Here is a 121,896-nt window from a genome sequence, read left to right as displayed (position 1 = left end):
CTTTAGGAAGAGGAACCCCACTGAACTGAACAATACTTGGTATCCCAGGGCTTAATTTCCATCCTGGGATCAGGAGGGAGAATAGGATAGCAGTGCCAGCTGGAAGCTGATGAGGTGAAGCTTAAACCTTTTAAGGGATGTGTTTCTTTCAGAAGAGAGAAACAAATATACACCTGTCTAAGGTAGGCAAGGCACTGGGGAGTGGGGGAGGGACCGTGTCTAACTCTGCAAAGGCTAGAGGTGGGGAAGTTGGTACCCTATTGTGGATAGTCCTGCAGATTATAATCACTGAGTGAATTAGGTTTGCAATCAGCTGGGACATATGGGGGGCATTACTGAGAGGAGTCAGCTGCTGGACCCCCAGCTGTGCTAGTGTCATCCTCACTGTGAATGCCAGGTTGGATCTGTAAGGGTGGGAAATTCTTAGCAAAAATTCATAATGTAATTAAGACTGTACTGTGTATGGAGCCAAGGGAAGAGATTTCAGTGAGCTATCCTGTATAGTTTCTGCTGTACTTGGTTAACTATAAAACGTGGAAAGATTGCAGCCAGTATCGAGTGCAATCTGGAAATAGTGTACACAGACTAGAACTGGCCCTTAGCATTCACACTATGCCTTCTGCACCATTATTAAGCTGGATTGCTTAGTTCAGCATGATTGGAGGCAGAGTTAAAGGATGGGTGGCTTTATGCTGCAGGCAGAGAATAACCTTGAAAAAAACCACACACACACACACAAGCTGGATCCTTCTGAGAGGTATTGTTGTCTAGTGGCTAGCAGAATGGGTTTGAACCTGAGAAATCTAGATTCAAGTCTGTTTCAGCAAGTCATTATTATTCTTTCAGTCCCCCAGTCCATCTATCTGCAATATTGGGGAAAATTAATATATACTCTCTTAGCTTGTAAGGATTACTGATATAACGGATGTGAAATGCTTTGAAGTGTGCTATGTAAATGCTTAGTGTTGTCAAATTTACCATATGTGTACAATAAAGACTGTAAGAAATTTTGCACACTTGAAGTGTTCTGTAAATTAGTATTATTAACTCTCAACTTTGCAACATGAATGCAATAAAGATTGTAAGAGATTTTGCTCATAGAAGAATATATTATCATCATCATTATTAAAAATGAATAGCCTTGCTGTGGCCTAAAGGATTTCATCATTGGGTCTTCCAACAAGATTGATTCTGTGCAAACAGAGCCTAATGATGCACTTTGTTCAGGGCAGAGCAACTGAGGAAGGTATCAGTACTCATACTATATGGAACAACACTGCTTCCACCCAAATTGACCCCCTCCATTTCATGTCTGTTGGTGTTTTCTATGGTATAATAGGCTTGTTATGCTCATGAAGGATGTTGCTTTTTACAATGAATTACTTCAGCACTTTGCTATAATTTCCAGCCAAATATGTTTCCATAAAATTGCTTCTCATTAACTAGTCTGGAAAGCAGCAGACAAAGCAACTCCAAAATCTGTGCAACAGTGGATTTCCTTTGAAAATTAAATACACAAAAAACACACAACCCCTGCCCCCTCCAAGAGCAAGGCATGTTACAACTTAGCTTGGTCAAGTGACAGGTTGGCTACGGCAGGATTAAACTGCTGAGTCTGTGTCTATTTTTCTGGTGTCTCAGCAGTTTGCTGTAAAATAATAAAATTTTCTGAAAATAATGCCCTTATAGCATAGATACTCTGGAGTAATGTCCAAAGCTGAAATGTGTTTTTTTTTCTAAAGGACTAAACAAGCCCATAGAACACAGAATTATCAGTAATTATTACGTAAAGATGCTCAGAGACCCTCTAACAGTGCATGGCATTGTTAGAAGAATGTAAATAAAAGAGAATGTTAACTATGCCCCCCTCTGCCCTATGCATTTAAAGCAGCATTATACCACTTTAAACAGTCAAGGCTTCTTTCCCCCCCACAAATCCTGGGAACTGTAGCAAGAGTTTTGAGTGCTGTTAGAAAATCCCTATTCCCTTCACAGAACTACCATTCACATAGTTCCCTGGGAAGAGAGATTGATTGTTAAAGCTCTCCGAAAATTGTAGCTCTCTCTGTGCGTGAATAAGGATCTCCTAACAACTGTCAGCACCCTTACTACAGTTTTTTTTGGGGGGGTGGGGGAGCCATTAGTGCTTTAAAGTAGATAATAGTGCTTTCAATGTATAGTGCAGATGGGACCTATAGTCTTGATTAAGCAAGAACTGAGGATTGCCTTGCTGGATCAGGCCAAAGATCCATCTGTTACAGCTTTCTTGTCTTTAACAGAGGCCAGCCAAGGAAAGCCACAGACAAGGGCATTGCTAGGTATGTAAAACATTCAGGGCATTAGTCCGTGACAAAAATTTGCATTAAGTTTGTATATGTTAATTTATATATATATAGATGTCTCCAGGAAATTAAGATGGTGGGTTGGGTCTCACCAACACTGTGTTTTGTAGTGTGCCTGGCTGACTTATAACATTTTTTAAGTTTAAGAAAGAAGGCCATAAGATCTGAGCCTCACCCCCAAAGACCCAGGCCCCCTGGCAGCACTGTAGCCAGCCTCCCTTGTTAAGATGGGGCAGTCACATTTCTAGGGGATAATTTGGGGGGAGAGGTGCATAGCCATTCCCCACCCCGGACTGGTGGAGAGGATGTGAGGGCCAGGTTAGAGGAAGGGAAAGGCAGTGACCTTTCCCTCACTCCTCCTCCATGCAGAGAGAGGGTTAACTGACATAATAGGCTATGTAAAGGTCAAGTTAACAGAAAATTTACTATGAACATCAGGAATTAAATGAGTGGCATATTTTTTTTGTTTCATAAGAAAAAAAAAGATGCTAAGGATATAGTAGACAAGGGGATACCAAAATGTGTTAACTCCTCCTTGAGGGTCTCTTCTTCCAGGATTGTTCCTGACCTTTAGACTTTCCTTCCTCTTGGGCAATCAAGGGGAAGCTTTTAACTGGTTGCTATAAAAAGGACTACCTAAGCAACTGGAAACGAATTGTGGCTGTTCCCCCCCCCGGATTATTTAAGGGATTATAGGGTAATTGTGATCATGAAAAATCCACCATCACTAGGGAAAGTCTTGAGGGAGCAGACTTTTTGGGAACTCTTCCAGATGAGACTTTTGTTGTGCGCTTGGCCTGCTTTATTCACTGAATTTTTCAGAAGGTCCTATTCTTAAATTGCTCCTGTTCTTAAAACATTCTTTAAATGGAAGCTGTCATTGTCTGTCAGGTCATAAATTAAAAAGACAATTAAAAAAAAAGTCCTGGGGGACAGGCAAAGCACAGCTCAGGGGGAGTAGTGCACCCATTTGCCCCACTCTGGCTGCAGGACTGCCCCCTGGTTTACCCTTTAACAGCACACCTGAAAACAGGCTATGACGGAGTGAGGCATCCCCTCTTTTTTATCAGAGGTATACTGTCTTGTGAACAAGGAACTTCCATTTTTAGTTATTAAAGCTAGTAATGATTAATAGACCTATCCTCTGCATCTGACCACTATTTCTGGCCACTGTGGACAACAGAATGCTGGCGTTAAATCATTTGTCTCATCCAATAAGGTAATGGTTATTCCCATCAACATATTTTCTATAGTCACTTTTGGTGTATCATAGTACAACTACTATATCAACTGTAGACACATACTAGCACACACAGTGGAAATTGGTATATACTGTATGAAAAGAAAGGCAGGGTAGAAATGTAATAAATAAAATAAATAAATATTTGTTCAAAATATTTGAGAAAACCTGCAAATATCTGCACAGGTCACATCCACACTATACATTTAAAGCACATGGCTTTGCCTAAAGAATGCTGGGAACTGTCATTTGTTAAGGTTAGTGGAAATCATAGCTCTTTGAGGGATCAACTAAAATTCCCAGGATTCTTTGGGGGAAGCCATGTGCTTTACATGTGTGTTAAACGTGTTTCAAATGTATGGTTACTTTTTAATAAATGTTTTGCTTTGTACTGTTCCCAACCATTTATTTTGCTTTTTGAGGAATATATTATGCTTGTTTCTTTAGCAAATGCCTTTAGTAATTCAATCATGCGTGTGTGATTTGTCACACATCTGCTCTTTTGTAACTTGTGTTTTGTTACTGCTGCAGGAAGGAAATGTTCTGCAACTTTCTTAATTGAGCTTTCATTATCTTCAATATTTTTATTTCATCTGTGAAATTATTTCCCACTAGTGAAAATAATCCACAAATTGCATTCACACTCAAACAGAACATCTTTATTTGGAAACAAAACAAAACAAGTATGATACACAGTCTCTAGGGCAATGGGAGCAGGATTGAGTATCATTTCTTTCCCAGGAAGAAGTCCTTGGAATCTGTCCAATGCTGCAATGTGAGCTGACAACACCCATGCATCCCTTAGTAGTCCTGTAGAAAAGGGAAGCATGATTAGTCCCTGTGAACTCCTGCTGTTGGCACTCCCTTTGAGATTTGATCCTCAACACAAGGCTGTCATAAAGTTCATACCAGGGCTTTCCCTTGTGTACAATGGAAATGCATAAGACCCAACATACGTTTTCTCATTATACAGCAAAAGTGTACTGTGCAACTCTAAAACAGGGATGTTCAAGGACTGCTTCATACGTGACATTTCCAACATGCTAACTGCATGCAGATCATCATACAAGGTGTACAAATGCTGGGAAGTTATGACTGAGCTTGCAAGTGTATCCACAGTTGGGAAAAAAGGAAATACATATGATTACCACGTGTGAGGATCAATGCCTGATTGGAATGCTGTTTCCTACACAGAAATCCTATTTGTGTCATCACATTTGAAGTGGCCTAAAGAACCATTCATACATAGTCCCCTATGTAAGCTTTCCAGCACACACCTTGCCTATGGAGACATCATTTAAGTAAGCAAAGCTTCTCGTCAACATTTCCTGACGTGTGATATTTAAGAAACTGGTGGATTTGAAAATATTCCCACTTAGACCATTTTCAGTTTTAGATTCACGAATGACATATTTCTAATATGGAAGCATATTTACTAACACAGTGTTGCTTCTTTTCTCTAGTGAAAAACTGAAAAACTTGCAGCCACACTCCTCTTTCAGGCTAGCATTAGGATTCTTATCCATTGGTGGGATCTCTACTGCTCCAGGGATGTCTGATGGTTGTGGTACAACTCTATCATTCTGAACGTCTGGCTCTCACATGCCACCCGTAGGTAGCAATGCCAGTTATTTCACGATACAGGAAGAATGGCCGTCTCTCCTTGCTTTTAGTGCAGCACATTAAACATCTTATTTCCATGACTATTTCCCCATGCCCAGGGCTGCTTCCTTCATTTGAATCTGAGGTACTAACATTCAATAGATGAGGTCAGTAAGGGTTTCCCAGCACTCAAAAAACTTTCTGCCAACGTTCTCTAAACGTTGCACTCCTTTCTTTTGGTCTCTGACAGCCCGGTGCCCTCCAGATGCTTTGGCTGCACTGATGGGAGTTAAAGTCCAAAACATCTGGAGGGCACCAGGTTGGCAAAGACTGCTCTATCCCTCCCTTTCAGCTTTTTAAAGCTCTTTCTCTCCTTTCCCACCCATCTCTGTTCTTTCTGTCACATGCTTCTCCTTTTTTTGACATTCCCCCACTCATGTTGTATCTTCTCACCCTTAACAATAGTGGTTTCACACAAAAGGGAATTATCTTATGTTTCTTTCAAATGCACTAGGCCCCTCATAACAGGGAAATATTCATTTAGATATCAGAAGATTCCCTCCCAGAAATATTAAATACATTTCCCATGGGGCTATTTCAAAACAAGACCATCCCATGAGGTCGAGGTGATGTGTCAGAATCATCCCTGATTCAGAATGGGGACCATCTCATTTTGTTAGGAAATTATTTTTCCTTTTAAGGGTGTGCCACACAGCAGATACTCCTTCACATAAAGCACCCTACTGTATGGTATCTTGAGGGCTAATTCCACTTCCTCAAGCAGGACTGAAGGGAAAGTTTAAACAACATTTTCATTCGAGCAGACCACATTATTTTACATTGTTGTCTCTCCTTATCCTTACCTTTGCCTTGAAAACAATGATGTCACTCTGAAGATGTTATATCTCAAGTTTAATCAGGAGCGGCCGATGTCGTGGTGACATGCCATTGCCCTCCTAACAACAGCCTCACTGCTGCTTACTGGGATGGTGCTGGGCAGGGTGGCAGCAAGGTCAGGGATGCGTGGACACATCCAGCACTCGTGCCAGTGTACCCCCTCAGCTCCACCCTTGCTCCTATCCTGTAAATGGCAGCAATGTTGCTGTCAGGAGGGTGGTGGTTCAGCACCACTCCACTGTGCCAGCTCCTCCTGGGTTTAATTAAGATATTGGGAAGCCTTTGGGAGGTTCTGGAAACTGCCCATGCTATCTGGGTATCTAAAATGACAAGCTTGGTTGTTTCTTAATACTGAATTCAGTACACAAAGCATCAAACAATCCCAGTTGCTTAAAGAGCAGTATCCTGGAGCTACACAAGTCTGCTTCCTGTCTTCCAGGCAAGTCCTACCGTAAACCAGCAAATGCTGGGGCTCCAGGTCACCTAGGCTTACTATGTTCTCCTTGTTGAAGCTATTTAGACAGACACTTTGCCTTCTGTGGCAGCAAGTGTGAGGTCCAATCCTGGTTTATAGGCCTCTTCATTGCCAAACCAGTTTCAGACAAAGCAGAAGAATTTCTTCCATCGACATTTGGAGAGGGTTTTGATTCCCTTGGCTGTCATTTTCTTTTCCTGTTGGGCTTTGTGCTCAACAGCACTGATAATGGCTGTGTCAAAAACTTCCTTCAGGTTTTTTTGAGTCAAAGCAGAACACTCTACATAAGTCTGAGCCCGGATTTTCTCAGCCAGGCCTTCAGCCTGAGTTCTCGGCACAGGCCTTACATGGTAGCTGTCCAGACTGATCAGCACGTTGACATCGTCTCGTAGGTCTGCTTGTGTTCCCACCAGCACAACTGGAGTTTGGGGATTGTGAGTTCGTATTTCTGGGATCCATTTCTCTGTAATGTTTTGGAAGGATGTGGGGTTTACTACACTGAAGCAGACCAGGAAGACATCTGTGTCAGGATAACAGAGTGAACGAAGACAATCAAAGTCTTCCTGTAGAGGAAAAATAAGAGATGTTGAAATCAGTTTGTGATGGACACCAACCACAACAATGATAGCTAGAGGGCTCTCATAAAATATAGAAATGTCTTTTCAACAAAGCTCTAAAGCAGGAATCTTTATCCTTTGTTCCAGCAAACCACTTTGAGCCTTCCAAGTGTAATGAAAGGGGAACAAATAACTTGGTAGCTCACTCTCATACCAGATGGAATCTCAGTTCAGCCAATGTAAGTGAGGACCTTTAAGTTCCACTATAAGAGGGATCCAACCAAAAGAGTTGCTAGAGAAAATTTTTGGGAGGCAAGGGCTCCTACTGGGAGAAAGGGGAGAATATAAATCTAATAAATAAATAATAAATAATACATCTCTAGATAGAGGTACCTCAGATTTTTCAGAACTGTGGCTATGGAGACTTCAGTATATTTCAGTTACCAAAGTCCCTAATTCAAATGTTATCTCAGACAAGAATTAATCAGGTGGCAATATTGCATTCCTCATTTGCAATACAGGGTTGATGGCTACTAGCTATGATGGCTATGTTTTACCTCCACTGTCAGAGGCAGTATGCCTCTGAACACCCCTTGTTGGGAATCGCAGGCTTGCAGGCTTCCCATGTGCACACAGTTGGCCATTGTGAGAATGGATACTGGACTAGATGGGCTTTTGGCCTGATCCAGGAGGGCTGTTCTGTTCTTAATTTGGCAAGATTAGCCTAATAAGCCTGTTGTAATGATTATGGAGGTGGCATATCTGAAACATTTTTAGAACTTGAAGTATGCTGGACAAGAACCATTATTTATTGTTATATAATGGCCAGTCATGATTTCACTTTGATGCCCAAATTTTCATCACCTTCTTCCTGACATTCTTGGCACCCCATCAGAACCAAAACTACCCACTTTCCTTTAATTCATTGGCCTCACCTGTCCTGCAGTGTCCCACAGTTGGATACGAAGTGGTGCCCCATCCACCAGGACCTGAACTGCAAACAGAGAGAGGGGAATGTAAATTTCATACACATTTACTAACATCTCATCTGCTTTATATCCCTGGGAACTCTTTGAATGTAGAGAACTACACAGCATCATCCAAAATGCCCTAATCCCTTTCCTAATTGGGTTTGAGAATGTTTAGAAACTAGTTAAGAGTTCAAAGGAGAATTAGATATACATCCAAAACGCATCAAACCCCACAGTCCACATGTGCCAATGGCTTTAACTGCCTTGGTGCATTGCCTCTGCCTGCCCATTCACTTCATAAAAAGGCAAGTGCAGGGCCAAAGCAGGCCAAGCAGCCTACATTTGATATATGAATCTCCCATAGAGAAGCTATGGGACTCAGTCTCAGACTCTGCTACATCCACTTGGTATCCCAGCTGTGTTAATGTGCTGAAGCAATAGCACAGGATGGTGCCAAGGACACTATGAGCGGCACTATGATTCTAGTTCATCTACTTGTTTATGTATATAAAGCTACAACATATGATGAAGGCCTCCACTGACTTTCACTCTGCTGTTATCCATGTGCAGAGACATAGCCATCTACTAAACTTAGAGCAAAAATGCACTGTATTCATTAACTGCCCAGGAAGGAGGTACTTACTCCTAATAACCCATGCAAAATGTGCCAAGCGCTTTTTGCTTTGTCTATGTGAATACGGTTTTATTAATAATGGTAGGGAGTTAGAGGAGTAGAATCTTTGGAAAGATTCCACTTCAGTTCCCCCCCCTTTCAACTGCTAATGCTTAGTCAAATGGTAACCTGGCAATTATATAATAGAGAACATTAATATGTCCAGTGATTGCTTTCTAGCTACCTGTGTTTACGCATGCATGCATGTGCGCATGCGCATACAAGCACACCTGTAGTTAACATTTATATGGTATATAAAGTTGGCACCATATAAAGGTAAAAAATGAAAGAACTGGGGCCTGCCTACATTGCAGGAAATGGCAGATAATCTGCACGCAGCTTGCCACATGTGCTAACTGCACATATGAACCGTGATGTACAATGCTGAGGAGGCCAGAAGTAGCTGTGATTATCCAGTGTGTATAACACTGCATGTATGTACTGCACAATAAATACACATATGTATGCAATCATCAAGCATGATTATCTGTATGTCCATTATTAACTATTTCCTGTGCAGAAATGCCTTGTCAAAAAGCCATTTGAAAGGCAAGTGTTCTTACATATGGAACCACTCCCTTCTCTTGCCGCCACACTAATGAAGTGATGGAACTTCTGTTCTAACTATCCAGAGTTGTTTACTCTCAACAGTGATCCTGCACTGGTGGTGAATTATTTGTGCAATAGTTGCAACAACACTGTTCCATAATTGCAAGGAACCCTGGCATGGTAAAAAACAAAAAACACCTAGCAGCCTCAAATTTCAGTACAAAAATCCCTCCCTTGTAGGCATCATGTTTTCTATACCTCAATTACAGCAGGTCAGTTTTATTTCACGAGTGCCACATAGTTGTGACTTAATACTTTTGAACGCATAAGATATCGGTATGTGAGTATTTCACACAGAGCTTGGAAATGTTACTTTTTCTGAACTACAATTCCCATCAGCCCCAGCCAGCAAGGCCACTGGATTGGGCTGATGGGAGCTGTAGTTCAAAAAAAGTAACTTTTCCAAGCTCTGATTTCCCATACAAAGACATCCCCCCAACCCCACCAATAGTTGCAGTGGTTGGTTTTGCAGCAGAACAAGAAGAATAGCCTTCCTAACTGTGATTAGCGTACCATCCAACCTGCATCTTTAGGGCTGCAGCTTAGCCCTGTTTGTCCTCTTTTTCTCTCCTGTCATTGGCTACTGTCGCTGCTTAAAGGGCAGGACATATCAAATGCCAGCTATTTGAGTCACTGCTATTGTGGGGCAAGGTTGTTGGATTTGGGGTGCCAAAATCCAGTTGCAGAATCTGAGTAAGTTTCCATGTGGAACTAAAAAAAAGAGAGCAGGTAGAGGGGCACTTGGCAATAATATATATTATACACATATTTGAAATTGGTTTGAAAATGTTTTAACATATAAGGAGGGCTATGGAGGAATGGGACAGAGCACTGGGTTTTCAACCTATGTGCCATTAAACCCTGAGCTGCCTTGGAATCTTCAGGGATTACTCAATGAGAATGTCAGTAAACGGCAGACATGTTTTCTTGAAAGACAGCTTATTTACTCATGACAAAATTCCCCCTAGGACGTGCAGTTGCAGAGGTGGACTGAAAGAACACTCTCAATATCTGGGACTGCAATGGTGAAGCCTGGGTAGTTCATACTTGAGGATGAACATGTCCCAGAACCATAGACTCACAAAGTTGGAGGAGGCCTTGCAGATCATGTAGACTGACTTCCTGGTTGAAGTAGGAAATCCAGAGCTAGGCCACATTCACACTATACATTTATTCCACTCTTATTCCATTTTAAACAGTCATGGCTTTCCCCAAGAATCCTGGGAAGTGTAGTTTGCTAAGGGTGCTGGGAGCTGTTAGGAGACTCGTATTCTCCTCACAGAGCTACAATTTTCTCTGGAGGAGGGACTGATTGTTAAACCACTCTCACAATTGTAGCTCCGTGAGAACAGGAGTCTCCTAACAACTCTGGTCCAGTGGGGCAAATGGGCCACTGCCCCACCAATCTCAGTGTGCTCTCATCCTGCCCCTACTTGCCTGCCTTCTTACTTAGAAGGATGGGTGCAAAATTATAATCAGTTGGCTCTGCCTGTCATTGGCCCTGCATGTACCTACTAGGGGCCTCACTGCCTTCTGCCCTACCAGTCCCAATGGGCAGTGGGCACCAGCCTTCACTGTAAGTATACAACAGTTTTGTAGCTTTTCTCCATAAGACAAGGAGCAATGCACATGAAACCAAAACAAAACAGTACAAAAGTGTATTGGAGTGTGTGGGTAACAATATGTACAGGAATGAACTGATGGAGGGACATATACCTTGGGGGAAGCATTTTTAAAGTATTGCCAGCTATCCTGAGCAGTGTATAACAGTAAAGAAAAGGTTTCTATCCATTCTCTTAACTACCAATAGTTCTGGGACAAGTATATGGGCATGCAGAGTGAAGATGTGAGCAATTAAAGTCTCCTGAACGCTCACAGAAATTGGGGGTGGCCAACAGAGAATGCAGGGAGGGGAGAGGCAGGGTAATAAAAATAAATCAAGACAAAATGCAGAATTAGCATGAGCGTGTAATGGAGGAAGGCAGACATCCTGTGCTAAAGGCAACAATAGCCCATACTTAACATCAAGAAGTGATATTGCCACTATGTCCTTTACTCAGCTGGGGTGTGTGTAGGTTCTTTATTTTGCAGAGAGACAGGGTTAAAGTTTTCTTAGGGTTTATGTCATTAGTAGATGACCAAAAACAACCTGCTTCAGAGTTTGCATTGATTTACAGGGTGAAATAACACTTGCTTCCTCGGGGCCTTTCAGTGAAAGCAGGCAAGGATGCCCTGATCTCATTTTAGCCTGCGTGTGACACACCCCAAAGCATCTTTTTAGTGACAATTAAGCAAGTAGATGGTGCAGTCTGGATTATGTTCAGCCCTTTTTTGAACAGATGTGCACTCCCACACAGGAAAGAGGAAATATTGAGGGGACTGTATAATGTATTGAAGAGAAGTGAGGTTGTACCCAGAGGACACCACCCTTCCCCACCAGCACACACACTGCTAAGGTCCCATTTGGCCTCCTGGATTTCTACCACTATCACCTCTTGAGGAATTCTACACCCTTATGCCAATACTTATTTGACTTACTAGTTGTTCCCTACAGAAGAGTCCCTAAGCAACTTACAAAGAAATTAGGAGCCAAAGGGGCAGAATAAAACAAAAAAGAATACATTACAATAAAGCATATGCCAGAGATGGGAAACCTATGGCCCTCCAGATGTTGTTGGTCTATACCTCTCATCGTACCTGTCCATAGGTAATGTTGGCTGAGGCTGATGGTGGGACGCAGATTCCCCAACCCTGCCATAAACAGACCCAGCAAAACAGCAACACGTGTGCAGCAGAAAACAGTTATCAATAAACAACAGAACATTTATCATAATCTATCAAATACCCGAGATGTTTTTCTGGCACTGAAAGGATGTTAATTATGGTTCCAGGCAGACCTCACTGGGGAGAAAATTCCTCAAGCAGGGAGCCACAAATGAAAAGGCCCACTCCCTTGTTGCGACTCTCTGAACTTGCTCAGAGGGAGTATCTGGAGAAGAGTTCAGATGAAAACCAATGGATCCAGTTAGGTTCATATTGGGAGAGGTGATCTAAAAGATACTGGGATCCAAAGCCATATGTACATGTAGGGCCCCTTCTCACAGATACCAAATGTGTGAATGGAGGGATTGGGTCTAGTCTGTGTCCCCTGCAACCCTCTCATATATTATTTGAACCCTTAAATAAGCAGGACATTGCTACTGGGAGAAGGAAAAGTCCTTCAAATATTTGATTCTTAAAAAAATACAGCTACACTGAAGTTGAACAATAAGGGAATGCACAGCCTGCTAAGAATAAAAATCAACGTTCAGCCACATACATATATACAGAGAGAGCGAGCAAGAGTTTTTCAGGTACAAAGGCAGGAGAATCTGGATCATTAAACACATCACAATATTCCACACAATAGCACAGAAACAGCCAGCGTGGTGCTCTGCAGATTTTTAGACTACAATTCCTATCAACCCCAGTCAGCATGCCCAATGAGCAGGGGTGATGGGAATTGTAGCCCACACCATCTGGATACTGCAAAAGCAGTACCAATAAATGGAGGGGTGCACTAATTTTTCCAGCGACAAAGTATTGTGCATTGAGTGCTTTAAAAATGTGTTATTTCCATCAGTGGAAGCACAAGCTTGAGGGGAAACTCAGTGAAAACTGCATGCATCAAATAAGAATTAAATGTATATATATGGTCATTTTGGTCTGATCCACACCACATATTTAAAGCAAATGACTTCCCCCAACGAATTCTGGGAATTGTTTTTTCCCCCTGACAGAGCTACACATTCTCAGCACTCTTAGACCATATTCACACTACATATTTATTCCACTATTATTCCACTTTAAACAATCATGGCTTCCCCCAAAGAATCCTGGGAAGTGTAGTTTGTGAAGGGTGTTGAGACCTGTTAGGAGACTCCTATTCTCCTCACAGAATTACAATTCTCAGTGTGGTTTAACAGTCATTTCCTCATCCCAGAGGACACTGGGAATTGTAGCTCTGTGAGGGGAATAGGGATCTCCTAACAATTCTCAGCACTCTTCACAAACTACATTTCTCAGGATTCTTTGGGGGAAACCATGGCCACATTCACACTGTACATTTATTCCACTATTATTCCACTTTAAACAGTCATGGTTTCCCCCAAAGAATCCTGGGAAGTATAGTTTGTGAAGGGTGCTGAGAGTCGCTAGGAGACCCTTATTCTCCTCACACAGCTGCAATTCCCCAAGTAGTTTAACAGTCAGTCCTTTTTCCCAGAGAACTCTGGGAATTGCTGACCTGTAAGGGGACTATGGCTTTCCCAACAACTCTCAGTATCCTTCACAAACTACATTTCCCAGAATTCTTTGGGGGAAACCATGACTGTTTAAAATGGAATAATAGTGGAAAAAATGTACAGTGTGAATGTGCTTCATGTCTGTTTAAAGTGGAATGATAGTGTGGTGTGAATGTGGACTTAAACTACAGTTCCAAGGATTCTGTGGGAGAAGTCATGTGCTTTAAATGTGCATTGGGGATGTGCTTGAAATGTATGGTCTGGCCCTGGTCTATGATAGAAAGCTCATCAAAGAGCATTTTGGGACTGCTTAAATACTTATATATAAAATAAAGACAGAGAACGAAACACCACATCCACAGTGCAGATTTAACGCAAGGCATGACTTGTGGAAATTCCTGTGCTACAGTAAGATAGTAGAAGATATTCCGTGGAAGATCCCACAGTAGTGTAAGTAGTTTAGGTAATTGTAATTAAGTAAAAACTGAGCTCACACACCTCTTAGGCATGGGGCAATTAAAAAGCCCCCATCAGCTTTCATTGCAATCATTTATGGTATGCTACTTCAGAGGCCAGGCAGGCTTCTAGGGACTGAAGGCCTCCAAACTGTGAACTGAGGTGGGATGGGGGAGGTTATTCCTTACAGTGTGCAGCCTTAGCATGAAGGGTAGCTAACAAGCAACAGGGAAGGCCAAGACACTGTACTGCTGGGGGGGGGGGCGGTGGCAAATAATTCCTCCACAGTGGTAAACATATAATAAACGAAATCACAAAAAAGAAAGAAAAGAAACCACCACCAAAAGGAAGACATGTTATGCTACCCCACCTCCAATTCCCACCTAATGAGAGGGTTGCCGCAATGTGGCAAACCAGATCCAAAGGTAGAGCTACGGAACCTGTGGCCCTTCAGGCCTCAGCCAGCATCACCAATGGCTAGGGATGCTGGGAGCTGCAAAAGGGTCTGATCTCACCATCAGGACTATGCTGGTAGAAACTGGGGGTTCGGAATAGCTGTCACTGGAAGATGGAACAAATCCATTTGGACTTTGCTTCAGGCAGTAAAATATCTTGGGCCAACCCTGAACATTCCTAAACAGTGTCTGTTGGAAGTTTCTTAAGCATACCTCTGATTGGTTAGGCTGATATTCTCAGGGCTATCATCACTTCCGATTCCACCTCCTCCTTCCCACAATTCTCTCTCTCCCTGCCTTTTGAATTCCCCTAGTACAGACGATTAGGCTTTCCTATCCACATGTACTTTCTTAATAAAATTAATTTATTTAGTTTCAAGATAAACACCACTCTCTTTCATATTCTTTTATATCTCCAATGAACTCTGCTTCATAAAACAACTCTTCAGCCTCTTTGTCACAGGATGGGAATGGGGGTGGGGACAGTCTTGATGAACACATAGGTTTTCTTATTTAATTTTACAGTGCTAGGATTACCAGATCTGCAGGGGCATCACTACCGGGGTGCGGAGGGTGCGGCCTGCACCCGGCTGTCACCATGAGCAGGGTGACACCGAGAGCCGCCCCGCCCTGTGCATGCACGCACACAAGCCCAGCCACCTCATCCATGCCCCTGGGAGGGCGCGCACCAGAGGTCCGCACCCCCCCCACTCCCACTAGTGACGCCGCTGCAGATCTGGATTTCCCATTCTGGTATCACAACATTTTGAACATCAGTAAACATTTTGCCTGCTAATATGTTGGGGGAGAAGCTGATTTAACAGTGGCTCCACGGTAAAAAAAAAGAGGCAGCAATAGGACATAAGAACATAAGAAGAGCCTGCTGGATCAGGCCAGTGGCCCATCTTGTCCAGCATCCTGTTCTCACAAGTGGCCAACCAGGTGCCTGGGGGAAGCCCGCAAGCAGGACCCGAGTGCAAGAACACTCTCCCCTCCTGAGGCTTCCGGCAGCTGGTTTTCAGAAGCATGCTGCCTCTGACTAGGGTGGCAGAGCACAGCCATCATGGCTAGTAGCCATTGATAGCCCTGTCCTCCATGAATTTGTCTAATCTTCTTTTAAAGCCATCCAAGCTGGTGGCCATTACTGCATCTTGTGGGAGCAAATTCCATAGTTTAACTATGCGCTGAGTAAAGAAGTACTTCCTTTTGTCTGTCCTGAATCTTCCAACATTCAGCTTCTTTGAATGTCCACGAGTTCTAGTATTATGAGAGAGGGAGAAGAACTTTTCTCTATCCACTTTCTCAATGCCATGCATAATTTTATACACTTCTATCATGTCTCCTCTGACCCGCCTTTTCTCTAAACTAAAAAGCCCCAAATGCTGCAACCTTTCCTCATAAGGGAGTCGCTCCATCCCCTTGATCATTCTGGTTGCCCTCTTCTGAACCTTTTCCAACTCTGTAATATCCTTTTTGAGATGAGGCGACCAGAACTGTACACAGTATTCCAAATGCGGCCGCACCATAGATTTATACAATGGCATTATGATATTGGCTGTTTTATTTTCAATACCTTTCCTAATTATCCCTAGCATGGAATTTCCCTTTTTCACAGCTGCCGCACACTGGGTCGACATTTTCATCGTGCTGTCTGCTACAACCCCGAGGTCTCTCTCCTGGTCGGTCACCACCAGTTCAGACCCCATAAGCGTATATGTGAAATTAAGATTTTTTGCTCCAATATCCATAATTTTACACTTGTTTATATTGAATTGCATTTGCCATTTTTCCGCCCATTCACTCAGTTTGGAGAGGTCTTTTTGGAGCTCTTCGCAATCCCTTTTTGTTTTAACAACCCTGAACAATTTAGTGTCGTCAGCAAACTTGGCCACTTCACTGCTCACTCCTAATTCTAGGTCATTAATGAACAAGTTGAAAAGTACAGGTCCCAATACTGATCCTTGAGGGACTCCACTTTCTACAGCCCTCCATTGGGAGAACTGTCCGTTTATTCCTGCTCTCTGCTTTCTGCTTCTTAACCAATCCCTTATCCACAAGAGGACCTCTCCTCTTATTCCATGACTGCTAAGCTTCCTCAGAAGTCTTTGGTGAGGTACATACAATGCCTCTTCACCCATCAGAATAGCAGATGTGAAAGACATCCTTTCCTTTTGGCTATGAGATAGTTGACACCGTTTACATATCTTAACCACAGAGAAAGAAGGTAAACCTCTTTCTGATTAAAAGAGTTGCTCAGATTCTTCTTTGATCTTCAAAATGTTGGGCATTTCCCTCTTAGTGTCTCATTTCTAAGTACCTGCCAATCCCATGGGGTAACTGGAAACTAACTGGCAGAGTTCTGCTAGTCAGTGCAACAAACAAAAACAAAATGTAATGCTCATGAAAAATATACAATTAATATGTGTAACGCAGCCAAACATAAAGCTCAGTGCTGCTCTGACCTTCATGAATTGCATGGTTCCCCATGCATCTTATATGGACATTGATACTTGTTCTGACAGGTGTGGTTTCTGACCAGTTTCTTCCAGGCCAGCATAGCCTGACACTCAGCTGGGCAGTGCAGGAAATCTGCAAGCCTCACACTTCCTGAGTTACCATTGGCCTGACTGGAGGAAGAAGGAGGTATAGGGAAGGAATATAAAAACCTCCCCTTCCTCAGTCTTGAAGATGATGAAGCAACGTCAAGGCTTAATTCAGATGTGAGGAACTTCTGGCTTGCAGGCCAATCTTGAATTGCCAGGGGTTCCAATCTGGCCCATGAGGCTGTTTTTCAGAAATCATGTCTACCTGTCAATTGGATGGCATCAGCTGATGGATGGGTGGGTTCAATCCTGCTTAGTTTAGCTGCATGAGCAAGGTCCTGATGCCTGCAGAAACAAGGATTGAACAATCTACAAATCAGCTGATGAGTGCAGAGCTGAAGCCTTCTTGGTATGGCTATCTCCCCCCATCCCCGTAGACCAATTTAGAAAGGTGGGCAGGACAACCTGCTTGTCAATCATCTGACACGATGATGATGTCATATGATTGACAGATGGGTGGTCCCTCCCACCTCTAAAAGTTGGCCTGTGGGAGTAGGGTGAAGACATAAGGATCTGGCCCATGGGGCCAAAAAGATTGCCCACCCTTGGCTTAATTGAATTACTGAGGCAGGATTACCTACCAGACCATGGAATTAAAGAGCTAGTCATGTCCATCAGTGACTACCATTTAGGGTGTGCAGGATGTATGGTACTTGCAAGCCCACAGCCTCTTATATATAATTATTTTGTTATATGCAGTGGATATACAATAATTTCAGTTTGTTTCTCTGACAGAAACATGCCATGTCAGTTGTCATATTGATGAACATTACATATAAAGACAGATCTATAATTTATATACATTTTGAAGACATCATATTCTGAAGACTTCATATTTAATTACCTTTCTTCTCATAATAATGTTTTGTCTCTGCTCAGAAGGCATGTAATTGGATACTGATGTATAATCACACTAAGTTGGAAGAGCCCTCTGCCCCAATATTTATATTTCACCTAAAGGCCCACAACAAAGTAGGGCCACCACTGCTATCCACAGGTGTTGTGGCTCAAGAGGTTTACCACCAGGATGGAGGTCATCTCACTGATGTGACATGACCACACACACACACACACACACTCTTGTTGCCTTCTGTGACAGCACATTTTACATATGCTTTCAACCCCACAGGTGGCTTGAACATTGACCAGGTAGCACATTTTTGTCCTGGAGGCAACCTAGTTGCAGAGAACACAGACTAGTCCAGGGATGTCTCAACAAGCCACTGATTTTCCTGAAAAAAACCTCTTTGGAGTTCACAAGCTTGCACATTATAAATGTTGGTTCTGTACAGTTCATTATCTTAACTGGTGTGGACCAGTCAAATTTAAAATATCTTATGAAAAGTTCATGCAAGAACTGTGAATCAATATCTTGTAAGTTCATTGGGGCTTTATATAAATAATAATAATAAAATTTTATTTTTGAGTCGCCTGTCTGGCCGAATTAACAGCCACTCTAGGCGATGTACATTTACATGATAAAATACAGTAAAAAACCAATGAAAAGCACAAACAATAATTAATATACCAATATTAAAAGCAACCCACCCCAGAGATCCCGTAGGCCTGCCTGAACAGCCAGGTCTTCAAGGCCCGGCGGAAGCCTATCAAGGAAGGGGCATGGCGAAGGTCAAAAGGAAGCAAGTTCCAGAGGGTGGGGGCCACAATCGAAAATGCCCTCTCTCTGGTCCGCACCAGCCTCGCTATCTTAACCGGTGGGACCGAGAGAAGGTCTTGTGTGGCTGATCTCGTCAGGCGGCATAATTGGTGATGCTTACTTTACTTACTTTACTATGAAGACTACCCTGTATCTCGGGAATAGGGAACCTGTGCCCCCCCCAGAAGTTGTTGGAATCCAGCCCCCACTAGCTGCACCCAGAATGGCACTGGATAGGGATGATAGGGATTGTAGTCCAAAAATGTACAGAGGGCAACAGGTTCCCCATTGCTGGATTAGAGGGTTTCAAGTTAGCCCACCAATTATTGTTGCTCTCCATTTTGCTGAAGGAAGACAATCACATGCATCTCCTTAGTTACTGCTTACCTGGGTGAAACCCAATTTAAAAAGAATCATGAACGACTAAAGGAAAAGAAGTTGGGACAGAGGTTAATAGCATGGGGTTGATTGATGAATTATGGCAACAGAGAGAAGGGTAAAAGGTGTGAAACGATGCAGAAAAGTGAGAAAGGCTGTAGAACTGTGCCCCCATTTCAGAGCATCCCAAAGTGTTTGGTCAGCCCTATAACGCGTAGCATGTTGGTATAAGGAAGTTTGCTTGTTTTGTCCCCTATTGCTAGTTTTGTGAGTCTCTTTTAAATCTTGCATTTACCTCTCCCATAGACAATGGAAGAGTTTCAGTATAACAGAGAAGCAGGCTAAACAGGATAGTTTCGTGGGTGAAGGTTAATATTTATGCATATTACTGACCCTGAGTAAGGAACTAACTTGAAAAATCAGGTTATCAGGAGCTCAGATCTCAGCATGTACACACCAGAAACACATTTCTCAGCAGCAAGCATGTTTGCCTGGGAACTGGGTGGAAGGGTCTGTACCTGGTGTTGGGTTGATGTATCACCTTCCCCACTACTCAACAGCCTTCCTGTCTGAGGTAGCAGAAACTATCTCAGAGGTGTTTTTGACATATCAGGGCCACTTTTCTGCTCTGGCTCAGGACTTCATGGCCACCATGACAACCACATGGCTATCTCAGTACACGGTATTGCATCCTCAGTAAACCACGCAGTAATACTTTTCCAAGTGAATGGGCTGTTGAGATCCAGCCCTGGAAAGAAAACAGATAAACACTCGGAAGCTCGCTGTGAAAGTTTTGCAAAGCATGTTGATGGCAAAGTCATTCATATCCACACTTAACCTGATGCCACAGCTGATGCAGGTCCTGTAGAGGTGTTTAGAGTACCATCTGATCAAGTTTGTGGGATTAGTTTCAGTTACTGCTGCCTGAGGATGGACCAGACCCTGGCAGAGATCAGATCCACCACATGCTTTCTTTATCATTGCCTCTCATGGTTTTTAAGGTCTGGAAGAGAGGGATTGACTAGGTGAGACAAGGAAGTGATTAATGCCTCACTTAGGGAGAGGATGATGCCCACTGCATTAAAGGATGTGGTGGTGCATCCTCTCTGGACCTTAAGGTTTCAGATAACTATTGCCTGGTTGCAAATATCCCTTTTTTGGACAAGATGACTGAGAATGGGTGGCTGGCCAATTGCAGGCATGCCTGGAATGAACGAAGCTGATTATCTACACCAATTTTAGATTGGCATCAGATCTGGATATGGCACTGACAATCTTGGTTGCCTGGGTTGATTACCTTTATTGGGACAGAGGCAGGTGGAGTGGTGCCCTGTGGATTCTGTTGGACCTCTTGGATGCGTTTCATACCACTGACCATGGTATCCTCCAGGACTCAGTAGAGTGGAGATTCAGGGCCCTGTGTTACCAGAGAACACCATTGTGGGATTTCTGCTTAGCCTCAAGGCATTTATGCTGTGAGGTGCCAGAGGGATCCAAACCTGCTTTGCTTCAGCAAGGTGGCTGCATCATGTGCTTTCACATCATGCCTTGGGATCATGCCTACTGGATTTCCTTTGTGCAATACTTACACAATGATGCAAAATCCCATCTAAACATATGGGGAGGAAGCGTTAGGGAAGCTTTGCTGTTGCAAGCCATATATGCGAACACATACACACAGAGCAGAGTCTGGGGAAAGCTCCAAAATATTCTAATTTCAGTGCTGGGAAAATGTGATGTCTCCATAAGAAAAGCATAATCATGATGGAAAGCCTGTGAACAGGACATAACAAAGGAAAGAACAAATGTTTTGAGCACTTTGTGGCGGGAAGCCCCAATGAGGTTGTTATAAAGTTTGGATTTTTAAAAAAAGAACTTATTTAGGTGTATAGGTGCTCAGATTTGGGCTCATGGCTTAGGTCTTTTCCTGCTCATAAATCAAGATAATCTGAGTTTCCCCATTTCTTCCAGCTGAAGGTGACAGGTAGAACAAATGACTGCATCCTTATAGACTCTGTTTTGATTTACACCCAAATCTGAGGGAGCCCCTTGGTGGTGCAGGGTGGTCACTTGTGCCTCGCCCCCCCAAGACACATCACACAAAAGGCAGAGATTTGCATAAAATGTGCATATATCACAAATGTAGAATTAATTCCTATAATTTAAACGCATCTTGCAATTGTGCAGAAGACAGTGACCAAGTGACCTGTGTGCCTGCTCAGACTTTTTACCAGGTACTGCTAAGTGTTGATGGGCGGCTTCAAGGCCCCTGCTCTCCCTTCTTAGAGTTCTTTTTCTTTAAGCCAGACTTGGACTGGACAGCCTTTCAAAGAGAAGGCACCTTTAAATAGAGGACAGTCCTCACGGGAACCCTTCAACTAGAGGACTGTCCTCTGTAAAGTAGGACACATGGCCACCCTAGAATAGTGTGGACATAGTGTGGACATGGGAACCAGGGATCAAATAAAGGCTTACCTATGAAAACTCATTGGTCAGCCTTAGATAAGTCACTATCTCTCAGGGTTGCTATTGTGAGAAGAAAATGAGATAAGGGTGCATTGTATCCTGGCTCGAGTCCTTGGAGCAGTGTTGAAAATAAACAAACCTTTAGAAAACAAGTCTGCAAAGACTGTTGTGGGAGCATGGAACAACCAAGGCACAGAGCAGAAAGGGCAATTAAGCTACTGTTGCCATATCTTGCAGACCAATTTGCAGATTAGGAAAATCCGCAATATACAATGGTCACTAATCAGGAGAAGGCTTTGCCTGGTCTCCTAAAAGTAAGTGACATGCTGCTGTGGAAGTGGGTGAAGAGCAGAGCCATCACAGATATTAAACACCCAGGCCAGTCACTGAAATAAGAAAAATGTTTCTTAAAAGACACTGTTGACAGAAAGCAAGTTTCAAACTGATTGATTTGAAAGCATTTCTATACCACCCTCCATCATATTAGATTTAAGGGCAGTGCAGAACATAAAAGATCAATACAACAAAACACAAAGATAAAAGCAGCTGATTAAACCTGAACACAAGGCTAATAACTCCACTAAATCTCCACCATTGAATGACCATTGCAATAAAAAAAATTGGAGCCACTGTTCTCCGAGTCATAGTCTACCTGCCAGCTAAACATCACACATGCTCCCAACTAAAAGAGCAGACATATCACTTTTAGACATCCTTGGCCTATTGGTATGAGGCTATTAATTTTCCTAGAGAGACAATGTGCAGTAGGAGGAAAAGGTATAACTAATTTATAGCCTAATCCTAAATTAAAAGTCAGTCCCAACTATATTTAGCACTTTAAAGTGTTCACAGCCTTTCATATACATTAACTTGTAATCCTTAAAACCACCCTGTAAGGTTGGCTCATCCCCATTATGCAGGAGGTAGGCAAGCCAGAGAGAGTGCCACCTAGGCCACATTCACACCATACATTTACTCCACTATTGTTCCACTTTGAACAGTCATGGCTTTCCCCAAAGAATCCTGGGAAGTGTAGTTTGTGAAGGGTGCTGAGAGTTGTTAGGAGCGGGGCTGGCCCAAGGCATGCCGGGGCCCTTGGGCATCAGCCTGCCCTGGGCCCCTCTGCTCCCCTTCTGCGATCTGCGGAAGCAGCTGCGGCTCGCCAGACAGGAGCTTCCGAACCGCCCGCCATCCCCCGCTTCACCTACCGTTCTCTCCGCTGTCTTTTGCAGCTGCGCACACTGCGCACGCAGGTTTGCCATCAATCAAGATGGCGGCCAAGGTTTCCCTAAGGGGCTGAAGCCTCTGCCGCCATCATGGCAGCAATGCGCGCGAGATAAAGGGGCCCTCGGGCCAGTGCCCCACCTGGCTATCCTTTAGAACCGGCCCTGGTTAGGAGACCCCTATTCCCCTCATAGAGCTACAGTTTTCAGAGTTCTCTGGGAAGAGGGACTGACTGTTAAACTACTCTTGGAACTATAACTTTGTGAAAAGAGGAATCTCCTAACAACTCAGTACCCTTCACAAACTACACTTCCCAAGATTCTTTGGGGAAAGCCATAACTGTTTAAAGCGGAATAATAGTAGAATAAATGTATGGTGTGAATGTGGCTCTAGTGAGCTCATGGCAGAGGTGGAATTCAAATTGGGGACTTCCTGATTTGCATTTTAGTTCCTTTGCCACTTTGCTGCACCAGCTCATTTCACCCTACCATAACTAGATCAGTAAAAATGCCTGAAATGTATACACTATGCCCCACCACTTCCCCTGCCCCCAAAATCTGTCAAGACTTGCTCAACATAGTATGGGATGATATACAGTAGGGCCCCGCTTTACAGCGCTTCTGTTTACAGCGTTCTGCTAATACAGCGGTTGTCAATTGCAGAAAGGCCCTGCTTCTACGGCGCTTGTTCTGCTTTTACAGCGTTTTTTGGCCATCGGGCGCCATTTTGGTCAATGTTAGTCAATGCATTCTGCTTTACAGCGGTTTTCGCTTTACAGCGGGGGTCCGGAACGTAACCCACTGTATGAGTGGGGCCCTACTGTACCAGGATTTCCAGAATATAAAGAGGCAAGTTTTTGGAAATTTTCAAAAGGCAGAACCTATCCAAATGGACACCAAGAAATTTGTTTAATGTTATTGTCTGGCTATTATTGATTAGAAGGAAGTCTTCAAAAAATTTTTGGATTTATTATAAGATTTTTAATGTAAATTATTTTAGTTGTGATATTTTTGTAACCCACCTTGGGACATTCAGTGAGGGGCAGACAATAGGTACAAATAAAACATTAAACAAATACTTGGGCTTTACTGTCAAGTATACATGGGATTGCAGCCATTCCTGTCTAAAACCCGTTTATTCAGAAGTAAATCCCACTGTGTTCAGTAGGATTTACTCTCAAATCATTGCGCATAGGATTGCAGCCTAAACAGGGTACTGGTATTAGTGGGCCACAGCAATGAAGACAAATAATACTACCGCACCTTAAAGACACTGAAGGCAGAAACCTATTTCATAAAAAGTAACTGCTGCTTTTTGCAAATTGTATTGTTTTTATTGAGGTATTTTTATATTTGTGTTTTATATTTGTTTGTTTTTTTGTAAGCCACCTTGAGGGCCTTTTGGCCAAAAGGCAGGGTAGAAATAAACAACAACAACAATAAACATTATTCTCTTCATTGCTTTGCATGAAATCTGGGACAATGTTTGAGACCCAAGAATGCTTGAAGACCTTTTTGACTTTGGAACAAAAGTCTCAGAACCAGAGACATAAAATTCTGAAAATAATTCCACACCACCGTCTCCCTCCTCACACACACAGATCCTGAGAATCTCCATCCTAATTAGAGATACAATGAATGTCCCTTTCTCTCTTTCCAGAGGTAATCTCTTTGCCTATAGCAATTCACAGGCAATACCCGGAGAGACTCTCACACCTGGCTCTCTCATGCTGTGCCTTTTCTTTTCCCTTACAAGGCATCCAGACTGACAGAAACTCTCTTGAGGCGGGAACCTTTTGACTAATAGGCTTTGAAGAGCACCGACTTGTAAGGCAGGGCAGATACCATCATATGACAGGCTGAGAAAAAGAGAATTTTGACATTCATCGTGGCAACAATTACTGTTCTAATGAAATCTTTTTGAAGCCTGAAATTAATTCTTACTATTAAAGAACTAGACTTGTTGTTGTTTTAATAAACAAATAAACAACAGCCCTGTATCATTCATAGTTTACTGTTTTAAGGCTGATGTGTTTGCCATCCTGGGCCTCTTTGGGAGGAAGGGTGGGATATAAATTTAATAATAAATAAATGTTAACTTCTAAATGACTGCTGGCACTTAAAATTAAAAAGGTAGCAGAGCAGCTTTTAAACTGACTGAGGGGGAAACCCGACAGGAGCTGAGGAAGGTCCGGTTCGGAATAAACCTCCCTCCTGGGATAAAGACCAAAGAAATGATTAAATTGTAAAAGGGGTAGGCCTAGAAGTAGGCATTGTGAGAGCAGGGGCACAGGATATAAATTCAGAAGAGCAAAATTACCACAGGCCAAACCACAAGTGCCAAAGACACCTGAAGAGAGACACTGCTTACAAGTGCCTGTACGCTAATGCTAGGAGCCGTCGAACCAAGATGGGAGAACTGGAGTGCTTGGTCTTAGAGAAGAGCATTGATATAGTGAGCATAACGGAGACCTGGTGGAATGGAGGAAACCAGTGGGATACGGTTATCCCTGGATATAAACTATATCGGAAGGACAGGGCAGGACATATTGGTGGCGGAGTCGCTCTATACGTGAAAGAAGGCATTGAATCCAGCAAGCTCGAAACCCCAAAAGAGGCGGACTCCTCCACAGAATCGTTGTGGGTGGTGATACCATGCCCCAGGAGGTATTTAATACTGGGAACGATCTATCGTCCCCCTGATCAAAATGCTCAGGGAGACCTTGAGATGAGATATGAAATTGAGGAAGCATCCAAACTAGGAAATGTGGTAGTAATGGGTGACTTCAACTACCCGGACATAGACTGGCCGCATATGTGTTCCAGTCATGACAAAGAAGCAAAGTTTCTAGATATTCTAAATGACTATTCCCTAGACCAGTTGGTCATGGAACCGACCAGAGGGATGGCAACCCTGGACTTAATCCTCAGTGGGGACCGGGACCTGGTGCGAGATGTAAGTGTTGTTGAACCGATTGGGAGCAGTGACCACAGTGCTATTAAATTAAACATGCATGTAAATGGCCAATTGCCAAGAAAATCCAACACGGTCACATTTGACTTCAAAAGAGGAAACTTCACAAAAATGAGGGGATTGGTAAAAAGAAAGCTGAAAAACAAAGTCCAGAGGGTCACATCACTCGAAAATGCTTGGAAGTTGTTTAAAAACACTATATCAGAAGCTCAACTGGAGTGCATACCGCAGATCAGAAAAGGTACCGCCAGGGCCAAGAAGATGCCAGCATGGTTAACGAGCAAAGTCAAGGAAGCTCTTAAGAGGCAAAAAGTCTTCCTTCAGAAAATGGAAGTCTTGTCTGAATGAAGAAAATAAAAAGGAACACAAACTCTGGCAAAAGAAATGCAAGAAGACAATAAGGGATGCTAAAAAAGAATTTGAGGAGCACATTGCTAAGAACATAAAAACCAACAACAAAAAATTCTATCAATACATTCAAAGCAGGAGACCATCTAGGGAGGCGATTGGACCCTTGGATGATAAGGGAGTCAAAGGTGTACTAAAGAACGATAAGGAGATTGCAGAGAAGCTAAATGAATTCTTTGCATCTGTCTTCACAGTGGAAGATATAGGGCAGATCCCTGAACCTGAACTAACATTTGCAGGAAGGGATTCTGAGGAACTGAGACAAATAGTGGTAACGAGAGAGGAAGTTCTAGGCTTAATGGACAATATAAAAACTGACAAATCACCGGGCCTGGATGGCATCCACCCGAGAGTTCTCAAAGAACTCAAATGTGAAATTGCTGATCTGCTAACTAAAATATGTAACTTGTCCCTCGGGTCCTCCTCCGTGCCTGAGGACTGGAAAGTGGCAAATGTAACGCCAATATTCAAAAAGGGATCCAGAGGGGATCCCGGAAATTACAGGCCAGTTAGCTTAACTTCTGTCCCTGGAAAACTGGTAGAAAGTATTATTAACGCTAGATTAACTAAGCACATAGAATAACAAGCCTTGCTGAAGCAGAGCCAGCATGGCTTCTGCAAGGGAAAGTCCTGTCTCAGTAACCTATTAGAATTCTTTGAGAGTGTCAACAAGCATATAGATAGAGGTGATCCAGTGGACATAGTGTACTTAGACTTTCAAAAAGCTTTTGACAAGGTACCTCACCAAAGACTTCTGAGGAAGCTTAGCAGTCATGGAATAAGAGGAGAGGTCCTCTTGTGGATAAGGAATTGGTTGAGAAGCAGAAAGCAGAGAGTAGGAATAAACGGACAGTTCTCCCAATGGAGGGCTGTAGAAAGTGGAGTCCCTCAAGGATCGGTATTGGGACCTGTACTTTTCAACTTGTTCATTAATGACCTAGAAATAGGAGTGAACAGTGAAGTGGCCAAGTTTGCTGACGACACTAAATTGTTCAGGGTTGTTAAAACAAAAAGGGATTGCGAAGAGCTCCAAAAAGACCTCTCCAAACTGAGTGAATGGGCGGAAAAATGGCAAATGCAATTCAATACAAACAAGTGTAAAATTACGGATATTGGAGCAAAAAATCTTAATTTCACATATACGCTCATGGGGTCTGAACTGGCGGTGACTGACCAGGAGAGAGACCTCGGGGTTGTAGTGGACAGCACGATGAAAATGTCGACCCAGTGTGCGGCAGCTGTGAAAAAGGGAAATTCCATGCTAGCGATAATTAGGAAAGGTATTGAAAATAAAACAGCCAATATCAGAAGAGGGCAACCAGAATGATCAAGGGGATGGAGCGACTCCCTTACGAGGAAAGGTTGCAGCATTTGGGGCTTTTTAGTTTAGAGAAAAGGCGGGTCAGAGGAGACATGATAGAAGTGTATAAAATTATGCATGGCATTGAGAAAGTGGATAGAGAAAAGTTCTTCTCCCTCTCTCATAATACTAGAACTCATGGACATTCAAAGAAGCTGAATGTTGGAAGATTCAGGACAGACAAAAGGAAGTACTTCTTTACTCAGTGCATAGTGAAACTATGGAATTTGCTCCCACAAGATGCAGTAATGGCCACCAGCTTGGATGGCTTTAAAAGAAGATTAGACAAATTCATGGAGGACAGGGCTATCAATGGCTACTAGCCATGATGGCTGTGCTGTGCCACCCTAGTCAGAGGCAGCATGCTTCTGAAAACCAGTTGCCGGAAGCCTCAGGAGGGGAGAGTGTTCTTGCACTCGGGTCCTGCTCGTGGGCTTCCCCCAGGCACCTGGTTGGCCACTGTGAGAACAGGATGCTGGACTAGATGGGCCACTGGCCTGATCCAGAAGGCTCTTCTTATGTTCTTATGTTCTTATGACTGAATATAACTCCGAAAATAGAAAAAAGACAAAAACAAATATAAACACGTACAACAGAGATCTATCACAACAAAGCATTTTATTTTTTAAAAGGTTTTGTTCTTATTTATTTATTTATTTATTTATGAAATGTCAATGCCGTTCTTTCTCCCTGAAAGGTGAATAAAAAAAGAGTGCATTCAGACAATCATTCACCAACTAGGAACTTGCCACTGACTGGTTATAACAATTACTTGGGAAGTTGCTTGTCTCTGTGCCAAATGGCGAAGAGATTCTTTCCACAACTTTTGCAACAGGAAAGTGGTAATATTCTCCCCAGCTGCTTGGGAGGACAATACAGATGACCAGCATACCAAGCCGTAGCAAAGGCATCACCTGGTCAATGGTCACCTGTATTCACCCAGAGTCTCTGACTGGTCAAGGCAGGCAAACAGCTCCAAATGGCATGGCCCTTGCATAGAGAAACACTGATACTAAAGTAAGGTGAAAATTGGGGGCATGATTCAGAAGTTTAGGGTGTCTAGGCCACAATCCTGAGAAAAATATCCGGTCTGTTTAACAGCCCCAAGAAACCATAAAGCAAATTGTGATCTGGTGACCCTAAACAACCACAATCTATATATATGTCCAAATAACACGGGGGGGGGGAGAATTAGAGATCTGAACAGATAGCAGGAAAAGGTCAAGGAGTACAAAAAGAAGACAAAGGCAAGGCCTCAAGGTAGTTCTAAAAAAAAAGGAACAATCTTTGCCAGCCTGGTGTCCAACTGATAGTGGTTGTAGTTAAAAACATTTGGAGGGCACCAGGATGGCCAAGGCTGGTTTATTATATGCTCCATGCATACATTTCCACAGGAACAGAAAATCATTCCTGATCTTTTTGCATAAGTTCATTTAGAGCATGTTCTCTCATTTGGCAAGCAAACCCTCCAAATGTGTACCTCTTTTTCTATCTTTCGTGTAATTCTTGCCAGTTTAGTGTCCTGTCACATGAGCTGCAGTGTGGAAAAACTGATGTTTGGACAGACCTCAAGGCAATCAAGCCCCACATGCTATTGGGAGTTTCATCCTAATAAATGAATTGCTAACACAACTTCAAATGTCACACAATTGCTCTTCTCCATCCTATACTAGAAACTGGAAACACAATTTTAAATGTAGCAAGCTCTTTATTCTCCCAATTTGAAACAACCAAAACCAGTTGAACAGTCTTGCACAGTTAGCTAAGCAAGAGTGTTACCACCCACATTTCAGGTAAAAGGCCAAACCTGTTTTCTTTGTAACCTTTTGATGGTTCAAGATGTGTCTACAGAAATATTTTTTCAAAACCTCTCATAGCTATTAATACTGATTCATTATTGATGAGACTATGTAAGATATATATGGCTACTGGTGCTTTAAATAATGGTCTAATTCTCACATCTCTTTAAATCATAAATAAGCTTAATTATAGTTTAAAAGTAAATGCTAAGCCATGCTTTGGGTTAACCTTACATCTGAACCTGGGCTTTGGCTCCCCCAGACAAACCATGAGTGGCAAACCAAGAGCAAACTTTAGTTACAGCCTATGGTTTGTCTGGAGAGAGACAAACGACAACCCTGGGTTCTGATATAATTCTAAACCAAACCATGGCTTTGCTGCCAGTAGCAGAGCAGGAGAGAGCGAGGAGCAAAGTGGCCATGATTCCCCCCACATACACCAGCACCTTTAAACCATAGCTAAGCTTAACTGTGACTTAAAGTGACACACGAAGTGGCCACTGTGTTAAGTGAGTATAGGATAGCAGCCTATCTGGGAAGAAGTCTCACTGAACTTCTGAAGAGACACACATCAGATTGTGGTGCTAATGAAGCTTTTAAGGGATAAGGTTACATTACTTCCCAATGTATTCATTTATTTTACAGAGAGTGACGCCATCAGAACATTGCAGCCCACTCGCTGATTATATGATATTGGGGTCCAGTGCTAGTTGTTTGCATTAACCACCATTACAGTTTGCAAGTTCAAATTGCCCAGAGAAGAGAAGATCCAAAACTATGCATGTTTGAAACAGAGATTACATGCAGGTTCCTCGCCGTTTTTTTCTGGCAAAACTCCCAGTGAAAGGGAATATTCAATGGACAAGGTTTTCCCTGTCACTGCATTGGCCTGCTGGAAAAAGCTTAACCTGATTAATTGCTGCCTGCTATGCTACTGTTAAAGGCATAGCAGCTCTGTGGGGGTGGGAAGCAATCCTCTGCGTGCTTACCTATTGCTTAGGATTTCTTTATTTTAAATATCCCTATGCTATCCTTTAGACTAACCCCCCCCCCGGCTGCTTACATACACCCCCCATTAAAACTACAATATTCCAATCCAATAAAATACAATCATTTAAACCAGGAGTTTAACAAGGTCTTATGACAATCAATAATGACAATCAAGTGCAACAGAGTGCCCCAAAATAGCAACAAACCACAAAGATGACATTTACCCGCCTCCCCTATCAGGAAGGAAAGCGCTGTTGAGGTTCTGTTTTGCTTACCTGAGAAGGTGTCCAGTGCAGTGGGCTGGTACTGGTCTGGATAACCATTTGTTGTGTAGCTCACAATCAGGCTGGTTTTGCCCACAGCCCCATCTCCTATGAGGACACACTTGATGCCCAGCTCAGAGCCACTGCCTTGGCTGGGGGTGCTGCATCTTCTCAAGGTGGGCAAGTAATCCAGTAGCTCCTGTGGGGGCATCACTTGAGGAGCAGGAAGGGGGACAGTTTGTGTCCCTCTTTTGAAAAAGTGGCAGGGCTTGAGACAAAAAATGTTGTAGTTGGATATTTATTACTTCTATGTTTTAAAGAAGCACCAGCCCACAGCACTACCCCTTCAGGATGCTCCCAAGTATGAAGAAGCAAGGAGAGCAAAATGTGGGTCAGCCACTATGTTCCCATGCCCAGTGGTAGTTTCTCTTTCTCTGGGACGGCATCCCTTCAGGTGACTTGGAGCTGGAGTGAGAGAGTTGCAACAGAGAAGTTTGTATCCGGGGCGGGAATTCCACCCTCTTCACTTTGCATTTAACTCCTCAGACCTGCAATGGTTTTTTAAAAAACACCAGCTGTGATTTGCATGGGCCCACCTCCTTTCTCTGTAACTTGATTCTGCTATGGGTGCTTGAACAAACTCAAAACTCCCAACCCGCTTATCCTTTTCCAAGCACTGCAGTGAAGATACTCTGCTTGTGAGGAGCTGCTGGACTGGCACATGGGGATAGGGTACAGTCAAGTAGTGTCTGGCGCAGCAGCAAAAAATGTAAAACGTCAATTCTTTCTACAGTGTCTTCTGCCTCCACTGTTGGAGGCATTGTGCCTCTGAATAACAGTTGCTGGGAACTGCAGGTGGGGCTTTGGACCTGCTTTCTAGTTTTCCTTTGAGGCAGTCTGGTTGGCCACCATGAGAAGAGTGCAGGACTATATGGGCCCTTGGTCTCCTCTTATGTTCTTATGTTCTTATCATTTATTACCCGCCCTTCATCCAAAGGTCGCAGGGCAGGTTACAACAATTTTCAAATACAATATTAAAAACAATTAAAAATAAGATAAAATCCTAAAATGGGGTAGATCCTAAAAACACATGACTCTGATGTCAAAGGCCAGGGTAAAGAGGTTTGTCTTCAGCATTCGTCTAAAACTGTACAGCAAAGTTGCCAGACGTACCTTGTTGGGGAGGGAGTTCCACAACTCAGAGGCTCCCACAGAGAATGCCCTTTCCTAGTCTACCCCCCCAAACATCTGAGAGTGACTAACTTGTTTCTGAAGTTGGCAACGTATGTCAACTTGCTTCTGAAGCAACCATTTTGAAGAGGAAGTTGTTCAATCACATTCAGGTGTTATTTTTAAGAGATTTCATATCATGAATGCCCCCAACAGTGGTCAAGAACCGATATATGAGAGAGAGAGAGAGAGAGAGAGGGGGGGGGGAGGGAGGGAGGGAGGGAGGGATGTGAGGGAGTTTGCTTACCCACTCTTCAGCTAAACAGCTCTAAGGGCATTTCGCCTAAAAATTGTTTCTCAGTGACACATTTTAATGGAGGGCTTTCCAGAACACAAGCAAGACTTATGGCTACTTTCAGGAAATAAATGAAAACTCATCCGGGAGCTTACAATTTATTTATTTAATTCATTAATTTATGAATCACCGTCAGCTTCCACATGAGTCTCAAGGCAATTAACATACTGTGAAAACAACTAAAATAGTTTTGAAAAGAATATAACCCCCACCCCCAACCAAAGATAGGTTTTTAAACAGAATAAACAGCTAAGTCAGAGACGCCTTCAGCCAACTGGAAAAGCTTGTCGAAATGAAAACGTCTTCAGTTGTTTACAGAAAGTGCAGATAGTCAACACCGGTCATATCTCAGCAGGAATGCTGTTCCACGGAAAGGGGCAACCACACTGAAAGTCCTGCTCTGAGTTAATGGGGAGCGGGGTTGTGGTATCATTGGAACTTGTAGGAGAAGCTCTTCTGCTGACTGCAGTGACCATTAGGTATGTAAGGGATAAGGTGATCTCCCAAGTAACCTGGTCCTGAGTAGTATAGAACCTTATATGTTAGTAACAACACCTTGAATTTGGCCCAGTAGCAGACCATCTCATGCCCAAGGCAGTCTGGTGCCGTACTCTGACTTTGTGTCTACTACTTCCAGTACCCTGACACCCCCCCAACTCCATTCAGTCTCAAATCACTAATGGTTTCCTCTTTGCAGGCACCAGTTCTACCTCACCCTGCTGCTGCTTTGCTTTATTGGGCAATGATTTGCCTCTACATTTCAATTTAGATGAGCTATCTCTCCGTGCACTTCCAGCAGTAAGAAGATCACACAGATGGTATTTTAAAACATTTATTCACGTGATGCACAAAGACATGAAACACCAATTGCTAACGCAGTGGCCACTGGGATTGGCTATAACTGAATAGGTCTAAAGGGGACGGGGGGGGGGAGAGGGGAGGAGGCTGGTGCTTGAGGCAAGACAGCAAACCATGCAGGTGAAGGCCCCAAGGGATGGAAAGGACCAGGGACTGCGACAAAGAAAGGTGCCAAGTGGGATGGGAAAGAATACATGGTCACATTTCCATACCCATTTGCACCATTTGGTTGGCATTCTACTACTTAATTATACTCACTGAAGATGTCAAATCCTTCAAAAGTCCCCCCCCCGCTTCAAAAAGTGAGACATTGTATTTCAGAACTCCACCCTGTTAGTCCAAGCAGAAAGACTTATTGATTTCTGGTGGGGATTTCTAAAGAGGATCAGGAGTGGTGACTTTGGTCAACAAACAGAGCACAGCAACCTAAAGTCAATGAAAGAGTAGTTGTGACTGTATCTCATTTCCTAGGTTCTGCAAATATGGTATGACAAGCGAACAGTTCTGGCTTGTTGAAAGAGGTGAAATCTTGGCCATCTTTCATGCATACGTGCAGGAGCAAAATGGCCTTCACTAAAGTGGTCTCTTCCTCTTGTTGTTATTGCGGGGGGGCCCTGTGAAAAATTGCGTTCAAAAAATCTGTCTGAGGGTACAGACACACTTACTGTTCTGCTGGTTCCCGTGCATCTCTACCTCTCTTTTCTGAGAACAGGGGCACATGACGCTAGTCAAATCCCACCTGTTTACTCTAAAATCTGGTTGGATCAGCTGGAGTGTTTTTTTTTTTTAAATTAAGCTTCAAATAAATTTTGCAACTGATCAGCAGATCAATCCGTTGCCCTGCCAGGTGTGACCAATGGAAACACTTTGCTCTAGGCAACTAGTGTGCCCACAGCCTCATTGTCAATGGAAGAAGCAGAGTGCTGTTGAAAGACAAATGGATAAAAAAAGCAGAAATGTAAGCCTGCAATGCTATACACACACACCTGAAAATAAGTCCCAATGCACTCTATTGCTTCTGAGTAGACATTGATTGATTGATTTATATCCCACCCTTCCTCCCAGCAGGAGCCCAGGGAGGCAAACAAAAGCACTAAAAACACTAAAAACACTATAAAACATCATAAAAACAGACCATAAAATACATTAAAACAAAACACCTTTAAAAAAATTTTTTTAAAGCTTTCAAGACATATATTTTTTAAAAAAGATTAAAAACATATTGTTTTAAAAAAGGTTTAAAAACATATTAAAAAGCAATTCCAATACAGATGCAGACTGGGATAAGGTCTCAACTTAAAAGGCTTGTTCAAAGCCTTGCAAAGGATAGGACAGTAAGTGACTTAATTCCAGTGTGTTGACATTAGCATTCCCAGTGACACAATCACTGGTGCAACTGATGCTGTAGCTGCAAGAAACTTGGCAGACAAGGATTAGGAGAGTGACATATGAACACACCCATCCCATACAGCTCCTGGGAAAGCTAATTCCCCATCCTGCCACTCCACTTCAGAACAATGGTTATTGTAACTTTCACTAAGGATATTGCAATCAAATTTTATCTTTGCATGCTACATTTTAGCACTTCCTCTTCCTCCAAGCGCAGTGCATGTAATCCATGCAAGGTTTATCTAATCCATGCATGCCAAATGGAACTGGCATTCAGTCCAACTCTGGGTCTCCCACCTGTTTATAGTGAAAATGTACTAAGTAACATTGCGAGTGAGGAGATGCCATCCACATGGCCAGGTACAGTGACTGATCCACATGCCCTGCAAGATGGATGCAGCCATCAGTTCTCTTATTCATGGCAATATTGTTGTTTGGTACTAAAGAAGCAGTAAGGCAACATTTATTCTAGAAGCAGAGCCGGTGCCAGATTTGACAGGGTCCTACCGCTTACCATTAAAACCCTAACCATAGGGTAGCCATAAGTCGGAATCGGCTTGAAGGCACTCCATTTCCATTTAGACAAAGTCTGCCATGCTGCCCTCACTCCTCTGTCAGTGGTAGGCTTACCTCCCTGTGGTAGCAGCACTCAGAGTGCTGCTATTCAGCATTCTACTGCTCATGTACTCCCCCTCCTCTTTCACTCCACTTACCATATATCTTCTATATAACCAGCACTTACCATATTTACAATATAAGCAGGAACATCACACTGGGCAGCTGGGTTTAGCTATCCTTTTCATTTAGATTAGATTGGTTAGATCCAGCCATCTGGTGCTGCTCAGAGTGCCAGGCCAGAAAGAAAATTAAGTGGGGCCCAAGCTAGGTATCATCAATGGCCCCTGCAAGAGTGCTGGGGTCCAGGTAGCTGCCCAAGGATGCCAGGTACTGATGCTAGCCCTGCTATACTTTTACCCCCAGGGGTAGCCAATGTAGCACCCTCCAGTTGTTGTTGGACCCCCAACTTCCATCAGTGCCAGCCAGCACATCAAATGGTCAAGGATGATGGGAGTCCAGCAACATCTGAGGGGCACCATGTTGGCTAACTGATTTACCCACTCGACTGCATTGAGTTTTTATTGCCACCATTGTCACAACCCAGCTGCCTGCAACACTCCATGAGTTCTGGCCAGCTACAGTAGGGCCCCGCTTTACGGTGTTCCGCTTTACGGCGCTTCGGTCATGCAGCGGTTTTCAATTAGGGAAAGGCCCTGCTCTTACAGTGCTTGTTCCGCTAATATGGCTGTTTTTTTTCCGTTGCGCACCATTTTGATGTCATTTTCACGCGACGCGGCCCATTATAGTCTATGGGGCCCCGCTTTACGGTGATTTCCGCTTTACGGCGGGGGCCTGGTCCCTAACCCGCCGTATTAACAGGGCCCTACTGTATCTGGGAATGGCTGCTTCATGCTTCACTCAAACACTTCTGGAAATATCTGTCTTGTTTTTACTGAGACACACAGATGTTCTACCTTGGTTATTTGTTTCTAACAACATTTGCCTGGAATGACTTCTTCACCTCTGTGGGAATTCTCCTGTGCCTAAACAATCTTTAATCTGAGCAATTAATTTATTAGAAACAAACAACCCTGCTCCCACAGGTTTCTTTCGCATGTGTTATCTGGCTGCCAGCATCGAAAACTTGCGGGTGCAGTTTCACTTACATGCAAAAAAGCTTGTAAACAAGAGAACTAACCCTGACTTCAGCTAAGAGTTTTGTTTTTATTAAAAGTGCACAACTGATAGCTATGGAAACAATATGGATTTCGATTCTCCTGTGCACATTTCTAAGTCCTGTTGAGTTCAGTGGGATTTGCTTCTGAATAAACATGCAGAGAATTGAGCTATAAAACAGTTACACTTTTATTCCCACTCTGTTTCACAGTTTTTGTACACACCCCCTGGAATCTTGTGATGAAGACTGGGAAATGCATTCCTAATGTAGTAAATAAAACAAACTGTGATCCTCTTCTAGTAAATTCCACAGCAACTGAACAACATTATCGTTTTGAGAATCTTGGTGTGAGAGTCCACAGCAATGGCTGCAGCTCTTACAGGGCAGCCCTTCTCACTTTGAGCAATATGGTATGCAGCCATAGTGGTCTTCTATGCCACTGTTCTTCAACGTTTGGTCTCCAGATGTTGTTGGACTACCTCTCCCATCATCATTGGCCATCTGGAAACCTGTGTCCTCACTGTGGGAGGCTGTGTGGATCCAGAATTGGTCTCCACAGTCACTTACAGACCCACTGTTAAAGACCTTATCTTGGAAGACAATCTTACTCGGCCACGAGTGATCGCCAATGAAATGATTGGCTATGCTGGCTGGAGTTGATGGGACTTGTAGTCCAACAAAATCTGGGGACCCAAGGTTGAAGAACACTGCACTATATTCACAGTAAAACAACAACACAAAAACCCTACTCCCAAAGTGGTTGCATTTGTATACTGCCTTGTATCCAAAAAGCTCTAGGTAGCATACATTTTATCCCATGTTACCCTCACAACAACTCTGTGAAGTGAGTTAGGCAGAGAGACAGTGGCTGGGCTAGCATTGCACACATTGGTCTTTATCGCTGAGTGTGGCCTCCCTGATCTGGTCCAATATTCTGTACACTACAGTAGCTCTCATTAATAATGGTATTTTGCTGGTGTTATTTTTCCTTGATGATCATCCAAATATTATGGAAATGGAAGGGGCACTATCCACAGACTTGTAATAGAGGTGTAACAACAGCATAAAGGGAAACATGACTTCTAAGCAAATTGGAATTCTGAAATCCTCACATCACCTCCAAAGCACAGAAATTTCAAACGCCAATGCACTTGAAACAAGTTACTTGGAATTTGAATTTTGCACCACAGGATAATGAGTAAATATCCTTACTGAAGCTTTGTTAAATTGTCTGGAGTAATCAGTGTGGTGCCCTTCAGATGTTATTGGACTCCAACTCCCATGAGCCCCAACCAGCATGGTCAATAGTCAGGAATGATGGGAATTTTTAAATTTTTATTTATTTGATTTATATCCTGCCCTTCCCACAGGGCGGCAAACAAAAACACTAAAAACACTCTAAAACATAATAAAAACACACTTTAAAATATATTAAAACAAAACATCTTCAACAAATGTTAACACAAAACATTTAAAAAAATCTTTTTTTAAAAAAGTTTTAAAAACATCTTAAAAAACAATTCCAACACAGACACAGACTGGGATAAGGTCTCTACTTAAAAGGCTTGTTGACAGAGGAAGGTTTTCAGTAGATGCCAAAGAGATAACAGAGATGGCCCCTGTCTAATATTTAAGGAGAGGAAATTCCAAAGGGTAGGTGCCGCTACATGAAAGGTCCATTTCCTATGGACCTTCTGATAAGATGGTATCTGCAGGAGGCCCTCACCTGCAGGGGGCCTGGGTATATAAGGCGTAAGACAATCTTTCAGGTATCTCGGTCCCAAGCTATATAGCAAAACCAGCAAAACCAGAACCTTGAACTTGGCCTGGTACTAATGGGCAGCCAGTGCAATTCTTTCAGCAGTGGAGTGACATGTTGGCGATAACCCTGCCCCATTGAGCAATCGTGCTGCCACATTTTGCACCAGCTGCAGCTTCCGGACCAACCTCAAGGGCAGCCCCACACAGAGCATATTACAGCAATCCAACCTGGAGGTTACCAGTGCATGAACAACAATGGTCAGGCTATCCCAGTCCAGAAATGGCTGTAGCTGTCTTACCAGCTGAAGCTGGTAAAGGCACTCCTAGCCACTGAGATCATCTGAGCCTCTAGTGACAAAGATGGATCCACGAGTACCCCCAGACTACGAACCTGCTCTTTCAGAAGGAGTACAACCCCATCCAAAGCAGGCAACTGATCAATTATCCGAACTGGGGAACCACCAACCCACAGCTCCTCCATCTTGCTAGGATTCAGACTCAGTTTATTGGCCCTCATCCAGCCCACCACTGAGTCCAGGTAGTGGTCCAGGGCTTGCATGGCCTCTCCCGATTCAGATGTTACAGAAAAATAGAACTGGGTATCATCAACATACTGCTGACACCTTGCCCCAAATCTCCTGATAACTGCTCCCAAAGGCTTCATATAGATGTTAAACAGCATGGGGGACAAGATGGTACCCTGTGGCACCCCACAGCACAACTACCAGGGGCTCAAAATACAATTATCCAACGCTATTCTCTAAAAATGACCTTGGAGATAGGATCGGAACCACTGTAAAACAGTGCCTCCAAAACCCATCTCACCAAGTCGGCCCAGAAGAATAGCATAAAAAGCTGCCAAGAGATCAAGTAAGACTAACAGTCACCCTCCCCCTATCCTTCTCCCAATAAAGGTCATCCATCAGGGTGACCAAGGCCGATTCTGTCCCATCACCAGGCCTGAACCCAGATTGAAATGAGTCAAGATAATCTGTTTCATGTAAGAGTACTTAATTGCTGCGCCACAACCCTCTCAATCACCTTCCCTAAAAAATTGTAGTCCAGCAACATCTGGAGGGCACTACATTGGCTATCATTACTATATAAGATGACTACCATATTTGTAGAACATACTATGTCCAGGCTTCACCAAGTGTGGCAACAACAAACTGCAAAAAGTCTTGTGGCACCTTTAACCAATTGATGGTAGCATACACTTTTGTGCATTTTCCCTAATGCATGATTTTATTTTACATATTTATTTTATTATTGATTTATTTTATTATAAATATTATACATATTTATTTATTTTATTACTGCATTGCTATCCCACCTTTCCTCCAAGGAGCTCAAGGTGGCATACATGACTCACAATAACCCTGGAAGATAGGTTAGGCTGAGAAACCATGACTGGCCCAAGGGCACCCAGTGAGCTTCATGGGGGAGTTGGGATTTGAATCCTGGTCTCCTGGATCCTAGTCCACCTCTCCAACCGCTACACCATACTGGCTCCACATACATATATGGGGGTGCAGAGAAAATGTTGTTTTGTAACTTCTACAGCCCAACAGCTATGAAACATGTGTGGAAATTGGGTCTGTGGCTCTAGTTCCTGGAAGCACACAGATCAAAGTGAGTAGGAGAAGGAGGATATTTGGTGCTCAGTTACTTACAAGGTCTACAAGGAAGATAAACCAAAGAAAGAATGGAAGCAAAAAAAGCTGGCCGTCATAAGCAACAGGGAGTTGCTCCATTGGCAAGCGTAAACATAAATTCTTGATAAGACATAAAGAATTATTGCTTGTTGAGCAGAATTATTACGTAGTTCTGCCCTGTAAATTGACTTCTTATAGTATATCAGTAAAGAATGGAGATGGATATAATGGAGTCAGCGATGAGGAAATCCAAGGCAATTCAGGCAGATGGAGCAGACGCTTCAGCTGAGCCCAAGGGCTGCTCTCATCCCCTGATGACTTGCGACATCACTCACAGGGCCATCTGGGGGCAAGGCCTCCAGGCTGCTTGTTACTCTGCTTGCAGGGAAATATGTGATTGCCACAATGTGTGTGACAGAAGAGAAGGGCAGACAGGCCCTGTTCAGACATATGTATGAAGCCTTGTGCCTCTGTGTGCAATGCCTATTCCTTCCTTCCTTCTCGACACATCACAGTTAACATTAACAGCGGCGTCACTAGCGGGAGTGCGGGGGTGTGTGGACCTCCAGTGCGTGCCCTCCCAGGGGCATGGATGAGGTGGCTGGGCTTGTGCGCGCGCGTGTGCGTGCGCATGCACACTCAAGGCCAGCCACCCTGTCCATGCTCCTGAGAGGGTGCACGCCTGAGGGGCACCCAGCCGGAGAAGGCCTGGGAATGCTGGCGCGCCTCCCTCACCACGCCGACGCTGCTCCCGGTCTCACCCGCCCGCCCCCCTGCCTGCCTCCGAGGAGGAGTTGGAGCAGCCTTGCCAGGCAACGGCATGGGGCGGGGCGGCTCTGGGTGTCACCCCCCTCATGGTGACACCTGGGTGCGGGCCGCACCCTCCGCACCCCGGTAGTGACACCCCTGAACATTAACAATTACAGAGAGAATCAATTAATTCTAGTTTTGTCCCCATCCTCCTCTCTGCTGAGTTCTACAAGGGTAACACTGGGACCCCCTGGACTGGTCTCAAGTAAGAAGGCCAGCAGATGCTGGCTAAGGACAGACTGAGGTTGATGGACCACTGCCCTATTCACCCTAATGGAGCAGCCTCCCAGCCCCTTTGTTATTCTGCACTGCACATTCTGCCATTTCTGACTTCCCTGCTCTTCTTCAGCCTTTTTCTGCAATCCCTGTGTCCCTTATCATACCCTTCCTTGCCCGTCCTTCCACACAGCTGTCCCTCTTGCTCCTAGGTTGGCCAGTTATGCAGCACCAAAAAAGAGGATACCAGTGTGCATAACCTTTGCACATGGTCGTGTATATGTATAGAGTATAGACACATATTTAGAAATAGTTACTGTAATAACTCTCTGCCTGTTGACATCAGGCAGGAGCCTTCGCTATATTCCTTTCGGCACTTGCTTAAAAATTTTCTGTTTAGGCAAGCCTATCCAGACACATAGATGTTGATCTCTTTTATTATTTTTTTAGTTAGTAGCTGTTTTAATGGTTTTAGATATGTTTTAATTACTTGTTTTTAACTGTTTTATTGATAATTTTAATGTTTTTTGTAAATCGCTCAGAGGTCTTTACGTTCAAGCTGTATATATACATGTTGTTAAGTAAATAAATAAATAAATAAATAAAATTTAAATAGAAATACAACACAGCTCACCATAGTATGGAAGACACAAGATAACTCATCCTACTCATCCTGCTGACTAGGTCAACGAATGGATGATGCAGGCAACTTCAAGGCTCCTCCTCTCCCTTCTGATGGTTCCTTATCTTTCGACCACAGCTGGACTGTACAGCCCTCAAACAGAGGATTTTTCTCTGACAGCCTTTCAAAGTAGAGGTCTGTCCTATGTAAAGTCAGGCACATGCCCTTCCTTCATTCCTGGTTCCCAGACCTGCCCATTGAAGTCTAGTTGCCCACAGCCACCTACACTCTCCTGGAGATGGAGCAGAGTATTTATTTGAGGGAAGGGTCCATGCACTGTCTTCCAAAACAAAAATTTCCCAAAGGCAATAAAATAAACTATGGCATAAAACTATTACTAATCCAGACCAATAAAAGAATGTTACAATGTTTAAATCACAGAACAATTGTTTAAAACCCAGTCCAGTATTTAAACCAAAGGCAGATTGAAATCAAAAGATTTGTAAGTCTGCCTTATAGGTACTCAGGGAAGAAACAGGATGTACCTCCCTTGGGAGGGAGTTCCATAAATATGGGTCCACCACTAAAAAGACCTTAACTGTCCTGTGGACAAGGCCTCTGTGGCCAACCTGAAGTACTGAATAATCAACCGTGTGTCTGTACATGCTTTACCTTGTGCTCCAGGCAGCTCTGCATAAAACAGCAATAAACCCAATAATAAAAAATACCATATCAAATATAAAATTCACTGCAGCAGCCAAAATATCTCATATGCCAACCTAAATTTGTTTTTCATTTATCACTCAAAGGAATATAAAGCTGGTCTTAAAACAGGCCTCTTTAGAGTGAAGTCCAGTCCTGAAGTGCCACTACTAAGAATGTCTTAGCTTTGGTCCCAGTTAGCCTAACAGACAGACAGAACCTGGAACAACTCAAGGAATGGTGGGACTCACTCAAATGATCTGGCTGAAGTCAACAGTTCATGTGCTTCAGAGTCGGCATGTGGCTCTTGATGAATCATAGCTCCTTAAATTGTACTGCCCACCCTATGCACGTTTACTGGGACTTGAAGTACGCTTACTTGGAATCAATGGGCTGGATCCAGCCTAAGTCAGGGCCACATTCACACCATACATTTATTCTATTATTCCACTTGAAACAGTCATGGCTTCCCTCAAAGAATCCTGGGAAGGATTGTTTGTGAAAGGTGCTGAGAGTTGTTAGAAGACTCCTACTCCCCTCAAGGAATTATAATTCCCAGAGCTCTCTGGCAAGAGGTACTGGCTGTTAAACCACTCTAGCAATTGTAGCTGTGAGAGGAATAGGGGCCACATAACAATTCTCAGCACCTTTAACAAACTACAGTTCCCAGGAGTCTTTGGGGGAAGCCCTGTTTAAAATGGAATAATAGTGGAATAAATGTATGGTGTGAATGTGATTTAGGTGCACATAGTTCCCATTGAAATCTAGTCTGGATCCAACTTGATGGGACTAACTTCCAAGTGAGTACGTAGATAGATTACATTATCTGTTCTATACATTGCCTTGTTCAGAAAACAAGGCAACATGAGGAAAGATTAGGATCCGTTCAGATGCAACTGGAGAAGTGGCATAGCAGAGTAAAGGAGATCTGGTGCAACTAAGATAGATCTTTCTGGAAATGAGGCATACACCTCCCTTGCCATCACCTGCTTAATTATTATCTAATTAGTGAGAGAGCCAGCTAATACCGATTCATCACACATCACCTTTGACAGCTCATCTCAGTCCACTGTGGGGGAAAAGCCAACTCCCTCATTCAACAGTAAAATAAAAATGTTTAAAAGATAATTAAAAAGAGAGAGATGATAATGAAGAACATGGTGAGAAACCCGAGATTAAAATGTAATGAATGGCCCATTGTAAATAATGTGAAACTTTGTAAAACTGTATGTCATAGAATTCTCACTGTGAACAAAGTGGATGTTGTTGCATTATGTTAAAAAGGAATGTTCACCAATCATCTGGCTGATCCCAAGATCATTTCCCTTTCCCAAATGTGCTTGTCACAGAGAAGCACAAAATTAAAGTTGCTCTCAGATCAACAGCTGGGATTGCATTCAGTGCAGCACTTGTTGAATGTTTCAACTGCACAAGGATATTTCCTTGTGCAATGGAAGGTTCTCCCCCTCTCCCCCCCCCACATCTATTCTGGGTTTCCCCCCAACCCTCTGGAGCAGATTTGGGGATGGTGCAAGTGTCACCCTCAGAGCAACAGTTGCCATGGGGAACAGAATGTTGGGGAGAAGGGAAAAGAGGGCAATGTCCGTTGGAAAATGTTGGTGGGAGAGCGAGAGTGGGAGCTGCTCTGTGAGAAGACTGGAGAAGAAAAATCTAGGGAGACAGAAAGAGAGAGTCAGCGTGGAACAGAATTGCTATGAGGAACAGGGAATCCGGCAGCCTGCAATGCTGTGTTAAAGAAGAGATGCATTCATCCCATTTACCTGGGCAATGGGCAGGGCCCTGAAGAAAAAGAGAGACCAAGCAGTGGGACTATGCAATGGGACTTTACTCAGGACTCTGCTCCTTTTATGAGGCTCCAATATTTGTGTGGGCTTTGTTTAATAATAATTCATTGGGGGGAGTGTCCGGGCACACCTTCTAGAATCCTTGAGCCTTGGTCACACAAGCCACGTGCAGGGGAAAAGAGAAGGGGGAAAGGACCATTGTGCTAGTGCTAACCCTTGCATGCACACTACAAAGTCCATTGAGCTTCAAACTGGTATAGACTGTTGAAGCCTTAAAGAACCAGCCCTCTGGCCTGAAGATAGGCACTCCTCCTCCGTTCCATAGCCTTCCTCCTGGTATGCTCCCAGTGCCATTGGACTGGTGATTTGCAGTGGGAGGCATGTGGTTCTTTAGGCTCAGGGGAAGATGCCTGTGAGGATCCAGCTTCTGGCTCTGTAGATCCTGGTAGCCAGGGAGGTTCCTCTGGGGGCTTCTGTCCAACAGCCTCCAGTGCCATGGTTGCCCTATGTTCGGCAGTCAACTCCAAGCCCTGAACAGCTCTCCATTGTGTGCCCTGATGCCTCCGATTCCATGTCTGGATCACTGCTAGATACAGGGGGCACGGCATGGGATGGTCATGGACATCTTTTGCATTACTGTAAAATGAGTGTGGAAAAGCTGCCAATCTGCTTGACAGGCACTGAATTCCAAAAGAAGTACCCCTCCTATTTACATACTCTTTATAACTAGCCTGTTTAGTCAATGGATACTTGTCATGATTGCTATATATGCTACCCAGGATTAGAGGCAGAATGCCTCCGAATATCATTGCTGGGGGACAATGACAGGACGGAGTCATTGTCCTCACATCCTCCTTGTGGGCTTCCAAGGGGCATCTGGTTGGCCAATGGGGGAAACAGGATGTTAGACTAGATAGGCCATTGGTCTGATCCAGCAAGACTCTTCTTATGTTGTTACTCAAAGCACAATTTGTTGTTGATGCTAATAAGTTTTGGAACTCCCTCCCCACAAAGGTGGGTCTGGCAACTTTGCTGAACAGTTTCAGCAAATGCTCCGGATGCACCTGATTGTTTTAAAACTGTTGACCTTTGGATGAAGGGTGGATAACAAATTTAAATAATACCAATAATACCAAGTATCAGAAATATTTGGCTCTCCTCAATTGGCAAGCCATTCAGCAACTGCACACATCCATATTGAGACACATTAATAGAAAAGGTCCTTATTCTGTAGCAGAAAAGGGAATGCAATGTATACAAATTCTGTTACTAAAAGATCCACACTTTTATATACTGTCAATATTTATATTGTATGCTATGCAAATAAAGTAACTGAACAGAATTAAGAGTTGAAATGTGTGGAAAGAAGAAAGGTGAACTACTATTCAAAAACATTTCATCAAAATGTTGGCTACTGAAGATTTTTACAGTGTATCATTTGGCTCTTAAATTGCTTCTGGAATTAAAGCAAGGTTTAACATGACTCATTTTCTTCAAATGTAGGCCAGCATTTTCTTCTCATATAAGTGGGAGTTTGTACTGTCTTCTTTGCTTGATACTTTGTAGATGTGGGTTTTTTAAAAATTAAATTTTTGTTGGCACATGTTGCCACCTAGTGGACAAAAACAGCAATGAAGAATCTGATGACATTACGATGCCCACCAACACAGGAACAATCCAAGTGGAACCTACTTATAAGCCAACACAAGCCTACTTCATAAGATGAATAAGGTATAAATTTAATATATTTAATGTCTAAAAACATAGGAAGAGCCTGCTGGATCAGGCCAGTGGCCCATCTAGTCCAGCATCCTGTTCTCACAGTGGCCAACCAGGTGTCTACTCAGAGGAGACTCATTCATTCATTGGCGATCACTCATGGCCGAGTAAGATTGTCTTCCAAGATAAGGTCTTTAACAGTGGGTCCATAAGTGACTGTGGAGGCCAATTCTGGATCCACACAGCCTCCCACAGTGAGGACATAGGTTTCCAGATGGAAGATGGTCACGATGAGGATTTGGTTGACCTGCCTTCTGCTTAGTTTGTTTGTCCCGTTCACCCTGTGTTCGTGCTTCTTCGAAGTCCATAGCACCTTTGATAATAGCTGACCTCCATTTGGGACGCTCATGGCCCAAGGCTTCCCAGTTCTCGATGCTCATGTTACATTTTTTTAGATTCACTTTAAGAATATCCTTAAACCTCTTTTGCTGTCCACTGATATTCCATTTTCCAACCTTAAGTTGGGAGTACAGTAGCTGCTTTGGAAGAGGGTGTTCAGGCATTCGAACAACATGGCCAGTCCAGCGAAGTTGATGTTGAAGGATCATTGTTTCAACACTGGTAGTCTTTGCTTCTTCCAAAACGCTAACATTAGTCCATCTGTCTTCCCAAGTAATTTGCAGAATTTTCCGGAGGCAGTGTTGGTGGAATCTTTCCAGAAGTTGGGAGTAGCGTTTATAAATGGTCCATATTTCACAGGCGTACAGTATGGTCGCTAGTAGAATGGCTTTGTAAATAAGCATTTTGGTCCCCCTGCGAATATCCCTATCCTTGAACACTCTATGCTTCGTTTGGGAGAATGTGACACTCGCAGAGCTCAGACGATGTTGAATTTCAGCATTGATGTCAGCTTTTACGGAGAGATGGCTGCCAAGATAGGGGAAGTGATCAACATTCTCCAGCATCACACCATTAAGCTGGATTGATGGTGCTACAGAGGGACTCTGTACTCGGGTCCTGCTTGCGGGCTTCCCCCAGGCACCTGGTTGGCCACTGTGAGAACAGGATGCTGGACTAGATGGGCCACTGGCCTGATCCAGCAGGCTCTTCTTATGTTCTTATGACTAGTTCGCACCTGTTGATGAAGCACTTTGGTTTTTTTAATATTAAGTGAGAGCCCAAGCTTTCCATATGCTTCTGCGAAGACATTTAGGATAGTTTGAAGGTCTTTCTCTGAATGTGCGGAGACTACATTATCATCGGCATATTGAAGTTCTACGACAGAGGTTGACATTACCTAACTTTTTGCTTTCAGCCTATTGAGATTAAAAAGCTTTCTGTCTGTTCAATATATGTTTTCCATACCAGATGGAAGTTTCCCCTCAATAAGGTGTAGAATCATAGCAATGAAGATAGCAAATAAGGTCAGAGCAATGACACATCCCTGTTTTACGCCTGATCCGACTCTGAATGGATCACTCTGAAAGCCATTGTTATCCAAAATTGTCACTGTCATGTTGTCATAAAGGAGTTGCAAAATATTCACAAATTTATCAGGGCATCCAGTTTTCAGAAGGATGGTCCAGAGAGTGGTTTGATTCACAGTATCAAAGGCAGAGCTTGGAAGTAACTAGTTACAAGTAACGAATTACTTGTAATACATTACATTTTTGAGTAACGAGTGGGTAATTCCTTTATATTTTGATTGTAACAGAACTAGGAGTAATTTTACTACTTTTGTGAAGTAATTGTAACGTTTCCAGAATTACTTTGGGGCATTACTTGGGGCGGGAGCAGGGGAAGTCTTCTGCTCCTCTGATTTGTGGATGAAAATCATGTGCCTCAAACTGGGCTTCTGTGCAGTGTCGCTCTTTCCTCATGCACTGTGGATGGGTAGGAGGCGATGAGGGAGGAGGCGCAGAGTGAGATGGGGTGGAGTGGAAAAAACAATGATTAAAAAAAATGGATAGTGGTGGTGAAGAAGGGAGGGGAGGGGAAAAGGATCCGGAGGTCAAGAACATGGATAAAGGAGAAGGAGGCAGCAGCAGAATAAAGAACTGTGGAGGTGAAAGATGACGTGTGTGTGCGTGTTGTGTGTGTGTGCGCACTTAGCACACAAAGTGGCCTCCACCACCCTCTCTGGCTACTAAGCTGCATTTGCAGTATTTTAACTTTTTTGCATCTCAGGGGAAAATGTGTGCTTGGTGAGTGTTCCTTAGTTGGTGGCAGGGCAGGGTCTGGGAGGTGGTTAAGTGACAGAGATTATGCTGGCTGAGTGGGGGGGGGGTTGCACTTGGTTTGACGTGCAAAGATCTGAGTAGTGGCCTCAGCCTCCCTCCCCCTCACCAGCGGAGAGATCACCATTGCTATCTTATGAATAAAAATAATTATTCTACTACCTCTGTATGTGTTTATTTATTTTTAATGTTGTTTTAGGCTACTTAGATGTGCAGCAGCCAAGGCCAGCACCTTGTAGGTGTTTTTTCTAAGTAACTGAAATGTAATTGTAGTGATTACTTTGGAGGAAAAGTAAAGCAATCAGTTACTGTCAGAGCAATTGTAATTGTAACGGTAATTACTACTTTTTTGGGCCATGTAACTGTAACTTATTACTTTTTAAAAGTAATCTTCCAAGCTCTGATCAAAGGCCTTAGTCAGATCAATAAACGCCATACATAAAGGTTGATTCTGCTCCCGGCATTTCTCTTCAACTGCAGACTTGGGCACACTTACTTAAGTCCCATTGAAATAAATTGTGCTTATCTGCTAGTAAACACACACAATGAGGATCTCGCTGTAAACAGCACAGCCCTATACACGTCTAACGCAGCACTCAGAAGTAAGCCCCTCTCTTCAATGAAGCTTACTCCCAGGTAACTGGATATAGGCCTGAAGCAAATCCAATTGAACTCAATGGGGCTTCCCCCCGAGTAGACATGCATGGATTTGCACACGATTGTAAAAAGACCCACGGGTAGTAGAAAGAAACACACACGCATTTTTCTATCACAGCAGTCTGACAGCATCCCACCGTTTCTTCTTCTCTACCAAAAGCAGGAACAAACTTAAGGCGTTCATCCACTTTCAAACTCAGGCCGTCGTGTATGTGGGGGGGTGTAAATTCCTATCTTGCTGGGTTTTTTTTAATTGTCTTATAGATTTTTCCCCGCCTGGGCTAAGAGAAGAGAAATACGTTAACAAAGAGCCTTCATGTTTCTTTCTACGGTAGATATTATTCTCTCAGGGATCAGGTAAGAATCCACCGGCTGACACCCCCCCCCCGTCTTGACTCTATGGTCGGGCTGTCGACCCGGAAACAGGAAGCGCTGCCTGCTCCCTCCCTGTTTGCGCTCCCGGAGCTCTGTCCTGGCGAGGGTTGGATGAGCGCTGCGGCCGGGGGGAGGGGCAAGAGAGACAAATTACGAGGGGGGCCGGGCCGCTTGGTGGTCTGCAAGGAGCGGAAGGTGAAGAGCCGAGGGGCGGCTCCGCTGGCTCTGAAAGGCTCGCCGGTAAGGCCGCGCAGCCCGTCAGGGACCGGGCGTGGCACTTGCCGGAGCAGCCATGGCTTCCATTCTGGACCAGTACACGGACTCGCTTTCTCACTCGGCTTCCTCGCAGCAGAACCGCACCAGCCTGGGTATCCCGCACACGGGTAGGAGAAGCGAGTGTTTCTGGGCTGGGCGAGTCCGCTGGCTTTTGCTCTCTCCCCCTTATGGAGGTCTGAAGGCGCAGCCCTGAACGGACTTGCGCGCTTTCTCCTCCGCCTCTTCCAGCCCCTGGACCAGGCACACGCAGTCTGTTGGCTTGTTGTTGTAGGATCCTCTCTCTCTCTCTGATCGCCAGTGGTTTGTAGGATTCGGAGATGAGCGGGCATGATACGGAGAACGGCCTTTGTTTTTAATATCTAGAACTTCCCCTTCTTCCCCTAACTCTAGGACAAATTTTTCATTAAAGGTTAATCAAACTTTATTCAGGCGTACTTTTGTTGTGCAATCCTAGTTCAGTATTTGACGTTTGAAAGGTCAAAGCCTATTCCACTGAGAATTTCTCTTGAGAAAATTTCTAAACTGCTGGCCTTAATCAAAACGTTCTCCAAATGCTGTGCAAATAAAAAATATAGCTAAAATCCCCAAACCAGTCAGAAACAAATATAAAGAAAAACCATCATAAATAAAAACAAAGATGAAATCAATAAAACTTATAAAACAAATATAAGTTACTAAATAATGTGTCTGGATAGGCTTGCTGAAGCACATATACTAAAATTTGAATGATACAGAGATTAGCATGGCCCTTGTGCAAGGATGACTCACAAATTCATGAAGCATTCCATATTTTTTACCTAGAGAGGTGGGCTTTCCAACAGTGGAGGCATTCAAGAGGCGGCTGGACAGCCACCTGGTGGGTATGCTTTAATTTGGAATCCTGCATCGAGCAGGGGGTTGGATTCAGTGGCCTTATGGGCCCCTTCCAACTCTATGATTCTATGAAGCAAATGTTTTCAGGAGGCTGCCAAGACAATATAATGTGCTGTCACACTAAAGGAATGAATCTGGAAATGCAGAACAGACATTATGTGGCACTTGTAAAACTGCCAAGTTCTACAGATAGAAGTGTTCAAATAAGCACATATGGGGCAAGGTGGTTCCTTAAGTACTGGCCTCATGCTGTCAATGACGTTATATACTAACAGTAATACCTTGAACTTGGCCTGGTAACAAATAAGCAACCAATGCATATCTTTGAGCACAGGTCTAATATGCTGACAGAATTTCACCCCCATTAGCAATCATGCTGCAGCATTCTGCACCAACTGCAGTTTCTGGATCACAAGGGAAGCTCCACTTGATATGAGCTGGTTCATATTTACAGTTTAGAAGATACTCTGTTTTCCCAGTCTTGATTTTCCTCTTCATATGACCTTGTGGAATGAAAAAACTGCATGTGTTTGATGTTCAGTCCGTTAGTGTGATTACTTAGAATAATCCAAAAGCACATTCATTTCTTCTAATATTAATGCATGCAGTCTTATATCTGTTTCTCTATTTTAAAAAAAGATGTAGACCCAAGGATATTTGATATAAAAGAAGTAGTGGCTTAATGATTTTTTAAAATTTTCTTTATGCTGGTAAGTCTTTAACTGTGACTTTGATTAGAAATCATATTTATCATTGCAGTTCTCTTACATAGCATTACTGAAAATCGAATATGTACCATAGATCTGCACAATGCACAGTGTGAAGGTTTCTTGGGTCAAAAATGCAGTGTCTGACCATCTGAGCTCATGGTGCTCTGAATCAAAAAGCTCTGAAATAAAATCCCAAAGTAATGCAGATTTGTGACTGTGGGGATGGGAGGGGTTTAATTATCTGTAAAATTGTAGGTAAAATTGCATGGCAATCTGTAATAGCAGCAAGGATTCTTTCTTGTCCATGAAAAGAAATGTAAACTTCTCAGCTATTGGACATACATTGCTCTGCCAAGTCCATTATAGCTTTCATAACTTTGAATTCAGTTATGGGGCTATCATTTGTACACAGCAAGTGCTGTTTGATGTGAAACCATAAGAGGAGGCCTGCTGGAGGAGGCCAAAATCCATCTAGTCCAGCATCCTTTTCTCCCAGATGCCCATGGAAAACCCACAAGCAGGGCCAAAGTGCAATAGTGCTCTCCTTACTGGTGATTCACAGCAATTGGGCCTCCAACCGTGGAGGCAGGACATAGATATAAGGGCTAGTAGCCATTGATAACCTTATCCTCCATGAATACGTCTAATCCTCTTTTAAAGTCATCCAAGTTGATGGCCGTTACTACATATTGTGGAAGCAAATTCCAAAGTTTGAACTATTTGCTGCATGAAGAACATTCTTTTACCTGTCCTGAATCTTCCAACATTCATCATTGGATGGCCTTGGGTGTTAGTGTTATATCAGAAGGGAAAAAATTCTCTATCCACTTTCTCCTCACCATGCATAATCACATCCCCCTTTATTCTTCTTTTTTCGAAACTAAGAAGCTCCAACTGTTGTGACCTTTCCCCTTGATCATTTTGGTTGCCCTTTTCTGAACCGTTTCCAGGTGTACAATATCCTTTTTGAGATAAGGTAATCAGAACGATACGCAGTATTCCAAGTGTGGTCTCACTATAGATTTGTATAACAGCATTATGATATTGTGGCCCTTGTCAAGTAATAAAAGTATAAAATTGGCACTACAGAGGTTTTGGATTGTAGATTCAAACATATGAGTATGCTAAATTGTTATTTATTGCTGGCTGCTATGCAGGCAGCCTCTTCTGGTGTATACAGTGGCATAATCTATTCACTGGTGCTCTTACATCCTTTCCTTCAAATAGAAGTGTCCTCTCTGCACTTCTTTCTTAGGGAGGGGGAGGGAAGGGAGTGGTTCTGCTGCTGATGATGAGCAAAAAACATGTTGTGTGTTAGGTTGTGCCTTCTATGAAGTCCCTGGATCAGCCTTCCCAAGCTGATGCCCCGCGCATGTTTTTGCCTACAAGTTCCATCATCCCTGACCATTGGCTGGGGCTGGTAGGACTTGTAGTGCAAAACATTTGGAGAGCACCAGCTTGAGGAAAATTGCCTTAGGTGTAGATGGTTTACTTTCCTCTTAGGGCAGGGGTGGGGAATTTCTGGCTGCTGGGCCAGTCAGGGCCCACCAGGAGATAAAATTTGGCCTGTGAGACCATTTTCCCCAAACCATTCCCATCTGCCCATCAGCTGACATCACTAGTATCATCAGTGGGCAGGAGGACAAGTTTTAATCTTGTGCTGGTTGTGCAATCCTGTTCCCAGCATCAGCTGTGGGGAAAAGAGCAAAAGTGCTCTTTGAAATAGCTCATGGGTGTGAAGGAGCTACTTCAAAGAGCTCCTGCACTTTTGTTTGCTCAAATGGGAGTGTGAGGGCTGTGTTGAAGCCTTTTGCATGTCCCCCCCACTCAGCCTTGTCCATCGTCAGTCATATGGCACCTGTCAAATTTGGCTCATGAGACAGATTCTGATAAGGAACTGGTTCATGGAGCCAGAGACGCTCCCCTCTTCCGTCTTAGGGCAAGGATGGGGAACCACTGGCTCTCCAGATGTTCTTGGGCTCCAACTTCCATAAGCTCCAGCAAGCATGACCAGTGGCCAGGGATGATGGGAGTTGTAATTCAACAACATCTGGAGAACCACAGGATCTGCATCTGCCCTAGGGAGAGGAGAAAACCTAATTTTGTCTAGGAATGAAAGCAAAAAAGACATTGGATTTGTTCCCACTTTGAGTCATCATCTTTTAGATATGTTAGATATAGACTGAATGAGAGAATATAATCTTACAGCACAATCCTGTGTAGATCTATACAAACAAGTCACATCTTTATCCTCTATACTTCTTATTTCCAAATTAATACCCTTTCACACTGAGATTCTTGGGAGAGTGATAGTATGTTGTTTTTAAGTTGCGCTGCAGGCTGCGTTTGTATGTATTTTATCTGAAATACTTGTGTTTTGCAAACTCGCTTGCATTATTATTTTTGCGTTAATTTTTCTTCGTGTTATTCATGGACCTATAGTGTTTCTTCATATCTCTGTTTTCTACTTAGAAGTCAAACTGGTGATTTGTAATAAGATGGAAGAATAAATTAATTCTTTTCATTTTCTTTGATCCAAAGAGCACTTACTGCTTTTAGTAATCCCATAAAACAGAATATTAATGAATCTCAGAATATAAGGATTGCCTTGTTTAGCCCCTGTCAATTGGAGAGGGGCCATACCTGAGTGGTAGAGCATGCAGAAGGTCCCAGGTGCAATCCCTGGCATCTCCAGTTGAAAAATGGATCAGGTAGCAGGTGATGGGAAAAGGCCCTCTCAGCCTGAGATCCTGGAGAGATGTGCTAGTTAGTGTGGAGCAGAAGTGGCTGGTGTGGTGTGGCTGTGTCTCACTTCCACCCTCCTGACAGCAGTGCCATAGGCAATGCTAGTCCAGCTTGATAGCAGGCAGATTCCTATGTTCCTTATAGAAAACAGAGAGGTGCCACTGATAGATTGCAAGCAGAGCATAAAGATGATGCCCTCCCTCATTCTTGTTTGTCCGCAGTAGTTTTCAGAGGTATGCTATGGCCACATTTGCATATAACAAGACTATTGGCTTAATAAACCATATTGTACATGAATGATGTGCTGGTGCGCACAGCCTCATTGCGCCCACTATATGTCAGTGGGTAAATGTATCAGGAAGGAGATAACTTTGCATTACTTCTGATCATGGTTTATTTCTCCCTAACAAGCCAGGATTTGTAAGCCAACAGCAAACCATGGTTTAACACTGGCTAAAGATCCTGATTTGTTAGGGAGAAACAAACTACAATCCTAGGTTAGGATGTAACACTAAGCTGTTACGTTCTTTTTCACCAGGAAAGGAAGGAGCACAGCAGGAGCAATCAGGCTGCATGCGCACCATGGTTTATTAAGCCCAGATTCATGGCTTAGAAGTCTGTATGTAAATGGATCCACTTTCCAGGTCTAGAGTGTGCATGGGTATGTTTACACATTGGATTGTGGTGCTGTTTGATTTCAATTTTTTTAACCTAATTCTTTTTTAAGGATATGTGAATGCTCGACTAGAAAAAGAGACTCCAATTTTTAACAAACAGAGGATTGATTTCACCCCGCCTGAGAAGATTAACAGTCTGGTTGTCTCTTCAAACCAGTTGTGTATGAGTCTTGGAAAAGACATAATTTTTAGGTATGTGCAATGTCTTTTATTACTGTTTTTGAGTTTTGAGTAAGTTCATGGGGTGTAGGGAAGATGAACAGGCATCTGACCCATTCCAGAAAATATTTTCTAGTTCACAATGCCTCATTAAACTCTTGAGATTATTAGCTGTTACCCTGTTTCTGAATTTGTGGTTGTGGTGATGATCTTCTAAGTAGAATTATGTGTAAAAAAGCGAAAAGTCAGTATGACAGGAAATGTTTATTGTAAATTTTATTTATTATTCAGTTTCTTAGATTCTTTCTACTAAAAATAGTCTCATGAAGACAGATATAACAGCAACCCCAAAATTTGTCAATGCAAGTCTAAAAGCCCCAAGAAAACACATATATTAACATTGGCACAAAGCAACCCCTTTTGAACGTCCAGCAGAACATAAGAATGTTAACAGTCCAACGCCTGGGAGAAAAGGGAAGTCTTTGCCTGGCGCCAACATGATGTTAATGTCAGTGCTAGCCAGGCTTTTGCTGGGGAGAGCATTCTGTAAATGAGGCCAGGGGAGGGACGACACCACCAAAAAGGTCCACTTTCTTGTCAACACCCTCTGAGGCACGTGGAGCACGACCTTGCATGATCACCTCAGGGTTTGGATAAGGTCATGTTGTAAGAGGCGTTCCGCAAAGTTATGGGGTCCTGAGCTGTATAAGGCTGTAGGTTAAAACCAGTACTTTGAATTGGGCTCAGAAACATATTGGTACAGTGTACCTGGGCCAGAATTGGTATGATATGGTTCAACTGCCTGATCCCCATTAACAGTCTGGCTATTGTGTTCTGCACCAGCTACAGTTTCTGGGAGGCCTTCAAAGACAGCTTGACATATAGTGCATTGCAATAAGGTATACAAATGCAATAAACCAACCAACCAACCTGGGGGTTACTAGAGTATATATCACTGTTGAAGCTTGCCTCTCCCTGCCCAGATAGGGGCATAGCTGGCCACCAGTTGAAATTGATTAATCCAGTTTATTCCAAGACTGTCTGAACTGGTCAGTGATCACCCATTCAAGAACCTTGACCATGAAGGGGACATTTGCCACCAGTTTATCATTTAGATCTTCTGGGTCCAAGGCAAGTTTTTTTTCAGGATTGGTTATATTGCAGCCTCTTTTATGCAGGCCAGGACCACCCCCCTCATTCATTGCCTTCTTAGCCCAGCCAGCTGTCCCTTTCCTCCAGTTTTAGTAAGCCACAAAGAGCAAGGATCCGACACTCAAGTGGCTGCATGATATGACCAAGCACTTTGTCCATATAGTTGAGCCATGCCAGTTGAAATTCACCCAACAGTACAGGACTAGACAGCACTTTGGATGACCCTTTCAAGGGTAGCCGCATGAAGTGCACATTGCAGTAATCTAATTGGGAGGTTACCAGAGCATGGACTACAATTACCAGGCTGTTGCCATCCAAGAATGGCTGTAACTAGTGCACCAACTGAAAGCTGGCAAAAGCAGTCTGATCCACCAAAGCCACTTGAGTGTTGAGTCACCAGGTTTGAATCTAGGAATGCTCCCAGGCTTTCTACCCCCTCCTCCAAGTGGAGTGCAACTCTGTCTAGGAAGGTCAGTCGCCAATTTCCTGAATCTATGAACCACCAACTAACTAACCAACTTGTTGGGATTAAGTTTTAATTAATTGGCCCTCATTCAGCCCATTTTAGTAGCTAGACAGTGGTTTAGTACCTGTACAGATTCACCTGGCTCAGATAATATGGAAAAACAGAGCTGAGTGTTGCTGGCATAGTGATAACACCAAACTCCAAAACCCCTGATGATCTCTCCCAGCAGCTTTATGTAGATATTAAATAGCATGGGGAACAGAATAGAACCCTGCAGTCCCCCACAGCTTAATTGCCATGTGGCAGAGCAGAAGTCACCCAGTCCCATCTTCTGGAAACAACCCTGTGGGTAGGAACAGAACCACAATAGCACATTGCCCCCAACTTCCACCTCACAGAGCCAATCTAGTAATATACCATGGTTGAAGGTATCAGAAACTTGAGAGATCCAGGATAATTAACATCTAGATGGGGTCATCTGGAGTTGATCATCAGTTAGACAACCAAGGGTGTTCTAGTCTCACATCCCAGCCTGAAACCAGACTGAAACGGATCAAGATAATTAGTTTCCTCCAAGACTGTCTGAAGCTGACCAGTCACCAGTCTCTTGAGCACCTTGCCCAAAAAGGGGATATTGGCAATTGAGCAGTAGTTCTCATATACATATGGGACCAGGGAGGGGCTCTTCAGGAGAACTAATTCACTTCATTAAACTTGATTATGACGTGGAACTTGATTTTTGAATGTTTGTAACTGCTTTGCTGAGACTTTTAAGAATAATAATAATAAAAGCAAGCCAATCCCTTTAGGAAAGACTGTCTGAAATGAATTCATGACCTTCTGTCAGACAGCAAAGTTTCTGTCAGCCCCACTCAGTTTCGTTTACTTTTCAACAACTTGCTTTCTTTCCCCATTTATGTAGACTTGATTTGGCCAAGGCAGATGAGCCTAACCAGGCAGAGCTTGGGCGAAAGGATGAAGCTGGAGTTTACAAGCTGTTTTTGGACCACACAGGTGAGGTGAGAAGAGGAGGTGCAAAGTGCTATTTGACATCTTCAGTAAATACTACAAAATTATGTTCTTTGCATGCAATATGTATGTTCCTGTCTAGAAAAGCCATCCCTAGTTTCCTTCATATATTAACAAAATACCTAGCATTTCTCTCCTTAAGGAATTTTTTGTAAAGTGTACATTTATATGGGAAAAGAACAAATGGTCTGCTGCCCTTTCTTCTCTTACTTATATTTTTGGTCAGACCATCCTGTGAGGGTATTCCTTCAGTAAACGTTTTGGTGATTAAATGGGGTCTTAACACAGTGGTGATACTCTGACCTGAATGATTTAACTAGGTACCTTTCCATAAGTCATTGTGTAACAATAGGACACTGCAACTTGTATCCAAAATTGACTGATTTATGAGTGAAGTTGGTAATGTTGAAGACTACACTTCTTAGACATAACTGAAGTAAAAACACATTTCTGTAAAGTAATTTATTAGCTGATATCTCAGTAGTGGTTTAAAACATTGGCTGTCTGCAAATTTGTAGCAGATTTTGACATCTATGGACACCAAAAAAAGCTGAATTCCAAATAACACCTGTGTATAATTGTGAGTGTACTGATATGGAAGAAAACTCTAAAAGGTTGAGAACAAGTAGGACATTCCTGAGAAACAATCAGACCTTTTCATGACACTCCTGTTGAAATGTGGATGACAAATATGTGACAGTATTATGCTAGTTATCTGTTGTTATGACAAATGTCATGATCTTGGGGTTTTAAATATTTTTGTGTTTGTCAAAGGTGTGTCCAGAACCTTCTGAAAACTTTCTCAGGCATCAAAAGCTGTGTCTAAGGAGGGGGATTTTGCTATGATCTTATGTTTGTTATTTTAATCTTGGTTGTGGTATCCCTTTTCATTACAGGTTCTCATCTTATCATTGCCCTGACCACCAGTGAATGCCTGTATTTAAGTCGAAGTGCTCAAAAGGTGCGGATCCTGTCCCGCTGGAAAGGTCACTTGATTGAAAGTGTGGGATGGAACAAGTTCCTTGGTTCAGAGATGAATACAGGCCCCATTTTGGTGGGAACATCCCAAGGCCACATATACGAGGCTGAGGTTTCAGCCAGTGAAGGCAGTCTCTTTGGCACTAACTCTGATCAGTATTTTCGCTTTATTTATAACCTAGAAGAGGAGGCAGGACCTACCCCAGTCTGCTGTCTCGAGATAGAACGAGGAATTGATGGGAAGTGCTTTATTATTGCCATTACTAGTAAGAGGCTTTTTCAGTTTGTTGGCAAGATTCCAGAGGGATCTGAACAGCAAGGCTTTGGAGCGATATTTAGCATGCCTGCAGATCACTTGCCTGGTTTCCGTGAGTTTCCTGCTAGCCTGGGTTACAGTGAAATTGCATTTTATACTCCAAAGCTTCGTTCCTCCCCAAGTGCTTTTGCTTGGATGATGGGAAATGGTGTCCTGTATGGATCACTGGACTATGGACGTCCTGACTCTATTCTTAGTCATGAGCAAGTCTGGGAATATCCTTCTGATGTAGATGCAGTAGCCAATAAGCCCATCTCCATAGTGCTCACACAGTTTCATTTCCTGCTGTTGTTTCCTGACAGAGTGAAAGCTGTGTGTACCCTAAATGGGCAAGTTGTCTTTGAGGATGTGTTCTTGGAAAAGTTTGGATCACTGAAGTGTATGATCAAAGATCCCGCATATGGGCAAATCTGGATTCACACAGAAAAGTTTGTGTTTCGGTACAATGTACAGCGAGAGTCCCGTGATGTATGGAAGATGTACATGAACATCAACAAGTTTGATCTGGCTAAAGAATATTGCAAGGACCGCCCCGAGTGCCTGGATATCGTACTGGCAAAGGAGGCAGAATACTGCTTCCAGAACAAGAGATATCTGGATAGTGCTAAGTGTTACGCATTGACTCAAAATTACTTTGAGGAGATTGCACTTAAGTTTATTGAAGCCAAGCAGGAAGAGGCACTGATGGAGTTTCTGATTAAGAAACTGGCTGGCTTGAAGCCATCTGAAAAGACTCAGACAACCCTGCTGACCACCTGGCTAACAGAGCTGTACTTGAATTGTCTAGGAGTTTTGGAAGCCGATGCCTCAAAACGGGACCTCTATGAGAAGACTCGGGACAAGTTCCGCAGCTTCTTGGGCAGCCCCAAAAACAAAGACTGCCTGTTCAACAACCGAGCAACTATACATGAGCTGTTGGCGAGCCATGGAGACACAGAACACATGGTATACTTTGCTGTCGTAATGCAAGATTATGAGCGGGTGATAGCCCATTACTGCCAGCATGAGAATTACAATGAAGCGCTTGAAGTCCTGTCTAAAATCAAGGCTGATGTGCTCTTTTACAAGTTTTCTCCAGTCTTGATCCAGCACATCCCCAAGAAGTTGGTAGATGCTTGGATTGAAATGGGGAATAAACTTGATGCGAAAAACCTCATCCCTGCCCTTGTCAACTATAGTCAGAGTGGGAGCACCCAGCAGATCAATGAAGCCATTCGATACATGGAGTTCTGTGTGAGTGAGCTGAAGGAAACTCAGCAGGCCATTCACAATTACCTCTTGTCACTCTATGCTCTGTGTCGTCCTGATTCATTGTTGTCATACCTGGAACAAGCTGGAACTTACGCTGACAACATCCACTATGACCTGAAATACGCACTTCGGCTCTGTGCAGAACATGGCCACCATCGAGCATGTGTCCACGTGTACAAAGTTATGGAGATGTATGAGGAAGCTGTGGATCTAGCTTTGCAGGTAGGTGTTGCTACCTTACAAACAGTGATCCTTGTTCGTTTATGTATTTGAAAGTTCAAGGACTGTTAGATATATATATATATATATATTTAAGACTTGAAAGGTTGGGGAGGCTCTGACATCGACAGAGGATGGACTGGGAAACTATGTTGCCGTGTTCATTGCCTGGAAAGCAAGGGACTGTTATTACAGGGTTCTCTAATGTAATAGTTGCGTTGCTGGATGAGAGTAAGGCCTTTCTGGTTCAGCATTGTTTTTCAGCAACAATTATCAGTTGCTTTTGGGCAGCTCGCAGGAAGAATATGAACGCAATAACCCTCCCTTTCTCTGGCCCAGCATCTGGCACTTTGAGTGATACTGCTTATATACAAGGAGGTTCCATTTAGCTCTCTTATGTCACTTGAATGTAATTGTCACTGTAATTGTCAATGCAATTGTATCCAGTTGGCATCCCTCTGCTGATGGAAGGCCATTTGATCCAGCCGAGCCTTCTGTTAGCGGAACAGAGAATGAAGCAATCTTCAGAAATTCTCCCTCCTCCCTGCAGCCCTTTCAATCTGCTTCAAAGTGCTTTGGAATAACATGGGAGATCATCTTGAGCCCTGCTCCACTGATAGAAGGCTCCGAGCTGTTTAGCAGTGGAGAGACACCAATTGGAACCAACACGTTGTCTGTACGTCTCGCATTTGGTTTTCCATTCCCTCTCCTCACCTGCCAACTTAGGGTAATGCTTCATGCATCTGGTGAAGTGGGCTGCTTATGAAAGCTAGTGCCATAAATGTGTTAGTCTTTAAGGTGTTGCATTACTTTTTTGTTTTTTGTGTGCAATGAATGAAAGCATTCTGTAACCTCTATAAATTGGTCTTTCCCCATCTCCCATTTTGTAAGAAGAACATACAACTGGTCTTCTGCATTCTTAATTCTCTGGTTAAGGGAAAAAAGTGTGACCCATGTGGAAATGCAACTCCTTTTGAATTGTTCAGTCTTGTTGCATCTCTGGATAGATGACTTTTCAAAATGATCCCTAATAGCTGGATCAGTCAATCTCAATGGACTGCCTTCAAGTCGATTCCGACTTATGGCGACCCTACAAATAGTGTTTTCATGGTAAGCAGTATTCAGAGCGGATTTAGCATTGCCTTCCTCTGAGACAGAGGCTGTGACTGGCCCAAGGTCACCCAGTGAGCTTCATGGCTATGTGGGGATTTGAACTCTGGTCTCCCAGATCGTAGTCCAACACCTTAACCACTACACCACACTGGCCTAAAACCAATGTTCAATATTTGGCTGGAGGAAACAAGAAATGTCATCTTCTTCTTGCCCCTTTATTTTCATATAGCTATATCTAGTTCCTGTTAGCCATGCCTCCATCTTTCCCAAAAGTATATTTAGTGACCAGAGTGAGGGGTAAATGGTAACTGTTTCCTTTTTTCCTTGCTTTTTGGATTTCCCCTGCCCTGCCCAGGTGGATGTAGATATGGCAAAGTCCTGTGCAGACCTTCCTGAAGAGGATGAGGAACTGAGAAAGAAGCTTTGGCTGAAGATTGCTCGACATGTGGTCCAGGAAGAGAAGGATGTCAAGAAAGCCATGGCCTGCCTTTCAAGCTGCAACCTGCTGAAGATCGAAGATGTCCTGCCATTCTTTCCAGACTTTGTCACTATTGATCACTTCAAGGAAGCCATCTGCAACTCTCTAGAGGCCTACAATAAGCACATAGAGGAGCTGAAGACAGAGATGGAAGAAGCAACACAGAGTGCCAAAAGGATCAGGGAGGACATTCAGGAAATGAGGAACAAATATGGCTCTGTAGAACCCCAGGAAAAATGTGCAGCATGTGACTTTCCGCTCCTGAACCGCCCCTTCTATCTCTTTCTCTGTGGACACATGTTCCACTATGATTGCCTTCTCCAGGCTGTTTATCCAAACTTGCCTGCCTATAAACAGGTTAAACTGGAGGACCTTCAAAAGAAGCTTTCGGCCACAAGCCAACCCTCCAAATCCCACCATCGCCCTAAGGATGCAGATACTACTGGCCAAGGAAAGGGCCAGTTAAGTCGCGAACAGATGAAAGCTGAAATTGATGATATTGTGGCAGCCGAATGTGTATATTGTGGAGAGCTAATGATCCGATCAATTGACAAGCCTTTCATTGATCCACAGAGGTATGAAGAGGAGATGCAGAGCTGGTTGTAGGGTCAATAAGTTCTTGCCTACACAAGAGCATGCAACTACCTACAGAGCATGAAAAGTGGCAACTAACCCCCAGGCATCTTTGACATATGGACTTGCATAATACTTTTTGAAATCTCTGCAAGTCTTGCAGTCTGTAAGTTAGCAGTGCAAAGTGGTTACTAAGACTTGTTGGCTTCTGGCAATTATATTGAAGCTCTGCAAAGCACTGCTGCGTACATGGGGCTTCTTCAGAGGCATCCTGAGTATCAGTTCTGAATGGGTGTTTTCCTTGCTGAGAGGTAACTAACAACTGTGTCTTGTGTTATCACATCTGAGTTATTCCGATATTTCTATAACCAGTTAGGCAATGGTAGGGATACACTTGTATTGTTTTCAAATGTGGAGTTTCTCCTTTTGTTGTTTTTTGGTCATGAGACTGAGACCATGCTCTGTGTCAGCAGAAAAGGAAGAATTGTGCATGAGGTCGTGTTCTGAACACACATCCATTGTAGTAATGTGGTGTAAAAATTTCAGATTATGTAATTCTCAGGCAAAACAATTCCATGTAAATGCTACGTTTTTCTTGTTTTCATTTGAGATTGTATTGTCCTTTTCCATCATTTCTGGAAAGCTTCTTTTGGGTAGCTGTGAACTGTTAAATTTCTGTAGGTTCATTTTGTTCAACGTACATAGGATAAATTATGGCATGCTAGTTTGAGAGCATTTGTGTAGATCTGAGCTGAATTCCATGCTAATTTTGTTGCCTTTTTTCCCTTCAACTACAATCTCTCAGTTCAGTGTTTGTATTGCCCTGGTTAGAGCAGCACCTGCCCATTACTGGTCTTAACAATTGTACACTGCCAAATGCACATTTCTGTGGACTGCTGATCTTTAAACAGATTGGAAACTCATGTGCCACCAGCAGCAAATCCTGAAGTTGGATTAGGACTGTTCATAATGCAATAATAATGATCCTTAGATGGCCATAGAAAAATGGTGTGATTGAAGCAACTGGTGGATGTAGTTGCAGAGCTGAAAGGTGTCCCTCTCTCCCTGCCCACCTAGAGGGCATATTTATGCTTTATGTACACTGGAGAAGAGACTTCAGGTAACAAGGCATGCCAACAAAGGGACATAGTTTAAATACATGTCAGACGTACTTTGTGACTGGAACCACAGTTCCTGTTGGTTATGAATTGTGTTTAATAATAAATAAGGTTACATCTGAACTAGGTTTCGGTGATGAAGCACCTTCTAAGGCCATGCCTCAGTCACTGTTGTTTTTAATTGCACATTAAAAATTTCTGAGATGGCTGCCTGGCTTTTGAATTTTTGTTGGATGCTTTGAATATGTGTGTGGGTGCCTGCTTCTGGTGCGGGAATAGCACTGAACAACTGAGCACCCATTAATTTTAATTAAAATATTAACTTACTAGTCAGATACTAAAATTAATAAATGGCATAAAAACAGGAATAATTCATGGGAAAATCAAATGTTCATGAATTGTAAGTTTTCCAGAACTGCATATCAGTGATAGTGAGCATTTCCTGTGCATTGTGTTCAGTCTCCCTATTAAAGATGATTTTCCTCTTAAGGTCAATGGTATCCTTCAGCACTCCAAATACGATGTTGCTTTTCTGAGTAGAACTTGTGAAATTATGACGCAGAGCAACTAATTGTACCTGTCAAATACATTGGTTGAAAATTAGCATTGATGCTCAATTCTGGCAAACATCTTGGAGGTGCTGCGTCCCCTTCCCTACACAGCTGTGGCCAGATGGAGATGCTTCATACATACATACACCGATAGCGCATCCCATCTCCTGCTAGGGTTGAGCAATGACCCAGAGGATTTCAGTGCTTGAACGTACTCCTGATTTCCATCAGGTATGTGAATCTAGCTATGCTGTGTGCCCAGATTGCCAACATGGGATGCTGGGAGTGACCATTCTGTCACAAATGTTCGTCATCTGTGGCTAGACAGAGAACATCCTGCTCCCTCTACCCCCCCCCAATCACTACTGATGTGAGGGTTCCTCCAACCTTTTGATTTCTGGCCAGGGCGTAAGCTGGAAGATGGTGTCATTAAAACACTCTTAATTTTGGATGGGCCATTTAAATCTATCTGTGGCTTGTAAGCATACACTGAGGAGCCAAACTGAAAGCCCCGCGGGTGAGGCTGAGCAGTTCTCCTTGCCTCTCTGGTGGTCTTGTCTGTCAAATTTGCTAGTGATGGTTGTGCTTAAGAACAGGTGAGAGAAACCAAACCGATGACCTTTGTTTAATTATCTATTATTTCTGCATTATCAGTGACAATTTTAACAAGTAATCTTAGAATAAAAACAAGTCTTTAATCTGCACCATGCTTTATATAAGTTATTTCTAATGGAAAAGAGAACTTCTGCCCCTAATTTTGTGCAGTGCATTTAGTATAGCAGTACTGATGCCAGGGCAGAAAACTTTGTCTTGTGTCAAGTAGTAGGCATCTTGAGCAGGCCAGACACAATTTAAACCAGGGGTGGAAAACCTCTTTCAGCCTGAAGGCCGCGTTCCCTTCTGGGCAACCTTCTGAAGGTCACATGCCAGTGGTGGATGGGGCCAGAGGCAGAAGTGGGTGGAGCAATGAATGTAAATATTACCTCTGTACGGTAGGGTCGCTTCTACACACACACACCCATCTCTGTCCTCCATCCAGATAAGCAAGGAGTTGTTATCACAGTTCAAGGACTCATTACAACCAGACAAATGCACTCTGTGTGACGTGGGGATAGGGGTGGGCCTGGAGATAATTCCAAGAGCCAAAACGATAGGCCTGGAGGGCCACATTTGGTCCCCAGGCTTGGGATTCCTCATGCCTGGTTTAAGTCAACCTTCTCACCAAACAGAATTAGATCATATCTGGGGAAGCTGCATGGCAGAATGGATTGTACTGCTAATGACACGTGGGGTTTTTTAATACTCATTTTCAAATCTGAGGTTAGTGCATCTGTTCAGCTAGTTACATAGGAAGCTGCTTTGTACTTAGACTGTCAGTCCATCTAGATCAGTATTGTCGACACTGACTGGCAGTGGCTCTCCAGGATTTCAGGCAGGGTCTTTCTCAGACGTACCCAGAGACGTCAGGGGTTGAACCAGAGACCTGCATGCAAAGCAGCACTCTACCACTGAGTCACATCCCTTTCTTGCAGCTATTGTCTCTCACTACAAACCACAAAAGAAAGAAAATGAGAGACAGTATAGTAAATATAGTGCAGGGTCATGGCCTTATAGTAATCATGTCAGTTGACATTGCTAATCTGATATATAAACATATTTTGTTCTGAAAATGCTAAATGGACGTAGGAGTAAAAATACTGGGACCATCCACTAGATGTCACTGTTGTCTCTCAAACTGAGAAAAGCATTTACTTTTTTTATGAGTAGATTATAAAGCAACCCATTTCAGATGTATGCAGATTATTAATTTCACAGGTAAATTCCCATGTGAAGCCATCTGGATTTATGGGTCAAGGATTTCTTCCAGTATCAATTGGAAGAACAAGGTCTGTTAAGACCTCAAGGGTAGCCTTGGCCAAATTATTTTTTCCGCTTAGCCTACCTTACAGTATAATGTTAAACTGCTGCTTTGAGCCTTGGGTATTATTACTGATGTAATAAATCTGTACAACAATGAATAGATATGTACACAGTGCTTCATTGGTTGCCGGTTTGAGATCATGCTGGGGAAAAGTAATGCATGGAAAGCAAATGGAACCTGTTGGGTTTTTTGTCTGAATTGTGCAATAAAATTCATAGGCGTCAGCGTATGGTACTTTTTTTTTAGTACTTCTCTTGCTTCAGCCTACTGCTGCTTTTGATTTCAGAAACCCACTGGATACTGTGATACCTGAGCAAAGGTGTTGGCGTAGCTTATCAGCTCATGTAGCGTCTTTCCTCATCTTCAGTTACCTTGAAAAGAAGCAGTGGGCCAAGGCTCGCAGTCTGAGCCTCTCAAGCTGTCCAAAGACCAATGATGATCTGAAATACAGAAGAGGTTTGTGCCATCTCCAAAAACGTGCTTACTGCTGAATGGGTTGTGAGTTCCTAGCAAAGCTCGCTGCGTAGGTACGCTTAAAGAGAAAGTGTGTAACATTACACCCTTTTCATTCTGCTGTTCCAGTTCCAAGTGCATATAAAATGACCTGCCGCAGCACAAGGCCCGTTTCTGACCCCCCTCTCAGCCATGCTTCTGCCTGCCAGATGTTATTCCCTGCTTCCTCTCTGTTGCTCCCTCAGTAGCAGTCTAACTGACCAACTATTTCCACATCTTCTCCCCCCCCCCCCCCCGCTGCCCTCCATTAGCTGCATTGGTAAAGAAACGCTACCGCTATCACATTCCACTCTGGCGTCAATGTTTCATATGGGAAGAGCAGGTGGGGGAGAGAGGGAAACTCTGAAATTGGACTTGGGAAGCAAAGAAGAAGGAAATAATTCTGAAAGGGGTGTGACTGATAGGGGAGGCCTGCTGGCTTCCTTGTTGGATGTATTGTCTTTCAATAATGTAGAGGTGAATTGAGGCCTTTATGGGCTGACGTAATTAGATTGTGCCTCCTGGCCTGCAGGTGCCCTTTATTGATTCTGAAAAACCTGAGCTGAGCAGGAAGGCAGTTTTATTCCCTCCTAAACATGCTCCCAGATAGCCGCCTAGGTTCTCATCTGGATATTTCTTTTCTTTTTTTGCAGGTTGCATTTTTATTTACTGCCTACAATCTGTCTGAAGTTAGCAGGCAACATCAGCATCATGTCATTGGGTTTCTTTTTGGGCAATAGGACGTCCCCTGCCCCCCCCCCCAAATCTGCTTCAGAGGGTCCCCTAAGCCCCTGGAGATCTGGGGGCCTGTGAAAGGTGGAATCTGTTCTGCCAGCCATGTTTTGCTGGCAGAACGACACTGTTGGATTTCACCCAGAAATCAAAAGGCAGGGATATAATTTTTTCCAGATGAATTTATCTACTCCTACTCCTGTGTTTTCCGTTGCTAATGTAGATAGCTTCTCTCTCTTCCTGTTGAACAGTGTAGAAGTGCTTGTCATAGGAAAGAGCAAATACTTACTAGCATTTAACAAGCTGCCTTTGGTCACACAGGAGTTTTAAACTGACCCCAAATGTGCCTACATATTCACACTTAACATTTTATTGGTATGTGTTTGCAGCTCACTTTAGCCTATACTGTCACTTTTTCAAATAATTCTCTCAAGCATTTATAAAGTGTTGATATTATATGCCCCATGTAATATGACTTGGTGTGTTAGTAATCTTTTATATACATTATCACAATGATCCTTATAGCAATTTTGGAAGATAGGTCATAAATATACTGTAACGCTGTATCGCAGATGAGGGTCTGAAGCTGAGGAGCCGAGTGTGTGCGTTCATGGCTGAGGTGAATGGTTTTTTCTGTTTCACAGATCGCAATAGCCCTGTTCACATGACAGTTGCACATAGAGTAAACATGTGCGTGGGGGGCATGAGATTGGGGGAGCAACCTCTGCCCAGATGTGTGTGGGTCCACTAAACCAGGGTAGCCAGCATGGTGCCCAGCAGATACTGGACTCCTGCTCCCAACAGTACCAGCCAGCTTGGCCAACAATCAGGGATGATGAGAGTTGTAGTTAACATCTGAAGGACACCACTTTGGATGCCCATGCACTAGACCAGCCTTCCCAACCTTTGGGTCTCCAGATGTCGTTGGACCACAACTCCCATCAGCCCCAGCCAGTATGGCCAATGGTCAGGAATGATGGGAATTTGTAGTCCATCAACGTCTAGGAAAGACTGCACTAGACGATACTGGTTTACTAGACTGTCCTAATTTGAAAATTATATATGTGGTTAAGGACCATGCCTATGCACATATAACATTTATGTGGATGTTGGGACCCTACAGATGGTCTAGTGAATAAGCATAGATCAGAAGCAGGGGTTGCTGCCATGGTCCTCTTTTCCTCTGGCAGGTTACAGGTATGATTATTTGTGATCATCACATAACCAGGGCTAATCATGTAATGTGATCCTAAGTATGTTTATTCAGAGTTTAATGGGACTTACTTCCTATTAAAAAGGCTAAGGATTGAAAGCCTTGACCTCTAAAATAATTGATTTTATATCTCATACTTGCCTGACTAACCTGAAAGGTTCTTGTAGTGGCTTTCAAATGGAATAAAATACAAAAAAGGTACATATAGAAACAAAGTCATTAGAAAAGTAGACATAAAACAGTAAAATATCCAAATCATGCCAGCAGTAAATGAAAAGGGGTTTACGCTCAATAACCAAAAAGCTTCCCAAATAAAGAATTTGCAAACTTTCTAAAGCATAAAAGGAAGTTGGTTAGTGGATCCCTCTAGAGAAGGAGTTCCGGAGAAATGCTCCCGTCACCCAGTAGTTAGTGGCCTGGGTAGCTTTTCATTGCACTTCACCCAATAAGGGCATGCTAAGAGAAGGTTTCCCAGGCAATCTAAAGTCATGATGTATGGGAGAGATACAGGAGGGGAGGCATTTCTTCAAGTTCTACTTAGACCATTTATATACTGCTTATATTTAAATAAAACTCTAAGTGGTGTACAACACAAGTTAAAACATCTTTAAACAGATACAAAAAACTCACAATCGATAAAATCAATTCATTTTAATCAACTGATTAAATCTGAATAAATTGGCATGAATAAAAAAACAGCCTTACAGGAGGGAATGATACCATCTAAGTGTATGTCAGCAAGCACCACAACAGTGTTATTTCCTATGTCTTAGAGGAGTTCTGAAATGGTTCCTAGAGAAACATGCACACAGTCCATCTCTCTCTCTTTTCCTCACCATTACCATTGTCAATAATGTTTAACTTTCCCTCCATTTTTTCTTTGCACGAACAAGGAAGAGATATAAAGTTAATATTTATCTTGTGTTTTAAACTGCCTGCTAGTTGTTTTTACTGCATTTTGTACATTGCCTTGAGATGTGTGTGGAAGGGAAGAAATAAAAATTTGATTAGTCTCAAGTATATAAAATTATTTAATTCTAAAAAGGTGCTCTGATTTTTATTTAAGGTTTTTAAAAATACAAATTTATGTGTCTATACATAAACACACATTCTCTCTCTTGACCCCCTCCCCCTAAAAAACCCCCTTAAATAGAAATTGGGGACAAGTTTTAAAAGTTGTATCAGTTGGGAATAAATTCTGAAATGGAGTTAATATAGCACCGTGTCCAATATGGGCTGTACCTATAGGACCTTGGATGTTCGTTTTCTGACCATTTTGGGGCAAAGGAAATTGGAGGCTGGCCTAAGACGGTACCCCTTCAGAATGCTAAAGATCGCATCTTTGAATGTTCCCTCGTATTCAAAACAAAACACAAAAAACATTCCCTGTACTTAGCAAACAAGTACTTCAAGAAGCAGCAGCAGCCTGGTTAGAATCCTTCTCCCTGCTGTGGTTACTTTTCAGAGGCAGGGAGTGTTTTAATGTGGATGAGTACTTAAATATGTAATCCCAAATGCACATTCTTAAACAGTGCAATAGAACCTTTAAAGGTTAGTGAGGCAAGACTTGCCTTTGCAGAAGCCATGTTGATTCTTTTTCAGCAAAACGTATTCTTCAATAAGCTTAATACTTTATCCTTATTCAACTTATTTTAGTTGTATGGTGTAGCTCTGCTAGATTTTATTGTTTTATGGCTGTTGTTTCTATGCTCTAATTTTCTGCATTTGTTTTTAAGCTGTTTTCCCCCTAATGTTATGATTGATTGCAAACTGGTAGCCTAGAAATCATCTAACTCAGAGGAACAGGCTTGGCAACAAGCAAAGATGGCACACAGCCTTTGGAAGGTGAGAGAACAGCTCAAGCTAAAGGCCTTTTGTTGAGTAGATTTTATGCTCATTTAAGCTTAGTCCAAAGCCTTGCCAGTTGTTAGGAGTGAAGCTAAATTTAGAAGCAGCTGAGCCACTGTTAATAGGCCCTTGCAGTTGTTTTCTGCCTGGCACTCCCACTGGTATTGCCATGCAGCTAAACAAAGATTCAAGGTTCTTGTATTAATTTACAAGACCTTTAACAACCTGGGTCCAGGATATCTTTTTATTAATATTATTATTATGTATATCCTGCCCTTCCTCTGAGTAGGAGCTCAGGGCGGCAAATGAAAGCACTTAAAAACTCAAAAACATCATAAAAACAGACTTTAAAATATATTACAATAAAACATCTCTAAAAACATTAAAACAAAACTTCTTTAAAAAATTTTTTTTAAAAAGCTTAAAAAATATATTTTTTAAAAAAGCTTTTACAAACATACTAAAAAGCAATTCCAACACAGACTGGAATAAGGTCTCTACTTAAAAGGCTTGTTGAAAGAGGTATCAACAGTCATCGAGAGATCAAGTAAAAGTAACAGGGTTGCACTTGCCCTGTCCTCCTGATAAAGGTCATCCATCAGGGTGACCAAGGCCAATTCAGTCCTATAACCAGTCCTGAACCCAGACTGGAATGGGTCAAGATAATATGTTTCATTCAAGTGTACTTGCAATTGCTGCACCACAAACCAATTAATCGCCTTCCCTAAGAAGGGGGTATTTGTAACCAGTCAGTAATTGTCACAAACCAATGGGTCCAGGGTAGGCTTTTTCAGGAGCAGTTGGCTCACCACCTCTTTCAGGGTGGCATTGACTACACCCTGGAGCTATTCGGTGAAACCCCCTTGGCAAGCTTTAATAAACCAAGCAGGTTTATTAGGACATGTTGCTGGCCGTATTGTTGCAAGCACCTTGTCCACGTCATCAGGTCGCATCAACTGAAACCGATCCCAAGAAGTTGCAGCACATGTTGCACGGGACACCTCACTTGGGACTATAATAGATGTGGATGGGGCATCAAGATGGCTACAGAGGCTAGCAACTTTACCCTCAAAGTGCCTTGCAAACAATTCACAATGGGCCTCTGAAGGGTCTAAAACTCCATTTCCTGGAGTTGATGTCAACAGACCCCTAACAATGTGGAAAAGCTCCACTTGGACGGCTACTTGAAGCTGCGACGATGGCAGAGAAGTGGGCCTTCTTCGCCATCCTCATCACCATCCAGTAGGCACGGTTATGATGTTTTATTTGTGCCTGATCAGCCTCACAGCATGTCTTTCACCACTTGCACTGTAGCCGTTGTCCAGCCTGTTTCATTGCCCTTAGTTTAGTGGTGTACTGAGGTGCAAACCAGGCTCCACAATGCTGGAGAGGGTGCTGAGGGGCAGCCGTGTTAAGACCCCAATGTGCCTCACTGTTCCACAGCGTGACAAGGGCTTCAACAGGGTCACCTGCTCTATCTACTGGGAACTCCCCCAGGGCATTCAGGAATCCAGTAGATTCCATTAGTCTCCTGGGGTGGACCATCTTAATATGGCCACCGTCCCTGCAGGGGAGGATTGGAGCCATAAGCCTAAACTTCACCAGGAAGTGGTCTGACCATGACAATGGGGTGACATTCACCCCCCATCTGCAGACCATCCCTTCCTCCATCTGCAGCAAAAACCAAGTTGAGGGTGTGCCCTGCCCTATGTGTCAAGCTGGTGACAACTTGAGATAGCCCCATGGTCATCATGGAGGCCATGAAGTCCCAAGCTGGAACACTAGAGGTAGCCTCAGCCTGGATATTGAAATCACCCAGCACTATCGTTCTGGGCTCCTACAATACCACAGCTGAGACAGCCTCCACCAGCTCAGTCAAAGAAGCTGCCGGGCAGCAGGGTGGATGCTACACCAGCAGCAACCCTAGTTTCCTGTCTCCTCGGCCTGAGACCAGGTGCAGGCCCTCACAGCCAGCTCCAAGACAGAGGGGTTTTCTGGTGACAGAGATGGAAGCTTTGTAGACCACAGCAACTCCTCCCCCCATCCCTGCAGCCTGTGCTGGTGTTGCACCGAGTATCCAGGTGGACAAAGCTGGGTCAGATCAACTCCTCCCAGCTCACCCACCCAGGTCTTGGTAATGCACACCAAATTGGCACCTTCATTCATGATCAAATCATGGATGAGTGTAGTCTTATTGTGTTCCAATCTGGCAGTAAACAACAGTACACACAGGCCAGTGGGCACAGCAGATGAGCAACAAGGAGCCCCTCCACGAAAGGAGTGGGAGCAAGGAACAAGGCATAGATAGCCTTGCCCTCGCCTTCTATGGTAGCTCACCACCTCCCCATGGCCATACCTCCCTCTACCCATGATCACTGAAATTGGGGTGGCATCACCCATGTTCCTCCTTACCAAGACTCCTCCTAAGGACTTGATATGGACACAACAAGAGCCCACCAACAAAATCTACCTGAACCAGTTATCCCAATAGACCTCCGAGAGAATTGGTAACGGTCAGGCCCACTCAATATCTTTGAGCACATCTCAGGGTGAGGGCACATCTACTCCCCCCCCCGTCTCACACCCAAGGAGGGCCAGCCTTCTGCCCAGTTGCAGTCTGTCACTCTGAAGACATCTGGCGACTTTCTCCTATTGTTCAGTTCACTGCACAGACTCTCACCCTGCACAGGAAATACACATGCACCATATTACCAATCTCCTCTAGATTGGTTTAAAGAAAGAAATAGAAGGGGGTAGCGCCCTTACTCTCCGGACTCCCTAAGGGGCTTCCCAAGGGCAGCCAGGCTTTTATGCCCCCTGACCCAGCCAGGAGCTGATGCAAGAGGCTGCAAGACTGACTGCAGCCTCTCTCTGGAGTCAGGGTCAGGCAGGGGGTCCCAGTCCTTGCAGCACTTACTTGGGACCTCAGCTGTTTCAAGAGACAGCAACCCAGAGGGGCGAGCAAGCAAGCACCCAGATGCTCAGATACTCACTCCCAGGGCAGGTCGTCTCCAGTTGCCTGCGCTGCAGCTTGAGCTCATATATCCCAGTCCAATCACTGAGATCTTTGGCAGAGTCTCTGTTGGTGGTCCCCCGTGGTCCAATGCACAGCTCATAGCTACCAGAAGCCATGCTTATGGTGGAGTGGGTCCAACGCTGTGGAACTCACTCCCAATGGAAATTAGAAAATATGGATGGTGGTGGCAGCAGTGGCTTGACTCAGCCACGCAATACTGCTCGGAGCACCAGTCTAGGGTTCTCTTTTTATAAAGGGGGGGCTCTAAGGCAGGAGTCATGGATCAGCCCTGGCTGTTGCCCAAGGCTACCAAATGATGATGCTGGCCGTGAGCCAAAGAAATGTCAGGGGGTAAAACAAAGGTGGGGAAATAGTACTCATGCTATGATTTTAAAGCAGGGAACCCAAACCTTCTTGGGTCTGGGCAAACACTTGGAAATTTAAAAAACTGACATGGGTGCTACAAAATACCCATTTCACAGAATAAAATCAGGGGATGCTGAGAACCCAACTCCCCCAAAAAGCAACCACAAGCAAACCATCTACGTAACTCAAAACAAAACAGATGAAACAGAAGCAGGCAACATCCTGCCTCCAGCAAAACAAGATCAAGTACAAAAAAACAACAACCCTGTAATTGGAAAAAGGTGGGAGGGGCAGGAGGCCTTCATGCGTGCGAACAAGGGGTGTGTGTCTGAGGCAGTTGTGGCCACAGGTGCCATGTCAGGGAGCTCATATTTAAAGCAGAGGCGTGTCAGGAAGAAAAGGGTGTGACATGACTCAAATTTCATCATGTTGCAGTAACATCTTGTTTGGCCCTGTGCTTTATAGGTTACAGCAAAGCCTTTGACTGTGTAGAGCATGAAAAACTATGGAATGCTTTAAAAGAAATGGGGGTGCCACAGCATCTGATTGTCCTGATGCGCAACCTATACCTGGACAAGAGGCTACTATAAGAACAGAATATGGAGAAACTGACTGGTTCCCCACCAGAAAGGGTGTGAGACGGGTGTATTTTATCACCCTATTTGTTTAATCTATACGCAGAACATATCATATGGAAAGCAGGATTGGACCAAGATGAAGGAGGTGTGAAAAATGGAGGGAGAAATATCAATAATTTAAGATATGCAGATGATACCAGACTACTAGCAGAAACCAGTAATGATCTGAAATGAATGCTGATGAAAGTTAAAGAGGAAAGCACAAAAGCAGGACTACAGCTGAACGTCAAAAAGTCTAAAGTAATGACAACAAAAGATTTATGTAACTTTAAAGTTGGCAATGAGGACATTGAACTTGTCAAGGATTATCAGTATCTAGGCACAGTCATTAAACAGAATGGTGACAATAGTCAAGAAATCAGAAGGCTAGGACTGGGGAGGACAGCTGTGGGAGAACTAGAAAAGGTCTTCAGATGCAAGGATGTATCACTGAACACTAAAGTCAGGATCATTCAGACCATGGTATTCCCAATCTCTAAGTATGGATGTGAAAGTTGGACAGTGAAAAAAGTGAATAAGAGAAAAATCAATTCATTTGAAATATGGTGTTGAATGAGAGCTTTGTGGATACCATGGACTGAGAAAAAGACAAATAATTGGGTGTTACAACAAATTAAACCAAAACTATCACTAGAAGCTAAAATGATGAAACTGAGGTTATCATACTTTGGAGACATAATGAGAAGACATGATGCACTAGAGAAGACAATAATGCTGGGGAAAACAGAAGGGAGTAGAAAAGAGGAAGACCAAACGAGATGGATTGATTCCATAAAGGAAGCTACAGACCTGAACTTACAAGATCTGAACAGGGTGGTACATGACAAATGCTCTTGGAAGTCACTGATTCATAGGGTCGCCATAAGTCGTAATTGACTTGAAGGCACATAACAACAACAATAGGGCTTTGAACCTGAGCTTTTCTGCTCTAAGGGTGCTTCTACACACATTTGAACTGCTGAGGCATTCTAATTAGGGGAAAGTGGGATTAAAACAAAGTTTTTACACAGCGTTTAATATAGCACTATATGATCTAGCAGTGTACTTTCTCATAGGTACTATCTTTCTTTAGTGTTTACTCACAAGTAATTCCTGTTCAGTAAAGTTTATTCCCAATGTATATGAAAAGTTTCCTGTTTGCAGGTCCTGCCTATTTGATGGTTTCCTGTTGATCACAACTGAGGGACCAGTGATTAATAGTTGCTTAAATGTCAGTTTCTGTCCCTGTGGAGGGAGGGGGCAGAATTTCATTACTGGTTGTATTGCGTTATTTTTTCTCCATTTTTAATGTTTATTTTTAAAAGAGGAGGAGGAGAAATTGGTATTTAAAGCCTTTCCTCCTCATGAGAACAGAAAATGATATTGAGGCAATTATGAGGTCATTCAGCATTAATCCACCGGTTGCAAACAACAGGAAGGCATAAAATGATTGGGACCTGCAAACAGGAAACTTTTAATTAAAAGACACAAGAGCCATGAAGAGCTTCAATAAGCTAACATTATTGCTAAATAAATAGATAAATAATGGCCACCAATCATATCTGAAATTGAATTGTCTGAATCTGAACACAGAAGGAAAACACTACAATGCAGCACTTTGCAAATTTGGACAGTTAAAAAACACACACAAAGGATGGCAATTCAAAAGAAAACAGCCAGTTTGGAAACAACCTAATGATTGTTAAGAGCCAGTGTGCTGTACTTGATGGTGTTGGTCTTAGATCAGGGAGAGCAGCATTCAAATCCTCACTCAGTCATGGTGTTCCATGGGTAACTTTGGACTGATTACCACCTCCCAGCCTAATTGCCTCACAGGGTGGTTGTGAGGATAAAATGGGGAAAGGGGACTATGTGCCACTTGGAAGTTCTTGGAGGGAAGGTGGAGTAAAACTACAAATAAATCTGAGGTCCATCTGTATGGAAATAAATCCCAGTGCCTTGTACACTGATAATGTTATATGGAAAATAATGCAGATTAGATCCTCACCTGCTAGTTCTCCATTTTAATTGTGTCTTCTTTTACTGGATAATAATTATACAGTGTCCAAAGGGAACACCAAGCCACTGCCTAATCCTTCCTAAAGAGTGTTGAAATAGTAGTTTTCCACTTACAAGTATCTTCTATGTATACATATAGGAAGAGGTAACAGTAGCAGGCCTATTGCTGTTTGGGAGGTGGATACCAATCTTAGTCTACTGCAGTTAGAGAAGACCAGTAGCTTGCAAGGAGCTAGAAGATTTGAACAGCTAGCCTCACCCATGAACAGCAAGAACTTTGCCACAGCTGTAGCTGGTTTGCAAGGCGGAAGTCTATTTGGAAGCTCTTATTGACAGTGGATTGCTGCTGCTGGGCCAGCCCCAGCAGGCAGCCTTGATGGGAAAGAGCCAAAGGGGATCACCTCTTCGGATCTCTCTTTTGGACTGTCGCAAGGGCAGTCCCTGTGGGTGATGGCTTGTGGATAGGCTTGCTCCTAGGTGAGAGATTAGCGCATCGGGATGGGGGCAGGGAATGTGAGTTAACTTTGCTTCCAAGTGAGAGGTGGAATACTGGGGACGTGTCTGTGGTGAGAGCATCTCACAAACATATCCAGTGTGGTTGGTAGGTATTTTGTAATTTTGCTGTTCTATAACATTTGGATTGATTTATTGTATTTATTGTATCTTTCTTGCTGTTCACTACTTTGGGGGCCTTTGGGCCAAAAAGGGCATATAATAAATCATAACATATTTCCTACAACTGCATATGATTGGCTGGCAAAACGGCAGCTTTCTTGTTTCAGTAATAGTTACCTGATCCAGCAAGGATGATCCATGGTTGGCCAGTCTCCTCTGAGCATTTGTTTGATTCCTGTATTTGTGGTGTAGTGGCTAAGGTGTTGGACTACATCCTGGGAGACTAAGGTTCAAATCCTCACATAGCCATGAAGCTCACTGGGTGACCTTGGGCCAGTCACTGCCTCTCAGCCTCATCACCATAAGTCGGAATTGACTTGAAGGCAGTACATTTACATTTTTTATTTCTGTCTGGAGATAAAATTGTCCTTCCTATATATCTTATCCCTTGTTATCCCTTATATACCCAGTCGATCACTGCGCTCTGCAGGTGAGGGCCTCCTGCAGATACCATCTTATCAGCAGGTCCGTTCTGCACAACGTAGGAAACTGACCTTTAGTGTGGCGGCACCTACCCTGTGGAATTCCCTCCCCTTAAATATTAGACAGGCGCCATCTCTGCTATCTTTTCGGCACCTATTGAAGACCTTCCTCTTTCAACAAGCCTTTTAAGTTGAGACCTTATCCCAGTCTGCATCTGTGTTGGAATTGCTTTTTAATATGTTTTTAAACCTTCTTTTTTTAAATATATATATGTTTTTAACCTTTTTTTAAAAAAAGATCTTTTGAAAGCTTTTTTAAAAGAATGTTTTTAAAGATGTTTTGTCTTAATGTATTTTAAAGTCTGTTTTTATGATGTTTTAAGGTGTTTTTAGTGCTTTTGTTTGGCGCCCTGGGCTCTTGCTGGGAGGAAGGGCGGGATATAAACAAACAAACAAAGGACTTAATACCTAAGTACTACCACCATCACCTTTTCCTGTTCCAGCCCTGATAACCTGTGTCCATATCAAGAAGCCTTTTATTTCAATTATGTATGTAATCCAATGATACAAAGGCCACATTCACACCATACATTTATTCCACTATTATTCCACTTTAATCAGTCATGGTTTCCCCCAAAGAATCTTGGGAAGTGTAGTTTGTGAAGGGTGTTGAGAGTTGTTAGGAGACTCCTCACGGAGCTACAATTTCAGAATGATTTAACAGTTGGTCATGTATGGTATGAACATGGCCAAAGCTTAGCCTGGTGGATGATACAGGTCTTGTCTGTATGCTGGAAAGAAACTGGACAACCATCATACTTGCTAAAACAATAGCAGGGATGGCAGACTTGGCCACTAGTTCATAGCAATTTTGAAGGACTTGCTTATTTCCTTGGCTCATAATTCCTCATGATTACAGGGCAATGTAAGATAAAGTAACTACCCACTGTCACTTTAAGAAATGTCCCTTGGACCATACCACATTTTGGTAGGGAAGGAAGTAGACAGATGGGAGAGTAGTCTTGAGAGTAAGCTTGTTTTTGCTTTTCACCTGTAGCATAAGTTAAGAGATCAAGTGTAGTGCAGTCCAATGTGTGGCTAAAGTATTTGGCTTGGGCAGGTAGGATACAGATTCAAATCTCAAATTATGCACAAATGGACTCAAGAGTTGCTGCTGCTATTGTTGCTACTACATGCCAAGACAAATTCACATTACAGGTGTAACTTTCATATTACCCAAATCATAATGCATTTAGTAGTGTCAGTTCACATATGCAGTTACATAAAGTGGATGAGAAATTACTTAATACACATGAATGTGTGAACCAGCTCAGGACTGTGAGAGGCTATACCAGTGTTTAGCTGCACCGATGGGACTTTGCAAACATTTGGCCCTGTTCACACCAAATCTCTTGTCTAAATTCCAGCTTGTTTAATAAAATTCTATACCCATTTGTCAACCCAAGGGTCTTTCCCACAATGGCTTTGCTAGAGATCACCACATTTCTAACTCTAAACTTTGTTCTGTAATCCTCAAACCTGCTTCTCTTCTAAGGCCAGGTACAGATACCTATGCTTCCTTAAGAACTAGAAATACCTTTTCTTTTTTAGTCCATTGAAGTTCTGTCCTTTTTGGGCCCAACGTGTAGTTTCCAGATCCTAGTTTTCTTCGGAGTTGAATTGTTTTCAGAATATATTTTTTAAAAATGAGTTATGGTTATAGACTCCTTTAAAAAAATCACTGCCAGACTGGGACAGCTAATTCAAATAGGAAATTACATCTATGACTTTTCCCAGCCAATGAACCCTAGTCATAATGCCATTTCATGCAGTGCAAAAGCAGATGCAACTGAGGCAGTCCATTTTCCTAATTTCATTTGCAAAGATCAGGACAGAGGCACCATGTTGGTATCACAGGCTGGGTGCTTGGTGCTAAGGAGCAAAGCCCTGTTGGGCTCCTTTACTGATGCAGTCTATGGCATCGCCCCAAGTGCAAGCTGTTCAATAACATTCAAGGACAAAGCATCTGTTTCCAGCCAAACCGCAATCACAGTAGCATGAGAAAGGAAGGGACACTGTTAAAGATAGAAAACAGCTGTTAAGTTAAGGTAGCATTTTGCTTCTTCCTTATGCAGAGTCAAAGACTGGGACAGTGTCTTATCTGCATGTTTCAGTGAGCTAAACATACAGTTTCCTTTTAACAGAAGTGTTGTAGGTCCCCTGCACACAAGTATGCATATGGCCATCCACCAGTAAGGGAACAGCTTCTCCATGATACAATCCCATACCATTGGGAAATACGCAAAAATGTTCTAACCATGGGATGGGTTATGTGGAGTCTTATGCCACTGCATGAGAGAAGGGGCAGGGGGAGAGAAATTGGTTTGGTTCAGAATGGCTTTGTGTATTACTTTGTATTGCAATATTGCACTCTTTTGGGGAGTGATGTTTTGCAGCCACCCAGTAGGGTTTGTGGACTTACATAAAAGTGAACTTTCCAAAGTGTGGATGTGGCTTCAAGACATTCAGTGATTCCATCCTACACATGTTCTGATGTATGTTTGCAGTGTACCCACAAATGTCTCCCTGTGATTTGGGTCCCTGCCTTTGCAGGGTTCTCAGAAGTGCTTATACACATAAAAATGTATGTTGGAACACATGCAGGGTGGCAAATGCCACCATGATGACTCTCTATGAACATTCATTGAACGTCTGGAGCCTCATATGGCACTTCTAGAAAGGGCTAAGCCAATTATCCACTTTAATGGTTGATGAATGATGGCTGGATTCAGGACAGATGCAGTTCCCATGAACAGCCTTGCTGGACCAGACCAAAATTTCCCTCTATTCTCTCCTCAGGCCAGATGCCTCAAGGAAGTTTGCGAGTTGATCTTGAAGGCTCCTGAGCATGATGCTCCACTTAGCTATTCTCATGGTTAATAGAAGTTGATTGATCTATCCTCCATGAATTTGCCTAATCCTCAATGAAAGCTATCTGAAACTAGTGGCCAACATATCTTGTAGTAGTGAATTCCATCAGTTAATTATTTTTATTGTTTTATTTATTTATGATTACATTTATATTCCACCCTTCCTCCCAAAGAGATCCCAGTGGGAGTCATATGAAGATTTCCCCCCCTTATTGCCTGTCCTGTCTCTTGAATCTGTTGCCAATCAATTTGTTTAGGGCTGAGAGGGGCAAACTGTCAGGGCTAGGCAGGGTGGACAGCAGTCTGAGGTGAGCCAGGAGCTGTGGGACAAACCCACAGTAGGGTCGAGGAGCAATACAGACGTCAAGACCCAAGGACAACCAAGAAGGTTGTTCAAACCAACAGTCAGGACTGAAGGACAAAGCAGGAGATAGGAGCAAGCCAGAAGTCAGGACTGAAGAGAATGTCAGCTCAGAACCAAAGAACAAACCAATGGCCTGGGTGGTTGGAAACAGCCCAGAAGGTTCTTCACTAAGAAGGCTTCCAGCTGCAGTTCAGTAATTCACCGCCTGGATCAGCTGCATACAGACCGACCCAGCAGTTTCTGACACGCATACAATTATGAAGTTCAGTTTTGCGAAAATACATCCTTACAGCCAGGGATCAGGAAGATGCACCGAGATCTTAGAAGAACAGCAACTTTTATTTCAACTGCCATACACCCTAGAACACTGGCTGACTGAGAGAGTCAAATAGTAAGAGAGAAGTATACATATATCAACACACCTTTCTTTCTGCCTGAAAATTACCAGGCATGAAGACATTTGAGGTAGAAACACACTCACTGTTCTGCTGGGTCCAGTGCATCTCCACTTTTCTCTTCTGAAAATGAGGACACAATGCTACTCAAACCTCACCCCTTTTTACTGTAAAACCTGGTGGGAGCAGCTTGAGTGTTTGTTTTTTTAAATTGCTTCTAAGAGATTTCACAACTGATTGGCAGATCAACCCATTCTCCTCCCAGGTGTGGCTTATGGAAATGCTTTGATCTGATCTCAGAGGATGTCTTCCCCGAATCCCAAAATGGTTTCTGCCCTTCCAGGGGGACAGTGGGCATAATCTTCACTACATGACAGCTTCAAGAAAAATGCTGTGAGCAAAACCAACCTTTATATATGGTGTTTATTGATCTGACTAAGGTCCTTGATACTGTGAATCTAACTGCTGTCTGGACTATCCTTCTGAAAATTGGATGCCCTGATAAATTAGTGAATATTTTGCAACTCCTTTATAACAACATGATGGCAACAATTTTGGATAACAATGGCTTTCAGAGTGATCCATTTAGAGTTGGATCAGGCAACATTGCTCTGACCTTATTTGCTATTTTCATTGCTATGATTCTACACCTTATTGAGGGGAAACTTCCTACTGGTATGGAAATCATATATAGAACAGATGGAAAGCTTTTTAATCTCAGTAGGCTGAAAGCAAAAAGTTAGGTAATTACAACCTCTGTTGCAGAATTTCAATATGCTGATGATAATGTAGTCTCCGCACATTCAGAGGAAGATCTTCAAACTATCCTAAATGTCTTTGCAGAAGCATATGAAAAGCTTGGGGTCTCGCTTAATATAAAAAACCCCAAAGTGCTTCATCAGCAGGTGTGAACTAGTCCCTCTATAGCACCATCAGTCCAGCTTAATGGTGCGATGCTGGACAACGTTGATACTTTTCTTATCTTGGCAGCCATCTCTGTAAAAGCTGACATCAATGCTGAAATTCAACGTCGTCTGAGCTCTGCGAGTGCCACATTCTCCCAAATGAAGAGTAGAATGTATGAGGATCAGGATATTCGCAGGGAGACCAAAATGCTTATTTACAATAGGGCTCCAATCATACGGCAGGTAGGTTCCAGACCCTCACTGAAAAGCAAAAACCGCCTAAAAGTGGATCAGCTGTAGCGCGGGGGTCTGGAACCTAACCCGCTGATTGCACCGGAGGAGAAGATCAGCTGTATATTCTCCAGCGGGATCAGCTGTAGCGCGGGGGTCTGATGCCCTGGAGGAGAAGATCAGCTGTAGCGCACTACAGCTGATCTTCCCCTCCTCCAGTGGGATCAGCTGTAGCACGGGGGTCTGATTGCGTAGGAAGAGAAGATCAGCTGTAGTGTGCTACAGCTGATCTTCCCCTCCTCCTGTGAGATCAGCTGGAGGGGGGGTCTGATCGCACCGGAAAAGAAGATATCTTCTCCTCCCACGAGATCAGCTGGAGCGCGGGGAGCTCCAGCCCCCACTCCAGCTGAGCGTCCCGCTGGTGCCGTATTAGTGGAACACCAAAAAGTGGGGTGCCGAGAAGCGGGGCCCTACTGTACATAGTCATTGTATTACCAACCTTACTGTACACCTGTAAAACATAGACCATTTATAATTGACACTCCCAACTTCTTGAAAGATTCCACCAATGCTGCCTCCGGAAAATTCTGCAAATTTCTTGGGAAGATAGACAGACTAATGTTAGTGTTTTGGAAGAAGCAAAGACCACCAGTGTTGAAACAATGATCAGCTTCGCTAGACTGGCCACACGAGCTAAGCGGAAGGCACATCAAGCAAATCCTCACAGAGACTGTCTTCCATCTGGAAACCTATGTCCTCACTGTGCAAGGCTATCTTGGAAGACAATCTTACTTGGTCAAAGGTGATCACCAATAAATGAATGAATGATATATACCCTATGTGTGTTTAGCCTTTTCTGAATTGCTGAACAGAGGCTCTGCTGGGCAACATGGTGAGTGAAGCAGCACTCCAATGCAACTTTACTTGGGAGTAAGCGCTATTTAACAGGATGGGGGCAAGGCTAAAAAAAGCAATTGCCAATATCTCAGCCTTTTCTACGGAGAGTTTTGCTTTTATATCTTGTATTTGTACAGGGGAGGGAGTGTTTGGTGGATTCAAATCCCTTGATTCAATCCTCCATGATGGCAGGCAGACACTCCCATTGCAGTCACCATTGCAAGTCTATGCATAAGGGGTGGAGCTGCATGTGTTGATCAAGTGAGTATGTGCAGTTTCTGCATATGCAGCAGGCAGGCTAAGATTCTTGATTTTCCCAGGGTAACTGTGGAGTCCCCTCATTGGCTAACAACAATGGAAGGCAGGATTAGGCTGATTTCTCACAAAGTGGGCAGAAAACTGCCCCCACATTTTGCCTTGTATCTCTGGATCCCCAGGGGCTAGAGACTTGCTTTAAAAAAAGAAAAAAGAAAGCTGGGAATCTGGGCCACCTAATGGGTTAAGTGGGCATTGGGTAACATGGCTAGAATTCAGGTAAAACCCGGCTAACCAGACAATATGGCAAGCTTAGCCTCAGACTGAAGATTTTGAGTGTTGTGAAAAGGCAACAAATATTTATTATTGTAGTATTTTTACTGCTAGGGAGTGGGAGAGGCACTTGTGGAATTATCTGCCACTGGAGCCATACTATCTTGGCTGTCCTTGGGTATTACATCCTTGAGGGGGGGGGCAGTTTTGCTGCTCCACCTCTGTGAGTGAAATAACTTGGTCCAGCCCTGATACTGAGCTAGATAGACTAATGGCTAGACTTACTTCTGGTTATTTCTGTGTTTTTTGCTACTGGTCTCCACTAGCTCAAGTAAATGGATTTTCCCTCCTATTGAATAATTTAGTTGCTGTCTTTATTACTATGCATGGTTTGCTGCGCCTTGTGGCTTGATGTGATTATGTTATTTGTGACTTTTCTCACTTTATTGGAATCCTTTATTGATGCAGTCTGTATGGTATTGCCCCCGGTGCTTGTTGTCCAATAATAATAACAACGAACAAAGCATCTTGAAGCTTATTGCCTTATATTAATGTTTTACTGTTGGCTTCTTTTGTTATCAGCACCTGGCATCCTTGGGCACCTGCCAGAATCCTAGCACTCTGGAAGGCCCCTTTGCCAGTGCCTGCCCTGAGTCCCTCTTAATAGTTTCCCCTCTGGCCCAGCTGTAGCACTTTGAGCCATGCCATGTGGCTAGATGTAGCCACCCTTTACATGTCCCACAATGCCCACAACCTAGCACTGCTGTGAGGCATTGTGGGAAATAAAAAGTGTTGTCAGATACAGCTACCCAGTGCTTTTTTGTGTGTGTGATGTCACTGCAGCCGGGTAAGCTCGCCAGGGCCCATTGCCAGAGGAGGGGGTCTAACAGAGGACATTTTGCTCAGGGCTTCCTGAAATGTGGAGATACCCCTGTTTGTTCAAATTGCTTGTGTTATGCTGCTGTTTAAATAAAATTCAAATTAAATAAACACTTGCAGCAACATCATTAAACTATTGATAGGTTCAATAAAACAAGAGAAGACAGACTTCAGGCTTGTGGAATCAAGTCTTTTTTTTTTTACTAGCACTCTGAGAGCCACCAGCAAAGCGCAAGGTGCAAAATAGTGGCTTGGGTGAGCAGAATTAAGGAGCAAGGTGCCTCTTAGTACAGGGGTTCCCCAACTGTGGTCAGTGGACCATCAGTGCTCCATGAGCTTCAATTAATGTAATACAAGAACTGAATGTCTGCATTAAATATTCATATTGATTTTTCATTGTATTTTTATTGCTTCTTTATATTACAGTTTGAATTCCATGGAATGCAAATTGTAATACAATAGAATACAATATAAGAAATGAAAAGCAATACAAACACAATTAAGGCTATGGACTCAGAATGGTTTTTCTGGCTGCGTTTGAAGTGACACTTCCCTCTGCTGCCACACCTCCCTTCCCCACTGTCGGCTGCAGACCTTTTGGGACCATCTACAGCAAAGCACTGAGCCTGTAAAAAAAGGAGGAGAGGGGAAGGAGGGGGAAAGGCAGGTCTGATCATTTTCATGATTAGTTCAATGCAATTTACTCCTATGCAATCATGGTTAGGATAGGTAAAACTGACCATGGGGGGGGGAGGAGGGGGAGGAGCGGATTGGAGGGGGCAAAGGAAAGGGGAGGGGAGGGCAGATTTGATCATTTGCATGCTTATAGAGTTCAGTGGTATCTACTCCCGTGCAATCATGCTTAAGAAGGTAAAACTGACGATGGGGAGGAGGAAGGTGAGGGACAGAAGGGGGAAGGAGAAGGAGGGGGTTGGAAGGGGATGGGGATGGCTGTATAATATTGAGGTCACCATTCTGATATTTTAGGAGAGAGCAGTATATAAATAGTTTAATTAATTATACTCGCCTCTGGTGACCAGGCAAATAACTATTTACAAGTCTACCCTGCAAAGATTAAACACAAATATTATTGAGGTGGTCAGTTGTGATGCTTGCTTGAGACGTAAGCAGCCTGTGGATATGTTAAGGCTCACGTGGTTTTGCCCACCAAAGCTGCCATAGACAGCAAGCAATATGGGAAAACAGCTTGTCGAGTGTTGAAATACACTCTGATGGTGACCTTTCCCATTGCTGCAGGCTTGTCCTGTTCTTCCACAGCATTTCTGGGTCACCCCATACAAGTACATTTGAAGGCCCAATGGGCTTTTGGCAAACACATCCATGTTGTCCTGTGCTTTCACCCATCTGAAAAGAACTAATCAAGTCCAGATTCAGCTGGAGAAACTCCAGCTAACTGTAACAAAGTTGCCTTACTTGTTGTAGCTGGATCTCCTGGGAATGCTGTTGCCTTTATGTGGAAACAAGCTGGAAGGACGAATCTACAGCCATGGACCCGGAAGAAGGAAGGTCTGCTGCAGCGTGAGATAAAAAAGACTATAACAAACAAACAAGCAGCCGAGACTATTCCCAAGCAAGCAGGACTGTTACCATCCTACAAATATTTCCTTTTCATCATTAAAACCCTCTTATCCAGGGGGCACTGTTTGGTGCAGGATTCAAGGCACAGGCCTATGACTACAAAATATGCTAATTTAGATGTATCAACTCCTCTGGGCAGATTATGGTGGTGGGTCTCACCAACGCTGCATCTGAAGTGTATGCTGCTGTCCTGTAAGCATAATTTTTTTTTAAAAAAATGTTTAATAGAAGGAAGGGAAAAGGGCAGGAGACCTGGGACTCAGTGCAAAAGACCCAGAGCTGGGAACCCTTGGCCACCTCCTATCTACACCCCTGCGTCTTAGGTCAGCCTCAACAACTGGAAATCCATTGTTATCTGGATTTATGTAAATAAAGGCCCCTGTGTTTGGTGTCCCTTATATTCAAAGCACCTCCTTCTATCTAAATTTGTAACCAAACCAGCTATAGTCCAGGACTGCATTTGAATGAAGTTGTAACGAAGAAAAAGCAGGACCTTTTGTCCTGTGGGGTCTTCAGCTGTTCGCTGAGGCTTCCAAACATACAGTGAACCCAGCAACAACAAGAACAAAAGTACTGTAGCATTTTCACACCTGATTTCAAACATGGAAGCATGTTTATGTCTTCTACTAATATGATATTTTATGTTGCTTACCATAGTTTGTCTAGATGGGCCATGGAGCTGATCCAGCAGGCTGTCCTTATGTTTTTATCACTTCAGATGCCTTTCCTACACGTGAATGTGCAGTGGGGAAAAAAACAGAATTTTGTTTTTGTCTTTATGGGTGTTTCCTGGTGAGAGGACGAAGCTCCAGGGGGTGGGGAGTGTGTAATTTTGCCTTGAGCTTAAGTTGGGGAAACAGCCACAGAAGTGAGAGTGCTGATGTTGTCTATAAATACATGCTTGTATATTTTGTAGGCAGGACTGGTTGTCTCTGCTGTTTTTTTCTGCATTTTGGGTCTGCTATTAGATATTATGGTCTCTATATGTTGGTTGTGTCAGTTTATAGTGATGTTTAAGAGGAGATGGTATCTAATTGTTATCTGTGCTGCTGTAAAATGTGGAATGCATGTTTTGAATTTGACTTTTATTTGTGATATTTTTAGGATCTTGTAAACTATATAAATTGCCTAGAAAAATAAATAAATGTCAAGTGATGTGATATTACTGACATATGTATGAGTAGTTTTCCCACACAGCCTTCACGTGATGGAGAGAGGCATTAGAACAAAGAATCGCCGTGTTGTGTCAGACCACAATCCACTTACAGTGCAATTAGAAGTCCCACTGAGGTCGATGGGACTTGTACGTGTGGCTAGGATTGCAGCTTTAGTCCAGCATTATGTTTCAATAAAATCCAACAAGTCTCTTTAGTTAGAGATTGGTGACCTGTGTCCTTCTAGATGTTGCTGCACTACAACTCTCATCATTGCTGGCTGTTGGCCATGCTGGCTGGCACTCATGGGAGTTGGAGTCCAGCAACATGACAGATGCTCTTGGAGGTCTCTGATTCATAGGGTCACCATAAGTCGTAGTCGACTTGGAGGCACATAACAACAACAACAAAACATCTGCAGAGTCAATGCATCATTATTATGGTCCTTCAGCTAAGCAGATGTAAAATTTACCCTTTCCTGTACATTTTCCAGCTCTGTCAGTCCCACCCTATGGCTTTTGACTCAGAATGTGTCCCACTGTGGTTCATGGAACTTTCTCTCCAGTAACTTTATTATTGATTTATACCCCTTTTGGCCAAAGGCCCTCAAGGCGGCTTACAAAAAACACAAATATAAAAATACAATATTCATTCATTCATTGGTGATTATTCGTGGCCGAGTAAGATTGTCTTCCAAGATAAGGTCTTTAACAGTGGGTCCGTAAGTGACTGTGGAGGCCAATTCTGGATCCACACAGCCTCCCACAGTGAGGACATAGGTTTCCAGATGGAAGATGGTTACGATGAGGATTTGTTTGACGTGCCTTCCACTTAGCTCATTTGTCCCGTTCGCCCTGTATTCATGCTTCTTCAAAGTCCATAGCACCTTTGATAATAGCCGACCTCCATTTGGGACGTTCATGGGCCAAGACTTCCCAGTTGTCGATGTTCATGTTACATTTTTTTAGATTAGCTTTGAGAACATCTTTAAACCTCTTTTGCTGTCCACCGATGTTCTGTTGTCCATCCTTAAGTTGGGAGTAAAGTAGCTGCTTTGGAAGATGGTGATCAGGCGTTCGAACAACATGGCTGGTTCAACGCAGTTGATGTTGAAGGATCATTGTTTCAACACTGGTAGTCTTTGCTTCTTCCAAAACGCTATCATTAGTCCGTCTGTCTTCCCAAGTAATTTGCAGAATTTTCCGGAGGCAGTGTTGGTGGAATCTTTCCAGAAGCTGGGAGTGGCGTTTATAAATGGCCTATGTTTCACAGGCATACAGTAAGGTCGGTAGTGCAATGGCTTTGTAAATAAGCATTTTGGTCTCCCTGCGAATATCCTAATCCTCGAACACTCTATGCTTCATTCGGGAGAATGCGGCACTTGCAGAGCTCAGACGATGTTGAATTTCAGCATCGATGTCAGCTTTTACAGAGAGATGGCTGCTGAGATAGGGGAAGTGATCAACATTCTCCAACGTCACACCATTAAGCTGGATTGATGGTGCTACAGAGGGACTAGTTCGCACCTGTTGATGAAGCACTTTGGTTTTTTTAATATTAAGTAAGAGCCCAAGCTTTTCATATGCTTCTGCAAAGACATTTAGGATAGTTTGAAGGTCTTTCTCTGAATGTGCAGAGACTACATTATCATCGGCGTATTGAAGTTCTATGACAGAGGTTGACATTACCTTACTTTTTGCTTTCAGCCTACTGAGATTAAAAAGCTTTCTATCTGTTCAATATATGATTTCCACACCAGATGGAAGTTTCCCCTCAATAAGGTGTAGAATCATAGCAATGAAGATAGCAAATAAGGTAGGAGCAATGACACATCCCTGTTTTAAGCCTGATCCGACTTAGAATGGATTGCCAAAGGCCCTCAAGGCGGCTTACAAAAAACACAAATATAAAAATACAATATAAAATACATCAATAAAACAATACAATTTACAAAATACAATTAAATTAAATAACTGCTCTTAGGCTAACAATGTAAAATGCATGACACATGAGGGAAAAGGGGACAGGGAAGAACAAGGAAAAAAGCACACTCAGGCACCAGTTCTTAAATTATAGTTCTTATCATGACCAGCTGGAATGGAAGCAGGTAGCCTGATAGCATGGTGGCTACTGGAGAGGGCAAGGGCAGCTAGTCACTGAGCAGAGGTGATGAAACAGCTCACGGATGGATCAGCTTTGGCATGGAAACAAAACACATCTTTGCTGCTGAAGCCACAAGGCATCCTGGTGTGCACGTTGCACGGTGCCCTCCTCCCCCGCGCTCTGCCCCTTTCGTTCGCCTCTCGCTTGGGTTCCTGTGGATGAAGTCGCCATGGAAACGGGCAGGGGGTCCTTAGCCGAGCTGAACGCCGCTGCTGCCACCAGCTCCTGCTGTGCGCCTTCGCCATCCCAGTGCCTTGGAGGAGCTCCGGCGGCTGCTGTGCTCTCATCCTCCATGCCGTCTCCAACCCGGTGCCCCCCCGGGTTTGCTGGGGGTTTTGCTTCTCCAGCAGTGTGGTGCTGTTGAACTCAAGGGCTTCTATAAGTTGTTTGATGCTATATGTGGTATGCAGAAAGGAATGCTGCCATTTCCCTGTACTCTCCCAGCTGTTCAAGATAAGTGGTGTGGCATTTTTGTATTGCTCTGCAGTGCAGGGGTTGTTTTTCCTTTTCCTCGGACCGAGTTGTTCTTTCCGCTCTGAAATTCCAGGCGGTATTTTTCTGGGAGCGGTGGTGGACACCGGCATCTGTCTTGGTGCAGCAGGCTTAACTGCTTTGCAAAGCTTTGTTCCGTGACCCCCCCCCTTCTCCTGCCTCTCCCTAAAGTTTGTTTAAGATTGTAGCTAGGGATAGATGAATCTGTCAGTTTTGGTTTCTCTACATTTCTTATTTTTTCCAATCTTAAGTTCCCTTCACATTTCTGCATCAGTTTGTGATTTATTTATTTATTTAAAAGGTAAAAATGCAGCAGCATTTTAGTGCCCATTTCTCTTAATATGCACATTTCTGTATGTAATTTGGCCTAATTTACAAATTTTTCTAAACAATGTTCTCTAATGCATTTTATATGTTATTTTCACTAATATATGTATTTTTATGCAGACTTTCCCCTAATATTCACATTTATGTACACATTTTTGGGTTGGAGTACCACATCACAAAATTTGGAGAAATGCACATTTCAGCGATAGCTGTATTTCAGTTTGTGTTTTGTTTTCAGTAAGTGTAAATTAGATACCTTCACTTTAAAAAGCAAAGCAAATCTCTCCTCAATTCCTAATTGTGGCCAATAGTTCTTGCTGTTATTTCTTTTATAATTTTTATTACTAATTATTCTATAGCAGTTTCAGTGTTCAAAGCCGCATGTGCCGAAATGAAGATTGACCTGTGACAAATTGGTGCTTTACTTCTACCATCTTTTTTTTTTTTTAAATCAATTTAAATAAAAATCTTTTATACATGTACAACAAAGGCTCTTACCATATATGGAGCAAGAAATGCCAGATGTCCAAGCTGGATTTAGAAAGGGAAAAGGCACCAGAGATCATATCGCAAACATACATTGGATAATGGAACGGACCAAGGAATTTCAGAAGAAAATCACCCTGTGCTTTATAGATTACAGCAAAGCCTTTGACTGTGTAGATCAGGGGTGGCCACTCCGTGGCTCTCCAGATGCTGCTGAATTACAGCTTCCATCAGTCTCAGCCAACACAGCTCATGGTCAGGGATGATGGGAGCTGTAGTCCAGCAGCATCTGGAGAGCCACGGAGTGGCCACCCCTGGTGTAGATCATGAAAAACTATGGAATGCTTTAAAAGAAATGGGGGTGCCACAGCATCTGATCGTCCTGATGCGCAACCTGTACTCTGGACAAGAGGCTACTGTAAGGACAGAATATGGAGAAACCAATTGGTTCCCCATCAGAAAGGGTGTGAGACAGTGGTGGATTTTATTACCCTATCCAGGGATCGGCAATCCTGGACATGATCTTAACTAACACGGACGAATTGGTCACGGGTATTAAAGCGGTTGGTACCTTGGGGGAAAGTGACCACGTAATGCTGGAATTCGTGATTCTGGGGAAAGCCAAAGAAGAATATAGTCAAACATGGACGTTGGATTTCAGGAAAGCCGATTTTAGCAAGCTCAGGGAAATGATGGGTAGGATCCCGTGGCTAGATAGACTAAAGAAAAAAGGAGCCCAAGACGTGTGGGAGTTCATGAAGAACGTATTACAAAAAGCGCAATCGCAAACAATCCCAAAGAGGAAGAAAAATGGAAGACATCGGAAAAAGCCAATGTGGCTACGCGGAAGACTGGTGGAGGAGGTAAAAGTAAAAAAGAGCATGTATAAAGAATGGAAGGAAGGATGCATCACCAAGGAAGAGTACCAACAAGTGGCTCGGGCTTGCAGGAATAGCGAAAGGAAAGCTAAAACCCAGAATGAGCTGAGGCTGGCGAGGGAAGCGAAGAACAACAAAAAGGGGTTTTTCAGATATGTTCGAAGCAAGAGAAAGACCAAGGAAACGGTGGGACTGCTGCTCAATGAGGATGGCAAAATGTTGACAGATAACGAGGAAAAGGCAGAACTGCTCAACACCTATTTTGCCTCCGTTTTCTCCCAAGAAGGGAACAGTGTGCAACCTTGCATCGGTAGCAATCTCAGTAAGGGGTCGGGACTGCAGTTCGAGATTGATAAGGAGATAGTCAGGAAATACCTGGTTAACCTAAATGAGTTCAAATCTCCAGGGCCTGATGAACTGCATCCCAGAGTATTGAAGGTACTAGCGGATGTACTCTCGGAACCTCTTGCCATCATCTTTGAGAAATCCTGGAGAACGGGAGAGGTGCCGGAGGATTGGAGACAGGCAAACATCATCCCGCTCTTTAAAAAGGGTAAAAAAGAAGATCCGGGGAATTACAGGCCGGTCAGTCTGACTTCAATACCGGGAAAGATATTAGAACGGATAATAAAAGAGTCCATTGGCAACTATCTAGATGATAATGATGTGATTAGAAGGAGCCACCATGGGTTTGTCAAGAAAAAATCCTGTCAAACTAATCTCATCTCTTTTTTTGATCGGGTCACTAGCTTAGTAGATGGTGGAAATGCTGTAGATGTCATCTATCTAGATTTCAGCAAAGCGTTTGACAAAGTCCCCCACGACCTTTTGATTAGCAAACTAGTCAAATACGGAATACATGGAAATACTGTCAGGTGGATTCACAACTGGTTGGAAAACCGTACTCAAAGAGTGGTCGTCAGTGGCTCTGCTTCGGACTGGAAGGAGGTCTCGAGTGGAGTGCCACAGGGTTCTGTCCTGGGGCCGATACTCTTCAACATTTTTATCAATGACTTAGACGATGGGGTGGAGGGAAGCCTTATGAAGTTTGTGGATGATATGAAACTGGGAGGGATAGCTAACACAATGGAAGACAGGAATAAAATCCAAAGGGACCTGGATAGACTAGAAAATTGGGCTGAAATTAATAAAATGACATTCAATAAAGACAAATGCAGGATTCTGCATTTAGGCCACAAAAACAAAATGCACGGGTACAGGATGGGAAATACCCGGCTTAGCAGTAGTGCGTGTGAGAAGGACCTTGGAATTGTAGTGGATCACAAGTTGAACATGACCCAGCAGTGTGATGCTGCGGCAAAAAAGGCAAACGCGGTTTTGGGCTGCATAAACAGAGCTATAGTTTCCAGGTCGAGGGAAGTAATAGTCCCACTATATTCTGCATTGGTCAGGCCTCATCTGGAATACTGCGTTCAGTTCTGGGTGCCTCATTTTAAGAAAGATATAGACAAGTTAGAGCAGGTCCAGAAGAGGGCGACGAGGATAATAGCCGGTATGGAGAACAAGTCTTATGAGGAAAGGTTGAAGGAACTTGGCATGTTCAGTCTGGTGAAGAGAAGGCTGAGGGGTGATATGATTGCACTCTTTAAGTACCTGAAGGGCTGTCACATAGAGGAGGGTACAGATTTGTTCTCTGCTGCCCCAGAGGGTAGGACTAGGTCTAATGGTTTTAAGTTGCAGGAGCGTAGATTCAGATTGGACATTAGAAGGAACTTCTTGACAGTAAGGGCAGTTCGGCAATGGAACCGTCTGCCTAGGGAGGTGGTGGGATCCCCTTCACTGGATGTCTTCAAGCAGAGGCTGGACAGCTATCTGCGGGAGATGCTCTAGCTGTGGATTTCCTGCTGTGAGCAGGGGGTTGGACTCGATGGCCTACAAGGCCTCTTCCAACTCTATGATTCTATGATTCTATGATTTATTTAATCTATACGCAGAACATATACGGAAAGTGGGATTGGACCAAGATGAAGGAGGTGTGAAAATTGGGGGGAGAAATATCAATAATTTAAGATACGCAGACAATACCATACTACTAGCAGAAACCAGTAATGATCTGAAATGAATGCTGATGAAAGTTAAAGAGGAAAGCACAAAAGCAGGACTACAGCTGAACGTCAAAAAGACTAAAGTAATGACAACAGAAGATTTATGTAACTTTAAAGTTGACAATGAGGACATCGAACTTGTCAAGGATTATCAATACCACGGCACAGTCATTAACGCAAATGGAGACAGTAGTCAAGAAATCAAAAGAAGGCTAGGACTGGGGAGTGCAGCTATGAGAGAACTAGAAAAGGTCCTCAAATGCAAAGATGTATCACTGAACACTAAAGTCAGGATCATTCAGACCATGGTATTCCCGATCCCTATGTAGGGATGTGAAAGTTGGACAGTGAAAAAAGAGACGGTGAAAGAGAAAAATCAACTCATTTGAAATGTGGTGTTGGAGGAGAGCTTTGTGGATACCATGGACTGCAAAAAAGACAAATAATGGGTGTTAGAACAAATTAAACCAAAACTATCACTAGAAGCTAAAATGATGAAACTGAGGTTATCATACTTTGGACACATAATGAGAAGACCTGATTCACTAGAAAAGACAATAACGCTGGGAAAAACAGAAGGGAGTGGGAAAAGAGGAAGACCAAACAAGAGATGGATTGATTCCATAAAAGAAGCCACAGACCTGAACTTACAAGATCTGAACAGGGTGGTCCATGACAGATGCTCTTGGAGGTCGCTGATTCATAGGGTCGCCATAAGTCATAATCTACTTGAAGGCACATAACAAACAACAATACATGTACTAGTTCGAAAAATTATTCACAATCCACCCTTATCACAGATTCTTCCTTGGTCTTATACACTGCAAAATGCACTAGCGCTATGGGCAGAGTCCACACACAACCATTGTCACATAGGACAGAGACACTGAACAAAAATTTGGAGGCGGTGTTGAGATGAAGTCTGATTTTATACTAGATTTCCCTGCACTACTTAATGAAAAGATATGTCAGATTTCTCACTAATTCTATCAATAAAAAATTCAAAACACTTCTGTGTATTTTTCTACCCTCAAAACCAGTAATTTTTGTGTGTGTGTCATGTGGTGAAAATGTTAACACATTAGTCACAATTTTGGCAAGTATGAAAAAACTGTTGGACATCACTGGTGTACAGAATGCATTATCTTTCCACTTTGTGGTGAACGGCAGGAATTTCCCCATTTTATTGATGAGAAGGGAGGGAAATAGCAGCTGGTTCAAGATCACCCACTGAGTACATAGCTGATGTAGAGCCATTCTTTACTTTCCTGAGTTCCATCACAAAATGTGTATCCAATAGAACATCCAAGTTCAAATATCTGATTGATCAACAACACACAATATCTTCTTCCACTGAGAAAATTTAATTGCCAACAGCATTGCAAATGAATTACATATTTTTCCAGAATGCCCATAATATTACACTACTCTTTGGGCCAGTTCACCACTTGACAACTTGCAGCTGAATGTGTGAACAGAATCCAGTAAAAAGCATTGCGTTGGTTATATGAAAGTACTATCTTTGGAGCGCTGGTCTTTGATGGGTCATACACATAAAAATTACCATGTGATGCTGTTGGAACGTGTGCAGATGAACTACCCAGTGCTTAAGTAGTGATCATGAGGGAAATGCAGTACTTGATCCCTATTCATTGCGGCTCACTTTCACCACTCATTGCCAGTTTCTGTTCGTAGGCCCTAAGCTATCTGGAGCAGCAAGTGGTGCTGTTTGCCCAAATGTTTTTAGTTTGAAGGACAAAGACTCAGGTATTTGCTCCTTTTCTTAGGAGTGAAATTGCTTAGCCACCATTACAGCACCTTATTCCTGTCTCATAACCAGTACTAACATCCTAACCTACTCAATCACCTAATCATCCCAACACCTTGAGATCTACAACTAGGTGTGTTTGTTCGGATGCGTTGCATAGTCTTTGCCAAAACTCCATCGAATCAGCACTGTTTAAATTCTAGCTGTAGATTTCTATTATCAGTTTACCTAAACTTCCACTTATGACCTGATGTTACAAGACATGATACACCTGAGCATGAGATAGACACCTTTCAGGAATGAGATGGGCACAACTATATGATTTAAGGGTGGTGGTGGTTGTTTTAAAAAGCCGCTTGCTTGCAAAGTAGTGTTGGCCTGAGGCATCAGCTTGGAAAGCCTGGGACGTGCAGGGCTTTTCTTCTTAAGCTGACCCAGATGCTAGGGTCAGTGTACAAGGGCACCCTGAAGGGGATGTGCCAGTTTTTGCCAGCACAGCTGCTCCTTCTTGCTGGCAGCTGGGCTTGAATATTCATAGCAGTAAACGATCATGGCTGGCATTTGTTTGGCACCTCAAGCGGGCAAACTTTTTGAGGCTCCAAGAACACAGCTCTTGTTCCTTTCAAAACTGTTCTCTTCTTGCATCCTTGCTTTGTTTCAATTTAACACGGCGGTATGAGTAGCCCAATTAGAGGCTGGGTGAAGTTGACAGCCTGGTTAAGTGTCTGTGAAATTGGCTTTAGAGGACAGATGACCACATCCAGCCATCTTCCCCCCCCCCACAAGCAGATTTGAAACAAAGACAGAATAGTTTTTTTAAGGAGTTCCCTCGAAATAATAACTTAGTTCAATTCAACTCGTAGGGAAGTAGGAAGAGTCCTACAGGTATCACTGGGATGATTAATGATATCCTGCTGCAAATTTGCCTGTCAATGAGAACTGAACAAGTTTTGAAGGGGAAAAAGCTGAATCTTTTGGAGGGTCTGATATGTGTTGGCCTTGGTTATGTTTACCTACCCTTTGGTAGATCAAGCAGAGGTGGGAAACACAGGGCTCATCTTCATGGGAACATTTCTTTGTAGGAAATATTCTTTTACCTTTGCTTTTCATTTGCAATGTCTGCAGTTCCTGCTCAGTGTTAGCTGCCAATTGCTTTTTCCCATTCACACAAGCAGGCATTCCTCTGGGGAGGATTAGTCTCGCCTTTTCTTTGTGGCCCCACCCTCTAATTATACATTTCCACTCCCTCTGGTTGCTAAAGGGATTGAGCATGCTCAGTCTGTTCTACCAGCTGCAATAGGTTCCTTTAAAAAACACACTGGAAGTACATCTGTGTTTTTCCTGGTAAGATGCAGTTGAAATACAAATCTTTGTCTGAGCAGTGTTATGCTTTTGCGCACAAGTCAGGGGGGAAAGAAAATAAAGGCACCATTTGCAGCAACATAAAAAAGGCCAGCAGTCTGGAGGGGAGTGTGACGTCCTTCCCTGGTTCTCCCTGTCAGGTTCCCACCTGCTTGTGGCTACTGCCTTTCACTAGGCACCACCAGGGACACCACCAGTCAGGACCGTCCTTTATATGGTTTCTCACTCCGCTCTAGCACAGATCTCACTAGATCCCACTGCTAGGCAGCACCACCAGTCACTTCCTGTAACCAATACTCCCAGAGACCTTGCCTGAGTCTCTCTATAGCTTGTTACTTTGTGACTGTGTGCCTATGCTGTTCCCAACCCCGTTGTATCTTTATATATAAATCATACAAGCTCTGGATACTTGACTTGTTACCATTTCTCCCTTCACCGCTGCTGCCACCATTAGATACAGTTTCTGTTCAGCCTTGGTAATTACCTTGCCCTCCCTTCTGGTCTGTATATTCCCCAGCCAAGGATCAGGCCTTTGGTAAACCAAATAAGTACTTATTTACTAACAACAGGAAATAACAAGATTACTTTAGGAATGTTTCACAAGCGTATGGTTTCATATATGGTCACTCTTTATGTTTCTGTTCATATATATACTCTTTAAATATCAGCCAAATACTATCCAAACTTCCCTCAGAACTCTGCCAACCAACCCTCATCAAACGACCTCACTCCAACCAACTCAACAACTTCTCTCTCCCTCATCACTCACAAACCTCCATTTATACCTTCAGCCAGCCAGCCACTCAGCCAATCATCATCCAGCATACTTCAGCTTCTCACCCATGTACACCCCCTTTCTCCCTCAGTCAATTACCATACATCACCTAATAGACCCGCACTTACCATATTTACAGATGCTTAACCTACAGGAACATCACAGGGAGCAACCAGAAATTGCTTGTCAGCCTACAGGAAATAAAATGAACGAAGGGAGGAGGGGGGGGAATGGGGAGGGGAACGATTGACACACCCACCTAAAAGCATTGGAGCAAAGCACTAGAGAAAGGGAGTGAAGACATTTTTTCCTTCCCTTTTCGTATTATCAGTGGATTGGGTTAGTACGGATTTACAGGCGGGAAACTGTGTGATAGCTTGTTTGCCGGTAATGTTATGAGAACCATGCAAATTTAAAGGAAATGTGAGTAGTACCAAAAACACAGTAAACCACCGTGTAGATTGTGAGGCGTCCTTCCCTGGCTCTCCCTGTCAGGTTCCTACCTGCTCGTGGTTACTGCCTGTCTCTAGGCACCACCAGGGACTCCACCAGTCCGGACCGCACTCTCTTATGGTTTACCTATCCGCTCTAGCACAGATCTCAACAGATCCCCCTGCTAGGCAACCACCAGTAACGTCCCAATACTAGTATTCCCAGAGACTCTGAATACTGGTATTGTTATTCTCTTCACCGCTGCCACCATTTGTTACAGTTCCCCTTCAGCCTTGGTCATTACCTTACCCTCCCTTCTGGTCTGTGAAACCCCAGCCAAGGATCAGGCCTTTGGTAAACCAAATTAAGTATTTATTACAGATAACAAAGCTAACAAGATTAACAAGATTTCTTCTTAAGGCACATAAGCATATGGTTTTACTCAATACTAATCCGAACTCCACCTCCCTCCTTCTCCACTCTCTCCTGTCAAACAACTCTCTAAACCCCACCAAGCAATCCACTCTTTCTCTTCTCCCCCCTGATTCCACTCTCACTCTTCCTTTTATACATTCAGCCATTTTAAACACTCAGCCAATCATCTCGCATTCTACTGCCCATTCACTCCTCCTCCTCTTTCACTCCACTTACCATGTATCTTCTAAAACAACAACACTTACCATATATACATTAATATAGGAACATCACATAGATGAACCCCAGATGTTCTCCATCCCCTGAGACAGAGCATGACTAAGAATGTGAGAAAGTCATCAGACTAAAAAGTGATCCAGTCCAGCATCCTGTTTCTTGCAGTGTCCAACCAGATGCTATGGGTATCCCACAAGCAGGAGAAGGAATAGCCACCTCCTGATTGTGATCCCCAACAACTGGTAATCAGAAGCATGCTGCCTTTGATCCTGGAGGTAGGATAGCACTAGGTATTACAAGAGATATGGAGATGCTGTCACTCCATACCTCTTTCTGCCCTCTTCTTGGTAACATCCTAGTAGTACATAACACCTTCTGTGACCAAGATTGTGCTGTGAGTTTCCCTACCTCTGCTGCAGACATACGGTGGCATGATAACATCATATTACACAGTGTGTTATACTACTTACCAAGGGAAAAAGAGAGTTGGGAGGATGATAACTCCGCATCTTTCATAATATCTATTTCTGCCCTCAGTATCCTTTGACTTGACCATTATTGTTCATTTAATGATAAGTACACTGTAGATTTCTTCCTTTCTCTTTTTGTCTTCAGAAACAATGTACCTGTTGACTTATCACAGATTGTATGTCTTGGTTGTTTTACGGAAAGTATTTGTATGCTGCCATTCTATAGAACACACAGAAATATATAAAACAACATAAAATCACAATCTCAAATGAAAACAGAGAAGTAAGAGAGCCAGTGTGGTGTAATGGTTAGAGTGTTGGACTATGACCTTGGAGACCAGGGTTTGAATCCCCACACAGCCATGAAGCTCACTGGGTGACCATGGGCCAGTCACTGCCTCTCAGCCTCAGAGGAAGGCAATGGTAAACCCCTCTGAATACTGCTTACCATGAAAACCCTATTCATAGGGTTGCCATAAGTTGGAATCGACTTGAAGGCAGTTCACCATCATCATCAAAGTTTACAGCAAAAGCAGGAGTTTTTTGCACCAGATGCAGGGCTGGCGCCAGACTGCAGTAGGCCGTTGAAGGTGGTGGCAGAGATGCGGCAGCACTACTGCTGCTGCCATTTTAGATGATGGCAAGTATGCATGCATTGGTGTGACGATGTGGAAAGTGGCACAGCCAGCCCACACTGGTGGCAGGGAAGGATATTGCCTGGATGGGTGGCACCTGCTCCGCATCAGCATCAGATTGTGGGGCACACACTGTGTGACCTGATGCAAGTGTAGATCGCAGCGTGGGTGCTACACCTCCCCAGCCCCAGCAGCAAGGCCCCCTCTCAGCCACAGGGGCCCTTGGCCAGTGCCCAACCTGTGTGCCTGCTGGCGCCTGGCCTGACCAGATAGCTTCTGGAATAAACAGGTTTTGCACTTCAGAAAGTGTGGAAGAGCCTCCTTGCAGAAGATGTTCCATAGCCTTAGCTCACTACAGAAAGGTCTACTTCTAACAGTTGATGTTCTACCTTTGTACAGTGAAAGGAGTCTTGGGCAGGGTTTGACCTGCAGAGCATGGACAGAATGTGGGGCTCCTATTTGGACATACTCTAAAGTATGGAGGTTCCAGCATGTGAAGGTAGGTAGAACATTTTAGTCCTAGACACTCACTGGAAACCAACGCAAATGCCACATCCCTGATAATATGATCTCACTTTCCTGTATACAGTATGTAAGGATGCAGGCAGAGGGCATTATACACTAGCTGCAGCTTCTGAGTCATCTCCAAGGGCAGTCCCAAATGAAGCACCTTAGAGTAGGCAATCCCAGCAATAACATAATTATGCACGGCTATTTCCTAATCTCCAGAAAAGTTTGAAGTCTGTGCAGCAAGTGCATCAGGAAGTCCCCAGTCTGAATCTCTTTGCCATGGACTCACCAGGTGGCCTTAGGCAATCCACTCTCTCTCATCGTCAGTCCCTGTCATCTGCAATATGGAGCATAATAACACAGACTTGCGTTACAGGGCTCTTGTAAAGTTTACAACTAGATGATGAACGTGAAGTCCTTTGAAAGCTTGAAAATGCTATGCAAATATTGTTTAACTATTATTGTTAGCATTATTCTTCCCAACAATAAAAGACCACCACAAAAATCTGTCTGGGTGGAGTCACAACCTGAATGATTTTGGCAAGCCATACAGATCTTCAAAGTCATGCAATATTTAGTTGATTATTTGCCAGAAAGTGGGAAATGAAAATGATTTGGAGTTTATTCTGCTTTGCTGACAAATGAACAACCAATGCCATAATCAAGGCTTCTGCATTTCTGCTCATTCTCCAAGGGCCACAACCAGGAAATGATCGAGCTTCAGGGCATGGCCACCTGCTTCTTCCCCATCTGTCACAGAACCAGCTACATCCTGCCAACACTTGGCCTCATCCAGTTATCATGTGGAGCTGATGGAAATGGACTAATTAAAGGACAACATTTAAAACTTGCCATAAAGGCTTCAGCATTTGGATGTTTCTAGGGAAGCAGAACATCATACATTGTAATAAAAGACAGAGGCCACAACTCAACATAGATGTAGCTGTACACAAACCTATTGGCATCAGTGGACTTCAACAAAGTTAAAGGTGTTTAGCAGTACGGTAATTGCTGCTGTGCTTTAAGCTGGAAGTGGAATAGCAACTCTGCCTCCAGATTCTATAGCCAATCAGGCAGGCCTCCGTCCCCAACCCCAAATGGAGAAGGGATGGCAACACTTATTTTTTTGCACAGGATTTCCCTGCCCCATAAGAACAGACTCTGTTTTATGTATTTATTTGCTTTTTTATATGCGCTCATATTATTATTTGATTGGTTTTATGTTGTTATTTTTGTTTTAATGATATTGTTTTATATTGTACACTGCTTAGAAAAGTTAAAAACATTAAGCAGCTTACATATGCTTTTCATTAACTAAACAAACAAATAAATTTTCATTCGGAGGGTTAAATACTCCCTCCCCCCAGCTGCAAATGTATTTATTTATTTATTTCAACCATTTATATACTGCTTAACACCTTTGTCTCTAAGGCTGTGAGCACACTAGTCGCCTGCAGCAAAGTGTTTCCATTAGTTCCCCCACCTGGCGGAAAAACAGCTTGATCTGCCGATCAGTTGTGAAATCTCTTTGAAGCTGAATTTTTTTTAAAAAACGCACTCAAGATCATCTCACCAGGTTTTACAGTAAAAAGGGGTGGGGTTTGACTAGCATCATGTGCCCCTGTTTTCACAAAAGAGAGGTGGAGACGCACTGGAACCAGCAGCAATGAGTGTGTCTCTGCCCTAAGAGGTGTACAATAAGGTTAAAAAGATACAATCAATATAAAATGAGTTAAAATTAACCATAAAACCAGAAAACATACTTTAAATGCTTGCCAAAATAAAAAGGTATTCACTAAGTCCCATAAGTTCAACAGGGAGGTTGCCTATCTGATCTTACCTGGAAAGGCGTTCCACAGAACTGGGCCCCCAATACTGAACACATGGCTCCTGGTGGATATGAACTATGCATTCAATCCATTTAGGAAGATAAAAAACTGATAATAAAGACAATGCTATTTGGAACAAGAAGGATTAAATTGATAGAGCTGATTCCTAGAGAAAAGAAACGGGCCATCGAGAAGGAGATGGCTAGAGCAATCTAGAAAACAGCTGGAATAACCTAATCTGCCAGAATAGCAGTGCAATAGTCCATATAAGCCTCAGGAAATTGTGTAGGTATTCTACTGAGTTTTTAAAAAAAATAAAATGTCGTGTTTTCTGCACTCTGAAATATCATAGGAAGTGAATAGGGAAAACATGAGACAGGGATGTTTTGTTCATGACATCATGCAGAAAACAAAGCACTGCTTTTCTACAGCAAATGCCCTGTGTAAAAGCAGACTAGCTCATGCATTAGATTGTGGCCAGCCTGTGAGCTAGATTGGAAAACCCAACACATTGGCAAGAGGGCAAGTACATAGGAATTTGCTTTATACTGAATCAGACCATTGGTCCATCTAGCTCAGTATTATCTACACTGACTGACAGCAGCTTTTCAGGATTTCAGGCAGGGAGTCCTTCCCAGCCCTTACCTGGAGATGTCAGGGATTGACCCTATTGAACCTGTGAAGAAACTATTCACTGAGTAGCAAGAAGAATATGAATCAGAGCATAATCTTGTTCTCCTACTTTCTTTAGCATTATTTTCTTTGAAAATCAACACAACAATAATATAAACAATAAGGCAACAAACAACAATGCCAGAAGTTCACATCACATTTTAAGTCCTATTTGGTGTGTTTTGCCGGAAAACATCCTTCCACACATCTGGGGTGCTTGTCTCTGTGTCTCTTGATTGTTTATATATTTACTAAAGCTATCCCGCGATACTGTTATGTGTGTAATTCTTTCAAGTGTCCTTACAGTACATATTATTTTTTCAGGCAAAACTGTCTCCCAGCCCTTTGGTACCAGGACTCCATAGAAAATTTAGTTGCATTTGTCCAATTCTTTTGTCAGTTCCAGTCTAGAATAAACATTATAAGATCTTTGGATATCAGGTTCTCATTTGGACCCACAGATGATTAGTAAAGATAACTGCAGGCTCACATGAACCTCCTGCCCAGTAATTGCAGAAATTTCTTGATGAACACACTGGAAAAGCATCTGAATCTCTGGGCATGTCCACCATATGTGGAAATATGTCCCAAGAGTGTTACAATCCATCTAGCATTCTGGGGAACTAGTCCCTGTAATTCTAGATAGTCTGAGGGGACTGAGGTACCAACTATAGGGAGTTTTTTTCTTATTTGTGTGAACACTGATCATATCGGTTTTTTTATTCCATACCTTTGCCCACTTTTCCTTAGATGGTTCCAGCCCTAGAACTTTCTCTCATTCTCCTTTTATTTTCTACCTTCTTTGCATCTGACTGGTTCTCAAAGGGCACCAAAATCAGAAGGGTTGTACACAACCTTCCTTCCTCTCACTCTTGTCATCTAACTTAGCATGTGTGCAGTTTAGGACATATTTGTGTGTGCAACTAAGCAAATGTTCAGTAGCAGCTAGGTGCCTTGGTTGAACCCTTTCTTCCCACATAAATCCCAGTGAGAGGTACATTCTTCTTGGTCTTCAGATTTGGCTTTCTTCTTCCTTCAGGATTTCAGCCAGGATTCTCAAGCGTACTTACACTAAGCATTTGTGCCAAATGGTCCTGTCAATTCCCCAGTGCTGTTTCTGGGATAATTGCTGGCCTGCCTTTATCTATGAGGCCCAAGGCTTTCATGCATTATTGCATTCTAGGTCATTCCTGATCAGATTGTTCATCTTTCCCATCATCTGTATCCAGCAACAGCAGCAGCAGAGACCCTTTTAATGGGAAGAAGAGAAAGGATCTTCAGGCAATTATTTCTATGGAGTAACAGCAGCAGCCGTCCTCTTACCACTACTCTAGCAGAATTCTGCTTCAAACATTTTGAAGATGAGGGGAAGCCTTGCTTTGCATCCCACACCACTCTGGTACTACTTGAAATGTAGACACCATGCCTTTTTAACTCAAGGGCTGCATTCCTTTCTGGGCAACCTTCTGAGGGCCACATGTCAGTGGTAAGTGGGGCCACAGGCAAAAGCGGATGGGTCAACAGATGTGCATTTTACCTTTGTACTGTAGGCTGGTTTCTATACTTACCCACTCCCCTCTCTATCCTCCATTCAGACAAGCAAGAAGCATTATCAGAGTTCAAGGACACTTCCCAGCAAAGCAAAAAGACTCAAAGAGCCAGTGAGGGGTGTAGCCTGGGGAGAAAGAATATCAAGGGCCAGAAAGAGGGCTGCAGGACTGCTTTGGGCCACAGGGCCTGAAGCTCCCCACCCCTGCCCTAACTCATTGGTTAAAATGTTACTGGAGTATGGAATTGGTCTCCTGTCCAAGGCATGGAGGTGGAGAGAAAAAAGTGGAATTAGAGATGGAGGGGAAATTCAATTCATTTAAAGCTGAATTTATCAAATTTACACTTTCCAAAACAACGTGAGAACTGAAACACAGCCATCCTTCAACATTTGCACTTATCCGAATTTTGTGATGCAGTTGTCCAACTAAGCAATGTTTGCAAAAATGCATATATTATTTATTATTATTACATTTATATCCTACCCTTCCCCCCAGCAGGATCCAGGGCAGCAAACAAAACCACTAAAAACACTCTAAAACATCTTAAAACAGACTTTAAAATATATTAAAACATCTCTAAAAACACATTAAAACAAAACACCTTAAAAAACACATTAAAACAAAACAACTTAAAACATCTTAAAAAAATCTTAAAACAAACATCTTTTTTAAAAAATGTTAACAACATCTTAAAAAGCAATTCCAACATAGATGCAGTCTGGGGTAAGGTCTCTTTTTAAAAGGCTTGTTGAAAGAGGAAGGTCTTCAGCAGGCGCCGAAAAGATAACAGAGATATTTAAGGGGAATTTCAAAGAGTAGGTGCCACAATGCTAAAGGTCCACTTCCTATGTTGTGTAGAATGGTCCTCTTGATAAGATGGAATCTGTAGGAGGCCCTCACCTGCAAAGCATAGTGATCGACTGGGTATATAAGGGGTAAGATGATCTTTCAGGTATCCTGGTCCCAAGCTTTGTACACAAAATCAAGGATCTTGAACTTGGTCTGGTAGCTAATGGGCAGCCAGTGCAGTTCTTTCACCAGAGTGATGACATGTTGGCAATACCCTGCCCCAGTGAGCAGTCTCACCACCACATTTTGCACCAGCTGCAGCTTCCAGACCAACCTCATATTAGGGGATAGTATGCATAAAAATAAGTATATTAGTGAAAATTAGGAAATTAGAAAATTAGAAATTAGGAGAAATTGCTTGCAGAAATGTGTACATTAGACTCAAACCTGCATACAAAAATGTGTTTAGTAGGAGAAATTCTCACTAAGATGCTGGAGAATTTTCATGAGGATTTTTAAAAAAATCGCATATTGTTGCAGAATAAGATTAAGATTAGAAAAATGAGGAACTGAGAGAACCAAAACTGACAGATCCTTCCATCCCTACTTTGAATTGGTGCAGGCAGGGAATTGGGCTTCTGGAAGTGACGTGATCACAGTGACCAGAGGAGAAAGATTAATACAACAGAGACATTCAGAATTGTTGGGAGAGGAAAGACAAACAAACAGAAAACTGCAATATCATTGAAGAAGTGGCTGAAATATTATGTACAAAGGCTCTAGCACTGCAGAATTTCTCACTTGAATTTTGAGTAGTTAGAGTTTGTATTACATACAAGCCCATCTGGCTCTTCAGTTTATAGTGTATTAATTTTAATCCAAACATGTCAGTCAATAAAGCAGTGTTAATGCATGGTTTTTTCATCCCCATTTAATCTCATAACCTCCCACTTTTGTTCCCACCCACAATGTCCTTAGAATGTCATCCTTCAGTAAAAGCTCCTTGGGCCATACCGTGAATTTTCCTGTGTGTTCAGCCACACACTCAGACCTTCCATACCTCCATGCTCACAACAGAAAAGAAAATCAAATGAGCAGAAAGGCTGAGCAGAAGGAAAAGAAAAGACAGAGAGAAAAAAGAGAAAAGAAAGAAAAACAAACACAAATGCTACCAGATGGCCTCAGTATTGCCTCCTTTTCATGCTGTGTGTTTCTCCATAGACTATCCTGACATTCTTTATACCTTGCCTTTCATTTTCTACTCCTCCCAGAGGTCCCCTCTCTAATGCTTGTTTTCTTTTGCCATCTTTGCACAGGCTGGGTGCTCTGTTAGTGTCGGAGTCATAAGACACAATCTATGTTACCAGAGCATAGATTACAGTAGCCAAGTTATCGCTAACCAGATAGGTCATAGTTGGGCTGCCAGCCTAAGCTGATGGAAGGCACTTTGCGCCACTACGGTCACCTATCCCTCAAGTGACAGTAGAAGCTCCCGGGGGACCTCCAAAATACAGACCTGCTCTTTCAGAGGGAGTGTGATCCTATTTAGAGTAGGCTGCACACCCCTGACCAGTCAGGTGAACCACCACTGGCAGTATCTCAATCTTTATTAAATTAAGCCTCAGTTTATTGGAGTTCAATTAGTCCATCACTGTGACCAGGCACCAGTTCAGCACATCCACTGCCTTTCCTGCAGAAGATGAAAAGGAAAATAGAGATGCATGTCATCAGTATACTGATAGAAACACACTCTAAAACTCCGCATGAACCCACTCAGTGGTTTCATGTAGATATTAAATAGCATAGGGGAACTAGACCAATCCCTGTCAGACTACATAGTGGAGAACTAGTAGGACAAGGGTGGGGAATTTTTTTGGCTCCACAGGCCAGATCCTTATTAGGACCCGCTTTATGGCTCCCCTCCTGTCAATCACAAGACATTATTATGATGTTACATGCTTGGCAGGTGGGTGGGGCCACCCACCTGTCAAAATAATTTGTGCTTCCCTTAAGTGTCTGAGATCAAGGAATTAAAGGAAAAGGGGAGAATTGCAAAAGCCACTTCCAAGTCTCCCTATGCTTTCCTGTTAATTCTCCATGACCAGGAACTTAAAGATGGAGCAACACATTGCTACTTCTATTTGCATAATAAATGTCAATTATTATTATTTTTAGTCTAAACTCTAGCTTGTTGATTGCTAAATTCCCTCTTCTACCATTTGCCCTGTGGAGCACTGTTGACTCTTCACTAAAGACCCAAACATGTGTTGGTCAAGTACCATGTGTACATGTACTGATGAGGACATGTGGTAACAGGCAGGATCCCTCTTTAATTTAATTTTTAATTTAATATTTCTCCCCCCCCCCAAAAAAAACCCTCACTACTTCTGTGGTCTCTAAATACTAATCCTTATCCATGTAAGGCGTTGGAAGCCATGAAAATCTTGCAGAAATTCAAGCCAGCCACTAATTTTGAACTAATCATTGCAGCATAAATATTATCCGAAGAATGTTTGCTGTTGCCAAGAATACAAACATTTTACCGGAGAAAAAGCTGGATGAGTGGGTCACTGGTTCTTAAGAACACATGACATTCCAGGAATCCTTGAAACTAAAATAGGCATCTTAACACAGGCAAATGCTACACTTCAATAGAACAAATTGGGAAAGTTTGCTGAATGGGGCCTGCGAGAGGGAGAGTGGTTGAATGTCAAGAAGCAGGAAATAAGGACAACTAGGAAGGGGTCACTGGTTAGTATTTGAGCACATGCTTGCTTTGTGTAGAGAAGACCACAAGCTCAGTCCCTGGCAGTTCCAGTTGCAAGGATCTCAGGTAGCAGGTAATGGAACAGACATCTGCCTGAGACTTTGGAGAGCTTCTGCCGGGCAGAGCAGACCAATGCTAACTTAGATGGGTCAAAGGTTTGACTCAGCATAAGGCAGCAAACAACCCCATGTGTGAATTCTGGAAAGCTGGATCTTCTGATTTCAAGAAGGTGCTTCAAAATGAGTGTTTCTGTAAACCGTAATCCAGGGGTAGTCAAGGTGGTACCCTTCTGTTGTTGTGGGACTCTGCCTCCCATCAGCCCCAGCCAGCAAGGCCAATGGTCAGGGATGATGGGACCTGTAGTCCAGCAACATCTGGAGGGCATCTTGTTGGCAATGATGTAGTTCTATCTTCTAGTAGTTACTAGATGGGATTTAACACTGAAATGAAGAAATGCAGTTGGGGCCAGTTCCAGGTCTGAGGGCCCCAGACATCAGTGGGGCTTCCCAGTAGGCTTCTCATCAGAATGGAGGGCAGCAGCAGTGTTGCAATCTGGTACAGGCAGCTGCAAGACCGTCACCATTTAAAATTTTCCCCAATGTCCTAATGCTTTGGGGCATTGCAGAGCATGTATATTGAGCTATAAGGGTTACACTGGATTTCAATGGTTCAGCAGCATCATTGCTCAGATTCTCCATAATAAGTGAGTGACTGAAATATGTTAATTTTAGAGAAAGTGACTGGTGTGAAAGAAACCCTAGAGTACCTCTACAAACAGCAGGAAGCAATTATAACTCTGCAGATCTTGGAAGGCAGAGGGAAGAAAGACTTAGTCCTCTTCCTTTGTTTATAGATACAAGAACTGCACAGACTGCTGATGCAATAGGATGTGAGGAATGCAGGAATTCCCAGCTTTAATACAAGATTGTGTCCCTCATAATGCAGAGATGCTGAGTAAGAGTGCCTCTGAGAAAGAATGTCAGGACCAGCTCCACCATTAGGCAGAATGAAGTAGCTGTCCCAGGTGCAGGTGCTGTTGGGGTAACAGTGGCAGCCCCCCACCATTTCTTCTGAGTCCTCCCCCAGACATTCCTTTCTCTGTGTACCATATTGCTTGCCCAGTGGCTCATAAACTAGCCTGCTGCCCTCTGGAGCAGTGGCAGATGTCCTATCACCAATGTTGAAATAAGATTTAACTGCCAGTCCTGTTGGCTTCTGTATATGGAATAGGCAGATTGGGGTGCCACCTTGTCCTTCGCTTCAAAATGTCTTGGCCTGGCCCTGAAGAGTACATCTACATGCATTTTGTTTGTGTCCCTTGCTAGCCCAATATTAATATTCCCAGGTTTTCTGATACATATATACTGCGACATTGTAGCTTGTTCCTTAATAAACAATGAATTTGTATGATTACAGGCAAGTACATCCCCATGACATTCAAACCCCATGCCGAAAAAAGATGGAGGGACCTTGGGCCCCTCCAGACTGCTTTTGTTGTTGTTGAAGGTATATATTTATATCAAATATAAAACTACCTACCCCTTTTTTGTTCCATATCCTGTTCCTAGAATTTTATTTTTTATATACATTTTAAATCCTATCCTTTAAAAAAAGTGTGTCTTTTGCAAACGGAGGATGTAGGCACTTTTTTCAGTGTAAATAATTGTTTTGTTTTAATCACTTCATTAATCTCCTGCCCTGACTTCAGAAGGAGAAATCTTAATTTTTTTGTCATACATATAAATCCAGTGTGTAATCAGAGATTCATTTCCATTTTATGGAAGTTATTTGTCATTTGGTTTTGTCCCATTTCTAATTTCCAATAATTGTCAATTGCATGGAGAAAATGGATAGGGAGAAGGTTTTCTCCCTCATTCTTATAATACCAGAATCTGGGCCATCCAAAGAAGCTGAATGTTGGAAAAGTCAGGACTGACAAAACGAAGTACTTCTTTACAAGGTGCATAGTTATGTTCACCGCCCAGAGAGCTATCGCTAGTCGGGCGGTATATAAATTTAATAAATAATAAATAAATAATAATAATAACTATGAAATTCGCTCCCACAAGACATAGTGATGTCCATCAGCTTGCATAGCTTTAAAAGAGGAATAGACAACTTCATGAAGGATGAGGCTATCAATGGCTATTATGTTCTTCCTCCACTGTTTGGGGCACTATGCCTCTGTATACCAGTTGCTGAGAATCACAAGTGCGGAGAGGGCTATTGCACTCAGGTTCTGCTTGTGGGCTTCCTATGGGCATCTGGTTGGCCGCTATGGGACCAGGATGCTGTACTAGATGGGCCACTGGCCTGATCCAGCAGGGTTCTTCTTACGTAAATCTAGTGCCACCTAGGGACAAAACCTTGTCATGACAAGATCCATGCAGGTGGTGAGAATCAGCTTATTCTAGAAGATAAGATTATAATAGCAAAGGATCTAAATAGAGAACTCCGTCCCATGAAATCCATTTTCAGCATACAGTGCTGTAACACATGGGATATCCCATGGCACAGGATAGATTCCCTATCCTATCTAAGATATTGTTTGTGGATATTCCTTTCTTTCATGGTCATGTATTGGTCATTTAAGTATATCATGTGAGGAACAGCGGAGAAGACCCATCTGTTTGGGACTTTTTGCAGCTGATTCTTTTTCTTCAAACAATCCTCATCTGTTTGTGGAGTGGCAAAACTGGCTGGAGGCATGGTAGTGATTGAGAGGACTCTGGGTAGCTGAGCATCACTTCCTATTTATACCCCCAGGGGTTCAACACTGAAGGGGTGATATGAAAGGGAGTTCCCCTTTTTGATACTTGTTTTGGGGGCTGCTGGAAGGGTACCACTCACATTTTTTACTTCCAGTTCCCCAGAGGTTGACAGCATGTTGGTGGGGAAGGGCTTAACCTCCCTAGCTGAGAGGGGAGGTGAGAGGTATCTATATTGCCTAAGGTGAGAATTGGGGAGGAAATTAGTATTTCTTTCTGCTATTACTATTAGATTGGTTTAAAAAAAAATAGTGGACTTTTTTTTGCATGTTAGTTTATTTATTTAGTAAATTACTAAGGTAATTATTGTACTTTTAATTTCCCCCCCCTATGGTTTTTTGTTTTAACGTGTTGTAAACAGCTTTGATGTTTTTAACAAAATAGCGGTACAGTAGGGCCCCACTCATATGGTGGGTTACATTCCAGACCCCTGCCGAAAAGTGAAACCTGCCGAAAAGCAGAACTCCTTCAATAAAATGGTGCCCGACACCCAAAAAACACCATAAAAGCGGAACAAGAGCCATATGAGTGGGGCCTTACTCTAATTTTAGCCACTGTATTAGCAGAATGCTGAAAAACGGGCTGCCGAAAAGCGGGGCCCTACTGTGTACTAATATTTTTAGAAAGAAAGAAAGAAAGAAAGAAAGAAAGAAAGAAAGAAAGAAAGAAAGAAAGAAAGAAAGAAAGAAAGAAAGAAAGAAAGAAGACCGTTATTGGTTAGTTATTGGTTAGCTGAACATTTGAGGATTTTAGTGAAGCGAGAACTTAGTGGATGCAGTGATGTGGTGGAGGTATTGAGTGATTGTGTATATGGGGGTTGTGTGTTTAAATTAGTGTTGTGTTGTGTGAATGTGCAGGTCAGGTATAGCCAATGTGGTGTCCTCCAGATGTTGTTGGACTACAACTCCTATCAGCTCCAGGGCTAAGGATGATGGGAGTTGCAGTCCAGGCAGATCTGGAAGGCACCACATTGACAACCCTTGGTGTAGGTGACTGGTTTTGGTGATTGTGTTGTTATGTGACTTTTATGATGATGTGCTGCAATTATGTCTGCATTGTAATTTATTTTGATGTTTTGTATACTTATTTTGTGGTTCTTAATAGTTTTCTTATGTACATTGCTTTCAGATGTTTATTTAATTATGTTCCCTAAATGTGGAATGATTATGATGATAAATAGCATTATTTGGTTCTGAATGTAGAATTTGTATTGCATTTCTGATATTAAATTTCTTTTTGTTGGCATTTAGAGATTTCTGTTGAAATGTTAAGCGATATATAAATGAACTGAATGAATAAATAAACAAATTGCTGTTTCTGGTGGTAGGGATTTCTAATGATCAGTTATCCAGGAGACAAAAACTTTTTCAGCTCCTGTGCCTTTCAGCTGCAGGCAGATCATTAACAGGCTGTGTTCTCTCCATCAACTTCACTCCATGCCTGGAAAAGTTTCAGCTGCTAAATTCCTGCCTGTAAGGCAGCTGTTAAAGGCAGAAGAGTCGGGGGGGGGGGGATGTCAGCTGTAGATATAAACTGTTTGAATAGCTAACTAAAAATCTAACATTCTGTAATATCTTGTATCTGTTTGAAAACTCCACTTTTTTGCCAATTGGGTCTATGTAATTTGTGTAAACTGTAACTGGGAAGGGGTTTAACATTATTACTCTTATTCTTTACTGAATGCAAAGAGGGTAACTCTGTGAATCTTTATTAATTTATTTAAAACGTTGTAAACCACCCTTCATCCATATGCATTCCAGGACAGGGTACAATGGGCATGGATAAAACAATCCATGCCAGATACAAATACTTATTTTTTTAAAGTCCACATTCATTAATTAAAACTAAGAGACTGCACTAAAATATATGCTTTAAGGCAGGCAGATGTGGGGAAATTTTGGCCCTCCAGATGTTGCTGAACTGCAGCTCCCAGCCAATTTGGACTATGGTGGTCAGGGAAACGTAGGTAGAACAACTGTACTATGGTCCAAACAAAAAGATGATGGACTCCTCTCCCCAAGGAAACCTAACAACCCCCCCCCATACACGCACAGCTTTTGTGCTTTTAAACAGGCCTTCAAAACATTCCCACTCAGGAAGGCCTTTTATTATTAAGTTTACCAACCATAGGCTGACTCGCTTTTAAAAACAGGTTTTCATTAGGGTTGTCAGGTTCAGGGTCTGAGACAGTGATCCTGTATCTTTAGGAGAAGAGAAAGTCAGCCAAGTGCAGGTGTTCTTGCACCACTGTAATGGGAAAAACCACAAGGTGGAATTCTCCCTTCCCCCTGCACAACTTTTAAAGATATAGAAGACCTCTTGATTGCCAGGCCGAGCCTCCAAGAGGCCTTCTGTATCTTTCACTGCCTCTCAGCCTCATGAGAACCCTATTCATAGGGTTGCCATAAGTCAGAATCGACTTGAAGGCAGTACATTTACATTTATGTTATTGGTGATTTCTATTGTTGTTTATGATAATTTAAATTATCTTATCTTATATACTACTGTGAGCTGCCTTGTGAGAGGTTTTCTAAAAGGTGGGCTACACAAGAACTCCAACTGGTACCAGTGGCAGTTTCCCTCGTGCAGCAAATATTTATGTACTTTATTAAAAATGCCCTTCAGTTTAAATACATTATCGGGGCAGTTTATTACAGTAGAATATAAAATGGGAGCTGGGTGTGTGTGTATCATTGGGATTGCAGCATGGGAGGGGTGGGTTAACACTCCCCCCTGATCCTCATCAGGTTTTCCCTCCAATTTCTATTTTAAAGAAAAGGCAATAGACTCATGAAATGAGGCCACACATTTATTGTAATATATATTTTGGTTCTGAATAAATGCAGAGTTTTGAAATGTTACGAGGCATATAAATGCTTTTGAATACACAAATACATTTTGGTGTAGAATCCAGACAATCCATGTGCTGCCCCTTCATACCAGAAAGTCATTTTTGGTTTGTTTTACCTGCAGAACAGATGTGGTGCTAGACTTACATAGTTTTTCAATAATCAACAAGCTAGACAGTTTCCTTAATATGTCGGCTGTGTCATATCATGTCTGTTTCTGTTGCCTCACCATTCCAAGGCTTATTTATTTATGAGGGTGAATCATGTTTGTAAATTATGCGGTTATTGGGTAAGTTCCTGCATAGCTGTTCACGGTGGTGAGTGCATTGCCTCAAGACCAGGAACTGATTCAAGTATCTGAGAAAATACATGCATACACACATACACAGGGGCACACAGACAAAAAGGTTTTATGAATTACAAACGAGTTTCTCTTGTAGTGATGGAGTCATCAGCAACATTGTTTACAGATGCTTGGTGGTGTTTCCAAGAAAACATACCTATGAGCCAAAGTAGACGAGATGTTAAATATTTTCGTATTCCGTGTGGACAGTTTTTAAAATATATACAGCTGCCATGGGGAGAGGGGATGACCAAGAGGTGGCCTGCTGTGTTGAGCAGGGATGTGGAGATCTTGATCCTGCTGTGATCTTAGCTAAAATCACCCCAACATTGCTGTTTGCATTGGGAGTAAAGCTTTTATTGGTGCCAAAGGAAGTTTTCTTCCCACTGCAAACAGAAGCATTGGGAGCTGGTTCTAATTCAGATTGCAGGAGGAGGAAAGGGTTAAGCTCCCCTCTCACCACCCCAACTTGGGCAGCTATCTACATTTTTATAATGCATGCACATTAAATGTGATAAAGGGCTTAACATCTTGTCTAGATTGGCCCTACATTGTCTAGGATGGTGGCTATCAAAATACATATGCAGTCCTAGAAGCTGTACACGGAAGGGCTATAGTAGCTCAGTGGCAGAGGACACTCTTTGTGTGCAATAGATCCCAGGATCAGTCTCTGGAACCTCCAGTTAAGAGCTGACAAAGACTCCTGTCTGCAACCCTGAAGAGCTGCTGAGCGAGATGAACCAATGGTCTGACTTGGTATAAGGCAGCTTCCTTTAGAAGGAAATTAGTACAATAATCTCTAACTGCAAAATCTCCGTATTTCACGAAGCACAGCTGCCAGTTTTCTTTGACAGAAGCCAAAGAGGTATAGTCTCTTGATTGGGGTGGAAGCCATTCCTCTAGCCTCTTGTGCTACTCCAGTATGAAGACTAATAAAACGCCCTTTATGGTGGTTTCAGTTTTGCAGCCCCTGTCCTTGCCTAGCTGCCCCCCCCCCGCCAGCACATTCTATGGATTCATACATTCACATTTCCTCTATTTTAATTTTTGAATTAATTTTAAAATAAACAACGAACTCCAGGTTGAGAAAAGTCCCTGTGCCTATGTGTGATGCTCAAGGCGGAGATAAGGTGCTTCTAGACTGGCATAATGCAAACTATGAAATGAGCAGCTGGACAGTTCTAAAATACCTGGTCAAATCTACAGTGAGCCATGATTGCGGCCACTTTATGTTCTGCATTTGCCTAGACGTCTGACTACTTCCATGTTTGAACAGTTATAGTACAGTGACTTAAGATTATGGAATAACTTGTATTGAGAGCGCCAAATTTGACTAAGGAAGACTGGTCTGCAGCACTAGCAGAAGGTGCCCTGTTGCCATTCTTCTGCATAGCACAGCTACCAGCAGCAGCTGAACATTTAAGGTTCCCACTTTTTATTGTTTTAAAGCCCCTCCAAGGAATAGCCCATTAAAAATTAAATAGAGCCTGGGCATTGAAAAACCAGCCAGTCTAGCAGAAAACCAGCCAGGTGGCACTCTTGTTTGCACTGTAATCTATGGATCAGCATGAGGATTGTGCTAGCATTCAATGCTCTTCGATGTCACATCAATCCTGGCCCCTTTTCCAGCAGCATAGGGCTCCTAGGGGACAAGGCAAAGAGAAAAGAAGATCAGAAAGGGGGAAGATAAAGGTACCTCCAGAGATCAACAGGTTTTTGCTCAGTCTGGTATTAGTATTCTATAGGCACCAACTGTCCCTATTTGCTAGGGGCAGTTCCAATTTTCTGGTACTCATCCATGACAAATCCCTATCCTTATTTTGTCCCTATCTTTGGCATTTTGGGCAGAGTGGCCACTAATGAATGCATTGCCAAAAAAGAGGGCACATGGCACACAAAAAAAGGACACAGATTTTTAAGTCTGCATATGCTAATTTATATGTATGGGGCAAATTTAGAAATAATTATGATTTTTTAAAAAGAGAACATATCTCACCATAGTGCAGAAGACTGTGGCCAGGTGACCTGGATGACTATTCAGTCTGCTGTCCAACTGTTGATGGGCAACTTCAAGGTGCCTTCTGCTCTCCATTCTTATGGAATTGGACCAGACAGCCCATCAAATAGAGGGTGCGTTCAAAGAGGGGACTATCCTCTGTAAAGTAGGCCAGATGGCCACTCTATTGTTGGGAAATATTGTGGGTTGTACCGTTTCTTTAAATATCATCATGATGACTTGCTGGAGTTTCCCTTCTCCAGCCTTCAGCCCTCTCTCCCCATCCTAGTCTTTAGAAGTTCAGTCTTGAGTGGCTGGAAGAAGGGTTGCCACTCTTGTGCACATGCAGGCCATAGCACTTGGATGAACATGCCAAAGGCACCATGTGGCATACAGTATGCTTGTTCATATACTACAGTTGGCTAAAGTTTGTTCTGAAAAGTTAATAATTGTCCTATAATATGTCCCCCCCAATATATTTTTCAGCGATACCTATCTCCCATCCTCTCTGCTTTAAAATCAGTGGAAGGCAGATGGCTGCAGAATACATTAATCCAGCATTCCTCAAGTGCCTTCAGTTATGAGTCATAGTTTGTGTATGGAGGGCAAGGCCATCTCTGGATATGAGAGGGGCAACATGCTCACCTGCTGACAAGGTTGGGAGAAGCAGACGTTGCAATCTGTGGCTGAGGACTGTGAGCTGCCTGATCTTATCATTGCCCACAGTGCCCCTGGCGTAATGCTGTTCTTGTTGAATATTGGCATAGGATAAGATAGTGCCCCCCCTTTCTATGTGCAGAAGCTGACCAGGCTGACAGTTGAATCTTACGTCAAAACCAGAGATGGGAGAGCATTCTCCACTGCCCTTGGGATCCTCTACTTAAGGGGCACAGGGCGGGACGTGTAGCCCACACAGCTCTGCCCAGCACTTCACTACCACTCCCCTCCCCCACATCCCTTGCCTGCAGTGGCCATCTCAGTCTGCCTAATGGTAGGGCCAGCCCTGTTAATATGTATTCTCTTTATTTCATGTCCCCCAGATGCTGCTGTTATCCTAAAATAGTACAACAGCTGTAATACTATCACGACAGTAATATGCCATGGTCGTAGTAGGGAACCCACTATGGATTTGTGTAGCATCCCAGCAGCGGGGGGAGGGGGAGGGGAAAGGAACCCGGTGTAAGGAGGGCATGTGAAAGCAGGGGGTGGAGGCAATGCATGTAAAATAATGGTATGCCTCTTACGCAGAAAAGGCCTTTCCCACCATACCTAGTTCTCTGCCTCCATGTATTAAACAGCAACTGCAATGATGGATCTTTAACCACTAGGTGGTTCTAGTGGTCCAAATTCTGGTTCCTTAAAAGAGGAGCTGTATTGCATGGGCTTGAGCCCCCTCCCCCTCATGTCCCAAGCTTGGGTTCAGTCTGAATAAATAATCAGAGTTATTTGGATGGTCCATGGTATATATACAGAGGCTTGCTTTCTCTCTCTCTCTCTTGAGATATCATTTTACTAAGCATCAGAAATAAAGCAGAAAAGAGCCTGAAAAGTTATACAAAACATAGCCGTAGCCAAAACAAAACTAGAGGAAGAAAAGCAGAATACCAAGTTGTAAAATAAAAAGGTGGCTTTCTTTAATTCTATACTGGGGGCCCATAGAAATGGAAAGCATTCAGCATCGTAGGTGTCACTCATTCCTCTGCTGTTTCAGGACCATATCTGTGCTACCTAGGAATGGAGGCATTCAAGAGGCAGCTGAATAGCCCCGATGGGCATGCTTTAAGTTGGAATCCTGCACTGAGCAGAGGGTTGGACTTGATGGTCTTTTAGGCCCTTTCCAACTCTGATTCTAATGTGCATTCCTGTGGTCTTCCAAGCAAGCCACTCTTCTCATTTTGTCTAAGGCAAACAGCTTGTAATTCATCCTGGTTTGCCAAGATGCTCTTCTTTGGCTCACAGAATTGATGAGCAGGAATGGAAAGAGTCTTGGTTATGCACTAGAGAGGATGAGCAAGGGACTTTACTAACTCTGTGTTTCCACGTGGGAGGTTTGCAGCCTGACCCTATAGAGCCTTTCTTGGAATTAAGTTCCACTTTCTCCAGTGGGGCTGACTTCCAGGTAAGTGTACATATGGCAGCTATAATTGTGGGATTGCAATGCCTGCAAAGAGGGACCAGAATGTTTATTCTCTCCTCTCCGCACTTGGACACCAGCTCAACGGTGGGTGGGCACTCTGGAAAAACGCAATGGTATAACTACACGACCCAGAACCAGTTTCCACCCATCTTTCTGGAGGAGCTGAAGTCTGACACCGAGAGCTCGCTGGAGGATCATTCCTTATTGCAAAGGCAGCAGCAGCAACAATCAGAGAACAGGCACAGTTTAGGGGAGCAGCAGCAGAACTCTCAACAGGAAACGCCCTTTTCAGGGGCACGAGATTCCCCACTGGAGGTACACACGGAGTCAGAAGTGTGGAGTTCAGACAGCCTATTTTTGGAGCAAAGCACCTCAACAGTCTGAAACCATAACCACCACACTACATACAGCCACAAAAGGAGAATGAAGGACAGGGGAAAACCCTAAAAGTCAACAAACCCAACTACCAAACTGTCCATGTCTTGGTTTACTGACAGTTCTTATTGTATTCTTGTTGTTCACCGCCCAGAGAGCTAATGCTAGTGGGGCAGTATAAAAATTTAACAAAATAAATAAATAAATAAATAAATTCATGTTGCAAATGCTTCTCTTCTACATGAACAACGGAGAAATGTGCACACAGGGCCCATTTTTGTTTCACATTTGTGGCACAGCAGACCTGCCATAGTGTCGCTTCTTCCCATGGTGTTTGGGCATTGTGAGATGCCCTGGCCAAATGGATGGCACCTAAAATGTGGCTCCTCTCCACCCTCTCAGGGGGCTGGGATAACAGTAATGTGGTTTCTCACATTATCCAAGCAGTACAGGGGAAAGCTGCCATGCTACCACAGCTGCCATGTTAGGGAAGGGTCATAGCTCACTTGCTTTGCATGCAAAATATCCCAGTTTTAAACCCTGGCAGCATCTCCAGATAGGGCTGGGAAACACCCCTGCTCGAAATCCTGGAGAGCCACTGCCAATCAGCATTGGTAATACTGAACTGGATGGATCAATGGGCCAGTCTTGGGGTAGAGACAAATCACTATTATGCCGCTTCCAGTGCGTCTCTACTTCTCTCAAAACAGGGGCACATGACACCAGTCAAACTCCACCCCTTTTTATTCTAAAAGCCTGGTTGGTTCAGTTGGAGTGCTTTTTTTTTTTTTTAATCAGCTTCAGGCAGATTTCGCAACTCATTGGCAGATCAACCCATTTGTCTTCCAGGTGTGGCCAATGGAAACGGTTTGCTGTAGGCTCAGGCAGAGACCGTCACTGGCCAACACTTTGCTGCCGGCAGTCCTGAAAGGTCTGAAGTCAGCCACAGAGAAGGGAGGTGTGGCCAGCAGAGGGCAGAGTTGCTTCAAAAGCAGCAAGAAAGATTTTATTCTGCTGGTAGGCTCTCCAGTAGTAGCAGCCAGAAGAAAGCCCTGAAAAGGGACTTTTGGGAGCAGGGAGGAGGTGGTGCTGAGATCAGCCTGGGATCTGTTGAATCCTGAGCTGGCCCCACTGCCCTCACATGACAACATCAGGTCTGAGGCAGGCCTGATTGCTGCACCAGCTCCAGACTGGCTCAGCCATTGCCTGCCCCTCTTTCCGCCCTGGATGTTGCCATGTGGCAGAGCTGCAGATGTGACCCCACTGCACCATAAAGCCCCACTGGGATGTGTGTGTGTGTGGGGGGAGAGGCTTGGATTGTTCCCTTAATGGAAAGAAAAAGGCCACCCAAGGAAATCTAAAAGCCCATTTAAACATCACATACAAAAATGCTCTGTATGTTCTCCCCAATGTCTATGGTGCTGATAACGCATGTAACCTACAGATGCTATATATATCTATAACCACTCCTATACGATAGGTTACAGTTGTTCAGACTCGCTTGGTCCATATATAAAGCATCACATTGTAGGGCACAGTGGAAAGTTTTCAAAAACTGGATCCAGGCACGGAAAAGGTTAATGGGAGCATCATGATTCCACTATTGGAAACTCAGTACTGATTAAGATCTTCAAGCATCCCACCTGGCAGAGCACATCACAAAAGTGATGAAGAAGCCTTTCTGTGCCAAGAACGAAAGACTATTGTGTACAAACCCAAGCTGTGCCACTTTAACAGTTGTACAACTGCCGTTAACAGTTGCACAACACACAAAAATTTAGCAATTCATATTTTCACGATGTGAGAAATATAACCAGTTAAAGCAGCTATTGTAAGCAAAGGAAACTGTCCCAAATAGGGTTGCCAGGTTCAGGGCCTGAGACTGATCCTGTATCTTTAGGAGAAGAGAAAGTCAGCCAAGTGCCGGTGTTCTTGCAACACTGTAATGGGAAAAACCACAAGGTGGAATTCTCCCTTCCCCCTGCACAACTTTTTTTTAAAAAAGACCTCTTGGTTGCCAGGCCCGGCCTCCAAGAGGTCTTCTGTATCTTTCAAAGTTGTGCAGGGGGAAGGGAGAATGCCACCTTGTGGTTTTTCCCATTACAGTGTTGCAAGAACACCTGCACTTGGCTGACTTTCTCTTCTCCTAAAGATACAGGATCAGTCTCAGGCCCTGAACCTGACAACCCTAGTCCCAAAAGGTAGCATTTCTGAACCTTCAACAGGTGTGTGGCAGATAGAGATAGGAGAGGAATTTGATTCAGTTTGCATTTAAAGGTGAATTGCCTAATCCACACTTTCCAAAATGATATATGAATGGAAACAGCCATCCTTCAAAATTCTCCAAATTTTGCAATGAAGTTCTCCAGCCAAGTAATATGTACAAAATGTATGTACTTGGGTGCATAAATGTATCTACTCGGGTGCATAAAAATATAAAAAGTGCATATATAATTGAAAATAACCTTACCATGCATTATATATGTGGAAATTGATATTAAAATGGCCATATAAAGCAAAATTCCATCCAAAAATACGTATATTAGAAATTCACACAAAATTGCTGAATTTTCATGTGGGCTGAACTTGAATGGGAAAATGAGATAAACCAAAACTGACAGATTCGCCCAACTCTAGTTTAACGGTAAAAGCTATTATTTCTTCCGGTTGAACTTCTGCCTGTTCTATTATAGGAATAGAACCCCTGATGGAAAATAATTTGGGGATCCTGAAGGGGAAAATGTCCAAAAATGTCCTTTCTTCCCCAGCCTCCTGAGGTTCCTAGAAGCTTGTTTATATCTGTTCCCTATATAAGTATCTTTGAAAACTGTTATACTGTTAGAGTTTTTTCTGCCCTTTGTCAGAAAAAGAAAATGTACTGTTCACATCAAAATAGAAAGGAAGAACTCTCCCTTCTCAACCTTATAACCTGCAAAATGCAAACTAATTTCACAGAGTTATTTTGCAAATCAGTCCCCTGTGCTGTTTTGTAATGTCCACCTTCAAACCCTCATTGTTTTAGCTAGGATTAGGAAGTGGAAGCTCCAGCATAGTTCGAAAATGGTTCTTCTCTCTGCGTTTAGAACCCCCAAAAGGCTTCAGAGCAATACATTGCTCAGCCCAACATGGTTGCAAAACAAAAGGGTAGTGATCCACACAAATAAGGAGATAATTGATACTTCTTCCTGACAAGAGTCCTGACACTTTTATCATAGTCAGCTGAAGCGAGTGCAACAACCTCAAGGCGAAGGGTGATGACACTGACTGGGGCACCACCAGCATGATTCATGTTTCAGTTTCACACAGCTCTGAACAAAGCAGAAAGGAAGAAATGTTCCAGTGGTGAGGAAGTGAGGGACTGAGCAGACTGTGTGATACCATTAGTCTTCATTTCCTGAGGAAACAGTAGGGACTTGGGAGCAGTTAGTTGTCAAAATCCTTTTCATATTTAAGCGCTTCTATAGGAAATGGCATTTGGGATTCCCTGACATTTCCTTAGGGAATGCTATCCTGGAATGAAACTTATTCAAGTCACTGGGTGGGCTGTGCTGCTGCACACTCAATGTTCTTACACTAATTTTCGTGTGTGTGGGAAATATCATTCCCACATTGTGATTGGGCTGGATATCTGGCAAGAATTCTGGACTCAAGTAAGGTTAATCCTGCTTATTTTGGAGGAACAAATGTAGCACTTCTACAAAATGGGGTGGACGTATCTCTTAGGCTGCCTAATTCATACTATTTAGTGCTTTCCACTATTCTGAGTGGTAGAAAGTTCCAGGGCAGCCGTATGCAGTCTCTTTTCATTGAGAAGCGAGCACTGAAGACTTACAGCACATTTTGCAGCAAATGATTTGCAAATTTTTAAGTTGAATTGGTAGTGAGCAAAGAAGTAGGCAGTGATGCAGTTAGGTTAGGGGTTGTCAATGTGGAGGTGGTGCCCATGGTACAACAGTGCCCTTGAGGGCCTCCCCTGGTGCCCACAAAGTCTCTGAGCCCACCCACCCCATCTCCACATCACTGTCCCTTTTTTTTCTTCCTTGAAAAGGAGGAAGTTGAAAGAATAACGCTGTTTCCCACTTTCAGCTCTGTGTGTTTTTCAAGGCTCAGATTCATTCTGCTGGATCTGACTTGTACACAATCCCTTGGAAAAGTGAAGTGTTTGTGTGCAC

General features: G+C 43.1%; 2 protein-coding genes, 1 long non-coding RNA gene and 1 pseudogene across 5 annotated transcripts; 3 read left to right on the top strand and 1 right to left on the bottom strand.

Moving 5' to 3' along the window:
* Positions 1–4,225: 4,225 nt before the first annotated feature.
* RHOV (ras homolog family member V) lies at positions 4,226–31,483 on the bottom strand. Of its 2 annotated transcripts, XM_061611411.1 has the most exons (4): positions 30,694–31,483; positions 8,049–8,107; positions 6,904–7,119; positions 4,226–4,392 (listed from the first exon to the last, which is right to left on the bottom strand). In XM_061611411.1, the coding sequence occupies exons 1-4, from the start codon at positions 30,890–30,892 to the stop codon at positions 4,384–4,386; spliced, it is 483 nt and encodes a 160-aa protein (XP_061467395.1). In that variant the 5' UTR covers positions 30,893–31,483; the 3' UTR covers positions 4,226–4,383. The 2 variants fall into 2 exon arrangements, with proteins under 2 accessions (XP_061467395.1, XP_061467394.1); XM_061611410.1 differs by having other exon boundaries at positions 4,226–7,119; positions 30,694–31,480.
* Positions 31,484–48,889: 17,406 nt separating this feature from the next.
* Positions 48,890–64,135, top strand: VPS18 (VPS18 core subunit of CORVET and HOPS complexes). Of its 2 annotated transcripts, XM_061611408.1 has the most exons (5): positions 48,890–49,130; positions 54,079–54,220; positions 56,728–56,819; positions 57,731–59,601; positions 61,067–64,135. In XM_061611408.1, the coding sequence occupies exons 1-5, from the start codon at positions 49,040–49,042 to the stop codon at positions 61,793–61,795; spliced, it is 2,925 nt and encodes a 974-aa protein (XP_061467392.1). In that variant the 5' UTR covers positions 48,890–49,039; the 3' UTR covers positions 61,796–64,135. The 2 variants fall into 2 exon arrangements, with proteins under 2 accessions (XP_061467392.1, XP_061467393.1); XM_061611409.1 differs by lacking the exons at positions 48,890–49,130; positions 54,079–54,220 and having other exon boundaries at positions 56,738–56,824.
* LOC133378639 (U6 spliceosomal RNA) lies at positions 49,721–49,817 on the top strand (annotated as a pseudogene).
* A 31,936-nt stretch (positions 64,136–96,071) lies between the features above and the next one.
* LOC133378361 (uncharacterized) lies at positions 96,072–101,017 on the top strand. The gene is made up of 3 exons (XR_009760977.1): positions 96,072–96,158; positions 99,539–99,638; positions 100,344–101,017. It is a non-coding gene; the product is annotated as an uncharacterized LOC133378361 (long non-coding RNA).
* Positions 101,018–121,896: the final 20,879 nt, after the last annotated feature.

This window comes from Rhineura floridana, chromosome 2, assembly GCF_030035675.1.
Source record: "Rhineura floridana isolate rRhiFlo1 chromosome 2, rRhiFlo1.hap2, whole genome shotgun sequence".
Classification (NCBI taxonomy): Eukaryota; Metazoa; Chordata; class Lepidosauria; order Squamata; family Rhineuridae; genus Rhineura; species Rhineura floridana.
Note: the sequence above shows the minus strand (reverse complement) of the source record. Positions and strands in the feature narration are given on the sequence as shown.

Coding starts and splice junctions, on each gene's coding strand:
- RHOV (XM_061611410.1), bottom strand. CDS start 30,892: ATGCCCCCACAGGAGCTACTGGATTACTTGCCCACCTTGAGAAGATGC. Junction 8,108..30,693: donor TGCACTGGACACCTTCTCAG/GTAAGCAAAACA, acceptor CTCTGTTTGCAG/TTCAGGTCCTGGTGGATGGG. Junction 7,120..8,048: donor TGTGGGACACTGCAGGACAG/GTGAGGCCAATG, acceptor TTTCCTCTACAG/GAAGACTTTGATTGTCTTCG.
- VPS18 (XM_061611408.1), top strand. CDS start 49,040: ATGGCTTCCATTCTGGACCAGTACACGGACTCGCTTTCTCACTCGGCT. Junction 49,131..54,078: donor CCTGGGTATCCCGCACACGG/GTAGGAGAAGCG, acceptor TTCTTTTTTAAG/GATATGTGAATGCTCGACTA. Junction 59,602..61,066: donor CTGTGGATCTAGCTTTGCAG/GTAGGTGTTGCT, acceptor TGCCCTGCCCAG/GTGGATGTAGATATGGCAAA.